A 135,267-nucleotide genomic window follows, 5' to 3' on the forward strand; every position below is an offset into this window, starting at 1 on the left:
AACACCTAAGATTAACGGAAATCTATAAAACTCAATTAGCAACACTACTAAGGATGCCTTTAGACAAGGGAAGTCTGTATATGGAGAAAAGCTCTGCCTTGCAAGTTGTATAAACATGCTCAGGAATAGTGAAGAATTGTTGCAAGACTATAGCTCTTCTCTGGTGATCCAAAGCAGTTTTTAATTGACAGATGAGACAAAACTTCCAGCTTCCTGGCTGGTGGTTTATGGTCTTCTCACTCTGTAGAAATTCTAAAGCTAAAAAAAGAAAATCACAATTTTAAATTACAAATCAAAGTAGATTATTTTCTGTTTGTGAAAAGCAGAAAAACAAAGGACTATTTCAGGACTGATGTTTGCACTGCAAATATTCTAGCCACCACTCTCTCAGCTGTTTGGTTTTGTTTCGGGGGTTTTGTTTGTTGAGGGTTTTTTGGTTGGTTTTTGTTTTGTTTTGTTTGTTTGGGGGAGTTGGTTTGGTTTTTTAAATTTTTTTCTATTATTATTTGTATATTTCCTAGAGGCACTAAAGAGAACCTGGGCTTGAGTAAATCAAGTTATCCAAATACACAAGAAAACACTACCCCATCTCAGATTTTTGAAAACTTGCAGCCATTTTTTATGACTGACTTTTGCATCTTTAGGTTAAATTACTGGGAGCTACGTATCATAAGCATCTTTGCAAATCAAGTCATGATCATCTTTGCACTCAAGGAGGTAATGGGACACTCCCTGCAAGAATCCTTTTCTACTATAAAAAAACAACAGGTTTTTCTGTTCTAGAAAAGCAGAAAGTAACTTTGCGTACTCTGGAGCACCATCTGCTGGTACCTGACCAATTCTTCAGCTACTAGAGTACTTGGTTTGGTCTGGGGTTGTTTTTTTTTTCAGTGAGGAGCTTTGTATTTTACGTGATTTGGAGTCTTGGGCAGGGGGAGCAAAGTTGGGAGCAGGGAGGGGGAGTTGATGTTTTAATAGAAAGTGGAGAAGTTGACTAAATTAAGAAAAAGTACTGCACTTCACAAAAAGATTCATAGAATTTCCAGCCGCCCTCAGCATATGCATTAGGCAGCTATCTCTTTCTTTATAGCTCACACTTATAATTCACCTGTATCTCAGAATGCACAGGACAGCTCAGAAGCTGTAACAACCCAGCTTTAAAGGCAGCCCAGGGCAACAGGGGCTTGCCTATGTAGACTCACTTGGGAGGGCAGCAAGAAAACATTAAATGAGATACCAGAGAATAAATGTGGAATGGGGTCCTTAATAAAATATGTTGGTTTGTCTGACAATGGCCACTGTCATTATAGCCCCAGTATGGAGCAATAATTCAGTCTCCAGAAGTGGTGCCTAGGGAAGCAACAGGAGCCACTGTTACTTACTATGGTGCCCTTCCAGTGTCACCAATATTTGACCTGTCTATTGAAAACAGTTGGCTAGGAGTTTCTATTTGAAATGGCTTTTAATAATATACTTTAAAATGCAGCCTCTGAAAACTGAAATATCGCATGATCATAGTCCAACAAAACAGGCAGGCTTCTGTTCTCTCTGGGCTCCATCAGCTAGCTCAAGAGACTGTCTAAGGTACCATTATCCTTCTAGGTAGTCGAGGCTGGAGAGAGCCTCAGCTACAGGTTTCAGGACAGCTAACCTTCTCCCTGGGAGACACATAGCCAAATCAAGAAGCTCAGAACTTGGATTCCCACAAGAAATAATAAAAACCCCCACAACTATGCCCTAAATAAATTACTTTAACCACTTCTAAATAAAGGTCCTCAAATTCTTCATCCCACTGGAAATGCTGGAAAATCTGTTTACATTTTCCAAGCACAGAGAACATTTTTAGAAATTTCCATGGAGGGGAATTTCAGCTTCCAAAGTGTTCTGGCGCTGAGCAAGATTGCTCAGGACATTGCTGTCTTCCTAAATCTTGTGATTGCTAGTCATCCCTTTGGGAAAGTAAAAGGGGCCAAAACTCCCCTCTCTCTCCCCAAACACACACACACATGCTTCTTAATACGTCCTGGAGCCATAGTGATTTCAGCAAATGTTTTCAATGGGCCCTGCAACTTCTGAATTTTGATTAGTTCAACTCCCAACTCCCAGCAGTATTGCTTCACTTAGCATAAATTATTAATTTATTATAGAGCATTTCAAGGGGACAGAGGAATAATTCAGCTGGATAAAGATATCAACTGCAACAAGGAGAGTGAAACTCCTGTGTAGTGAGAGGATAAAATTTCTGTTGGCAACTTTTCAAATGAAAACAGGTGGAAAGTTGACTCAACTGGAAATGAAAGTGCCCCAGCTTCATCCCTAAATTAATTACTTGGTGAATCAGATCTACAGCTCGTAATAATAAGCAATATTAAATCTATATTGCTTTACACCAGCTGAGGCCCTCTGTTAGCATTTGAGGGGGACTGAGTTGTTTTCTTGTGTGATTTTCTTTTACTTCATGACATTATTTTTAGAACAAAAATCCAGAGTTGTGAGCGTCATGAGGAAAGCCATACTATAACATGATTTTATTGCACACCCAAAGCTGTGAAAACCACCTCATGAGATGAACAGATGCTCTTCTCCGAAACAAGCAGAAAAAGAAGAAGCAAAATCCGGGGGGCGCCAGAGACGATACGACCCTAAAACATTTTTCTTGTTCTAATCCACTGCAAAAAAGCTGATTATATTAAGGAAAGAAAATATCTACCCAGAATAAATGCCTGACATTTCACAGTTTTACCAGAGCACCAGAACATAGCTTTTACTATTTGTACCACAAGCACTTGGATCTGCTGTTCATATTTGAAAAAAAAAAAAAACAACCAACAGACAAGCATTTCCACAAATCTTATTTGTTAATAGGGTAGGAATGTAAATTTGCCACAGCCTACAAGTTTCAGAACATAGAAGGGGTTGAATTTAGGTATTGGTATACATCAGCCAAAGTGCTTTATGTATTCTTCTTGGCCGCAGACCTTATATTGAGCCAGGGTGCACTTGCTAACCCCCCCCAAAATGGCATATTGCCACCTTTATTCCTCTGCCATTTGCATGCAGCATTAGCAGGGGATTGCTTCAGTCATCTCTACAGGCTAGGCAGCCTCAGATAACCGTCTCCAAAGGTATCACCACTGGCAGATCAGCAGTAAGCTGTGCAGCAGGCTGCCCCTCATTGCACTTGGTGACCGCTCTCACCTACTCACCTGTTTAGAGATATTTTGCAGCACCGGCAAGTTGTGAAGTGCTTCAGCTGCTGCTGAAGCATTGTAGCCCTTCGAAGGCAATAGTTACTGGAGGCTAACACTCTTGTAACAATCCTACCTTCATCCTTAATCAATATAACCCAGATCAATGTTATCAGCTGTACTGTGATAGATTTCAAATCACTGTTCACTTAACTTTTGTCCTGAGATTGAACAGATAGGGTCAGTGAGAGCTCCTGAGGCAGAAATTCAACAATAACCAGGAAAATTAAATATTTAAAGCAAAATTGTGTCTGACAACTGTGGCAGTAGGACTGAAAAGAGTAAATAATATTTACTGTCCTTCCACCCCTCTTCCCTCTGTGACTCTCCCTTTCCCTTCCCTCCCCGCCCCGCCTCTCCAGGCAGCCAAAAATGCCCGTAGCTCTCCAGAGGCTGCACTGGAAACCACAGAGCTAATGGAGTTACTGGTGCAAGAACCCAATGCAAATACTGCCATCAAGTGCCCAACAGACCTGTTCACAGTGCAGACTCTTCCACCTACAGCTACGTGCAGTTATGTGGACTTTAATATACAGCATAACATCAGCCATGGATGCTCGTATACGAGTCTCTCTGGTACAGTGTCAAACAGTTAACAACTCTGAATGTACGGGTAAATGCAACCATCCTCCTGGAGACAGCAGAGCTGCATTAGAGTTTTAAAAGTGTAGCCAGGATGGGAAATCATTCTCCCCATGACCTGATGTCTGTGACTGTAAGGCCTATTCCATTCCCTGGCATGCCCAAAAATTAAGTTTAAACCCTCCCTCTTGATTCAGCACTTAGGTGTGCTGGCAAGGGCTTCAAGAGAAAGCACACTTAAACGCACGGGACCCTTGCCAGCACCCACACGGGCTGGCATGAATGTGGGTGACTCAGTCGATGACCTGACCCCAGCAGCACATGGCCCTACAATGCCTGGGAGGGCCCCCCAGCCCGCAGGTGACCCCCAGGGCACAGCCCCCGCCCTGAAGATAGGGACCAGCGCCTGGCCCTTATCACTTCTTCCCACCCTGCTTACCAGGGGAGGTGAGGCCCCGCTGCCTGCTGGCTCACGGGCACAAAACGCCTTTTCCCTCCTTAACTTTTGAGCTTACAGACAAATTTCAACTAAATCTAACTGAACATATATGCTTTTTGAAAACTGGTGATTTTCAGTAAAAAAAAAGAAACCCTAGCCGAGTTTTTTTCTTATTATTCTTGTGAGCCAGTGGATCCATAATAGGGATTGGGATTGGATATCTTCTCATTATCAGTAATTATGCTTGCATTTTTCACTCTGTGTTATTTTAAGCAGTTACAAAGAGTGCTTTGCATTCATCAAAAAAAAATGTGTGTCCTCTGGCCATGTTAATTGTACCACTGTAAATGTCTCTATCAATCAGCAATGTAAATCAAAGTTTTGAGGGAACTGAGTACAAACAACAATCGTCAGTAAGAAAAGCAGAGCAGGAAAGATGTCTGGCTAAAAAGTCTTTAGAAAGACTTGAAGGGACCTGCTTGTGGACAGAAATTGTGCAACTTTTTGAAGCTTAGGAAGCACCAGGGCGGGAGATAGATAGGAAGTTGGGAGGCAGAGATAGAGATTAAAGAAAGGGTGAAATTAAAAGATAGGGAAAACCAAAGGAATTTAGGAGCAAATTACAATAAATAAAGCTGGAGATTAAAGGAGAAGCATGCCCATATGGGATACTCGAGGTAAAAACACAGGAGAGATGAGATAGATAGAATAAATAGCTTCAATATTGTATAAGGCTTAAAGGTAAAGACTAAAAGCCTGAATATGATGTAGGAAGATAATCAGATAATCAATGTGGTGTTTCTAAATGTGATCCAAGACACTGAACATGAAGATAATTTTATAGGCAGGAGTGGTTTAGATTATTCTGTGTATGTAAAATATTAGTATTACGGTAATTAGTATTACTGGCCATAGTTGAGCTTAGGGATCCTTATACCAACAAAGAGAGAAAATCCTTACTCAGGAAGACTAGACATATAAACAAGTTAAGGAGTGGTTTAATAAAAGTGCTGGAAAGAGGAAGATTACAGTTAACCCAAGTAGGAGATAGCAGAGCAAAACAGAAAGGGGGATTTCTCTGCCAGCGGAGGAGGAGGTGGGAGCAGGGAGCTGCCTGCTGTTGTACCTCAGCAGAGGGTCTAGGACCAGGGATGACCTCTTGATCCAGGTGCCCTTATAGGCAGTGAGGGAAGCCAGCACTGTCTTTCAAGTCACACTTTGACTTTTGGCAGGAAAACTGATCCACATGTACATCCATGTACGGACCAGGTATTTTTGTTTTGTTATTTCATCAGGGAATGAGGGCATATGAATGAATAATCATGTACAAGTAATAGGAAGAATAATGCTTATATTCACTTTTCAGACTTCAGAGACAGCTCAAAAGACCAGTGCTTACCAACAGTGTCACTTTAGGATAAACAGACACTTCCTGCTCGCTGGTGCATGGCCTATCTGGAGAACACCACACATACACTGAATTTCTCCTACCAACAAATGTTACTCCTCTGCTTAGAATGAGATAATTTATTGGAGCTTGTTCTGTCTCCCAAGAAAGAAAAGGGGCAGGGAGTGCACCTGACCTTTCATAGTTCTCCACATCAATCACCGCTAGGACTGTAATACGATTCCCACACACTGTGGTTTGGTGCTGCCTAACAATTAATCTCATGTACAGCTGGTGCAGGGCAGCTCTGCAAGGTAATTTGCTTCCAGTGGAATTTTCGAATATGCTTTAAAGTACTTAAGTGTAAAGCTTTGTAAAATGAATAATCCATCACAAATAATTAGAGCTGCTCCTAGAGGAGTTGGATAGTCAGTCAGAAACAGATGTGTCACGCATTTAACTTACTGGTTATGCGTGGCCTGAAGACTCAGCTTTTCTGATAGAGGCGCCGACTTGGATGGCAGTTACAACTCCAGAGGGTGTCAATGGGTAATTTTTTCATCTGAGAAAAGGCCACAAAGGAGAGCAAGAATGGAAAAGGAATTAGCAAGTACTTTTACAGTGGTTATAGGGAGATGTGTCATTTTATTTACTCAGGGTTTTTTTTTTTATGTGGCATTCACTATTCAACTGGCATTTGCTAGTTTTCTGGCACACAAGATCTTTTATCTCATTATGTTCTGCACCCGATTCCATAATTAACTGGAACATCTTGCTCAGCTGCATGGTTACAATTCCTTCCTGCTTTTAAATTAATTCTTTACTTTTTAGTCCAATGGTAAATAATTCCATTTTTCCCCTGCTGCCTCTATGTGTTACTCCTCATACATACTCAATATGCCCCTGTCCCACCCCACTGTGATGTGTTTGGATGCACTGTTCAGGTTTGGAAATGGAGCCTGGAAAGATTTGAGTTTGACTTTCTTTACGGTACTCTGCTTCCTCTCCTAATTCTTCAGAAGGTCTTATTTATTCACCAGTAACCCTTAAGGATGCCATAGACCTATACAGGCCAAAACATATGGAATTTAAAAACACACAAAGAAATTGCAATGTGTAATGAGATATGCCAAAATTAAAAGGAACTACATGAATATGGGGGATCAGAAGACTAATGTGAACAGAAGACTTCTCAATTTAGAAGTTTTGTGCAATATCTATCAGCAAATTACAGAAGTGTTTCCAGTGTAAGCTAGATCTACACGGGAGTAGCTAATTCTTCTGCCCTAACATTGTGTGCCATCAGTCCTTGTGATGTCAGATACAGAAAATCCTGTGGTAGATTAGAAAATCCTGGTTTAAATTAAGTTAGTCGGCCAAGATCATTCTGATCTTTTCTATTCTTCCTGTTTAATGGTGCCTTACCTGGAGCACCAATTCTGATCCTTTCTATTCTTCCCGATTGACGGTGCAACCCTCTTGGCAGGAAAATGAACCACTGACCCGATGCAGAGCGACTTCGTGGTCAAAATAAGGAGGGGACACCTCCTCAAACGACCACCGAAGACCACCCGAGACACCTGCACATGAGGAGAAGGCATCTGATGTGTCATGATTACATAATCCTATGCATATGCATTAGATAGTTTGGATATGTATTAGGTAGGAGTAGTTTAATAAATTAGATGCAATTACTGTATAAAAGGGACACACCTGATGAACCTGGTGTGCTTGATTTATGGAAAGTCCACCAAGCACCCTGTGCAGAATAAAGCAGTATCTCTCCTGAGTATGTGAGATTAGTCTATTGCACACCGAGTAACGAATCCGCTTTTAGGACAACACTCGGATCTAGGTGGCATAAATCAGCTAGAGGGAGCTCTGTTGTTGAAAAAGCTGAGAGAAAAATTACACTTGTAATATGGTGAAGTGGGATAGATTATGGATTTGTCTGTCAGAAACATAAGGAAAAATTGTCTTCGGGTTCTGTTCTGTCAGTTTTAGGATTAGGTTGCTTTGTCTAGCAGTATATTTAAGAAATCCAAAAAGGTCATTAGGTCAGCAAAAACTTACCTGAAAGGGTACTAATGAACCATCAGTACATACACCCTCAGTACGGAAACATTCTATAATAAGCTTGCAAGGCAGGAGCTTTGGATTTTTTTGAAGCATAGTAAAACAAGATCTGCAAAAAAAGAGACTGCATATACAAACTTCCCACTAACAAATTAGTTGTGTGAACACAAGATTTGTTGACCAAAGGAGGGATCCTTTGGGTGATTATGGTACTGGATGTCCAAATCCGCTTACATCCTGTTAAATCCTTTGCCTTGACAGACAAGCTGTAGTTTTGTGTCTCTTGGACCTTGAAGATGTATATCTTGAATTCCTTTCTGGGGAGGGGGCGTTGCTACTCCTCATACTAAACTGCACTTGGAACACACATATTCTTTAAGCTTAGGCATAATTCCAGGCGTGGTGTCTTGCAAGACAGGTTTAACTGTTTCCCAGACAAAGAAAACTTAGTGCAGGGGATGGGTGAAATGGTCCTGCTGGGAGGACACAGGGCACAAACATCTCCAAGCTCCAACACAGGGTTCATTTCAGTTGGGAGAACTGGTCTGGGCAGCACTGCAGTGATGCTGAGGCAGCCTAGAGCTGCCCCAAACTGTGCTCTAGGCCAAGCCCTCCCCAAAATGCTATCAGGATGATAACAACTTTAGCTGTGTTAACAGCAGTATGTTAACAGTGGTGTTTAGCTACTGTTGACCTCTTCATCTCCTCAGCTGTGGCAAAGGTCTGAACTTCTAAATAACCATTAAAAATTCAACAGAGCATTTTAAATGGTGCCTCTCCCTCCCCAGGCAGCAGCAGTTTAAAAAAATGCCCTGGAGTTCAAGCTGAGTGCACATTGCCCTTGGCTGGTGTAGTATTTCACAACCCAAGGAGTTATTTTCTCTTCTGAAGCATATTTTACTTCAACTTCTGCATCTGGTCAATAAATGTAAAATACGCAGATACGGAAAATACCAAATGGTGCTTAATCATGTTTAAGTATTTCAATGAATTAATTCCCAATATTCAAAGGGGAGGGTTCTTTCTTTCTTTTAAAACATTTTGACGTTCTTATTTCTTTTAAGTTGCATTCAGCACTCGAGAGATGACCTTTAATAGAAGCACACTGGGTGATCCCATTGCATCAAGCAGAGAGACGCTATATCATCTCTAGTACATATAGGGAACCAGCATGGGGGAGAGATTTAGCTCAGTCACTTCAAGTTAATGGGTTATATTCAACCTCATTTGTCTTCAAGACTTTACTTTCCATACTGGTTTCATTTTTGAACTTTTGTTCTTGCTGTAGACCTACAGAAATTTATTCAAAACCACAGTATGTGCTTGCCCTGCTTCAAAGTCATCCATTCCACTGAACTTGAGATACACAATTAAAGTAGGATTCTTTAATGAAGGTGTATTTTCCATCCCCTCAGAGGAAGTATCAGTCTCTAAATAAACAGCCAAGCAAAAAAAAACAAAAACAGAAACCAAGATAAAGCTAATGGGTAAGAAATTTGCCCCCAGATAACTTGTATTAGTAAAGTCCTTTAGCTTGATTAAGTCCAAATTCTTTCTCTACTTCCTCTTGAAAGCACACACACAGTTCACATCCTTGGATAGGCCTTGTTATCTGTACTAGATGAAAAGTACTTCTAGTACTAGATGAAAGCTACTTAGGGTAGGATGCACACCAATCCTCTTTCTCCTACAACATTTCTTGTGTTAGTAAGGAGGCTCTAAGACTGGAGGAATGGAAGCTGGGTGTCCTGGTCAGAGCAGTAAATTTCAGCACAATCCTTAGCTCTGTTATTTTGAAAATGTAAGCCTGCTGAATTGACAGTAAGCAAAAATAGGTGGACCAGTAGATGGATAAAAAGAGAAAGATAGGACCTTTTGTTGGCAGTTAAGGGTCTTACAAAGACATCAAGTTTAAATGTCTCACCAGTGCTGCTGGTTTTCAAATCCAGGTAACTTGGACTGCAGGTAAATTTATGGTTCTGTTTAAAAATGTTTAACCTCACTCTGACGGTGCCAGCCCAGGGAGTACAGTCAGCAGAGCTCTATAAGCCGCATAAGCTATGCTGGTTGTGGTTTTTACAGCAGTGAAGCTCTGTTGCCTACATAATGATTGTCTCCACAGGGAACCACAATGAGCACTGTATATTCACACTGTTTCTAAATTAGCTTGGATCCCAATAATATCAGTGAGTAATTTACCATTAAATGTAAGGAGTGTAAGCACAGAGCTTTTTGTGATGTCCTCTTCACTCCCCAGTAAGTGAAGATTCCCACTGGCTGGTTTAAGCTCCTGCTTATCAACATTCTCCTGCAGTTCCAAGCTCCAGAAACACTGTTAAGTGCATCAGGGAAGTAATAATCACAGAAGAGTAAGTGTAGTGTTATGTGTACAGCTTTTTTCTTGTGGACAAACATCTAAATACTTTCAGGACTTTTGGTCAGGTTCTTCAGATTTCTGATCCATGGCTGCCCTCTTTTTGGTCCTTTTGAAATACCTTGTCCTAAGAAAAACATTTATTCGTGCTGCTAGAACTTAAAGATCAGTACCATACTCAAGCTTACATTGTACTGGCAGTTCAGAGCAAGACACCTCTATCTACTTATGTATAAAGCACTTCAGGAAGTAGGTAAGTATCATTGTTTGGATTGTAACAGGAACAAACAATCATATAATAAACACAGAAATATTCAAAACTTGTCAGATTCTGACCTCACCTTTAAACAAGTAGAAATAACAGACATCATTTTATAGCAGAAGATTTTTTTCCAGGAGAAAAGAGTCCCTGAGGTGTACAGATATTCACAGATGGAGTGTTAGTTACAAAAATAATTTATTGTGATCTTTTACATAGACAGGGTAATGCTTACGTGGGGAACTGAATCTCTCAAACAGGGCTGCCAGAAACTATGCAACTGCAACTGTTGCAATGGCATCTTCACTGGATCATATGAGACTCCCAGACTCCCCGACCTGTAGTCGAGGTGAATTCTTACAGCCTTAGTGATTCTACTAGGATTACACATGTCCTGCTCAGTCCTATTAGCAGGACTACTACTCCAGCAAATGCATGATCCATTGCTATGGGCGACTTTTAAGTACCTACAAAACATATTCTATATTAGCTGTGCTCAAAAGACTATCCTTACCATTCCTACCTGTGCAGGAACAGCTTTTACTGACTATTCAAATTCTCTTATCTATGCACATTTTGTTCAACTCCTTTCTCTGCAGTAGGAACTGCCCGGGGGAGACCCCAGGATTACTCTGTTTCTCCACCCAGGGTGTTAATTGACACATAGCACGTCTCCACTGGTCTCAGCCCTGCAGGGGCTGCCAGGGGAAGTCCTGGCTCCGCTGGGAACCGCTGGGAATCCAGCACATGGAGAGAACCAGTACCAATTGGGCAGTTGCTTTGTGACAAGGAATTCAGTCAAGTAATTTGTCACAAATGAGTCCACTCTCTCCTCTGTACACAGACAAGCTGGGGAGTTCCTGTGACTAAGCACTCCAGGTATGCACAGGAGCACAGCCTTTGTAAACGCAGCCCTTGCACATGCCAGCCACACCACAGCTATGACTACAGAAAGAACTTTAATTTCCTCCTTATATCACAATTCTAAATTAATTTCCTTAGGTTTTGCTACACCTGCTTCACAGAAAGTGCAACATGCACTCATTACTTACCTCTAATTCACTTTCTACCTCAGAGGTCACAACAGCAGTGATTGGCTATCTTGTTGACTCTCTAGCATTTCATCCCACTGAACAGAAAGGCAAAATTCTTACAAAACAAAAAATCAACCAATGAGTCTGCACACATGCCCAAAGCTAAACTGCATCCTGCATGAAGTGTATTGACACAACTGTCCCACCAAAACCAGTCGTCTTTACACCACCTATAGGCTCTATTTATGTGTCTAAGCCATGACCAGAAGTGGTGTTGGAAAGATTTCCAGCATACAAAAGGTACAGATTTAAAAACCAAACAAAAAAAAAAAAAACAAACCAACAAAGATCCCCCAAGAAACAAGCAAACAAACAAACAAAAGCCACTGCCCAAAGGACACATGGTATGCTAACATTTCAGCTCATCTTTGCATGTGACATTTACAGATTGAGGACAGTTATATTTCTATGCATAAAAGGTCAGAAGAAACAGTCCAAGTGACAGCTAGGCAATAGATGTATTTTTCCCTCAGTTAGATTAAGATAATTATATCTAAATACCACTTATTGATGAAGATATTTTAGATTAATAAGGCAATTTTACATTAATAAGACATTAAAAGACAGCTTTGTAAGCCTAATCACATTTCTCTGTCTTTGAGACTATGTTCACACCTGCAGATGGCCAAACCCTTTCTGAAACATAATTGAACCTAGATAAGACTTCTACCCTAATTAAGTAATTTCCCTATTAGTATTCTTTGAAATAATCATTCCTATTACCTTTAAGTGTATACCTTTATTTTATTTGAGTTTTGTTTGTTTGTTTGTTTTCATTCTGTATTCACATGAATGTGCTATGGAAGGACCTATGTAGTGTTATTTTCTTTTACTTAGCCTGTGTTGCATGATTAAGGTATCACATAAAATCCTTTTCCTCTGTTTCTTGAAAAGCCTGCTCCTTTTGGGGTCGTCTCTTTGTACTCTCCTGAAGTTGCTCCTAATGTATGAGAATCAACAGCTGTAGGATTCCTGCTGTTTAGCCTTAAACGGTTATTTGTCACAAGGTAAAACACAATAGCCCTCAAAGGCCCTTGACTTTCCTCCAAGAAGTCTTTCCTCCCTAATTCATTGTGTTTGTTAAACATGAAGTTCTTTTACATTAATGTTTCCCTCTTGTCAAGGGGCAACTTCAGGACAACTGGGAAGCATGAAAAAGTTTCATTTCCACTGCCACAGAAAACTGGGGAAATGAATAATTTTCTCAGCAGTTAGTCTGCTCAAATATTCACACAGATTTCAAAAGTATCTCAGAGGGAGAGCTGGGAGCCAGAGTAGGAGCTAGAGATTTACTGGGCAAGAGGCTGTGTCTAATGTGGACCAAAGACTGAACTCACAGCAGAACGTGGGAGAGGAGAAAGCGGCACCTGGCTACTCAGCCGTTTCATAACTGTGGGAGCAGTATATTTTCATAAAGTCCATCTGGCAAAAAGTTAAAATTGTTCTGAAAATGCTGATGGTTTTCCCCCACCATTTATGTAGCAAACAAATTCTTCAACGTGCATTATGAAAGAATTAAAAATATTCCAGACAGGCTAGATATATGTCTCAAATGCTAGATGCTCTGGACTGTCCAACCTTTATTCTCCCCCGGCCTGCCCCTCCCACCATTAGCTTACTTAATTTTCCAAAAAGTTTAATAATTTCTTTTCTTACTTAGTGAAAGACTTCAGATGAAGGAACAGAACAGTTCAATCAGTATCAATGCTTTATGAGGTATGCAAAATATATTTGTAGGAAAATGGCTGCAAAACCAGATACTGTTTCTTTAATAGCACTTACTGTCACTGTACAGATGTAAAAGGTTTTTAAAAATGGAGATTCGGGGTTTTGTTTCGACATTTCATCAAACTTAACACCATTCTGCTTTTCACCTAGAATGCAGGAGCATGCCATGGTTTAACCCCAGCCAGCAACTAGGCACCATGCAGCCACTCACTCTCTCCCTCCCCACCCAATGGAATGGGGGAGAGAATCGGAAAAAAAGTAAAACTTGGGGGCTGATGTAAAGACAGTTTAATAGCACAAAAAGGGAAGAAAATACAATAATAATAATAATAATAATAATAATAATAATAATAATAATAATAATAATAATAAAAAATTTGAATAAACAAAACAAGTGATGCACAATGCAATTGCTCACCACTCGCCGACCGATGCCCAGTTAGTTACCGAGCAGTGATACACCCCCCTGGCCAACTGCCCCCAGTTTATATACTGGGCATGATGTCAGATGGTATGGAATACCCTTTTGGCCAGTTTGGGTCAGCTGCCCTGGCTGTGTCCCCTCCAAACTTCTTGTGCTCCCCCAGCCTTCTTGCTGGCTGGGCATGAGAAGCTGAAAAATCCTTTGCTTAGTCTGAACACTACTTAGCAACAACTGAGAACATCAGTGTGTTATCAACATTATTCTCATGCTAAATCCAAAACATAATACTGTACCAGCTACTAGAAGGAAAATCAACTCTATCCCAGCTGAAACCGGGACAGACCAGTAGCTGGGAATTTTGAAAAGAAATGCTTCCCTTTGATAAAAATGAGTCCCAAAGTCAGATTTTTCAAGACAACTGTGTGTTGAGGAGTGATTTTACACAAGTAAAACTGTGTTTCTTTTCTCGAAGACAGAATTCCTTCACTTCATTCTTTATTCTCATGATACTGTGGAGTTTTAGAGTTTATCTTTTACATTGGTAACCTAATGAAAATGTTTCTAAAAACTGAATAGGCCACAGTGTAAACAGCTGCAGCTTGGAGATTATAGATATTAACAAGAATGCCTTTTTGGTCCAAGTTTTTTCAAATATGGAAAGGACTTTTTTCACTCAGAAAAGTCAGTAAACGGATAAGCACAGCTGGCTAAATAAATGTTAGGATATACAGCAAAAAGTAAAGCAACTAATCTACTTGCTAACCATTTGTGAATGATAACCATGCTTTTCTTTCACTCACCTTTCCTTTGAGGAGTAAAATCTAAGCAGTAATATGGAATAATCATAAAAATATTTGTCTGTCTATGGTTTCACTCTGACTCTTCCCACAACTCTTCTTTTGTTTTCTTTTCTGGCCTTCATTATGAAGATCTCAGCAGCTTTCGCAAAAATTTGCATAGAAAAACATGGTCAATGATTGACCAGAATGACAGCATCTGTGGAAAATCTACCTGCCTTATGTCGTTAGGTCAGGATTGAAGCTGCTCTGCCCACCTCATGGCCTAGCTCTTTTTTTGTTTGAAGTCACCATTTACCCAGGGCACTTAAGAGAGATTGTTCAAGATTTTATTGTCTCAAAGCTTTTGAAATTTTTACCAAAATGTTCTACACACCACAGTTGAGTAAAATTAGCACAACTATAAATACTGAATATGATCAATTAGGTATGTAAAAAGTTTGAATTTTTGAACAACTGTACAAGTCCTAACTATGAAGATGTTTCCTGAAGTTCAGCAATGAAAAAAAACATTACAATGAAAAAAGACCTTACTTTTTTTGGATACCTCACCTGTTACTCCTGCTTATCTTCTCTATGTACCTAGCAAATTATTAAGAATCATATTGCTATGTATTTGCCTTTTGTGTATATAGTAAGCAGTGCTGTTGATTAATATTTTTATAGAACCCAAAAAACCCTTTCTGGCCTAGCCAGGCTTCATGACAATTTCAGAGCAGATTGAGCATTGCTGTGTTGTTACTTGAAGCACAAAAAGGCTCTGAATGCTCTTCCTTGTGACTAGGATTTCATGGCAAAGTTACTTAGCACTGGTGTGGGAAGGCTTTCTTTTGGTAATGAAAAGTTTTATTTATTTGCCATAACACTCCATTTTTTTTACTGCTCAGACTTCTGCGTATATTCCATGGGAAATACTGATGTCTGGTGTCAGCACAAAACTACCACTGCCTGTAAGATACCCATTTATAATGATCCATATTACTTTATGCTACAGATAGGAATGTTTTTCTATATCAGAAAGCATAAAGCTCAGCTGAAAGCCTCTCCTGCTAGCAAGACCTCTGGTTTCCTTTACCTGCATTAGAATCCAAGGAAAACACTTTGAGGGGTGATGTTCAAGCTTTCTGCTTCCTTAATAAATTTCTGGGGAATGAGTGAAAAAACCTCTAATGTTTTGAGGAAAGGCTTGAAGAAAATAATTATTATATACGAAACTTTTAAAAAATCTTAATTTCTCAAGTTTATTTATTTTCTCAATTTCAGTCATGTGTGTGATGAAATAACAGTGGTTCATTGTGCCAGCTGCGTGCAAAGTTATAAAGATACACAATACAATGAAAAGAAATTTTCCTTAGTCTGTACCAAAAAACTAGTTTTGCATACTTATTGTGCTATTGAGCTCCTTTTCCAGATTTCTGTTTTAATGCAATAAAATGGTTTCCTTTCCTAGTTTCTCAGGCCTCCTAACCAAAACAGCAGCATTCTTTCAATAAATTCATAAACTTCTACCATTAAAAAAGGAAGTGAGAAGCACCCAGGAAAATTATGTTTATGCCTTCAAATGAGACTTAACTTCCGTCATGTATTAGTCACACTAGGAAAAAATGTAAAACTCATTTATATGTGAAACTCAGTGAAAGAATTAGGCTTTTTGATTGGTCTTCGTATAACTAAAAGAAAGAGAGTCTAGAGTTCATGTAGAAATACTCAGATGGAACATAGAGTTTCTTAGTGCTATTCTTAGGAAGCAGCTTTTCAGTTATTGTACATTTTTCTCTCTGTTATTAGTCAGTAGAGTTTTGGCAACACATATTTTCTTGAGCCTAGCACTGTTAGTCTAATATTGTAAAAACACGCTAGAAATTAAGAGTGCGAGTCTTTAATGCCTTCTTGTAGCTGGAGGAATCACAGAAGTGGATAACAGATGTCCAGGCTTGTTATCAATTGAAATGGCAGGATGTGATATCCTTCAGATACATAACATTTCTTAAAAGTCCGTGTCTTCATGTAAGTATTTAAACTAACCAGAAATGGGAAGGGGTTGGCTATAAATCAAACATTAAGTAGACTACTGGCTGATCCTGACAAAAAATATCAGTGAGTTCCCACCTTTTGTTTAACAAAAGGTCCTTCATCTACAGGGAAATGGCATAGTTTGTGTTTTCTATAGTGGGTTCAGGATTTGTCTTGGATGTTGTGGAGGGGATTGCTTTCAGTACCTTGTGAGTTTACTAACATAAAATATATTTCAGAGAAGGAAATTTTGCACTAAAATTATCAAGTCAGTGTTATTCTGGCATTTTTCAATGAGAAAACCAGTTTTAAAAATGATCTAATGTGTTGCCAGAAGAGGAACAATAGCAATAAATACTTGTGTCTTGGCATAGTTAGAGGGTAGAACTTTCTTCCAACCACGCAAGTGCAGACTACAGATTTTAGGATTGCAGGGGCTGGATTTGAAAATTATTCACTGCCTTGTTTTCTCTGCCATCTTCCCTCTGATAGTAAAAGCATGTCCAAAACTGGCAGGAGGAGAGAAGGAAGAAAGGAAGAGAGAAACAGCTGAGGCATGCAGTAATTAGCAGGCACTTACCTCAAACTTGTTAAAGATATTTGCAGCTATTTTTGCCGGTGACTAGTGTGCAGAGAGAAGCAATTAGTCACTGAAATTGCTCTACTCACAGGGCAAATACAAATAGAACAAACATGCTGATTTCAAAACCTGGGTCATCAAAAAAGATTCTGAACACTGAAAACCAGAATACATCATTAAAAGTCATCTGCTCGTTACTGAAAAAAAGAAAAAACAACTAGTCCTCCTTTTTAAGCAATAGTTACGAGATTCAGGAAGCATATATTGCAACTGTATGATTTATAATATAAACATAGTTGGAAGATTCCTCAGAAAGATTCACCATCTTATTTTTCATGTAACTGTTCTTTATTTCCAAGAATATATTCACTCACGATAGTCCATTCTGTCTTTATTCCTAAAACAGAACATCGTTTTTTGCTCTTTCACAGGATGAGGCAAAACTCATGACATTTTCAATCCCCATGTAGAAAGCTAGGAATTTAAGCACCTAATGTGTACATAAATATATGTTGCTGTATTTCGAAGAAAGAGAACACTCCCTCATTTTTGTTGTCCTTGAAGACAAAAATTATATTCATTCAAATCTTCTTTGACATTAGTGTCTGTAATTCTGCTGCTAATTTCAGTGAATTTACACAGAACAAGCTGTAAATACAAAGTCCATAGGCAACCAAAAACATGGGTAAGAGACTCAGTTGATAGTTCTAAGAGTATAACTTTGCCCTACTGCAAATAGAAAGCATGAAATCCTGCATTAGAAAACTCTTCACTTAAAGGTGAGTAATCTGAGGACAGATAACCAAATGACCCCATGCCCTAAGATTTGGCATGTCCACTGAAAATGCATAACCGATATTTGTTGGAGGTTTGGGATTTGTTCCTTTTCCTTTGTTTTCTCTTGCAAGATGAAGTCCTTAACCACTATGAAATTAAGAGCCACAATAACATCACAGAAACAGTGACTTGAGAATAGCTGTAAAAAAGACAAAAACTGTGTTGACCTCTCAAAGGTCTGGGTGGGGAAGATTTTCCCCCCAGCAAGTGAGGAAAGCCAGAAGTCATATAAGTACACACATTTGCCTTTGGGATGGCCCAGAGATACGACTGCCTCTTGGGGCTTGCAGGAATCCTCCCTTCTTGTCTCAAGAAACATTTAATGCAGTTTCCCACGCTGGCCAAAAGGGGCTGTGCCAGGGGAGTGAGAAGGTGGAGCTATGAGTGAGCAAGAGCAACCTGAGAATGCCTACAACAAACTAGATTTGAAGTGATACTCACCGACCCTGTGGATGGATTAACCAGGTGCTTGCTGCTGTTGCCCTGTGCTGCAAGTAGCTTTCAACATCCACCCAAAACTCTCCTGCCCATGCTAGCCACATGGAGCTGAAGGAGACCACCCGCGATCACTTAGGAGTGCACAATTTGGCCTTCCAGGTAAGTGTGGTTTCCTTTGCTCTGTGGGGAAGAGGAAGCACTTAAAAACGATAAACCGTGCTTACTTAGAATCATAGAATCATTTAGGTTGGAAAACAGCTTTAAGATCATCGAGTCCAACTGTAAATTCTTAAGTCCCTGTACAAAGAGAAAGCAATTTCTGCTCTCTGCCTGCAGATGTTTTACAACACCCCACATGGTTTGCACTGATATCCTGCCAAAGTACATGGCTTTTGTATAAAAAGCTGGAGCACAATCGACACATTCAGGAGTAGGCTCTGCTTATTGCCTTCATCTGCTGCCTGGTATACTGCTATCTTCGAAAGTCTCCTGACTCAGTAATATTTCATAGGCTGATGGATCTCACAACTACCTCATCCACCTCTCCTATCTGCTGTGTCGGTTGATGCTTTTTCCTGAGGATAGGTAATTAACAGTTCTGTTGAAGAGGAGGTCATCATTATGCAGCAGACAAATACCTTATCAAAGCAATGTATATTAATGAGAAAAACAATAATGTAATCACATTGGGATAGCTCTTCTTTTTTCCAAGCATAACATAAGTGCCATTTTCTTGTTCTGCTCCCAAGAAGAGCACAGAGAGGAGGTAAGTAGCCAACCCAGAAGATTCTGTGTATTACGTGCATAAAGTAATGTCAACAGCCATTTTAAAAATGCAGGTTTCAAAAGCAGGAGCACCAGAAAAACTGTTAACCAGGTAGTTATTGGTTCTCAGTGCCCAGCATCCCTGTGCTTTCATTTGAATTAGAGCAGGGACAAACAGCAATTTGCAAACCCACAGCCAGGCCAGGCTGTTTCACTGTACTTGTTACTGAAGATAGAACAGGTCGGGGAGAAACAGTGGCTGTAAGGAGTGGTGTGTTAGCAAAGTATCTCCTGCTTTCCTCCACGGCCTCTGATCCTTACACTGCCCCTGAGCTCAGCAAGCAGGAAGGGTAGCACGTAAGTGGGCGTGAGTATCAGCCAACACTATTCAAATAACACAGAAAGGTCTTTGTAGATGCTAAGCATGTGGAATATTATGTAATGCCAGTGACATCCAACCACTCTGTATATTTATTCATTGGGCTATAGAGACAGACAAGGAATAGATTGATTTGATAATCTGCCGGTCAGGGAATATTTGTGGAATGTAAGGGAGTTAGGGTCAAGTCCCTACTCCAGTCATTAGTTAATAATTCACGCTAAGTGGGACAGTTTCAAGAGGAGGCAGAGATAACTCTTAAAACACGATAGCCCAGTGGTTAGGGCATTCTCCTGGGTAATCAGAGCACCCCCACCACATCTGTGCTTCAGAGCAGATAGACGAGCAATTTGAACTTGGGTCTCCTTCAGTTCAAGTGAATGAGATAAAAGAGGGCTTCATCTTGGCTGCATTTTCACACAAAATATGTGCCTAAGATAGTGCAGTCAGCTTCCAAAGTCTGTGCCTACAGACTTGCAAAGTCTGTGAAGGAAAGAAGTCCGTTCTTAGCTGCAGAAGCTCTGTGCCGAATGCTCTTGAATGACGTGAGCTGAAAATCTCCTCAGCAGTCTCTGTGGAGCACAGTACTGTGACTCAGGTTAATCCTCTGCCTTATGCAGGAAGTACACCTGGTCAGTGTGCAGGGAACCCAGGTGCTTCCTTTCCTGTCCATTGCAGAGGTTTGCAACAGCCTCTATTTGAATTTAAATAATTCAAATGCCAAAATCATGGAGACTATCCAACAATGAAACCTGGGGCCTGAGTCAGGTTTTCTGGTTACTTTTTTGTCCTGGAACACCAGAAGGTGTTCAAATTTACATTTACACTGTCTATCTCTGACTCAACATATAAGTCACTCCCTAGAGAAAATAAGGCACAGAAGGAAATAGGTAAACTTCTGCATATAGAGAAATAAATCACTTCACAGTAGAAGCCACTGAGAAGAAAACAATCTCATCATTTTTTCTTACTTTCTTGTATTTGAGTTTTTCTTGCACAAAGAATGAACGCTTTTCTACCTCCAACATACCATGTCTTCTAGTACTAAGCAATGAGTATCTTCTCTAAACCACAAAATATAAAGGTTCTGGAAAGGGATTAATTTAAGCCATTTTAAGTGTCTGTGGGACTGCACTCCATAGGTACCTTCAGATGTACCTGAGCCATTTAATGATTAATGCACAAAGGGATAGAAAAAATAAGACACAGATAAAGTAAACTCAGGTTAGGTAGTTTGTTTTATAAAGCAAATAAGTTAAGAGAACAGCTCTTAACGTAATACAAAGCAGCTCAAGGCTAACAAATGATGGATGAAGGATCATATCAGAGCTTCATTATGTCAAGAATGAGAGGCATTGTGCCTTCTGTTGTGGAGAGACTCTTAACAGGACCAAAGGGTTGTAATACAGAGTAACCTGCCTTTCAACTAGTCGTACAAATGGTCAAAGGGGGATAACTGTTTGAGCTCTTCTCAATTTCACATTGGCTATTGATATTTAAACACAAACATCCTTCTGTACTATGATAGGATTTTCACTGCATCACAGAAGCATAAAACTTTTTCAACTGTACTGTAGCAGACCCTCAGAAACCAGTTAACCAATGTTAACTTCAGAGAGGGCATGCATGCATCCATGTAGCGTAGGCTTCTATTAACACCATCAATTACATTTCAAAAAATGCATGATCCTGCAAAATATCAGCTGCTACTTCTGTACACTATGCAGATTCCACTAGAACTGTTTATAGGCATAGCATCAAAAACTGCAGGTCCTGTGTTACTGCCTTCTGATAATGCCAGTACCTGGGAGACTCAGAAGCAACTTTTAATGTCATTAGCAGCTCAAAACAGTCTCAAAAAAAAACAGACAACAGAAAACAGACAACTCTCTCTTTAATGTTAGGGACATCTCAGTTACTAACAGCCATTTGGGTGTATTACAATGAGTAATCTTCCTGTACTGGTTTTAAGAGTATGCATAGCTCTAGCCACACTGCCAGTCTTCCCAAGCATGCTCCTACTCTTCAGTGCAACATAACGTTAATAAAACCCCAATGCAATTGCTAAGACCTACATGCTAAATTTACCTGCTTTGGATGCTACCTCATAGCTAGAATCAACAGATTGCCACACTGTTTATACCCAGACATTCAGGTTTTTAACTTTTTTTTTCCCCTTAAATATGTCATGCAATTTAAGGAACCTAAATCATTATCCTCATAGTCTCATCACGATTCAGAAGATTGTTCATGTTAAGTGTCTACACGCTAATGTAATACATTCTGTATCTATATCTACAGTCATATATAATGTACAGAAATACTACTGTGTCTCTTGCATTCAATGTGGTTCAGTTAACTTCTCTCTGATGGCACCAGCTTGCGCATCACTATAGCTGCCCACAGAATTTTCTGCTCAGAAACCCTGCAACACTAACAGTAATCCTAAAACTGAGATTGGATTTACCTAGCTTGTGTTTAGCCCTTATTTAAGAGGCAAAGGTTTTACCTAATCAGTTCTGATGATTCAGATCTCTGCTAATGATGACATTAAACAACAAGTCACACTTATTCCTCAAGGAATTATAAGAGTTGGCTCATAAAAAGGAATGGTATGTGGGATGAAAAAACTCCCTGACTTTCAAAAGGAACTCAGAGGTAAACACAAAATAAATGCAACGCAAACGGAAGATAACAGCTGATAAATATTTATTGTTCACTGGCCTCCTATTGTCAGCGTTATGATGCATTAAGCAGTCGGTACCTGCTTCTGTAGCAGAGCACACCATACTCTTAAGAAGCTGACTTGAGGAAGGATCCCCTTTAAAATTCTGCCTTTTACTCATGCTGCATAAGGATATTGGTACTGCCATAACATATGCAGCTTTTGTACTCCATTTCATTCAAACAGGCTTAAAACATATCCTAAAAAATGCCATTTATTTCTGTGTTTATCACCATTCTCCACACTTCCTAGATACTCTTGTCAGGTTGATTAATTAAGACTATAGGCACTATTAAGAATTTACATTTCATGGGCATCATTGTTGTAATTTCCCTTTAAATTATGAAGACATTGCACTGCATAACACCATGAGATCCAGGCAGGAAATTATGTAGTCCTTTTCCAAATTCTCAAAAATTGCTTTCCAAAGCCGTGCTTTTAAAAAAAAAAAAAAAAAATTTAACTGTGACATACTACCTGGTCTCTTACAGGAAGCAGTGAAAGTTAGTTATACCTTTAGGGTCTTTGCTTCTCACGCTAAGTAAATATTCCTTGTGAAAACCATTTTTAGGATTCTTGTCTTTGTTATTCTCATTGTGTTCCTGCTTGCCATCAACAGATGTTTTGAATGCCATCATTGCAGGGGTCATATGCACCTTGTTATCTTCTCAGGAATGTGCGGATCTTTTTTTCCTGTTTCAGTTTTTCTGGATTTTGCTTTCTGCCTCTCATACATTTTACTTGCTTTGAGAGCAAACGGATTTCCTATTTCTTTTATTATGGCCAGCTTGTGCCAGTGTATCATTTTAACTTGTTTATCCTGCATTTCAGGATACTATCCAACTATCCTACTCAATACTGACAGCTTAAGCTTTTAAAGAAAACAGTAATGTACTCAGAGGTGGGTGAGCCTAATTTGCAACCCATTTCAAAACACCTCATGAAGATATAGCAAGCTGAATTTAAATCTGGCATTATATGTTTCTTATCTGCTGTCTCTACAGCTCATTTACTGTAATTTAACACATGGATAATGAACATTCATCCCTCCTGCCCTGTACACTGAATTTTATCATTTGACAGGAATTTATGAATGCTGTGATTTTTGATCGAAAAAAATTTCCTCAATATTTAAAATGCATTTTAAGTCCTTCAGAATCATGACACTCTGGCTAGCAAAAGGTGGTACATGGGGGAAAACTTCGATGGATGGTCTTCAGTTACACTGAATATTAAAAGAATAACAAAGTTTTGAACTGTAAATCAGATGGCTTCATTTCAGCTGACTGAATGCAATCCGAAATCCAATGAAATCCAACATGGTAACTTAAAATATTTGCTTTTGAAGCATCTGTTTTCCACTGAGTTCCTTAAGTACTCTGATTCTAATCTCCAAAGCTAATGTAACTACCCACCCTTAAACCATAAAGAGTTTAAGCAGCTGCCTGGATGCTCTCTCTGGTAGCCAATCTGTTTTCCTCATTAACTGGCAGGCGCAGAAAACCATCTACTCTGAAGTGTGTGCTGTTGTTAAAAGCACAACCAATAGAAGTTATGAGCTCTTTGCAAAGCCAACCCTCCCTCGAAAGGCAAGGAGGAGATAGAAGGGAAGGTCAAAGAATGTCGTTATGCAAAAAGACAGGGCAAATGAGTTGCTCATCTAGAGAGAACTAAAGAAACATTGAAAGAGCACTTCACTTACAAGTATGTGATAGCTCTATGCCCTTGACGTTTAATTTGATGTTTTACAAGCAGGAAATTCCAATCAGGAAAAGTACATCAGACTGTGAAAGCAGAAGTGCAACTGCGTAACGCTTTTCATATTGTCAACATTCGAAGCAAATGGATCAATTCTGTAATCCTTCCAGTGTGGCCAAAAGGGAAGAGAATTTTCCCATCCAAGTTTCTCTAATTTGGTTTTAACTTCCTGCTTCCTTATGTCACTCAGATTGAGGAGGTTCAGAAGTGACTTGGCATATTGCAGGATCTGGCCTGTGTTCACAACAGGGCTGTGCTAGCTATAGTCCTAAGGCTTGAACTCCCATTTTCTGTTGCAATGTTTTGTTCTGCAGGCATTTCCAGGGAGGTGGAAAATGATACTGAGCAAATGAGGTAGAAGCTTTTCAGTCCGTGCTGGGTGCTTAGGTAGCAATCTGCAACAGCACCTGACAAGCACAGACAGATTAACATTTTGGTGAGGAGTTCCTTCAGCAAACTCAGACTCTAAGCAAACAGCAGACAGACAGTTTTATTTGTCAATTGAATATTGCTATTCTTATGAGAAATTTAGAAGAATTCTTTTTCTTCAAGGGGTGGGGTTAAATAACATGCATTTTCACCAAACAAAATAAAACAATTGTATAAGGGGGTGGATGAAGAGATTGTACTTGAAGAATGAGCTGTGAAATATAAGAAAATTGCTCAGCTTCATGGCACTCATTCAAAGACTGTTTTAGTCAAGAGAAGTAGTCTCTAACTGAAGTAAACTTGTTATCAGTAGTAATTAACCAGTTTCTACTGAATTTGGAATATGCCAGAAATGTGGTGTGATCATTTGAAATGAGTGCTTTTTATGCTTGCAGAAAATAACACAAATCTATCATTCTGCAGTGCAGGCTATTTAGAGTTCCAGCAATCATGTGATGCTCTTACTAGTTTTCGGTTACATTACTCATATATTCATATATTTTAATTACTCTATAAATGCAACTCTTATGTAATTATTGCAGTTGAGCAGTGGGTTGGACAAAGTGACTTCTAGAGGTTTCTTCTAATGCAAATTACTCCATACTTCTGTTGCTTCTAAATAGCAACTCATATGCTTCCTGTTTTTCACATGTTTTCTGACAAAAGTCCTAAGAAATCTTTGCTTTTTCTTGCTCAGCAACTAGTATAGAAATCTTCAGAGAGACTATCCCCGGGGGGGGGGGGGGGGGGGGGGTCAGTTACAGAACTGTACCACTTTGACTTCACTATGCTGTCCTGTATAGTATTTTTAATATATTATATCTCAGTGCTACAGTTAAGCACTGCTTCTTGTGATAATTCTTTTTTTGCAATGTATGGAGCGTTCAGTAGAGGCTTTCATTGTCGACTGCAGGGCAGCTATGGCAAACTCCTAAGACAGCATGGTTAGAAGGCAAACAAGTAACAGGGATGCTTTTTGAAAAATAAATACCTCCCTCTTAAGGGAATGCAAAAATACTCTTCTCTTAGAAGGAAGGGAACTGATATAGTGGCATCTGGTTTATCAGGGCCACAGCAGGTGAATCAACAGCTTCTTGCAACTTCCTCCTCTTTCCCCAGACACACAATGTTACAGAAATGCTTTTACTGAAATGGATGTTTTATCATGTTTGGAAGCAGAGTATCTTTAAGGCAAATATGTTACTGAAAGTAAAAGTGTTCTGGTTGCTTCTAGGGTCATGTTTCTGCTAAAAAGCAAAATTTAATTTATGTCTGGTAATACTGCTTATTCCTGCCTTTATCATAATTTACTATGATTAAGCTTATTTTGTATTGTTCATTTGGAAATTATTGTTTTCTTAGAGAGCTAAATGTAGATACTAATTTCCTGGTTTTATTACCATGTAAATAATGAGATACTTCATGCAATATAACACAGTGAAATGACCATACCGTAACTGCTGCCATAAGAAACCACTGAAATATAAAACATTTACATCAATTGCGGATATAAATTATCTGACATTTTGTTTAAGTGGCTTTCTTACGAAACCAAAATAAGAACCAGCCCTTCAAGGATCATTAAAAAGAAGTAATGTACCCTTCAAAACATTAAGAAACAAGAAAACTCAGCTTCAGAACAACAACAAAAAAAGTAGAAGTAGTGGACCTCATTATGTCTATCTTCAACTCTCAGTGCACTCTGATAAAAGGTACACCGCAGAGAATTAATGTAGTAAAGTTAACTGCTCTCTTTAAAGATACTCTGTTTTATTCCAAGACCAACAGAAATATGTATTTAAAAAAAATATGTATTTACTGCATATGCGTAAGGAGCATATGCACTGCAGCAAAGATACTAACAACCTGGGAAAGGCCCAAATAGGCCGTTGCCCTTGGTGGGGAGAAGGGCTCTATCTTTGTAAACTTGTTGAACCAGTCCTGAGGCAAAGGGCAGCACCCAGGAACACATGTGAGTTTGGGTCAAGAAAACAGCAGAATCACATTATTCAAGCACCATCCATGACCGATGCAGCTTTGTGTAATAGTGCAGGGACTTGAACACCTGAGCTCTGTACACTGAGTTTCGGGCTCCCTGTACTGGCAAAGTAAAACACGGAAGAACAGGCATCAGAGTATAAATCAGTTCTTACTGCACAGTAGAAAGCTTTCGGCTTTTCATTTGAACCAACACAATTTCTGGTCTTGTCATGTCCCAGAACGACAGTGAAGGTGTGCATGTTTTAAGACCAAAAGGTCTCAGAGAGAATTCACAGAGAATCAAGAGTTCACCAGCTAAGAAAACTGTACATACTGATGAGGTATGTTTTTTTCTTTTTTTTTTTCTTTCAGATAACCTTATGTGAATTCATAAACCTCAAATTCAATGTCAGTAATTGGCTGTGATATTAATCCAAGACAGATATTTTAACAAAACCTGATTTTTTTTTTAAATTCATAAACTGACAGGGAAGTGAATTCTGTTCTCAGAAATACATTAAGAAAAAAACACAGAAAATAGGACGTGTAGGATTCAGAAAAATTATTTCTAATGTCATAATGGCTTCATACAAGATACAAAAGAGGCATCAGGAATGGTGATCAGAGGGAATACTATGGACTAGGAGTTAATACAGAAGGAAGAAGAGAAACTTGAAACATTTGGTTTAGTGATATAATCTTTCAGTCAGACAGGGCGTACGTTATTAAATACCTACTCATCCAGAATAGGGGAAATTTCAGACAAACACAAACTGGAGGCAACAGCTCTGACATACAGCTGACCAGAAAAAGGAGAATACAATACAGATGACTTCATAATAAACACATCCATTTTGATTTCTTTTGACTGTACATTTGTTTAAGCCCACATAGTGAGTAGCTCACTGTGAAGACATGAGAGTGAGGTTAAAAAACAACAGAGGTATTTTACTAGTGTCATGTATTAATATTTTCACATCCATACCCCAGAAATAAATAATCTGCTACTCTAAAAGTTCCATTAAAAACTAGTACTTTCCCATGTTGTTATCATATCTACTTGCCAAGTTTGTTGATGGTACTGGAAGCAGCACATAAGAAATAGAGACTTCCTGATGCTGTGGATATTCTTTTCTGTCTTCCAATGGTTTTTGCATATGATCAGAGGCAGTAAAGGCATGTTGCCAAAGAAATGCCTCTGCTCTCAGAGTTGAAGTGATTCTAGATTTACAGTGATTTACAGGATCGCTGGGACTGTTCTGATATGCACTCCTGGGAACTGGGCTGGGATCTGCGATCCTAGGAAAGGAAGGTTGTAGTCAGTGCCCATACCTTCCTCTTCAAAAAAGCCAGCAAAAAGGAAAACGTCAACACAAAAAAGAATAAAAGGACTTTCAGAACTGATTGAAACTGTTGAAAATGGAGAGAAGTAGTGGCAGTCAATGAAAGCTTGATTTTAATCAAAGAAACCAATTTCCCACTGAAAAGGTTCAGCTGAAAGCCTTCAGCCACTACTTTATGCAAGTGTAGTAGAGATACGTATACCCACACCAACACTTTCTCAGGCACACTGTGACTGAGGCAGAAGAGTTTGTTCTGAGGCTTTGCAGAGTATGGACTTTGCTGTGCCCCTGCTGACAGAAGTCCACACGCTCCACGCAGCCCTTGGGTTAGCCTCAGCAAGGGCCAACACTCCCCAAGAGCCAGACCTGGTATTGTGTTTGGCCATGAAAGAAGAATAAAAGGGGTTTGGATCCATTCTCCCTTCTCCTTGTGTATCTGCACAGTTAGACACAAAGTGATCTTTGATTTCAGACTTTCTTAACACCTTTTAATGTAGATGTAGGAAAGCATTTGTGACAATAAAATAGCGACATAATAATATTCAGGGCATATTTAAATACATTGTAGACTCACACTGTGATGTGAGATTGATGCTTTTTATATTGAACTATTCAAAAGAAAAAAATAGGTTATTCTCAAGACAAACAGTATATTTCACAAATTCAAAGAGCCAGAGACCAGGCTGTGGGTGATCCAGGCCAGCTCCTGGCCCAGGGAGGATGCTGTGGCATGAGGGAAAGCAACGGGGGAGCACTGTCTGTCCTGAGAAGCATGTGAAGGGGGTGCACTGGGGATGGTGGGGGAGTTAGAGGCAGGAGGTGTGGGACATGGGCTTCAAGCTGTGACCAGGAGAGAGGGCATGGTGCCACAGGGAGCGCAGATGCCTGCAAATGTGAAAGTATGGCTTTTCAACCCAGAGGGCTGGACTCTCCTGATTTATAACGTAGGTTCAAAAATCTGTGAGAAGCACTGGCATGCAGTATACCCCCAATTTAAGCCCAGGAATAAATGATATTTCAATACTGTCAGCACTCAGTGTCCCTCAGGTGAGAAGCCCACGTTCTACAGCCGCTGAGAAGAGTGCTCTCAGTTACCATAAGTAATAGCAACTTAGTAGGCGGCAGCATCTGCATTTTTCAGGTTTGCTTTATTTCACAGTCAAGACCAAAGAGAGAACAAAATTGAGTTTTGCAAAAATGGGGCCTTAAGTTACATTGCAGCTCCACAGAGCCACATGACTCCCACCCCCTACCCCCCCTTCCAAAAACTGCAATCGAGAGGACTGAGACATTCCTGTTCATGTCGCGCTGAGCTTTCTCCTAGAGGAATGAATAGTGGCTTCTGCATGCATACTCTTCTGCACCATTTTAATTACTGGCCATGTGTTAATTTTGCCTTTGAGCTGGTTCAGTTCTCTCAGAAGGAAACAAGCAAGGGCTTGCCGGGACATTCGGTCGTGCCTGCAGCAGGAAAGCCAGACAGAAGTCAGGGGCCAGGGCGAGGTCTGCGCTGGGCCTTGCTTCACACAGCAGTTTGGCGAATGGGGTTAGCATAAATAGTAGTGACACAAAAAGAAAAGGTAAATTCACCTGCAGAATGCCACGTCTCCAAGTGGCGGGGCACAGCGGGCCAGCTCTTCTCAAGAAGGTAGGACATGACCACCAGCTCGGGAAAACACTGTCTGCCTTCACTGTGGCCCTGGCTGGACACCCAAGGGCAGGCAACCGGTCACACTGCCCTGGCACGGCATTAAAATGAGGAGGCATGAGCGCGGCGCAAGGGCCATGTGCAGTTACACTGCTGCCTTTGAACGCAACAGGCGCCTGCCCTGGGTCGCCGGCCCCTCCGTGGGCCCCGCCATGACCATGGAGGTATGTACCCGTGGGACAGGAGCTTTCTCTCTGCCCCTCCGGACCAGGCCAGGGCAAGTAAGGTGGGGTGGGCACGGCAGCCCCCGGGGGTGTGCCAAGCAGCTTGGGGGGGGGCTGTGCTGCCCCCAGCCGCCTCAAGGACAGTCCTCGAACACGGTGGAGGTCAGACTGTGGTTGTTCAAAACCTTTAATGCAGCCAGGCTTATGTGGATTCAGGTAGCAAAAAGGTGTGTTCCTGATGAAAATGTGTTATCTGGGTAAAAAACTGTCTGGATGTCTGGGCCCAAAGAGTTGTGGTGAATGGAGTTAAATCCAGTTGGTGACCGGTCACAAGTGGTGTTCCCCAGGGCTCAATATTGGGGCCAGTTCTGTTTAATATCTTTATCAATGGCCTGGACAAGGGGATCAAGTGCACCCTCAGTAAGTTTGCAGGCAACACCAAGTTGGGTGGGAGCGTTGATCTGCTTGAGGGACCTGGACAGGCTGGATCGATGGGCCGATGCCAATTGTATGAGTTTCAACAAGGCCAAGTGCCGGGTCCTGCACTTGGGTCACAACAACCCCATGCAGCGCTACAGGCTTGGGGAGGAGTGGCTGGAAAGCTTCCCGGCAGAGAAAGACCTGGGGGTGCTGGTTGACAGCCGGCTGAGTATGAGCCAGCAGTGTGCCCAGGTGGCCAAGAAGGCCAGTGGCATCCTGGCCTGTATCAGAAATAGTGTGGCCAGCAGGAGCGGGGAGGTGAATGTTCCCCTGTACTCGGCACTGGTGAGGCCGCACCTCGAGTGCTGTGTTCAGTTTTGGGCCCCTCACCACAGGAAAGACATTGAGGTGCTGGAGCGTGTCCAGAGAAGGGCAACGAAGCTGGTGAAGGGTCTAGAGAACCAGTCTTATGAGGAGCGGCTGAGGGAACTGGGGTTGTTTAGCCTGGAGAAAAGGAGGCTGAGGGGAGACCTTACAGCTCTCTACAACTACCTGAAAGGGGGTTGTAGTAACATGGGTACTGGTCTTTTCTGCCAAGTACCAAGTGATATGACAAGAGGAAATGGCCTCAAGTTGTGCCAGGGGAGGTTTAATTTGGATATTAGGAAAAATTTCTTCACTGAAAGTGTTGTCAGGCATTGGAACAGGCTGCCCAGGGAAGTGGTTGAGTCACCATCCCTGGGGGTATTTAAAAGACATGTAGATGTGGTGCTTAGGGACATGGTTTAGTGGTGGACTTGGCACTGTTAGGTTAATGGTTGGATCTGATGATCTTAAAGGTCTTTTCCAACCTAAACGATTGCATGATTCCATGACCTGGCCAAATTTCAAGTTTTTGCTACAAAGCGCATGGATGCTAGCTCACTTTAAAGGAGTGAGCTACTTGTTACCTTTTCTCAGCAGCTTTTCTTAAGAATAAATTTATTGGCTTAGTTAAATTTTTAAAACAATAAGCTTCCCTGCCCCCCTCAATTTAACCATTCCCCATACATAAAATTTCCACCATCTTAAAGCTCTGCAAAGAGGGAAGCCACAAAACAGGGGTTGGTCAACAGGAGGTGCTGGGCAAGCTCTACCATTCCTACCTGCAGCTCTCACTTTTCGTCGTATATGCAGTGGTACTCTGTACGGGCCCTCTTCAGCTCTGAGTAACACTGGTATTTTTTTTCCCCTTTATTTCCCCTTTCAAAATGATGTGAATGGCTTGGAAATGTTCACAGCCACTGTCTAACCACAGGGTTTGCCTGATACTTATCACAGCGTTGATAGCAGACAGGCAAGCCAGAGCCATGCACTCAGTGCAGACGGGAAAGTCTTGAGACTGCTTCAGCCATCTGCCAGTGGGGATCTCTTTTTTCAGACCTTACTTAACAAGCATGCACCCCTTTCACAGCCTCGGCATCACTCTGTTTTCCAGGAGGATGAATACATCAATATTGAGAGTGATCTGCATGAAAAGAAACGTGACTCAGCAGATGATGAGCAACCACGCTTGAAAGGGTAATGTCTTTTGGATGAGTAAGTTTTTCCACTCCATCCTGACCTAAGCAATAAGCTGCCAGTGTTTCTGCTTCTGGAGCAACTGCTCTAGATTTCACTGCCATACCCCTATGCTACACAGACCTTTGTTTGCCTAGCAATTCGTGTAATGCAGAAACACATTGTATTTAAAATTATTATACCTTTCAGCTAGCACATGTGATCATGGAACTATCCTTCTAAAGCCTTGCAAATTAAAGGAGCAATATTTTTTCTTTTTGTACATTAACTACTTTTCCAATATTTTCATAGGAGGTCTTTTAAAGAGAGGTCTTAAACAGTGATCTCTTTCAGGAAGTTAAAAGATTCACTATTGCCTTTCAGTTTGCATAGCTATTTACCCCAGTGCAAAAGAAGAGTAGAATAGCTATGAAAAAAGCCATTTTGATGGAGAAGAATTTTTACACTTCGTTAGCACTGGTGCCAAGTGAACAGACAGTGAAAGCACACATCTACATTTTACTTGAGGATTAGGTTTTTTGGTGAAAACTACAAGCCCTGTATAAGACATTAAAAAAATTACAACACAATACTTAAAATTATGTTTTAATGTCTTAGTGTTTTTCTGTCATATTGAATCTTTATATACACCTTCATAGAAATCATACTGTACTTTTCCCCTGATTTCTATGACTGCATTCTGTTATACAGCACACCATTTCAGCTTTGAACCTGTCTTTCTATCAGCAGATTCTAGCAACTTACTTACTGGATATCTCAAATAGGAGTTTGTCTTACTCAAATTGGAAAAGATCTCATGCTTGTACAAATGATACACTATATACAGAAGTAATTGTGAAGATGTTAATTATGCTTTTGCATTGTACATACAGAACTTAAAGACTCTTAATATGATCAGGTTTACTGATGCCATCACATTAAAATACTACTTCAAAGATCTAGCAAAAGTGTTTAGAAGTCACTTGAATATTAATTTGTTTCTCCTCTCTGTTCTTTGGAGATTTGTCATTCCTTTAGCAGTACATAACATGAAACACTTTCTTGTTTAAAACGATTAGCAAAAACAAAAGGTGAGATTTGATAGATCTAACAGCCAAGTTTGATAAGCCTCTCCAGTGGCAGGTATCCAGCGTCTCCCCAGAAGTAAGCTAATTGCACAGGCAAGTGTTGGTACAGAAATGGCTGTACAAGGTTAGTGGCGTCTCTCCCCTTCAAACCTGGGCCCACAGGACTCACTCAACAAGAGGCATCTCTGCACAGAGATGGGTTGAGTTGGGGCAGAGATGAAGCCTGTACGTTTTTTATTCATTCTTGTTTATTTGTACTCCCATGGAGACCCGAGGGATAAATAAGATTTAATTCACAGGGCTTACTATTCCCGAGGTCCCCTTGTTCTTTCAGCAGCAGCAGCTGCCATTGTCTCGGGCAGCGAAAGCTCCTAGTAGGCTGGAAGCTGAAGAGCACTTTGTTCTATTCCGATTGCATTCAGGCTATGGCTGGTTCTGTGCTCTCCGGTCTTGCACTTTGTCTAGGTTTATTTTTATGTTGAGCATCTGACAAGGGCAATGATATCTCTACCAAGTTTGTGGTTGTTTTGTTTTTTTTTTTTGTAAATTAGCTCCTAAAAGCAGGCACTAATGTGATCTATTGTCTTCCTTGTATCTGCTCAAAAGGGACATTCACAAAGCCTGCCTCCATTTTGAATGTGTCATCGATTTCTTTCAACAGATAGCACTGAATAGCCCGTAGCTTGAGACACAACCCCTTTGAAAGATCAGTCGGTTGATGAGCAAGGATTCACTACACGTGCAAGATGTTAACACTCATTTATAGAATACATGCAGACCAGAAAAAGGATTTCTGAGTTGCAAAATGCAAGCAAGAATAGTTTTGGCATATACAAGTATTTCACGTTAAAGTTCTCCTTTAAACGTGCTTAAGTGATACCTGTTTTTTCAATATCTTTGGTTAAGTAAAATCCATCAGCAACATGCTGCACTTCAAGCCTACAGGATCAGCTTGTAGAAAATACTGTTTCCTTAGTAAAATAACCAGATTTCATAAAGATGTTTTTTCTGCCACCTTTCAGAACAGAGCTGCGTGCATGACATATATGCCTAAACATTTAAGATATCCTCATACCAAAGTGATAATCACCTAAATTAATAAAATAACAAGGGAGAGAGAGATGTTAGAGCAAAGAAGAGATTACAAGGAATTGTAGTCTTAAAATAACAATTTTAAATCCCAAAGGACTCATAAGTAGCAGTAACAGGTAGTAGATAACATTTTTTCCTTTTTTTGGTTGATGGACAAACTGTAAATTTTATAAAGTAACTCTGGCTTATTCATGCATCTGTCTCTCATTTCTCCTTCTTACAAAAGAGCTATGATTTATGAGGCAACAGAAATTCCCAGAACTAAAACTGAAATATCAAAAGCAATCAAGATTTCTCAGAGACCCTGTTACTCTTTGTACTGGTGAAGGAGTATGTTCCTGCTCTGCTGTTCTGAGTGCTGATATGAATTAAGTAAATATTCCTTGTTTCTCTCCAATTTCTTTTCAATTAATCGATTTTTTAATTTAGCACAGAAAAGAAGGGTATTCATGCTGAGTTTTGGTGTGCATCAGACTCCAGCTGCATGCAGTTTCCAAATAAGTACAGTCTGGATAATTAGCATCTCTAAATATAATGTTGCCTTTATAGACTGTAGGGTGTGAGGCACCGCGTTAGAGAGACAGAGCTATAGCTATGATTTCTTTTTCAGCTTGCACAATACGAGGGTGTTTATTTAGCTACAGCTTTTGTAACTGAAATATGTCCTCATCACCAGCATACTTAACATGGGAAATCTGTGTTGAATTAAATCCCTTAACTGCTGTTTCCCTAAATTTCAGCCTCCCTCATGAAATCACTCTGTGTTACACTTAGTGAGATGAGAAAGGAAGGAAAGTGAAGTATGTAATAACTGGAAGAACAGATACTAGAATAGGACATTCCAATATAACAAATAATTTTAGCTTCCATGAACTGATGAGTCTTAGATGAAAAGTTAATGTAACTAACAACCAAATTTTCAAATATCCAGAAATATGTATGCACACTGTAATAAGGTTTTAGATGGATATTGGTTATTTTGTACACACAAATGCAACCTTAGTCCTTCACAAGTACTGCTCCGCATAGAAATGCTGGGCTGCCTGTATTAACAATCTTTGTGGGTCTAGTAATGGGCACTGAATCTTTAACTACCTACCCAGTTTGCACTAACCCCGTTAACAGACCTCCTCACAGAAGAGCTGTACTTCAGAGGCTAGCAGAACTAGCCTGCTAACTTCAGCCTGTTAGATAGTTGGCAGATTGGCCTATTAGATACCTGCCAGATTTTCTTTTTTACTTGTCCAACATCAAACCAAAGAAGTCCCCCCACAAAAGCGCTACAGATGTCAGCACGATTTTCTCTGGCACTTTGGGATCCAAATTTAACCCTTACCAAGTGCAGCATACTCCTGTGGAGAAATTTTGATAAATTTAACCTGATCTCCCTGTGCAAATTGCTCTTCTTTTTTGTCTACAGCTTAAGTTTTTGTTCTGGGTTTTGTTTTGTTTTGTTTTGTTTTTCCCTAGGCATTTAGAAAAGAAATATGATAAAGCCTGTGAATTTTGCAAGAAACATAAAACCAGAATTTACTATGTGATCTATGGAATTTTAATAACAGGTACAGTATATGACATCCAGGGTTGCTGAAGCCTTATTTATTTACCTATATGAGATTATAGACTGTACCTGTCTTCTATTTGACACAAAAACTCTTGACTGTCTTAAAGAATGCATTTGAAAGGAGGTAAAAGTGAATTAAGTCCCAGAGAAAGCTCCAGATTGCAAAACCTCCACTCATTCCCAAACTTAACAAATCCACAGATCTTGCTACACTGCTCCTCTAGCATGTTTCAACTCTGACTAGCAGTTACATTTGGGATAGAAAGGTGATTCAGTCTTTGTGTCTACTCCATTACCAGCCCCCTCTAACAGGCCCGTTAAATTAGAGTTTTAGGAATTTGCCCAAACCCGTGAAATCACATTAAAAACTCAGGCACCAACTTGGACTGAACTTAAGTCAGCAGGCTAGAAATGGAAGTTTTCTGTTCTGACCCATATCACTCGATATCCATAGCAAATGTTTACTAGAGGAAATGTGTTTTATGTCAGCATGCACTGCAAAGTCATTCAGATATTCTGCTTTGTCCCTTTCCTAATTAGCCAGTAGATTGGTTTGTTTCATTCCAGTTCACCAAGTTTCATTTTGAGATCCTCCTACTTGAACACTGAGAACATGTAGACCTAAAATATGTCTGTGTGATAGCCATCAGCATACCATAAAGTTGTTACAAAAGGGCCACTTCCATGCTGAATATCCTGCCCACCTAGCATCAGCTTGTCTTGCTTTGTCATAGTACAGACATATCCTGGCTCAAGAAAGCAAGTGACTTCTAAGGGTATGTTAGGGTTTCAGACATTAATTCTATAAAAAAAACTTGCCTTACAAAAATCAGTAGATCTTCTTCCTTATTTGCCAGACACAAAATCAGATTATTATTTAAAAGAACTGAGTATTTCATTGGCCAGCATGTATTAGCAATGAACCTGCCAAATGGCAAATCATTCCACAGCTAGTTTATGAAATAAAATACTTCTAAGCTTCCCAATTACTTGAGAGGGCCATCAAATCAGGCAATTGACAAATGTTTCTAAGCGTTTCTTCTAGTTTTGTTGCATAAATTCATCCTCCTGTGAAAGAAGGAACAAGAGCCATTGTTCTTAATTCACAGTTTTTAGTGAAGCAGTTCTGTAGTGTAATTTTCCCAAGTGATTAACATGTTTGATATGAACTTGGCTTGGCCAAAGCATATAACCTGCTTTGACAAGATGAAAGCCACCTTTCATATCAATGCGCATATCGTAAGTAACAACACTATCTTATGAAAGCAAATTTTTTTCAGTATGTAGGCCAAGAGTCAGAAAAGCACTTAAAAGATAAACACAGGCCTGACTTTAACCACATCCTTTAAATTTAAGATTTGATTGTTTTTAAAAAGACCAACCTAACGGACATGTATATTCTTGTTTCTGTGACAGCGTACTTGGCAGTAGTTATTGCAGCCTGCAGCTTGAATTTTCAGAGAGCCTTGCCACTCTTTATCGTCACTGTCCTAGCCATATTCTTCATCTGCTGGGATTTTTTAATAGCTAAGTATGAAGACAGAATTGCTGCATTCTTTTCCCCTGGAGAAAGATACCTGGAGAAACAGTGTTTTTGGCTGAAATGGTAAATATTACTTACTTCCTATTTATGCAGAAGAACAAAGCATTAGTCAATTTATCCTTATGGTTTTATTTCAGCTGACACCCCCATAAACACAGGGAGATGGATCGTACAAATTGCAATAATATCAAAGACATACAGAATAATTCAACATTTTCCAGTTTCTAGGTGTCAGGCACACCTTTAAGATTGCAATACAATAGGTAGGCATCAAAACTCTTGACAGAAAGTGTAAAAAAATTCCTCAAATTGAGATAGGACAAGTTTGTGATTGCAAGAGAACATGTTCACAGAAGTTCAGATGTGTTGTAGCCTTCTGCATTAATTCTGCAAGCCAGAAGTGCCTCACTGTCACTTGTTCAGAGAGCTGTGAGATTTGTAAAAACCTTAACTCTAACATATGCAAACTGCTAAAGACTGAAGTGTGTTATCTAGACACTACTTTTTCACATATTTCCATAGCAATTCTTACTTGACCTTCAGGAATCAAAACATGCCAGCCACATTTAGTGTCATAGTAAGATCATACAACCTTATTTGGGATGGTAGACGTTCATCTGGTAGATAAATGGTAGATGCTTAGGCCTGGTAGATACTTATTTCAAGTATTCCTGAGCAGTTATCAGGAATATTTCAGTTATTCCTGGGAAAACGGCGAGCCAAAGGAGGCTCACAGACCAAAGAAAAGACCAATTAAAATCTCATTAAAAAGGAAAAGGAAATTGGGACATGCCTTCTATCTCAGCTAGGCCACCTTCTATCTGAGAGAGAAAGAACTCTAAGGAGGAGTCGTTCTGGGTTCTGGAAGATGTCCCAACTTATTCTCAAGATTTTGAAATTATTTTGCCACAGGACCAGGAATTTCTAACAAAGATGCTATAAAGATTGTGATCCGTCTGCTCAGGAGCTACATTAGAAAGCAGTCACACACAGGCACCTCCATTAGATGATTTGGCAGCCTCTTTAGGGAAAGGAGCAAACAGAACAGGAGAGGCCTGATGAGCAGATGGGATGGAACAAGACAGGGGCAATAACTGCTGTATTACCTGGGCTGCAATCCTTAAATTGTACATATCATGGATTAAGTGCTTCACTGTAGGTCACAGGTTCCTCCAAGAGACAGAAAATCTCTCAGGTGTAGAAAGTGTTATTCAACATTGCAATGGCCAAGCCATTTCGTGGACTTGGCCTGCAATATATTTAATCCAGGTCTAAAAATGGAATTTAGATATCTACGTACCAGTAAAATCAGTGGAAGCTAAACAACTTTTAGACACAAGTAACATTAAAGAACTGTGTCTATGTTTAGTTTTCCCTACTGTAAACACGATGATGTATTTCCTTGCCTCTCAGGCTGTTGTTGTGATAGTTACCTTCAATATGCAAGCTGAACACAGTTCTGTGATACTGGGCACCATAGAAACACTGAACACAGATGTACACATGGCTTTTTAAATTGTTTCTGAGATAGCGAAAATTGCTATGATTAAAAGTTCTTTTTCTAAGCAGACTATAGCAGGTTACAAAGAAGTAAATAGTTTGTTACGTGCTCCTCAGTAGTATGTGTTTCATAGGCCCACCACTTAAACAGCACAGTGCAATTCATAAAAAACACAGCCTGTCTTGCCCAGAGCTAAGAAAAGATTCAATGAAGAAGACAGGAAAGGAAAAGGAGGGTGGAGTGAGAAAGGAGGGTATCTTCTCACGCTTCATTTAATAGAAATTACACCCAGACAAGAGTCACTCATGCTTTACTGGGTTTCCCCAAGTTCTGACTTTGGGGACATAGTTGGAAGACTTTTCTTCTGGATGCCACCAAGGGATGTTATTGTCAGAGTTGCATCAGCAAAGACAGGTTCCTGCTTGTGTAGAGCTACACGTTTCAGCTTAATACATTGCTCAGAGAGTTTATTCACAGAGATGTAGATGTTGTGGGGAGGGGAAGGGGAAGGAATATCTGGTCTTCTTCAGGATGTCATGCCTGACACCTTTTTTTTTCCTAGGGTGTTGTGTGCAGGTTTTATTATAGCTATCATCTGCTGGCTCGTCTTTGACACAGCAAAACAGGGATCCCGCCAGCTGATCTCCTTTGGTGGGCTTGTGCTGTATGTTCTCTTGATGTTTATCTTTTCCAAATATCCAAGCAGAGTGAGTATTTAGTCCATATTGGACCTTTTGGGGTTTTTTTGTTCAATGTCTCAAAAGCTATTACCCTACCCTAGCACCAAGTTCAGTAAGAGTAACAGAAAACACATGAACATCAAAATTTAAGCTTGCCAAAACCCAGTGATGTATTTAATTTCTGATGAAAGTCATTTTGCTCTGACATCTTGGGGAGCATGTGTCAGGCTGTACCAGAATCTCTTAGTATTTTGGGAGGCCACTGCCCATCCTTTGCTCCAGCCCTTATGCAGATTGGGATACTTTTGCTCCTGGAGCATCGGTGCAAGCTGAGGCAGGCCTGCTCCATGCTTCCCACCCACAGGAAACTCTCTGCAGTTGTCAGGACATCACTGGCACTTATTTGAGGACACTGTAATCACATCAGCACAAATCGCATGGAACTGGACATGTGCTTCCCTCGTGTAGCTCTTAATCCCTCACAAGTTTGATTCCCACTGCACATGCAGCAGCTGAGTCCAAGCCGAGGTCCTTGCTTTTTACTAACCCACTCCCATAGACTTGTCAATGCCATTTATTTTAATTTAATAAGATGTCCAGTCTGTACTGCTGTGATATTACAAAGGGGTTACTTCAGCCTCTACAACTCCCACCTCAGCTTTTACCCCTGAGTGCAATAGCTAGTGCACAGTGCATGCTTTCATCAGTCATGTATTAATCCATTGTCCAGGTCACCAAGTTTCACCAACATTTTTTCAACACTCCTGCATCAGTGCTGAGACCTTCTTAACAGAAAAAATCCCCCCAGCAGGGACTAATGGACCTGCCATTCCCCATCCTTTACAACTGCTGTTGTCTCCAACTGAGGTGAAAACTCAGGTGCTCCTGTGCTCTCCCATGGGTCCTCATTACACCTAATTGGCTTGTGTTATTCAAATATCATCTGAATAAATTAGAGAGTGCCATCTCAGCTCTTTGCCTTATAAATAATCAGATTCAATTTTCACAAAACAAAGATGTTTTCTGAGGCAGCAGAAGAGAAATCTGCAGTGTAGTGAAGAGGGACCGGTCACAGACAGCCACCTTTTTTCGTAACACTGCCTTTATGTCATATGAATTGCAGTATCTAACTATGAGTGGTTCTCAAGTATCAAATCTCTTTAAAGCTGGGGAACAGAAACAAAATTGAAATTACCAAAGCACACAAAAAAACCCTGTAGCAAAACCTCCTTATTCTCAGTCCAGATACGTGAAGAATCTGCATGCTGAATTACTTTTTTTTTAATGTTTCCATTTCAGTTTAAAAACAAACAAAAAAAAGAAGAATGTCTGCAGCCCTCATTTATGTCTATTTCATTTATAAACTGTAGAACAGGGAGAATTATCTCTCCTTTTCCTACTACTTGGTTACTTGCAGTCTGTGATGGTGAAATGGGCATGTCCACACTTACCTAGCCAGGCTTTCAGCAGCTAGCTCAGATGGAGACATCCACATCCACAGAGCTCTCAAATTAGGAGAGGTGATGCAAGCTCCAAGTCCTGCACAACCTGTTTTGGCAGCTGCTCCTATCCTGCCGTATAGTCAGACAGTACCCTTACATTATTTTAACAAACATCTAAAGTAAATTATTATTTATTTAAATAACAAGTGGTTTCTTTATTTTTCTGTCCATCTAGGTTGCTTGGAGACCAGTATTTTCAGGAATAGGAATGCAGTTTATTCTTGGGCTTCTTATTCTGAGGACCAAAGTGGGGTTTGCTGTATTTAACTGGCTAGGCATTCAGATACAGGTAAGCTACTGGGCAAAAAAATTATTTTTTGTATAAATTTCTGTCTTGAGACTCTTACATAACAGCTAGACAGTTCAAGGGTCCGTTTGCCCCTGGATGTTTTCCCGTCTTGGGAAAAAACGAGTTCTTAGAAAGGTAATTGACTACCTGAATTAATTTCTTTTTTGTCTAGTCCCACAAGACCATGTGGGACAGGTTGATGAGTAATGGCCAGAGTGACCCTGTTTCTTAATGGCTTTACCATCCTGGGCCTGAAATTGTAACTTACATTTCCATTTTAAACTGTATCATTAATTGCATATGTTGGCATCATGAGTATAAATATGTACCACTGTATCAGAATTAAAAAATTAATTTTTTTAGGCTAGCTTTTGGTTACTCCTTTCAAAACTCATTACTTCCATTAAATTTCCATTTTAAACTGTATCGTTTACTGCAGTTATTTGCATGAGAGGGAGTGTAGAAATGCACCACTCTATCAGGATTAAAAAAGAAATTCTTCTTTTAGTATAGCTTATGGCCTTTATTGTGTTGGATACTGCATGAAAATGTGCCCTATGTCCTTGCTGTTTATCTACGTACTCTGAAGCAGCCTGCATTCTCGGCAGAGCAGAGCAGAGACCCTCAGTTCAGCCAGACACAGTCAGTGAAGCCTGGACCCATACAGAGCAGAGCACAAGCTCCTTGGACCTCACCAGATCTCTGCAACACAGCTAGCAATATTTGCGTAGTTTTTAGCAGGGACCCGAAGCTTATGGCTATCTTTCTTTGCTTTCTGTCCCTAGACTTTTCTGGAGTACTCTGACACAGGTGCTAAGTTTGTGTTTGGTGAGAAATACATGAATCATTTCTTTGCTTTTAAGGTAAGTCAGGTTTTATATATGCTGTACGTGGCAGATAGACAACAGAAAAAGGAACAGTATGGCTGGGAAATAAATTCATTGTATGTCTTGTGATATCAGTGCAGTGACCAGAGAAATCAGCTAAGAAGTAAAATATTCCTTACTGTGTGACACTCCAAACAGAAAATTTGGGAACCCCACATAAAGCCCTTCATTTACTGCTGTACACTGGGTTAGGTTACACTTATTTAGTCTAAGTATAACAACATATAATACAAGTAGATAGGACTTTGGGATATGGTTCTACAAGGAATAGGTTAAAAGGCTCCTACCTGGTCACTGAAAGAAATATTACCTCCAGCCTATCTTCCCCACCTCTCCACAAGTAAAGGTGCTATGCTGTGCTATGCTGTTCTATCCTAAACTGCTGTGCAGACCACTGCCTCACAGACATCGCCCCTGTAGAAGTGGAAAACCTAGATATACACTTAAACCAGGAAGAAGGGGTAGAAGCTGCCCATGCATAAGCAGGAAGAATTACATGACATTATTATTACATTAATAAGATCCAAGGGAGATTTCACAGCTCTCCTTTAGGAGACCTTGTCAGGAAACTGCTGGAATACAGCTTATGTGCTCTGTGCTCTCTAACACGCACCAGCATCCTGTCTGGTTTTGCTCACACACATAGCCCATGCCATAATACATGCTAAGGCTGGAATCAAGAACATATAGAGCAAAAAAAACCCCCAAAACCCCAACCATGAGAAATGTATCAGGACGTTCTCAGAGATCATTCTTCTGTCTGGTATTTCAGACACCTGACCGTGGGCTTACACACCTTTTATCTTTTTTTCTTCTGGAGGTGGTATTCCAAGCTGGATATTCTTCACACTTAGCTCTTTCACTATTTAAGGAAGAAGATGCTACATGTAAAATATGCTGCTAATAAGAATAGTCAGAACATCTTAGAGGGGAAAAAAAATGAAGCATTTAATGAAGAAATATAAACTATATTTTAATTGCAGTATTTTTGTACCTTTTGTTTCACTTTCCAGTGTCCTCTGACCTTTACTCTATTGAGCACTTATATGACAATTTGCATTCACAATTACAAATTTTGGAGATGAAATGGTTTTAATGCCCACCCCCAATGCTATTTTTCCTGTGTTTTTCCACAATGCCTTATGAATATTATTTTTTTCACGGTGCTTTTTAATGCCTCAGTGCTGATGCAAAATACTTTGCTGACTAAAGCCATAACCAGGGATCAGACAGTCAAAAATTTGCTTCTGTGTATGCACACATCCATCAGCCTTATTCTATGGGATAAGACAGCAGAAGACATGTGGAGTTTCTAGAAGAGGATAACAGGGACCAGTAGGTTATTTTCACACTGAAAAACAAGAAAGCAAAACCCATGAGTTGATTTTCAGAGCTGCATATGTCTTGCTATAGGAGTATATATGGTAAACAGTGGCAGACAAGTGCACAGCAACACCAAAACATGCTCCATCTGGTCCTTCTGTAGAAAGTGATTTCTCTTTGCCAACATCAGTGACAGCCAGCCTATTCTCCCTTGAAATGCTTGTCATTTATTTAGAGATTAAGATGGTCAAAAGTGCTTTTTTGTGTCTTTCAGATATTTTATGAGGTTTGCATGTAGTGCTGAGCTGTCCAAATCTTGTCCCTAGATATTTCAAAGTGCCCTCCAAAAGAGAAACAGCTCAATCTTGCCTTACCTCTTGAGAGAGAGTAGAGAAGTGATAGGGTATGTCTTCACAGAAAACTGTCAGAGCCCAATTGTAGCCATACTGCATCCTTAGTAGTGTGCAGGGACACCTCAGTTTTCTGCTAACTTGGACACAGTTACCAGATCAGACACATCGCTTGTGTGCACCCACTGGGCATTCTGACCAGTCCCACTACAGCCTTTGAGCACACAGTTTTGGAAGCACTAATTAGTCATAAATACATGCATTTGCGTGCATAAACTGGGTTATTTTAAATGCATATTTATGTATGCAGATGCAGAGTTTCAGAGTTCTGAAAAAAACACTTGCCCACATAAACAAGCACACCCAAATACTTAAGTAGTTAGAAAAAACCTCTTAGCACTAAGTCATCTATCCTGTTGACTATGAAGGGCAAAGTTTGCTTCGAGCAAGTGGGAAATTAGACTTCTGTTATATCAGTAGCTTCCTTTTTATGCCAGGAGGATTATGGCTCCCTGAGAAAGGCTTTACTTTGAAGGTCAGGCTTTAGGAGTGTCTGAAACCAGGATGTTCCTTAAACATCAATAGCAACTTCTCCTTTAAAGAAACATAAGGAAAAACCTGAACATCAAGCCACAAATGGGAGAGGAGTTGTGAGCAACCAACAATTTCAACTCCCTGCACTGAACGTAGCATAGGCAATAACGATGATCCGGAAAGTAGCTCTTTAGTAAGGTCAAACCATATTCCAGAATTTATAATAAATATGAAATTACCCAGTTTATAAAAAATACAAATTAAAGAATTTATTTTCTTAGAGATTGTATTATGGGAATAATTAACTGCAACATTTGTAGGCCACATAAATGTAATTCTAAAGAGCTCTTTGGTACAAATTCTCCATTGAATTATTGTGGCATTTTTCAGAGTTCTTGTTAAATTTATTCATCAGTTAAAACTTGACTGTTTAAAGGTATGTAGTAGGTATCAGGAACTATACATACTGGAGACTAAATTTCCACACAAGTTTGTCCACAGATAGAAGTATAATTCTAATAGTTTAACCATGCAGGTATAATTACACTGCAGGACCCATCCACTCCTCCCATATAGAAACAGGCTAGCCCTTTTTGAGGAGTAGGCTTCTGCTGCAGCTGAGGTCCATATGACTTCCCTGTCATATTTACTTTGCGGCTCTCCCCCCACTTTTCTCAGAGTTGACAACTGTCTCCACCTACAGGCTGTAATGGTGTGTGTATATCCAAATTAAACTGGTGAATTTTTTAATGGTAGAAGCAAGTTGGAGACAATCTCTTTGTCACTTCTTGTTCAGTGTACCCACATCTTTGAAGCAGACTCTGGCGCTCAGAGGGTAAGGGCACTGCAGCAGAAAGAGGCAACTGGAAGTCCATAAGACAGAAGAATGAGTTTTAAGAGCTTTTCTTTCCTTAAAAGCAGTTTCATGCAATCAGTGCATGTTTTTTGAAAAAAACAAAGGGGACTCTTGACCTTTTATTTCCAAATACATTTCACATTTAACCAACAAAGGAAACACTGTCAGTTAAGGCTGGTGTTCCACTATGACCTTCCCCTGCTGTGCAGATATTCTTACACGCATAGGGTGTGGAACAGCCCCATAGTTACAGAGGGAAGCTGTTCTCAGACTCCTTGGATCATCCCCTTGCCCCCTTTTCTCCTAACAGTCCTGCTTCCGCATACATATGACTGTGCCCCGATCCCCTAGCCCTCCAGACCCCTCCTCACATACAAAGGTTTGCATAGTCTATTCCCCTCCTCATCTCCCCAGATCCTGTACCCGCAGCTCCAGCAAGGCTGGGCTCCTTCCACCCTCCCCAGACCTGCTCCTAGCCTGGGCTCCCTTTGCCCTGTGAGTGCTTCGCCAGGTGCCTGACCCTGGAGCACCACCAGAGCTTTCCCCTCCCTCTCCCATGCCCCTGCACAGCTCTTTGCCATCGAGGTACTTGCCTGGACATGCACGCCCTGCTACCCAAGCCCTAAGACCCACGGAAGGAGCCCTCTGATGTTATTGACCCTGTGTCACCTACTCCCCTGGTTTTGGCACCACAAAGAGGGGGACAGAGAGGATGGGGAGCGGAAGAAGTCACTCCTGCATCAGTTTTCCCACTCTTGTCCCACCCACAATGTGCAACCCACGTGGGCCCAGCACAAAGGCAAAGCTCTTCTCAGGGCTGGTGGAGGGGATGTGGTTGCTCCATATAGACATGGGACAGAAGGAGTTTTCCTGAGGCTGTTCCCTCTCCCAACTTTCAAAACCACTGACTTAACACTTTAGTGTATTAACACCGTGGGGAGTCTTTCTGTAAAAAAGTTCTGGGTTTTTTTCAGTTGAACTAGTTTTTTCATGTTTCAAGTGCTTTTCATTGCATTTATCTCTGCAGACAACACAATTGAAACCCCACCGCAATGCCATGTGTTGCAAGTAGCTTATTTCCATTCTGCTTATTTTAGAGTAATAATTTGCCAGTGCTTTCCATGTGATATTGTTATGCCTTAGATAAAAGCTAGTCTGGACATGACAAATCATTACAATTACTTGTAATTAAATGGTTGCTACAGTTTTCTGATGAAGACATAACATAACAGATACCACATTAAGTGACTGGGGATTTAGGCAGGAGGGTTTAGTTATAAAATAGTCTTCAACTTCTTTATGCAGTCAAGGCACAAATTATCACAACTGGAAAACAAACTCCCTGTTTTGTAAAGACAAATGATACATCCAAGAAATGCCTGCAACTGCAAACATGGAAAAACATGTTTTAAAGTTATCTAAATTATTTTCAGAGGAATGTGCACAAGAAATTTGTCAAAGGGTGCCAGCTGCCACCCAGCATAGGCACAACATTGTCTTCTCACTCCTTCAGCTAAAACCAAACCACAGCTCTCAAACTGGAGAGCTTTTCTCATCCATTTGCAGTAAAAGACGAGAGGACACTTGCTTATGGTTTTTACCATCCAGTACAGACAGTTGACCTTTGCATGTCTGCCCACAGCCTCTCCAGACCCATTTCCCTACAGGCATCGCAGCGGTCCCTACTTATGCCAGAGTGTGGAGTTGGCTGGAAGCCAGATGCCTTTCTGGCTAGCACACGCTTAGGAACAGGGAGGAGAAATGGCAGGAGAAAAAAAGGCAGGGGAGAAAGGTGTTACTTTTACTGAACTAAATTTTCTGCTATCACTGCATGGCAAACCACCCCTAAAGGATTGCTAAAAGGATCAGAGAATCAAACTTGAGAAAGCAGCCTCATGTTAACTTTGTTGAAGAGCACAACGATATCTGTGAATTGCACTCTCTCTTTTCAGTGAAAGGTTCTGATCATCTAAATTGAGTTTCCAAACCTTTATCAAAATTGCTGATAGTACTAACTCTCCTCTAGAAAGCCACAGCTTCTATTTACTGAAAAGGCCTGAACTAACACAGCGTTTTGTTCTTTTATGTTCTGTTCGTTACTTTTATTTATGATGTATTATGCCCTCAGTTGAACATACATAAAAGATTCTTAGTGTTAGTGGTACTGTTTTAACTGTAACTAATCTGCCTGCCTAATTTTGAGCCTTTTGGGGGGAATTTTTCTTCCTGTTGTACACTAGCATAAAAACGCTGAGATCCTGTGTATTTAACATACTTGAGAATCAAGTGATATTAGTTTTATTTAGGATGAAAAAACAACACATTTAATAACCCATCAGACAGTGGGTTAGGCATTCATACAATTCTTTTAAATTATATATTTAAGGAAAACATTTTTCCTTCTGTCTCCAATGAAATGTACTTATATTCACTTCTTATATTTAATAAATATACACCTATGAATTTGTTTTTAAACAGATTCTGTCTCTGTGTACAGTTACAGAGCTCTTGAATACTCCACGTTGGCATAATCAATGCTACAAATAAAGCAGAATAAAAGAGGTTTTTCTATAGTGTGCTATTAAAAGGCAGCTACACAGTATGGGTCTTTAAGGAAGCTGCCCTTGATTGTGTGAAATCAAGTCAGCTACAACCGCAATCAAAATCTCTTCGACTTCTGCTTATATAACAGTCTAAATTGTGTTTTTTAAACACAGACACAGAGAAGTTGAGCTCTGAATTCTACACCACAGTCCCACTGTATATATTTCTGTTCATTGTTTTCAAAGTCTACAGATGTACATATCCAAGTCTTTGTAGATGTCATTGCCCAGTAAATGTTTGAGCTAACTTAAACATGGCTATAAACTAATACATATCATGTTAAACCAGACAGTTTGAAAACTGTTGCAGTCCTGTTAGAAAACTATATAGCTACATGAAAAATAGTTAATTCCACCACAAACATAAACAACGAGTCTAGAAGGTTAAAAATTTTCCAGCGTAAGTGTAAACTTAATGATGACTTTTCAATACCTTTAAGTATATCTCCAAAAACATGAGCCTCTTTTTAAAAATTAAATGGCCTACAGAATCAAGGAAAGGAAAACCACTCTAGAAGTGTTAATGATTTTTTGTCTCCAAATCAGGTCCTGCCAATTGTGGTTTTCTTCAGCACAGTAATGTCTATGCTTTACCATATTGGATTCATGCAGTGGCTCATTGGAAAGGTATGAATTTTTACCAGTATATATTCATTTGCCTAGTGTGGGACACTTCTTGCACACATGCAGCCGAACTGTAGCATTGGCCCAGACCAAGTTGCTTAGGGGTAGGCATATGAAAAGTAGTTTTTTATTTTTAACCTGGAAATAGTTCCAAATGTTACCACTGTAAAATCCTAACTGGCATCACATAGCACCCCCCAACCTGATTTTATTGCTAACTTCATAGTAATGGTTAGATTTGCCTGGTTAGTTTTAGTGTTCCTGTGTTTAGATGCCATACTTGCTTAAATCTTCCTTTCTGCCTGGCCCTTTCCCAGCCCCCAAAGTGCAGGATGGAGGTTACATCCCAGACAGTGAATTTCTGCTTTGTACTAAGCATTGCAGTAGCAATTGCATATACCTTCCTATCACAGATCCCCAGAATAAGATCAGAGGCTGGTTCCTCACCTCATGCTCTAAGTGTTCATTTCTGTCAGGTCCTATGTCCAGTGCCAGTGACAACTAAGATAAGAGCAAGTCCACAAAAGTCCATTTCCTGCCCTGTCCACCCAGTGTACTTAACATATGAGGGAAAAGATCTTCCTGCATGGTGGTAGTTAAACCTTATTTGAAGATAGTCTTAAAAAGTCCTTTGTCCTTCTCATTCACAGGATTGTTATATAAACACCACAAACTTCACCTAGCTGAAATACTGTGCTAAAATTTCTATGAGACATTTTTAGCCTTAATCTAAATTTTACCTTTTTTACCTTCCTATGATCCAAGTCCCTTTGGACAGATACATAAGTGGTAAGGACACATCAAAATACCTGCTTTGATTAATTTAGTTTAACAATTTAGTGCCCAGGAAGAGCTTGGGGTACTCTCCATTCTGTTAAATTATTCCTCCTCTGGCTTATTTCAACATGCTACTATTAAATGAATGTCCCATATCTTGAAGCTGAAATCGTTAACTCAGGAAATATTGTAAGGTCTCTCATAACTTTTACATTGACATGATTAATTCAACAAGTGCATGGAATAGGCAGGCCAATGTGTTTTGTTGTTTTTTTTTTTAATCATTTTAGGTTGGTTGGATAATGCAAATTTTCATGGGGACAACTCCTGTTGAGTCTCTGGTAGCTGCGGGTAACATATTTGTGGGACAGGTGAGTTGGAGCATAGAAAAACATGCTAGCACAGGATTACTGAGTATTGTGAAATACTGCTGCTCAGCGAGCATCTGTGTATAAAAAAATCATCATTTCATATGAAGCTAGGACTCCAGTACAGCAGGACAGGTGGTTGATTTCCAGAATTCCAATACGTTCATATGTCAGCAGTGATACACAATGGGGTGGGTTTTGGAAACCATATGTTTTCCCAACAGAAAGTCAAGCATAAATGTAGGTCATAGATCTCTCTTAAAAAGACTGCCAGACTACTCCAAGGCTATGAAGAAATAACAATTTCAGGTTTTTTTCAATTGAAAAGGCAAATGGGGTGAAAAGAGGGCATGTGAGTCAGGCAAGGGCAAGAAAGACAGACAATGCAGAAAACTGAGATCCAGGGCTGGCTGTGCAAGGCCTTAACCACAAAAGCATGGGACAGTCTACCAGCCCACTTTAATGGGAAATCCATTAAACCTGCACTACAGCAGTGTCTGTCCCAGGCTTCAGAGCAATGTGGAAAGATGACCAAGTAGCATCCAAGCCCAAAAGCGACATTAGCATATCAGTTATTTAGCAGTGGTGCATCACTATATCCCAGTGCTTCAAGATTTAAACTAGTACCTCTTCATGACAGTGCCTCCAGCATGTGCTTGCACATATGCCAGAGGGGCTGGGAGCTTTAAGCTGCCTGTAGTGGCTAGTACACATTTCCCTTGACACACAGCCTTACCTGTGCTGTCCCTAACTCACTCAGAATTGGATTAGGATTTCTTGGCAATTTCATTGGACCTTTGGAGCAGACATCAAACCAGCAAACGTTGTCTTCAGACAAGATGGATGTTGGTACAATTTTCCTTCTTAGGGTAAAAAAAAACCCCAGCCTATTAATATTCAGAGCACTCATTAGCACTAAGATTAACTAGTCAAAGATACCTAAGAAAGTGTGATGCAGCCACTTGTTTTTCTGCCCTGTTAATAAAATAAACCTCTGAGGGTTTATTAGGAAGTTCTTAATTTGGTAGTTGTTTTTCACTTCCAGACTGAGTCTCCTCTCCTGGTACGGCCCTACTTACCATACATCACCAGATCTGAACTCCATGCAATCATGACAGCAGGATTCTCAACTATTGCTGGAAGTGTCTTAGGAGCATATATTTCTTTTGGGGTAAGATGGGGAAAGAGAACTGGAAAATACACTGTTGACCTGAAATCAAGTAAGTATAGAAGCCCAGCTAAAATGCTTTGGAATTATACCTGAGTCATTCCCATCTTTTTTTTTTTTCTGAAAGAATTAACCACAAAAATCCCCTGTATTCTGACAGTAAAAAGGATACCAAGATCTGACCTTCAAGATACTGTTAAGTAGCACAAACACCTACCTAAGTAATGCAGAGAGGCTTCCTGCCATAGCTGCATGGAAATGACTGATTTGAATACCTTCCTACAGTCCAGATGAACTGACATGTGGAATATACTAATTAACTGATCAACCCTCCCACTTCTGTGGCAGTGATATAGATAAAGTCCTTCAGGAACTGTTGCTAGCCATATGACCCTAAAGACCTGACTTGTGACTGAGGTTCTAGCAATGCTGTACAAACATGGGTAGTAAATGTCTTATCTGCTAAGGGGCTGGCAACACAAAGGCAGAAAAACAGGGCTGAAGGTGTGATTTATGATCAGAGTCACTGTGGGATGGTTGATAAATATATTAGTTCCATATATGAATAAAATACAGTGGAGAGGCAGAGGTAAGAAGGGATTATTGGCCAAAAGGACCAAGAGAGTAAGAGAAGAAAAGGACAGATGGAAATACTGAAGAAGTTAGCAAAGAAGTTGTTTTGTGTAGAAATTTGTGGAAGAAGGGTTGAAAGAGGAATCGAAGACTTTCTGTTAGGCCATGTAAAATTTTTTTTTTTAAAACACAACTTCAAGGGACAAAAACACTTTTCTGCCACTACAGGGCACGCAAGGGGTGTAAAGGAAGGCTGGCTGGCTCTCAATCACCTGCTCTGCTATTGCTATGCCCAGCTGCACTTGATGGACCTGGCTTTTTGTTGTTTCTTTGCCTTCTGGCTTGCCACTGGAGAGAAGTGAAGCAGTTTGCCTCTTGGAAAGATTACTGCATACTTTCCACTACTTAGACTTTTCCTGTCTCCAGTTGGCTTTTCTCCTGTATTGCTCATTCTCTTCCTTATGAGCAATATGAACTTTTTAATGACCCCCTGTAGAAAAATCATCCAAGCATCTAACAATTTTAATTGCTTTTCTCTATGTTTGTGCATGATGTAGTTATCACAGCATATTTTCTGTCACATGTATTTCTAGGTTTCCGCCTCCCACCTACTGACTGCTTCTGTCATGTCAGCACCAGCATCATTAGCCACCTCCAAACTATTCTGGCCCGAAACTGAAAAGCCAACAGTAACTCTGAGGGGTGGCCTACAAATGGCAAAAGGGTAAGCTGATATACGCTCTAGTGAATAGTAACACTCATGCAAAAGTGGGGTTTGGAAAAATAACTCCTCACACATAAGCTTTTGGGGTAGTACTTGGTCGATGTGCAATCAATAAATTAATTACACACCAATATACCCCAAATGAGCAGTTTGTGCATTCAGGTGCAGCATGGCCTATTACAGCGTATGGTGGTATCACTACCCATTGGGATAGGCACAGAGACAACAAGGACCTGGGCCAGACAGTAAACTCTCCAGAGAAAGAGGGAAATGCCTACCTGAGTTGAGCCACCAAGAGGTTTTTCCATTTGCTCTGTTGCTCTTTGCTTTGTAATAAATCTGTAAATGCAAACATACAAAAGCAAAGGTGGAGCAATCATTTCAACAGTGACAGCAGTGAACTTGTTGCCCATCTGCAAGGAGACTCACTTGCCTTGTGAACAACAGGCAAAGGAAAAGGTTTGTAAGGAGCTGTTAATGAATAGATGGGGCAAGGGGTGCCCGAAAGAAAAGCAATGACCACTCCCCTGTCTCAATGGAGCCACAGGCAGTCACAGTACAGAGACCTGATCCAGATCGTGCCTAACCCCAAATGTGCCAGAATTCATCCTCAAGGCAACAAAAGCACACCCTCCCACTGGCTCCTGTGAGGATCAAGAGCAAAAACCTACTCCACCTCATCATTGTTTTCCCTATGAGTGAACAAACAGTGTCAGTAGTAGTTTTCTAATCAAGTCCATGTAACTTTTAGTTCTGTGATTTGCTCTTGAATTAAAAAATGTTAACACTCTGGTTTTCTTTTCATTGATAAAGTGAATCAAAGAACCTGCTGGAAGCAGCCAGTCAAGGTGCCTCTACCTCCATCCCGCTGGTAGCAAACATTGTCGTGAATCTGATCTCCTTCCTTGCCCTGCTGGCTTTCCTTGACTCGGCCCTCTCTTGGGTGGGCAATCTGTTTGACTATCCACAGCTGAACTTTGAGGTATGGTCTCCATGTCCTTCATGCAGCTTATATACATGCATAATTTGTCTTTCTCAAATTAAATGCCTGTGCGGTTTTGTTGTGGGGGGTTTGATTTTTTTAAATATGATCGAAATGTGTATTTTTACATGCATGTTCTTGAAAAAAGTCTTTACAGCCAAAGGAAAATTGTTGCCATGTAAATATTTCTGTATCCATTAGTCCATGTGTACCTTCCCTCTGTGGTGGTCTTGCTAACTAGCAGAGTATGTTTACAGAGCATTGTATGCTAATACCTGCCTCCTCTGACATGGCAGTGCAGCAGGTCTGTTGGTTACACACTTGCCAGGCCATTAACATCTTCTCCAGCTAAACTTTAAAGTGGCTTTAGCTTCAGAGCCCCATCAACCCCTCAATGCTCACTAGCTTCACTTAGACAAGGACACTGGGGCAAGTCTGAACCCACACCTACTCAATACCCATTAGTTCTCAACACAATTACATTGTAAAACTGCACCCAAATCATTCAGCTGAGGAAACAGGTTTTAAACAGGATTTCTTTTTTAACCTAGGTCAATACATCATTTTTTGACCCAGTGCAACAATCTTGGTTCAATGGTTTTGAACTCTTTGTTTTGCAAGCTCCTGATAAAAGTCCCGTGTGAAACAAGGATGTAACATTGCAATAAAGTGCTGCAGAATTGAATAGGCAGTCAGTCATAGCAGATGTGGCTTCAGCAATATTAAAATGTTACCCTGCGCAGCTTCCATACATTATCCCACTGCACAGACACCCACAGCAGAGGAAATGGAGTAAGATTTGGACAGATAGATAACCCACAAGGAGTGGAGACCCACAGACATGTTGCATTCAGCCATCCATCCCTTTTGAGAGGCACTAACTTCCAGCCTTTTGCGGGCAGAGAAACCAACCAGGAATAGTAACTGCTTAAACACCTCAGTTACATTCATTAAGGACAACCTGACAAAGCCCTTTCACAGCTGGAGCTATTTTCTCTCTTATATAAAAATCAGCAATACTGTGATATGGAATTTTTTAAAAATTTGCATAGAACTTGTAAAGCTAGGCAAAAAGGTACAGCTTTAATTATGTCAGATACACAACTTTTATGCAGAGACAAGTCATTTGTTTACACCAGTTGGAGTCCAATAACCTGGTAATTAAGCATGTTCATTAACACACTTGATTTAATCAGCAGAAGAACTAGACTTCTCAATTCTCTTATCAGCTCTTTTAACTTAACCCTCAGTCTTTGTTTCAAACACTGTGCCCAATGTGAAGCCATTGTGGGGGGAAAAAAGGCACAGAAACTTGTTTTATCTTAGGTGTAAAATCAGGGACATAGCTAATTACTTTGTTTTATCTAGATTTTGGGTTAGTCTTTTAAAAATTACTCAGGCATACTTCACTGTTAAAACTGCTGTCTCCCAGACATATTGGCAGTAAGAATTCAAGACCAATTTTCCTCTGCTGAAATAAAACCATCCTTATTTTAAATTTCGAGAACTTACCACATGCCATTGTTCTTTGACCAACCATATCTTTTGACCTGCTTTGTCTTACATATTTTGCAGAACATTTGTGCTTATGTCTTCATGCCATTCTCTTTCATGATGGGGGTAGACTGGGAAGACAGTTTTATTGTTGGTGGACTACTAGGTTATAAAACTTTCTTCAATGAATTTGTGGCTTATGAGCGCCTCTCAAAACTGATTCACAACAGAAAAAAGGGTGGGAGCATGTACATTGATGGTGTGAAGCAGTATATGACTGTAAGTAACATTTTCTATTCTACAGATTTATTGGATCTAATACTTTTCTGCTGAAACTCAACTTATTTTTTAATAAGGGCATAAAGAGATAATGGTTGCATTTTACCCTAAAGCGTGTCTTTCAGTGACAGAGTTCAATTATGAAAATTCAGCATTGCTTTGTGAGGCTGCCATGACTATCATCACACTAGCTATCTCAAACAAGCATAGCAAAAGGAAGGCACAGTTTTGGGGAACATGCAATGTCCCACAGGACACTGCACTTAAGATGAAGGCTGCCTTGAAGGTGAGTTTCTTCTTACCTCATTCTTAGCTAGCATTTCCCTATGAGATACTCTCCCAAGAAAATCCTGGGCAATAACTGGAGGATTCAGTGGAGGATACAATGCACTGAGGAAGAAACCTATAGGGTGGGAACACAAAGGGCGTCCTAGGTGTGTGCACACGGGCAAAGAGCATGCAGTGACGAAGGCTGACCTTTGCAGTCATGACTGCTCCCCCATGTGGCATCCACATGCGCAGCCTGTGCTGAATTTGTCCCCATTCTAAGCACAGGCAGAGAAAACCGTGATATGTGGATTTACACCTACACTGGCCTTTCTTCCTCAAATCAAAACAAATTGTCACTGTAGAGTACCCTTAATTAGGAAGCATCCTTTTGTACAGCTTTTATTCTTCATTTAATCTGGTGTGATGCTGTGGATACCTGCCTTACATACAAAACTGCAAACATGTTCCTGACCACTTGTGTTCCTTAATACAAGAACATATTTCACACATGGAGGTAGAAAGCCAGGTGGTCTGATCAAATACTTACATGTTTGCCTGAGCATCCATTACCAATGTTCCTGGAATTCCTGGAAATAGGATCCTGGGCTAGATGGACCTTTGATCTGCCCTACTGTAATCATGCTATGTTCTAGAAGGGGAATATGGCTCTGAACTTCTGAATGAGTGAATAGGGGTTTTTTTAATCCAGGAGTCAGCCTTAAAATGCAGACCCCATCAACCATATTCCACCTTTTTTTTTTTTTTTTTTTTTTTTAGTAAGATGTCATATAGAACCTCCATGTTCACTTCTAATACCTATAAAGAGCTATATTAACTTCCATAGTAAAAAACTCTAAGATATAAAAATAATTTTGATTCATAACAGAAGTAAAAATTGCGCAGTAACCATTTTAATTATGGCACAACACTTCAGGTAAGAGTGCGCTTGACTTCCACTTTTAATTTCTCTTCAGTTTCAGAACCCTCTAATACATCCAGGCACAGATATTCAATCAAAGCAAGCAAACAAGCTGTCTTCTGAACTCAGTAATAACAAGGCTTCCTGTTTTCAGAGCAAGGGAAGTGCAAATAAAAGCAGGGAAATCACAGTACACAAAGCCTTTTCTAGGAAAAGCAGGTAGAGTGGGTACTTGAAAAGCTTTTTCCTGCATATGTGCAGAGGGATTGAAAACTTCTACAAATTGCTTTTCATAAAACAATAATGGAAACAAAGAAACTTCTAATAAACAGGAAACGTACTAGAACACTCACTCAGGCATCTTCAGCTTGGGCCTAAAACACAGTAAATAGGAGTTTAAAGCTGCCAGGGGAACAAAAATCCATGTGCTGACATATGTGAGGTATGTTGCCTCCTTTCCCAAAACGTCTGAACTACATTTGTCTGAAGGTTTGTGAGGTTTGTAGCCTGATTTCACCCAAAGTAATTTTGTGTCCCGTGAGGGGTCCCTCCATGGGGGCAAAGGTCAACCCAAACTTGCCTCTGCTATGACGTCCAGACTGAGATGCTGTTGCCCAAGGGGAGGAAGGTGCCTGAAGGTAGGAAGGAAATAAGTCTCTAATGGGGATTCCAAAATGATAATGTCCCTCTGCCTGTTAGCATATCAAAGCACCCACTCTCTAGGAGACCCACTTCCCTTTTCTTCTTCTGTGCACAGGGTGGAGCATGCACAGAGCAGCTACATGAATCCGTCTGCTTGTTCAGGGACAAAGAAGTCAGGGATATATACCAAAACTTGAGGTTTCAACAGAGTGTTATAGAATCATAGAATCATTTAGGTTGGGAAAGACCTTCAAGATCATCGAGTCCAACCATCAGTGATGCCCACTAAACCATGTCCTGAAGTGCCTTGTCTACGCGCTTTCGGAATACCTCCAGGGATGGTGACTCAACCACTTCCCTGGGCAGCCTGTTCCAATGCCTGACAACACTTTCAGTGAAGATGTTTTCCCTAATATCCAAACTAAACCTCCCCTGGCAAAACTTGAGGCCATTTCCTCTTGTCCTATCACCAGCCACCTGACAGAAGAGACCAACACCCACCTGGCTACAACTTCCTTTCAGGTAGTTGTAGAGAGTGGTAAGGTCTCCCCTCAGCCTCCTCTTCTCCAAACTAAACAGCCCCAGTTCCCTCAGCCGCTTCTCATAAGAATTGTGCTCCAGGCCCCTCACCAACTTGGTTGCCCTTCTCTGGATACGCTCCAGCACCTCAATGTCTTTCTTGCAGTGAGGGGCCCAAAACTGAACACGGTATTCAAGGTGCGGTCTCATCAGTGCCGAGTACAGGGGGACAATCACTTCCCTAGTCCTGCTGGCCACACTGTTTCTGATAAAGGCCAGGATGCCGTTGGTCTTCTTGGCCACCTGGGCACACTGCTGGCTCATATTCAGCCAGCTGTCAACCAGCACCCCCAGGTCTTTTTCTGCCGGGCAGCTTTCCAGCCATTCTTCCCCAAGCGTATAGAGGCAGTCCAGCTATGAACAACAAGCTGAGTTAAAGCTCTCTGACTCATTCCTTCAGAAAACAGCAGCTAAATTGCCACTAGTAAGATAAGAATTATATTTTGTCTTTAATTACTAGTACTCAATTCAACAAGGCACAGCAATGTACATGAAAAATAAAACCATCACATGGTTTATGAGTCCTCACATGGGCAGTGGGTATGAAAGCCTGCACCTTTCAGCAAGAGAAGGAGCCTGCCTTGAGGAAAGCCACACACTGGGGCAGCAACCAAGCAAAATGGAGTGATTTCAGTACTTGGAGCCCTGAGCTGCAATACCATGTTTTCAGACCTCTAAATCAGCACAAGCTGTCTCAAACCACTCAACAGGATGTGTGTTTGTCTTCCAGGTTCGCTCTGAAGTCATTGCCACCTATGGGCTTTGTGGATTTGCCAATTTCGGCTCCCTGGGACTGGTAATAGGAGGCCTGAGTAAGAACACTTCTCACAGACAATTTATTTGGCAAGCAAATCCCAAAGAAAACACCCAAATGAACAGGCTGTGGGTGAAGCTTAGCAGCCTTAGGGGCTGAGCAGCTGCTCTGCTGAGACCTAGCATGCAACTGTGCATGGGAGATCTCCCAGAGGGGTGCGGGCTTTGGTGTGGAGGTACTGGGAGAGGGGCTGAGGGGAAGGCGAGGGGACCAAGCCCTGCCAATAGGCCTCCCTGTCCAGCCCTTACACCATGAACCTGAGCTAGTACAGCCCTTGGGCTTCAGGAGGAGCAAACCATCTCCGCAGCCTGCTGGTCTGAAAGACAAGTTGGCTGTTTCCTGTAAAAATATCGCATATATGCAGTAAGCTTACGGGGATGGGGGAAGGCTTTTCAGATCTCGAGGGGAAAAGAAAAATTGAAAAACCATCTGAGTTCCTCACTGGGCAGCCAGAATTGCTGGCAGCTGCCTTTACCCTGGAGCCCAGGTGGGCTCCGTGGTACCAGCAGCGGGGCAGCGTGGAGGAGCAGGACCCAGCCACGGGGCCAGACCCCGGTGCCATGCCTGGGGTTTACTTCCGAAAGCTGCCATCAGCCAGCACAGATGTGCAAACTGCTAAACCAAACAGAAGTCTCCATTTTATACACAAGCCACCTTCTTAACAGAAAGCCAACATTGGCACTAGGCCTTCAAATGGCCAATGTCTCATTTTCCCTCCTTTTTTCTCCTAGTTCAAACTGCAGGGTGGGAATTTCTTGTGGTGGGAGAGCTGGCAGGTTCATCTTCTTTGTGTCTATATGTATTTATGTTTGACACACACTTTTTTTCTTCTGTATTTATGTTTGACACACACTTTTTTTCTTCCTAGCAAGCATTGCTCCCTCAAAAAAAAAGGAAATAGCTGGTGGTGCTTTCAGAGCAATGATTGCAGGAACTGTTGCCTGTTTCATGACAGCTTGTGTTGCAGGTACCGTACCCAAGTTTGGTGTCTCTTACAGTCAGTGACCACAGGGTGGCAGTGCCTCGGTACGATAGACACAGCTGGGCGACTCCGGTCACTCAAACACTAGTATTTTCAGGTTTGGCAGAATTAGAAGTCAATATGCAGAATATGAAAGGTTCCTGAAAACTGGGATATGAAAAGATTTATTTTATTTCTTCCATTACGTCTTACCTCTTTTTTTGTTAGTCTGTGTGTAACACATGACTCATGAACAAAGCAAGTTATAGCTGAGTTAAAATCCTTCTTCCACACCACTGGCTACAGAAATACAGAAGAAATTATGGAGCAGAAACAGAGAATTGTAACAGAGAAGGAGCAAGGGGGAAGCTGAACAACTTTTTGCCTTAGTGTTAAATTGATATTTTGGGCTGATAGTATTCCTACAGAGCAGTTAAGTTAATGAAACCGTCCTAAGGTGGGACTCAACAGCAGCCAGAATGTTTCATCTTACCATGCCCCAGTGACTGACAGCCCCAAGTCTTATCTTCCTCTTCATTAGTCATTAAGACAATTGTTAATTACTTCACAGGAATGCTGACTGTCCCTGGTCTGGAAATTCCTTGCCACATCTTATTAGGAAACACCTTCAACTCCACAGATTTCCCTGCCAACGGCACAGAGGTAGTTGAATGCTGCCAGCAGCTCTTTACCAGGTATCGAGGAACTCTTTATCCTTCTGTCAGCATAATTTAGGGAGCTCACATATTCTCTAAAAGCCTAATTTTTTTTTTTTAATTTGGCTTTTTTCTTAGGCACCTGCTATCCATGAACTTGCATCTTTTAAAGAAACAAATATTTTAATGCTGCTGAATTGCTTTCCTTTTCTTGGGCATTTCTCTGTTACATGCCAAACACAAACAGAACCAACAGAGAACTCAAAACATCTTTGTCCAAACCTGAGCTTCCTGGAAGGCTAAAAGATTCAGCAGTCTAGCTCAGGCTCATCTCAAATATTAACAAAAAATAAATCAAATATTTGAACTAACATAATGTTAACATAGTATCTGAGTATAACTAGCTGGAAAAAACCAAGATCTTTTCCTTCTGCTGTTTATTAATCTGGCTGAAGATAATAGTAATCGTGCCTGTTTACCTAGAAAACTTTACACACATTCAAGGTAGAAAAATATTCTGAGGTAAATTGTATTTGATAATTCTTTATCCAAGATAGAGAAGAAAGAAATAATGATATTAAATAAGGAGTATATTCAGACATACTTAACACTGCTTCACAAAGAACCAAAGTTCTATGTATTTAGATTATGGCAAGAACCTTTTAAATTTGTCCTAATGTGTTGCTTTTTTTTACATTTGCACAACTAATTGCTTTAGAAATAAGTACTCTAATTCAGCTTTTTTCCATGCTATTGAAAATAGAACTTCATCCTTCTTTTCACATTTCTTTTAGCAAAGACAATGCTCTGAGATTGAGCATTTGTCTACAACAAAAACATACAATGTAAATGTAACCGTGAAGTTGCTGTAATCTAACCTGCAAGAATTCTCTCAACAAAATCTCCAAATGGTGAAATTTTTCAGAATTTTTTTTATTTCACTGGATCTGCCTTCACACCCCCTCGCTTAACTAAAACAGCGGTTTTGTGTGTGTAGTAGAGAGGTATCTTGTTACATCTTCTTAGTGTCAAGACTTGTGGCAACTTGAGATTTCTTGTGGTGTTTAACTCCTCATGTTAGGAATCAAAATTCCAATTCTAACTTCAGGTGATTTTTTTCTCTCTCTATTATTCTTTTGACACACATTTCTTCCTTCCGTGTCTTGACATAAAATGTAGCTGTGAATATGGGCAAGTACAATATGTAAGGTGGCCTTATTTTTATGGTAACATTTTTAGATTTCACGAAAAGGTAATTTAAGAAAATTATTCTTGTTGGTATCAAGATCACCAGCTTCTGCCTGAACATCAGTGCTTGCATACCACTGCAAGGAATTTCTGTTCTTGCAACCTGATGTTCCAAATGAGTTTATCATAAAATTGAACCAGTGTCAAAATCTTTTTTGCACAGTAAAAACCATCTGTGATATTGGGTACCTTCCTTCACTTATATTTCTTCATCACTCCAACTTTTCCTCATCACACTAATTTTAACTCTACCAGGTTGCTACAAAGACAAGAACTTGCTCTGTTTTCACCAGAATCAATGTTGAGCAAATGCTTTGAAGATGCAAAAACATTGAATAGTGAAGTGAAACCCTCAATCATTTCAGTTATCTAAGAAGATATACTTGGGGCACAAGGACTTTATACAGAAAAGCAGGCATCACCCTGATAAAAAGGGAGAACATCTGGCACATGGCTGGTGTTCGGAAAGTCTTCTCTCTGTTTAATTTCTCATGAAAATTTGAACACATTTAAAGTTGCTTTGGAGAAAGTATGTGTGTGTGTGTGCATGTGCATGTGTATGTGCATATGTGTGTGTATATATACATGTACTACATATATGGGGGGGAGGGGAGAGAGAGAGAGAGATTCCCATAAGAGAAGAGGAGTATATCTGATTTCTGCTTTTATCTCCTTCTCCAGTGTAAATCATTCGCAGGAGATCTTCCCTGGAGGAAACTACAGCCTGAGTTCCTGGAAAGGATGTTGCCAAATACTGCATCAACCTGCTTTTCATTGCACTTGGATTAAGTCTTAATTGGGGGGGGGCAGGGATAGATCATAAATAAGAGCTGTGTTCCTTGGTAGAAATTTCCTTTTCCACAGCAATTGTGAACACCCCCCCCCCCGCCCTTTATTGTCCATCTCTTACCAGCCCAATTCCTCTGACTTGCTTGGAATTACTCATAAATTAAACTAGGATAAATGCAAGACACCTCTTGCTGCAGATGTCTTCTCCCATTACAGATCAGAAGAGGAAAACATTTCTGAGCCTGATACTCATGATTTCATTTCTACCCTGAAACTGATGAATCTGTAGAATTAAACTGCTGTAGGGAAGAACAAAATCAAATTCAGAGGATTTTGAGTGTCACTTACAGAAAGCTGTGAACTAGAAATAATGGTTAGAATTGCCATCCATTCCTAATACTATTTCTGCTCTTTTTGATACCAAAGAAGTGGTTTTACTGCACGAAGATAAATGTCTCTGTTCTCAGAAATCTCTGCACATTTCTTCTGGTAACTATGGCTGCACATGAACTGAGCTGCTAACGTGGGTGCACCTCACAACTTGGTCACTGAAGCACCCAAATCAGGGACTAGCCACTGTGTGCCCCAGTACCCCTCTTTCTGCCCCCAGAGGTATCCAGGCCACATCCTGATCCAGGAGGTTGGCTTCTGTTTGGAGATAACTCATATAAATGGAAATGTCCAAAATCCAAAGAAAGTTTTCTGTATCGATTCTTCTCAATCTATGTTATTAATAATTGTGAAAATTGAGCCTGGAGTCACCAACCAGGAGCTCAGAGCAGTATTCGTACCAGAAACAACAGAGCTGTGCTGCAAACCAAATGTGGGTAAAATCAGGTCACAATCTGACTACTCCCTGTGAAAGCAACATTAATAGATCTTGAACACCTCTAGAACATCCTCTTGAAGATGAAAGTCTGTTATGCTTTTAAGCTTCAGACCTTTCATGACTCCAAAACTAAAAAGTTGTTTGCAGTTTGTTTTGCAAAAGATTGTAATATATATATTCCTATCCTATGCCATTGTTAATGCCAAAGACTTGGGAAAAAAGCTAAGAACTGAAGTACAGGAACAAAAGTCCTGACATACCTCCCAAATGAAACTTGTGCAGACAGAAATGAACCAGTCTATTCTGATAAAACAATAACTAACTTTTCAATCTTTCATTAATTATTGCAGAATCTGTTCTGGGAAATCCACATTCATGAACTTAAAACAGCTACCAGTACAGCTATTTTCAGGGGGCATTTATTTGGACTTATTGTAAAAGATGGTAGTCTCCTGTAAAACTCAGTTTATTAACTTAATCTTCTGAAAAAATATAAATACCAATATTACTACTATTTGTGATTTTTATCATGGTTTTCATATTGTTAGCTGCTTTTCTTTGGCCTCATCCACCTAGGCTTAGGAGACTGCATGTCAACCTCAGTTTTTGGTGCTTTTAAAGAATGTTGTTAATCCTAATTATGGCAGATATAGGCTCAAATATTATACGCAAGCCTGTCCTAAAAAAACTGCATGGGTTTGGTCCACAATTTTTAGCCAGCATCCTGGTTATAGCAGGGTTTAGCTTTCAAGTAAGTTTAGAGTCTGAAATAGAGAAATATATTCTTTCAAGGGAAATTAATCAGAAACATTAACTCTCACTGTCAAGCAGAATACCCCCCACACCCCCTGCTTATAAATCATCACTGGCACTCTCCCTCCTTGCTGCTCCCTAGCATGCTCTATTTACTATTGGTCTTTTGAAATGGCTGCTTTTCCCATTGCCACAATTGTAAGCTGGTTAAAAGGGCTACTCCAGCTAGTAAGGACAACCATGCATGAACTTCTAAAAAAGCCTCTCATATAGCTTGAGACAGCAGCCTTCCTCCCACAGAAGAGATGTGGTGTGTTTCTTTTCTTTTTTAGGACTCCTCTATAGCAGGATTACATGGAAGGCAATTTTAGCAGAGGATATGTGACATTGCTCTATCTATACCTGGTCAAAGAGATTGCCCACCTCGTTTGCTGATGACTTAATCAAAAGGTGATATATATAGGGAAGGTTGCATCCTAAATGCAAAAAAAGCAGCAAAAGCAGAAGGGGATTGCTAAAAAGTACCATCATGCTTTCAGGTGGCTATTTTCCCTCTGTCCTTGTGATGGTGCTAGGACTTCACATGTGTAGAGGTCCTTCTGTCTCTCTCGACACAAAAAGGGAACTGTGCATTTCACCTGCTCGGGGTTACGCTGGAAGCTTGGACCCTGAACTATCAGCGCCCAGGAACACATTTCCAACAACATGATTGCCAGTGACAATGAACCTGCAACACAGACCTGAGAAGAAACTTTTGATTTATTCAAATGCTTGTTAGCACTTGCAGTGCATTGACACTGGCTGGACACCAGGTGCCCACCAAAGCCACTCTATGACTCCCCTCAGCTGGACAGGGGAGAGAAAATATAACAAAAGCCTTGTGGGTTGAGATAAGGACAGGGAGATCACTCAGCAATTACCATCACGGGCAAAACAGACTTGACTTAGGGGAAATTAATTTAATTTATCCCCAGTCAACCAGAGTAGGATAATGAGAAATAAAACCCAAATCTTAAAACACCTTCCCCCCACTCCTCCCTTCTTCCAGGTTTAACTTTACTCTACCTCCTCCCTGCCTCAGCAGCACAGGGGGACAGGGAATGGGGGTTGGGGTCAGCTCATCACACGTTGTCTCTGCCGCTTCTTCCTCCTCAGGGGGAGGACTCCTCACACTCTTCCCCTGCTCCAGCGTGGGGTCCCTCCCACGGGATACAGTCCTCCATGAATTTCTCCAATATAAGTCCTTCCCACAGGCTGCAGTTCTTCATGAACTGCTCCAGTGTGTGTTCTTTCCACATGTCCTTTCCACGGGGTGCAGTTCTTCAGGCACAGGCTGCTCCAGCGTGGGTCCCCCACGGGGTCACAGGTCCTGCCAGAAAACCTGCTCCAGCGTGGGCTCCTCTCTCCATGGGGTCCCAGGTCCTGCCAGGAGCCTGCTCCAGCATGGGCTTCCCACAGGGTCACAGCCTTCTTTGGCCATCCACCTGCTCTGGCGTGGGGTCCTCCACAGGCTGCAGGTGGATATCTGCTCCACTGTTGACCTCCATTGGCTGCAGGGGGACAGCCTGCCTCACCATGGTCTTCATCACAGGCTGCAGGAGAACCTCTGCTCTGGCACCTGGAGCACCTCCTTTCCCTCCTTCTTTACTGACCTTGGTGGCTGCAGCGCTGTTTCTCTCACATATTCTCACTCCTGTCTTCGGCTGCAGTTGCCATTGAGCCTTTTTTTTCCCCCATCTTAAATCTGTTCTCCCAGAGGCACTACCACTATCACTGATGGGCTCGGCCTTGGCCAGCGGTGGGTCCATCTTGCAGTTGGCTGGCATTGGCTCCATGGGACATAGGGGAAGCTTCTGGCATCTTCTTACTGAAGCCACCCCTGTAGCCCCCACTGCTACCAAACCCTTGCCACACAAACCCAATACACACTCTATACTTGTATAGATTCAAAGATCTACATAAGTATTTTGGAAGTAATGGATTAAATAATGGATGAAACCTATGTGGAGGTATCCCTGTTTCAAAGGTCTTGCAAAAAAGGAAGAGCTTAAGCTGCTTTGTTGTTACTGGCAAGGCAGTGCAAAATAGGTTGTAACTAATGCAGATTACAAGTTAATGAAGCATAGGTGGCGTGACTCAATCTGTCACCCTCAGAAGCTACTCTCTGGATGTCAGCACGTATCTAATAGCCTTGTGGAGCTTTGTACTGTAACATTCACAGGGTGTTAGTTAGTCACTAGAAATCACTGGTAATAATTCCAGGAAATGTTTAGACAGTTCAGTGTACAACAGTTCCAGGAAACATACTGCGTAGCCTTTATCATGCTCAGAGCATATACAATCAAAGAAAACTGTCCTTAATGTAAGACAAGTTCTCTCTGGCCCCAATCTAGAAAAGCACTGAACTATGTAAATGAGGCGAGGCAAGGCAAATGAAAATGTAAAATATGGTAGGTAACAGAAATATTTCTATTTAAATTGGCTGAGAGGCAGTTGGAAAAAACAAGCACACTTTCAGAAACAAACTCTTTTTCCAATTCTACATACCACAGCAGCACTTGCAACCTATATACCTTTGTGAACATAATTGACTATGTCAAAGAGGCAGCTCATATTCAGCAAGTTATGGAGCCAAGTAAGTGTTCTCCAAACCAGGTGTCACCTCATTCTCACAAAAGACATGAGGAGAGAGAGGCAAGATGCTAAAGATACAGAATATGAATAACAATTCTTTCCTTCTGCAGACTGGAACAGGTTTTGCTACGCAGTGGTCAGACTGCTTCCCACTATGCAGTGCCATACATCTATGGTTCCCAAATTTTGTGAGTCTGTGGATCACTGACAGACCTCCAAATTTCAACTAGATACAGGTAGCTTTAAAGTCACTTAAGCATGTTGCTCAGTAGTGGCATATAGCTGGGATGGTGGCTCTGAACTTCAACCCCACCAGCAGTGGTAGAAGACAAATCTGTGTCTAGGGCATTGGTGCAGGGCAAGGGAAGCTCTGTGAACTACTTCATGATGGTTTTACAGAGGCAAAAAAAAAAAAAAAAAATCAAAGCATTTTCTTGTTGCTATGGCATTCTGCAGCATAGGGATTCATTACAGCAACCAGTGCACTACCTCAAAAGGCATAGATCAGAATGCATGCGTTGCCATGGTTGCCATAATGAAAATAGACATTTTCTTTTTGCTATATTGACTGGTGCCTTTGGTGTCAGGTGACTAGAAATGTCAGGAACATGGGAGCACACTACATGAGATTGCTGCATGCTTTTGCTGGTGGCAAGTATAGATGGTAGTTCACAGCCATGTTTGTCTAGATGAAGTGAGAAAATCTTGAGTTTTTACATACAAAATGTTGTGTGTTACCAGGATTAAATACATGTAAGAAATATTATACTTGGGTCTTGTTGCTTACTTGTTTTCCACATGCTAGGGAAGTGTTCCTACCACAGCAGGAATTGCTTTGCAACATTTGGAGTTCCCATGTTGGGGACAATGGCCCCATGTGTAGGATAATAAACCTAGATTTGTGTCCAGTTGTGAGTTTTGCCACAGGCCTCATGTGTACTTGGGAAAGTTTCTCAGCTCTGTGATGTCTCTGCTCCTGACCTGTAACATGAAGCAGTAGCTTGGGGGGGTGTTGTTAGCAGTTGCAGTACAGCAAAAATTGTTAGACAGCAGAAATGGGAGAGCAGAGCTTTTGCAGTTGTGGGATTATATATCTGGGAGCTGTCTCCAGCCTGATTCTGCACTGAAAAGTATTGAGGAACTATGCATTACATGCCTAGTTTCTGTCAGAGGCTCTTACAGATGGATCAAAACATATAACTCCACCAATCTGCACTTTTCCTAAACCAACAGCTCTGGTTCAAATGAAGGAAGAAGACCGTGGGTAGTTCATACCAATGTTATTTCCCCTCTCTAAAGAAACACTATTGCACTGCTGTAGCGTTTGAGCTCAAGTAACAGCAGGGACACAAAAAAAATTGGAGCCCGTACCAAATAACTCCTGTTACATAGCACCATCCCAGCTACCTTCCACAGCTGCTTTATTATCTCTATGACCCCAAATATTCCAAGTATCCTTAACTGCTGACTGAACTTGTCCTACAAAACTCTCATTTGACTATAGTTGGCTGTTTGACCATATTACACCAATTATTACACAGGGAAAGACTCCAAAGTCTCTTTCTTATCTGTTTATTTTGAATCATTTCTGTGTTACAGGTACTTCCTCAAGAAGCCACTGAAAAAAGCCTTTCTCTATTTTCAGCTCACAAATACCATGTAAAAGATATCCAACCCCCCACAGTTTTTTGAATAATCATGCCCAGGCATTTCAAAAAAGTAATTTGTCCTTGGAGTTACACACTATTCTTGCGAACAGCTCAGCAGAAGTCAACTGAGGTACTCTCTATACTATACATTTACCTTGCATAAGTGATTGCGCTATCTGGCTTGACGTGAAACCACCTAGGAAAACTTGCAGAACTCCCTTAGAGCTATCAGTTCTTTCCTTGTCCTGTCTTGACTGCCATAATAAAACCGCGGCAAAGCCCAGACTGAGATTTCAGGTCAGGCTTCATTTACCGGATAACTGTTTTATTCCCAAGCCTCCTGATTCCCTCCTTCCATCCTTTCTTCTTCTGACCCTTCCATGGCTTTACAGTAGCACCGGTCACATCTTGCTCTCTGAATGTGCTGCTTTTACTTTTGATCACCTCTGTTTTGGTTTCCACACATCACCACAGGGGTGCTGGAATTTTTCCTTTCTCCGACCACTAGGTGTCAGAATACAATCAGTAAAAGCTCTTCCCAAGAAAACTGGTAGGGATACAAGTATCTAGCCTTTTTATTTGTATATATGTGGCCAACTTGGGGGTTTTGTTGCTCAAAATTTCAGGTTAAATACTTTTATTAACTATCCCCCACTTTCAGGTAATATAAAAATATGATATGCTTTAGCCAAGGTGGTTTGCTTTTAAGGGGCCACTGTGGGCACTTTCAACAGCTCCACTTTTTGGAGTGCCACACAGCTACCCCTGAAAATCATCTTTTCCTAAAATGCTGCTTGCTGATGCCCCAGATTTCTCATTACCTTTGTAGATTGTGGTGAAGGGTGTTAATGCCTGTCTGCAGTAACCTTAGTGAAAGTAGTAGAGTGAATTATGTAATAAATAAAGGCCTAGATAACTGCAAAAACTTCCAACACATGGTAGTGTGGGGAGAGTAGTTGTGCACCCTGCTACAGTATCCCCATTCTACATAGCTGCAAGTATTATGGGGCTAAAGGTTTCTAAAACTCGTGCATGGCCGAGAATAGCAAAACCAATAACAATAGAAAAGTCCATTTTACTGTCATCTCCACCACCAACCCAGCTCTCAGCATGTCCTCTACCATGGTGCTTGCTGAACACAATACGGCTTTTCACATGCTGGTATAATTTTCCTTAGTTGTCTTGTAGAGGTAAGGGGGAACAGGAGGAATCAGCTTACTGTGGTAAAGAGGGTTAAGAAAAAAACATGTTGAGGATGACATACTCCATGAGTAGCAGCCCTAGAAAATGGCACCATTGGAAAGGAGAGGGAAATGATGTATTGTGAAGAAAGCAATGACAAGACATGCTTATGAGATGTAACTCAAGTAAACGGCCTGTTTCTGAAGTATCAATTGTTGCAATGTCTGGCAAACTCTTTATTTACAGGGAAGAGGGAAGCACAAAGAGCCCCCTTGCCTTCCAGAGATACTAGAACCACTACTCAAGAGCTTAAATACTTACTAATAAACATGGCAAAGTAATACACTTTGCAGAACAGTAACCTGCCCACAGTGAGTTGCAAACTCTTGTACAGAATTTAAAAGGCTCTTTAAAAGAGACGGGATGGGTATAGTCTTCTCGAAACTTACATAAGGAGGGTCTCTCCATTACTTTCACTCCAATTGAGACAAGTTTTATTAAATAATATGAGAACAGCAGAACACCTGCTACCTTCTTTGGGCTGTCCTTCATCTCTCAGATTTGTGACTGTGTTAATGGGAACATTCAGGAAGGGCATACACAAAGGCAAGTGGATTTGAGCACCCATCCTTCAGAAACCTGAACTGGAACTATCCACAGAACACTCTCGAAAAACCCAAAGGGCTCAAAGCCAGAGGCAGTGTGCTGTTGACACAGGCTCAGATAGATTTGGCTTTGTTACATCAGCTTTTCTTCATATTTCCTAATGTCATTCTGTAAAGGCTGTTGTGTACGCTTATCGTTGGAATTAACTAAAGCCCTTGTGGGTGGTAGGGAGGTGGGAGTGGTGATGTTGCTTTTACCAGCAATGCCCAGCTTTGAAAAGGCTGCCTTTTCTGGAACATTGCACATAAAAGCATTTTCACTTGGACGTGAAAGGGAGCATATTCTCCAAAGATACTTTCAGCTAGTTCCAAAAGGTACATTTCTGTCCTGCAGACTTTAACTTGACTGTTTTCAATGAAGAATTTGCCAAACAATGGCCAAAAGGAAAAGATTAAAGTGTTGGTCTAATCCACCATAGTGTTTTCTCTATATTCTTTTTATTTCCAGGGAAATGCAAGACTTTAAATAATGATAACTTTCCATTCCTTGAAGCTTACTGCTTAAAGTTCTTTCAAAATATTAGTGCCAACTGGAAAGACTTTCTTCTCCACGTCTGAGTATATTGCAATAACTAGAAAAATGTAATTCTTTATCTAATCATTGCTATTCTGATCTACAGAGACCTTGTCCTTTGAGGACAGTTCTTTGAGGATACAGTAGGATGCTAAAATTGTACAGAACTTGTTCCTGCATTAGAAGTTATCCTCTCCCCCTTCTTACTCTTTAAACAGTCCCTGAAAGAGCCATAAGAAGGTGCTTTCAGCTGCATCTAGATTTATTTCTTCTCTGAGATAAGGCCTTTGGTCTGTGCAAACATCTCCCAAAATTCTACAACACAGATATCAGGCAAAAATGGCTTCTGTACTAGATGTATGTTCACTTGCTATGTTCACGTGCTTACTTATGTGGCAAAAAATATTTTTCAGTGTACTTGACTCCCACTAAAACTATATGAGGTGGTGGGAGAGAGTGAACCGGATTCCTTTCATGTGTTATGCTTTCTCAGATACAGCTGTTATAGTAACTTCTGTGCAAATCCAGTCACGTAATTACTCATTAGCTATCAAAGACAGAAGTAGCCTGATTCCTGAGAACTATTTGACTTTGCAGCACTAGCAGTCAAGAAAAAGATCTTATCTGACAAGCTTGAATCTACCAAAGAGAGTTCCAATTGAGTCAGACCTGGTAGTGCCGGCCAAAGCAGAGGAGAATGGTAATTCTTCCCCTGGTTTATTTTGAGAGGCAACATTGTGGAAACCAGTTTTCAAAAGACAAAACATCTTCCATTTACAGATTATCTTTGCTGATATAGACATTTCTGAGAGACAAGGCTGAATCCTGAGGTCTTGGTACAAATGACCCATTGGCGTTGTGAATTATTACTGTTCTTTCTCTAAAAATTATCTCATTTAAGATTCTTGGAAGAGCCTCTTATATGCCCCAGAATAAACTGCTGCTAGATGTCTTTTTTCTGATTGTGACAAAATAAGACTATGTTGATGATGGCTGTCTTGTTTGATGGCACTGTTTCTTGCAAAGCATATTCTAAAACACAGTAAGTATAATTCTAAGTGTATTACTTTCACAGGGACCATGAGCAGGCACTAATCTCCATTTTACTCTTTATTGTACAAACAAATAGACCAAGCATCAGTGAGCTTTTGGTGCAATTTTTACAGAATAAACAGAAAAAGCATGTGTAGAGATCAAGGCAACAACTGAGACAAATGCATAGAATAGTAATCATAGTAGCACTATCAGAGATAAATTTAAGGCAGTACAAATTAAGCAGCCATTAATGATACAATATAGAGCACAATACAAATATAACCAGGCCTCTTTTCTTAAGCAAGAGTATAAATGTGTTACACTTTTATTCTATTTGTACAGCGTAGTCCTCAACTGCTGATAAAACAATACACTGCAATAAGATAATCCCTTTCACCGCTGTGCCCCACGTTTAATGGTCCATGGCTAGGTCTGTGTTGGCTGGCTCCATCCCTGGCCATGGACAAGAGCCAAAGTTCTCATTTGTTATCACAGATGGGGCTGTGGGGCTTTGTTTCCACCACAGACAAACAACTGCTTCTCAGTGGGTTGGTACTTGAGTTTTATATACACATATCTTTTGAAGAGATCCATGTATTGCTCTAGCATCGGTGAGATTGGGGGGGGGGGGGGGGGGTTTAACCAGTGTTAGCACCAGCCTCTTTATCACAAGTCTAGGTAGACCAGGACTGAAAATTCATGTGTCTGGTGCTGCTGCTGGTAGTACCTGTGGATCTGAAAAGGGGCAACAAGGACAGACTTTTCACAAAGGTGTTTGTAAAAGGAGGGGGCAGGAGACAATAGCTTTGGGGGATTTGTTTGCTTAGTTTATAAATAGTCAGCTTGATAATGTTCAAAAGTGAAAGAATACATCAGTTTTGCAAGATCTTATTAAGCTCTCTGCTTTACATTGAGTCTAAGGACTGGCCATGAGGTCTAGGTGGCTCTGCTAGGCGGGTGATGGCTCTGTGCTAGATCTCCACCATAAACCAATGTAGGTGACACCATTAGAGCTCTTTTGAGATCAGTGGCAGAAGTTATGGATCTGCTGTTGCTGGACCACTCCTGCATACAACCCCACAGGACTGATTCTGTTATGGTGAAGTGGTGTGTTGGGTTTATGTGGCAAGGTTTTGGTAGTAGGGGGCTGCAGCGCTGGCGTCTGTGAGAAGACACAAGGGCTGCCTCCATCAGACACAGCTGGTTCCAGCCAGTTCCCAAACGGGCCCACCACAGGGCACAGCTGAGCCCATCAGCAGCGCTGGTGGCACCTCAGTGCTAACCTATTTAAGAAAGGGTAAAAAACACAGTGCATCTATTGTGAGAGAGAGGAGTGGGAAAGATATGAAAGAAACAGCCCTGCAGACACCAAGGCTGGTGGAGAAGAAGGGGAGGAGGTGCTCCAGGCACCAGAACAAGAGATTCCCCTGAAGCCTGTGGAGAAGACCGTGGTGGAGCTGGTTGTGCCCCTGCAGCCCATGGAGGACAACACTGGAGCAGCTATACAACCTGCAGCCACGCTACAACAGGTGGACAAGCCCTGAGGGGAGCTGCAGCCCATGGAGAGCCCACACAGGAGCAGTCTGTCCCTGAAGGGCTGTACCCCATGAAAATGACCCATGCTGGAGCAGTTCTTGAAGGGTTGGAGAGCAATCTTAGAGCTGCAGCTGTTATCTCTTCTGGAGGCAAAGTCAGCACAACATCAAACCCCAGACTTCTAAAGGAGCAGTATGGGCTAAAAATGAAAATTTGTATACCTCTTTGTTGCAGAAAATCCTTGCTTGGATCTGCCTTTCCTTTATAGCAAATGAAAAACTGCTTTACTGCTTAAACATAACTTGGGCATGGTTTCCTACCTTGTTAAAGTACAAAAGATAAGTCTTGTCCTATAACTGTACATGAAGTCCCCTTATTAGGTATATGGAAATATTTCCACAGGCTGTCAATGTGCAGCCTATGGAAAAGGTTCAGGCTATGAAAATGATCTGGATGACCCAGCAGGCTGGACACAAAAAAGAAAACAGTAAACAAATTACAAGTGCTATCTATTGAAAAAGAGTCATGAACACCACAAATGACACTAATGGAAATATAACTGGCCTATCAACTTATGCTAACACCCTGTCTATTTAGAAATACAAAATAACCCTATTTAACTATTATTTAACAAAAAATGAGCTACATGAACCAGTCTGAGTCTTCTAGTTAGTGTAATCATGATCGATGTTATTTTTCTCATTCTTGTCATACAAACTATAAGATCACTTAAGGATAAGGTTCATTATTTTTCATTTCAGCTACTTCAGTTACAATGTGTTCTTAAGTAGCTAAAATCTGCTCAGGAATGTCTGAAGAAGGAAAAGGACATCTGCAGAAGCAGGCTTTGTTTCCACTCCCGTACCTGTTTCTATAGAGCTCAGCAGTGTTGGCACCAGGGCTGCTCTGTGGTTCCACTCTCACAAGGACTGGGTGTACCAACAATAGAAATGACTGAGCCTGGACCTGCCACACTGCTGTGAATGTGTCAGATGAGCTGGGTTTTGGGGAGCTTTTCAAGCATACCACACTTACAGACAGATTTCATGTGCTCAGCATCAAGCTCTTTGCATCCTGGCACGTGGCCAAAATGGCCAGAGAAGTCAGAATCCAGAGTCTTGTACATCTTAAGAATTTTCTTCTTTTCTGATGCTGAAGCAGGATCTGAGCCCCCTCAAAGCTGATGATGTACCAACTATGTCCCCTAGGTAAGCTCTTCAGAACAGACTCTCCATAGTGTTTAGGCTTGTGAGCTGTGGTGGGCTCTGCAGTCAGTCAAGGTGTTTTCAAATGTACCCTCCTCACCAGCATTCTTCTGCTTAAAAATGCCTTAAAAGTTGCTTCAATTTACCAGTGCATTGGAATCCTATGATTCTTCCACAAAAGTATGTCAGGAAAGAAATAATTTTAAAGAACAACAAACAAACCAGCAAGGAAAGCATGGGGCATGTAGGATTGAATGAGGAACATTCCCTAGGGTGAAAGGTTCATGTGACTGTTTTCTGCCTCTCAACCATCAGTAATGGAGGATCTCCAAAAGAGTACTGCCTACTCCTCTGGATTTCAGGTCTAGGCAAGGACAAAGCAGCAATTCACAGGATTTCTGAACAGAATGGAGAGCTTCCCTATGTTACAGAATTTATAATTATGGGATACTCTCTAGAGATGACTGCTACATCTGAAAAAAAAGGTATGAAACCTCCAGATTGAAGGATCCTATCCACTAACACTTCATATGTATGCTTTTAAGCTGTTTCTAGTCATTTACAACAAAGATCTGAAAAATCCTCCCCACACTGTTTGCACTGTGACATAGGAATGATTCATATGGCATTAGTGACATACTGACATACATTGTAGCATATGTTGTGAAAATATATGAGTTTCAGTCCTCCCCTAAGGAGCAAGAGGATGGACAGGCGTGGAACAACATGCATCTCCAGGCACGATGGATGCCTTCTCTTACCTGAGTGCTTGCGTTTCTGGCAGATGCTTCTCTGAGTCTGTGGCATCTTTTTGAGATTTTCAAACCTCTTTTCTGCCCTTCCCCTCTGCTCTGATCCTTCAGTGAAGGAGCTTGCCAAGGAGGTTACTGTGGTTTCCCATGGCGTGTGTCGGTGGGCTCACTCCTCTCCCCAGTGCCCAGGGGATGGGGACTCCACTCTTCCCTGCTCTGTTCTTCCTCCGATAATTTTCTGTCTCTTCTATTCTCTCCACTGTGCTTCCCTATGTCTCCACGTCCCTCTTTTCAGATGCCAGAGTGTGTTGCTGCCTCCCAGGCAGCTGCTTTCCCTTTGGGGGATAGGAAGGGGGGAGAGGGGTGCAGCAAGGAGGGAGAGGGTGTAGGTGAGGCAGCCACAGGACATAGGGCATCAGGCAGGATGGAGTGAGGGCTTTGTCCACATGCAGAGCACCAAAATTCAAAGCTGTCTTTGCAAAACAAGGCCCTAAACACCACCCACAAGCTGAATACTGTCACAGCCCAAAGAGGATTTTCAGTATCTCTGGGTGTACGCAGAAGTATCTACAATTTCTCACCAGCCCAAAAGTGAAAGATGAGAACACTTAAGAAAACCTGGAAAGTGGAGCTGAAATAAAAAATGCAAAACAGTGGGAAATTAAAACTTTCAACTGGTGCTTGTACAATTTTTGTGTGAATATTATTTTCTGAAACAGGCTTTTCAGAAGACACTCTGTTTTTCTGTATGGGCTGAGACTGCGATTCTCATTTTTGTTGGTGTTCTGTGTTTGGACTTCCTAACATTAAGAAATACACATAAGTCACACATCTGGCATATAATAGGTTCATTGTTGTTAATTGACAAATTCCATTTGTTTAAACCTTTTTTTTTTCATGAGACAAAAGGAAGCAAGGTTTGCATTTTAAAATTAGCTTTCGGACAATGTCTGCACAATAGGCATGTCCAGAAAATGTATAATAATTTGCATTAGTGTTGAAAACTTGACCACTCCATCTCTCATTGTGAATCTCTCATAGATATATATGTTTAATTTTGTTGTCTGATGTTTTCCCCAGTTCTAGTGTCATCTGGTTTCCAAAACATCATTGTTTACATTAAAAACAGAGAGAGACATGACTGGGAATGTTTTTCGGAGGTGGAATTCATTTTTTCTCTACCAACTCTTTTACTTCACAGGTTTGTTTGTTTGTTTGCCACAACATATCTTCATGCAGCTAGAGTTTGCCTACTGTGGTGAAGAACACCCCAGAAAAGCTTGAGACTGGTTTGTATCCATAGGGCAACCACTCTGTTGGAGTGATCTCACCTATGCTTTGTGTTATTTTATTGTCAATCTTCCAAGCTGAGGTTTTCAAAGCATCGGAGAATTGACAAACACAGCATTTGAAAGAAGATGACAGAATATCAAGTGCACTCACTTTTCATCAAGTAGGTTTCCTGCAGTAATCATTCTTGAACCAAAAGAGGCCTATTACTGAAAACATCCATCACTAGAAAACCCTCAGCTTCAATGTGACAACTAAATAGTCATTCCAACTTTTTGTCTAGACTTTTGCAGGGGTGTGCTTGCTGTATTGTTACTTCATCATTTCTGGCTGATTGAAAACTCATCTCCATCCTCTTCACTCTCTGAGAATGATGGGAAATTTGTCTACTTTAGAAACTCCTGCCACTTTCTCAAACTTCCTCTTCTTTTACCTGTTGCCCTGCTTGCCCCCCTTCCCTGGTTTCAAGCTGTTGTTCTCCCTGTACCGCTCATGTCCTACTGACTCAGCTGTGTGCTGTTTGTATGGTTCCTGCTTTTAAAATCACTTTTCTGAGCCCATCAGCTACACTGCCTTCTATTGTCTAGTCTCTTCTCACAAACGTGTTTGACAGTTCAGCCTTTCGGACAATTAAGCACATTAGGGCCATCCAGCCTCACTCATTCCTTGGTTCTGGGCTTCCCTCAGCTCACCGCTGAATTTCCTCCTCCTCCTGTTTTTCTAGTCTTAAACCTTTGAACAGGGACTACCTATAAATATATGATTAAATGTCCATGTAACTAATATCTGCCAATAAAAGGGGGACTGGACCATGCTGAGCATTAGGAGGTTTTCCACTCTATTGTCCTGTCAGAGAGTCACAGCAACGTACGGCCTGTTTCAAAGTCAAGCAGAGTCAGAAGAAGTCACATGGATTTCGGTGAGCTTTTGGGCTAGATGGTATCTGAGGTGCGATGTGTCGTTGTAAGATGATGAAGTAATAGATCTGTATATGTAAAACATTGATTAAGTTACCTGTCATTTTATAACTCTGCAAACACATGAACAGAAAAAGCATAATGTACGTGGCTCCTTGAGATGTCACTGTCAGGGAGAACTGGAAGGAACAGGTTTACATGTAGCAGGTACAGTGCAGGCTTAAGTGTTTGACACAGTCTTTCCAAAGTCACTCTGAAGTGGGATTTAAAACACCAGCAGTAAATATGCTTTTACACAGGACTAAGCAACTAAAATATTCTGTTAATTGATCTACATCTAAATTAATGAATAAAACCATTGTTTTTCTTCTTTTTCCTGGAGAAACTCAGAGAATAACATCAAGATCTGAAGAACGAAGCTTTCACAGCTTAAGTAAGAGGCCCTCTCTCTTAGGTTTTGCGGAGACTCAATTAAGCGCTCAAACTCTCTGTGCAAGATTCCCTTTATTTCACAAAAGAATCCAACTTATATATGTTTCAACAAAGATCCAGAAAGTACTAACGGCTCACAGCCAATACTACTAGCACAGGAGGGCATATCTGGCTCAGCTGGGATGTTTGCCAGTCCTCACTCAGAACAGTTAAAGATAAAAACATTCCATACACATACTCGTGACTGTCTTCAGCCACATCTTCCCAGGCCTACACAAGGCCATCCTCCGACCTGACCTTGTAAAACTAGTTCTTCAAGGCTTGGCAAACGTGCAGCACAACAAATTCTAACGGTCACTCTTGAAAACAAATGCCAGGTGTTCCGAGCTGCTCCCACAGGTTTTTTAAATGTAACTTTTCAGGAACTAGTTATATTTTATTGAAAGAGAAAAATCATTACTGGGAGCTGTAGCAGTGCAAAAGCATAATGAGGAGTTGATGACATGGTAACCACAAGAGTGACTTTCAAGTGGCTCGCAACACTTTGCAATCCTGCGAGGCTGAGTGCGTGTCACTACCCTTGTTGGCAGTGCAGTTCATAGGTTGGTGGCTTTTGTCTTGCTTTAAGAAGAAGCTCTTGTCCCTCTTTCCTCTAATGTGAGCTGTAGATATAATTCCCATAGGCCAATTCAGTCTTGTTACTGTAGTTTGCTTTTGCCATTTCTGCTTTTACTTTTAATTGTTTGCCAAGGAACCTAAGCGACCTGCTCTCATTTAGGCAAGGATCAGAAAACTACTGTATGTAATATCCATGGTGCTTTTGACTGTAGAAAAAACCATGTCAGCTGAATGTCTTTCAGAATTATTGGTAAAAAGAAAGTTAATAATATTGATACAAATAGTTTCCTTCAGGCATCAGACCTCTGAAATGCAGTAGCACACATAGTGTCTGTTTCACATTATCTGCTAGTACAGGTCGACCTCACTGCACTGGCCATATTCAATAGGTATTTGCAAGTCTTCTGCAAGCTCTGGGTTAAGTTGCCAGCTATCAGACAGTCTCAAATATTTAGAAAGGTAGGAAACAGCTATGGGTAATACTATAAGAAAAACAGAAAAAACAGTATGAAAAGCGTGTGAAACATATAGATACTTGTCACTTGGACAGTTTAATTTTGCTTCTTTTGTGATACACTGATAATCGGGGCAGGGGGGCAGAAAAAAGAAAATGGCAACAAATGGGATGACTGCCATTCAGCTATATATATATCTTACCAAGAGAGAAGAATATGGGAGGATGCGGGGAGAAGGGAAACCCATGTGAGCTGGACCATAAGGAAAGGAGTAAAGTTAGAATTGGAGGATAGGGAAAGAAATACAAAGAGAAGAGAGAGGTGGGGAGTCAAGAAAGAGAGAATAGTGAGAGGGAGAAACAGAAGGAGATAAAAAATGAAGGGAGAGAAAATAAGCGGGGAGTGAAAATGGAGAAAGAAAGAGGTGAGTGGAAGAAACAAAGTGGTTGGAGTTACAGAAAGGTTGAAGAATGAGTAAGAGCATTAAATTATTAGGACCAGGATGATGAAGTGGAAATAAAAATCAGAGAATAAAGTATAAAGATATTAAATAATTCAAAACCCAGGAAAACAAATGCAAGCTCCAATGACACAAATGGATTTTTTTCCTATGCACTAATCTTCTTGCTGTGGTTATATTTCCCTGTGAGGAAAAAAAATGACAAAAGGGTAGCAGATGGGCCAGATCAAGAAAACCTTGGGCCAATCCTGGCCTACACAAAGCAGGAGAGAAATATTCAATCTCTTGCTATGGACAATTCATAGGTCCAGTTCTCAGTCCTTTTAAGAAGGCCAGAAGGAGCTGCTTATCTCAGGGTATTAGGGGCATCTTTCTAAATGGGTAACTGGGAAATACAGTGAAACAATTCTGTCTGGATGCTGTGCCGTTCAGTTGGGGGAGAATTTGGTTCAGGTCAGTTAAAGCATTTCTTTGGCATACTTCAACAATCTATTAAAACTGCCACTATAACTATCTTGTATCTTGCACACTAGTGAAAAAGACTGGATTTTGCATTTTGAACAGTCTATTTTGATAATTTTGTGACTTTTCCAAACATTTTCAAGCTCAGGAATTTTTTGAAAGGAATGCTTTCCTAGCAACAATTTTTGTTTTGAGAAATCAGCAATTTATGGGAGAAAAAGGTGTGTTGACTAATTCCTGGATCTCTGTACTTAAGGAACAATATTTCCTTCAAAAAATCTAATGTGATTTGCAGATGTAGATGTAGAACCCTATTATCACTGTTTAAAAGCTAAGGCATTGCAAACAAATCCTTTTTGTACTTCATGAGTAATGATCCTTGTTACTTACTCCGATTAATATGAGAAAGCCATAAATAAGTTTATTAATAATCAAATAATCTCTGTTAACAAAGCTTATCTAATTGTGATTTTCAGTAATGGGAAATATAGATTTAAGCCCTTTGGAAATGCCTTTGCAGATAGATGAAAGGATGCTGGATATGTTCATTCTCAACCAGAATCATGCCAAATGTCTTGGCTCGTCACCACATTCAAAGGCCATGCTGAATGTTGCACAGAAAATGGACCTCTGAGTTTCCTTAAAGGCTTTATAGAATTTATATGGGAAAACATCCAAGCCAGATGCTTTTCCATTATTTAGTGAATTAATGATGTCCTCAACCAATGCTTTTTCTAAGACATCCCTTTGTGTCTGTAGGCATGTGCAGCATTCGAAGGATATTAAGGAGTCCATTAAATTTTTTATGTGAATCAGAGTAGTCATTCTCTGAGTGTATATCATCACAGACCTGCCTACAGGCTTTATCTTTGCGTTTGCTTAAAGATAGTTCCCTTTATCTTTAATTTAAATGGAACCTATTTTATTATTGTTGCTTCATTTTCTAAATGTACTTTCCAGATATTTTTCCTTGCCTATTCTCCATTTTCCAGTGCTGTTCCCTTAAATGCTAATGTACAGCATACTCTGCATTGGGGCTGGAGGTAATTTTTATCTGTAAAAGCTATAAAATGGAAGATTCATTCCTCCACTGCAACAATGTGTCCTGAGGTTTGATTTTTCACAAATCATAATCTGAGATGGATCAATAATAGTTGGCATTTCTAAAACAACTTGCATTTCAGGAACTAAAAGCACTTAAAAAAACATTGCCAGAGCCTAAGAATGCCCTGTAAAACTTTAGTAATTCTGTGGTGTGTTATTTCTCCCACTTGCTGGGCTACACAAACACAATACTTTGGAACAGAAAGTACCACTGACAGCTCCTCATACTTTGGCTGCAGTACTAGGACTGAAGCAGAAGATGCTGACATGTTTGTCAATAGTCCATGCACAACACCTAAGAAGGGGCTTGAAGAGTTCATTGGTGGGACTTATGGGGAGAAGGGGTTGCCAGGATCAGGTGCAGGAGCTGAGGGGTTTATATCAGGGTTATTATACAGCAGTAGCAGAGTAAGGGAAAACAGTTGTAGAAAAAAAGCCTGCCATTTGTTAAACAATATTATTTCAGCAAAATCCTTTAATTAAACCTTCCTCATTATGTCTGTAGTACACCAACACAATATCTATGCTGTTTTCTGATGCCCAGCTCCTTTTGCTTATTTTCTTTAGCTGGAACTTTAAGTTACTTGATACTTCTAATCAGCTACTTGAGCTCCAAAGGTTATTTTGACTAACTGTGTTAGGTGTCATTGCAAATATTTCCTTGGGAGCTTTCAAATGAGAGCTGATCCACTGATAAAAAAAATGGCATGATTAAGGGAAAAAAAAAACAAGTGGGAGGAGAAAAAACACATTTTTTTTCTGTTTTTTAGTTTAGCTCCTTGATTTGAAAACAGCTGCTGAAAATATGAGTAACTGGGCCCACAGACCCCATAAACAAAGTGCTTTTTTGAGGGGCTGAGAGGCTTAGGAGATCCAGCTTAAGTCATTTATTTTTTCATGGTCAGATTTCTTTACCCTGGATAATTTCACAGATCTAGACTAGAAAGCAACTGAAGACCCATGTCAGCCCTATGTATGGCAAATGAAAGAAATGGTCTTGACAATGGGGGTGATTACGTCCTGAAATAGGTCTACTGCTTAGTTCATTTGCATTGCTTTTGAACACTCATGTTTGCTGAGCTGAACTTGGTGATTAGATTCAGGAATTCCACACTTCTGCACCCAAACATTTTTGCTTCACCCTAATGCAAACTATCCATTACCTTCTGTAGCTGAGGTTTCTTGGCAATAATTTCTGCAGCCCTTACGCTGAACTTATTTTTTCCTGGTGAGCTTACTTGCTTTTGGTACTCATGTGCTCCTGCAGCAAGGCTGCAGGATGCCCTTCACACAGATCAAAGAGCAAATCTCCAATCGTTTCCTGAGGGTCCAGTGTTTATACACTCACTCATTTTCTGCTCTTTCACATACTACTCTAAATAGGCTCCAGTACCAATACTGACATTGTTCACACTGCATATGAGAACTGTAAGACTGAGAGCTTGTCCTTTGTGTATGTGTTCATTTGTCAAATGAGCATTCTGGATGAACTATAAACGTTTTGAAGCAATCATAGTGCAGGGGCAGCTCTAATAAACTAGCAAACTGAGGTGGGACTGAGAAATATAGGGATTATTAAACAAATAGCATTCCCTCCCTAAACAAAGAGGAAGTTACCTCTTTAAAATACTCCACTGCCCAGGAAAATTCCAGCTTTTGATCAGTCTTTGTCCAGTGAAATCCATTTAATAACAAGCTGGGCAAGCCTCTCTTTGCATGTTGTGGCTGTCTATTCCAAATGGCCGACTGCCAGCAGTTTTGCTGAGAGTGGGAGCTATCTGATATTCCAGCACAGAGAAAGGGAGCAAGAGCATCAGCAGGATGCAGCGGATCAGAGAACTGAATGGCATTCAGAGCATAGCCCGTATTTTCTGTGCCGTTTGTGAGACAGCACAAATTGTACAAAAACATGATTTGGTTGGTAATCAGCTTTTGTGCAGCAGGCTCTTTTTAAGCTCTAAAAATGTAAAAGAGGTGCTTATTATTTACGGCTTGTTAAATAAGGGCTTGAACAGCTCCAATACAAGTCAAACTGTCCTTCAAGACAGGAGTGAAAGAGAAGGACCTTACAGATCTTTCTGATGAGGGACTACGACATGCCAGAATACTTCATGCTATATGTTAGCCCCGTGTTTGCACTTTTCCCAGTACCAGATTTCAGCACAATGTGCTCACAATGCTTCACATTTATTGACCTAGGTGTACTTTCCAAGTTCACTTCTTTTTGCCTGAACAGTAGCAAAACTTTCCACCACATAGTATACCTGTGCATACCTTTACTATAGAGTTAAATTGCGCATTTACCATACGGCTGACATAAATCTTCCTGTTCACCAGCTAAAACCTCGCTCAGCCTCACTGTGTCTCTCCAGCTGTGCTAGCTTGCTATCTAGGCTAGATGCTAAACGCTGAGCCAGGTTTGGGGCTCAGCTTCTTAAGTCATCCACTTTGCAGTGAGGTTGCAGCCAGTGTCAGTCAGCTGTGGGTAGGTCTCCAGTGCCTCCCATTTCATGCCCAAAGAAGAAACATGCTCTTTTATGAGTCAGCATGGAGGAATCACTGAGCTTATTAAGGCATCAGGACATGTCTGCCTCTACATCTGCGTGACAAACACCAGCCATCACCATGCCAGCGAGGGCTCACTGCTTACACCTGGCTTAGGCTGATCTGCATGGTCAAACTGAAGTAGAATAAAATCTGGCTTGACTCTGCAGTGAGAACACTTCACCTGACATTAAAGTCTAGTGTTGCCAAGTGTGCTCTCAGGTTAGGACTCTCCATACAGCTCTGTGTAACAGTAGTGATTTCCTCACTACTCATTTTCTCAGTCATTTCCACTGCCAGAGAAACCCCTTACAGAAGGAGTCAAGTGCCTTAACTCCCCTGCAGTCATTACTTGAAAATTATTTTAATCAACACTACTAAGGTCTTTGGAAACAACATGCCACTCTCGTACACTCATGTTGAAAGTATTTATGAGCAAAACTTAATGGTTTCTATGTAATTAACAGAAAAAAAAAGGCAAGATTTAAATAGAATCATTCAAGGTGAGTAATGTCAGACAGTTTAAAGTTTATATTTTTCATAGCTCATGCTGTTAGTAGTGCACTGAGCTCAGTAATAACAGAGAAATTTCAGCCCTTTAATATCATATATTAATGTGTTTCACTGAATTATTATCGTGTGTGTTAACCCCGGTAGGCAGCTAAGTACCACACAGCCGCTCATTCACTTCCCCCCCCGCCCTCTCCACGGTGAGCAAAAAAATTCATGGGTCCTGATAAAAATTGTTCAATAAGTGAAGGAGAAGTGGAAGAAGAAAGAAAGAAAACAAAACAAAACAAGTGATGCAAAAGCAATCACTCACCACATCCCAAGGGTAGACTGATGCCCAGTCAGTTCCAGAGCAAAACATGGCTAACCTCCCTAAACACCCTCCTCTGTCTTATTGCTGAGCATGACATTATATGATGTAGAATATCTCTTCGGTTAGTTCAGCTCATCTGCCTGGTTGTGTCCCCTCCCAACCACTTGCCCACCCCCAGCTTCCTCACTGGGGAGGCAGAGGGAGAAACAGAGGAGGCCTGGCTGCTGTGCAAATGCTGTTCAGCAGTAGCTAAAACATCGATGTGTTATCAGCATTGTTTTGGCCACAAATCTAAAAAATAGTACTCTACAAGCTGCTATGAGACAATTAACTCCATCCCCACCAGACTCAGTACTGTCGTTTTTGTCGGTCATCTCCAGCATGTATTTCCTTGACTTGGGTTTCCATAGCCAGAGCCACAGTCCATATTTGAAAGGCGAATGCCATCAGCCTTTCCGTGACTAAGGGGAATGGATAGCAGTATAAACCTACTATGGTCCCTCCAGAAGTCATGGCACAAGACTCACTTCAGTAGCCACAAGACCAAGCCCTTGCACAGTAAAATCCATACCATGCTCACATAGGGCTACTAACAGTATCACAAAGGGTGAGGGGTAGGAGTGCACCGAATGAACGACCAGCTGGTCCTGCTCAGCTCAAAAAAATTAAACCAAAATATGCTTTCTGCTGATAACGGCTACTCCAGATTCAGAAAGCACCATGTCATTCCTTGGAGGAGGTAGACTCAAACTTAAGGCAGGCTTTGCTGATCAGTCTCTAAATAAGCTGTAGGCTATACATACATGTACTTTCTATTTAATCTAGTGTCTATTTTGAATTGACCCCAAGCTGCCAATGTCAGCACACTTTATCAGTCATGTCCGCAGGTGTTTTCCAAGCAAGAGAAGAACACAGTTGCTAACTGGAGGTCCTGTACAACAGTGGGTGGAAGAGTATGCTGAAAAGTGATGATGCTTTCCCACTAGGACCAGTGGATAAGTAAGGTAGCAAGGAAGGGCCATGGTGAAATGAATTCCTGAGAGGCTGTGGAAGGGTATTCAAAGATGGAAATTTTTGTATGAAGGTACTAACCTGTATCCTCGCTGTACTTCTCACTGGTCAGACTGGTGATCCACAGGGGATATTCATTTAGCTTATACCCTGATGTGTGTGGCAGTTTCGGTTCACTTATTCCTTTGAGAGTGGATATAGCAATGCTAGTAGTGAGTTTGTCTAATTTTGTTTTCTTTTGTTATATTTTTATAGAAAATTGTGTTAATTTTAGTGGTAGGGAGATAATTTGGGGAGTTTTTGAAGTGAAATCTGAAATTACAGATAATGAGGTGACAATAATAAGAAAACCTGTCTAGTCACTGAAGCAATGCAATACAGGAGAATGCAAACTCTAGAAAGAGGAGCTGGGATAACAAATAATAATAGCAACTATAATTATAGTTCAAGAACTTTTGACTATATACAGATTAAGCAATAGTTTGATTTATGTGTCTGCGTAAGTTAACAGGAAATAAATCTGTAAGAGGGTGGCATAATTTTCTATTCAAATTATTTTATTTGTGTACATATGTTGTGTTGAAAGAAACATGGTTCAACAAAGGGAAAAAAATACGGCCCAGCTTAAATATCACTTTCAGATTCACTCAAATAACTCCTAGGCTTCAGTTATTTTATCTGACTGCCAGGTGGGTGCTTGTAGGCACTTTGGGGCTTGGGTTTTCTTCTTAATTAATGAACAAACATGTTAAAGGCAGAAGGGAGAGGATAATTTCAATGTATCTGCTGATTTAAAAAGCTAACAGTTGATGACGGGAAAAAATGGGAGTCTGATTTCTTGACTACATCTAAATGAACACAAATCACTTAAGATCAGGTCATCAAATGCCATATAAGGTGCCCGTACTTTATACTTATGAACAACATTGTTGTTTGTATGATAAAAGGCATGTTTTCTAAAAGCAAGTATAAGTGTAATAAAGGTGTTCAATTTTGCAAAACAAATTGCTAACATTAACCATGCCAAATGTACAAGTGTTTTCAGGTGTTGGAAATTACAATGGGATTTGAAGTTTCAAAATGGCAAAGGAACTTAACCACATAACTTCCATTAATTTCAAAGATAGCTGAATGGCTAGATGCCTTGGTTTACTTCGTAAAACTTTAAGTATTTTTAAATCAAAGCTTAATACTAACTAGGAGTTGATCTCAAAGTAGTTTTTCTTGCAGATGTTTCAAATCAACAAGGAAAGACATTAGTGTCTAACCTTCTGTTCAATTACTTTGCTTCTCTCCAGTTGCCTTTGCCTATTTGTGCTAATAAGCAAAATACTAATAATAGCTTTTTAAGCATGATGATGTTCCTAAGAAACAAAGCAAGGGCTGTTTGAGTTTATTTAGAAAGGCTCTTTTAATTTGGGAAAACGCATACATGCTGCTTAATTGTGAAACACAGCTACTGAAAGAAAGATCTGGCAACGAAACAAGTAAGGAGCTGAAAAGGTTTATAAACTATGTTTAGTCCAAATTAGCAACATGGGCAACAACAGTGTGCTGTGTTTTCATCATCAATTGCATATATTAACACATACACATGCAAAACAAATTCCCCTTTGTGGAGAATGAATTAAGTAAATGTAATTTTTAGCATTAATTTGGACTTGTAAATTTAATCCACTCAAACATAAAAAGGGTTTCATGCACTGAATATTCCTGAAGTGGTTAAATATGCTTAAAATAAATATTGAGCAGCTGATAGAAAAAACATGCCCTCCATATCACAAAAGCTGTTTTAAAACAATAATTTAAGTCCCTAATTAATATTTACTACCCAGGGACTAAACTCCTAAGTAAATTTTCTTTCTAAAATATTCATTGTATAATCTATACAGGTGGCAAGTATTGATGGGAATAGATCACAAATGGGTAAGTCAAAGGCACATTATAAATGCTGCTATATTAAAAAATACTTGCCATGAAATAAGAGTAGTTGATAAAAAAAAAGAGTTCAAGTTACAGGTTTTTGGCATATGAAGTGCATCTTCCACCAGCTCCCAAGTTTCCTGAAAGTAAAGATAGTATAATTTCCAAAAAAAACTTTTGTTCGAAATTATTTATGTTAGTAATACAGCATAAAATACTTGTTCACCAAAAGAGAAACGCAGTGAGGCTCAGCCCCAAACACAACAGTGAGGTTGCGGTGTTGTAGCTGTTTGGCTACCCTGTACTCGTATCTTTCTTCTACCATTAGCTACTTCAGCTTTTGAGCTGATCCATACCTCAGAACTTGTTAAAGTCTACCAGATGATACTAGCTTGCCTTTCCTTTTGGTTCAAAATTTCAAAAAAGAAATTTGACTGTGTGAAATAAGGTAAATCTCCCAAATGAAAATGGTACCAATTCGTTTCCTTTGTTTTTTAGAGCAGAGAGAAGAAAGAAAAACATCTCTGTGAACTCTCTATGATTTCTCTCACTGAAGTGCATCTTGAGGTATCTATCTCAGGGATTATAACATGCTTTTTTACAATCAGTCATCTTCCCTTGCTTCAGCCAAATCCTCCTTATCCTCAGTAATGGATTAGTTTGCATTTACACTACAAACAAAAACCTTGTGCTATTTTTCTGAGCACTATCTTTATTAAAAAATTGTGTTTTGCAACTTCCTCTTCATGCAAAGCTAGTGTTAAACCTTGCTGTGTGTCCAGCCAATGGGAAGCCAGTCTGAGGAAATCAAACCTCCCATCAGACACATGAGATCCAGGCTCAATGGAATTAAACAAAGCTGCTGGTGGAAGGACTTTTGTAATCTGATGAGGGTTTTTTTTAAGGTTGGAGGTGGTGGGTCTGCTCATAAAGGAAATTAATTTATATGAAATCAGGGTTCTATCACAACCACTGAAAAAAGATAAATATAAAGAGCCTGGGTGTTGTAGGTGTAGAAGATCTGCTGAGTGTTTGACCACTGGGCATTATTGTATACTGATGAAATTTAATGTCTCTAAACATTTTTTTTCAACTACTGCTATGTTATGATAGTTGTATACTTCCTCTGTACAATCTGTAGCATAGGAAAAATGAGGGAAATTAATTCTAGCAAAGTAGTTTTGTTTGGAGTATGCAGCACATCTTATTGCACTTCATGCAAAAAAGAAATGGTTATTAATACAGTGGCAACCAAGTGTATTGAAGTACAACAGAGCAAATGTTGCCAGCTGGCTCTTGCAGGAGTTTCTAGAATACATTTCCTCATGTCTTTCCCTGCTGTGACCTCTGTGCCAATTTTTTATAAACAAGGGTATATGGTGTAGCTCAGCAAAGTTTGACAGCTCAGTCCCTTTCCTCTCCAAAGAGCCAAAAATGAAAGCTTTTGGCTGGTAATCAAGAAGACTCTGATATCTCCTTGTGGCTCTTGCAATTAAACACGGGGATAACAGAGAGAGATCTTAAAGATGCCTGGGACCTATCCTTTTAAGGTAATGAATAGATATGAAGACATGCTATCCGTGTGATTCTGCTATGAAAATGATCCAAGGTGACATAACAGCCACCACAGAAGGCATCACATGGAAAGAAAGCTGGAGCATTAGCTGTCCTCAGTGACTGACATCTAAACTTGCTGGACCATTTCTTTTGGTGTGAGACACAGGAGGACAGAGATCACACAAGTCTGTGGCAAGAAGGGATCAGCAGCAGCAGGAGTCCCTGGTGGTGGGAGAACAGGATGCAGTGGAGGATAATAAAGAGCAAGAGCTCGTCTCCTAGCTGCAATTTGTCATGGGAGAAGGGGCAGCCAAGGGTAGGTCTGAGGATGAAGACCAGGCATAGGGACTAACTGGGGATTGGGAGACTTGTCAAGGCTGAGAGCCCACACTACGTCCCAGAGAGAGAGTCGTGCTTGCAGAAGGAGTGTATGAAGGGAGAAAGAAAGGGTTCTTATTACATTTCTTTTAGCTATTATAAAATTTACAATTCTACTTGTGCAAGAAATACTGCTTTCAGTTTTGGGTCCCTCACTACAGGAAAGACATTGAGGTGCTGGAGTGTGTCCAGAGAAGGGCAACCAAGTTGGTGAGGGGCCTGGAGCACAATTCTTAAGAGGAATGGCTGAGGGAACTGGGATTGTTTAGTCTGGAGAAAAGGAGGCTGAGGGGAGACATTACCACTCTCTACAACTACCTGAAAGGAGGTTGTAGTGAGGTGGGTATCAGTTTCTTCTCCCAAGTACCAAGTGATAGGACAAAAGGAAATGGCCTTAAGTTGTGCCAGGGAAGGTTTAGATTGGATATTAGGAAAAATGTCTTCACTGAAAGGGTTGTCAGGCATTGGAACAGGCTGCCCAGGGAAGTGGTTGAGTCACCATCCCTGGAGGTATTTAAAAGACGTGTAGATGTGGTGCTTAGGGACATGGTTTTGTGGTGGACTTTGCAGTGCTAGGTTAACAGTTGTACTCAATGATCTTAATGGTCTTTTCCAACTTAAATGATTCTATGATTCTAAGAAAGAAACAGATTCTTCACAGAATGTGACTCCTAAGAACTAAAAGGTGCAATCAAGAAAATCTTTGATGCAACCATTCTGCCACAGACCTCGTATTTCTTGCCAAAATCCTGGCAGGAAATCTAGTATTATCCCAGTGAACTATCCTAATCCAATCCTCTCTGGCATGAGTGACCTAGTAAATTTGCTGTGCCCAGCAGTGAGTGGCAAAATGCCACTTTATTGTGTATGCTCCTGTGAATTGTGGAAAAATGAGGCCATGCAGTACCTTGCTAGACAACTCTGTGTAACTTACATTTTTCCTCTCCTCCCTACTGTCCACAAGGTTCCTTGATCTTCTTTGGCTATAGAGAGTAGCCAGCCTTATTTATCCCTACCTTCACTCGCAGGACATGTCTATGGTGTCCCTGCAAATCACCCTATGCATAGAGACTGTTGGGCCTGGTAATACAATGCAGCAAGGATACACCTCATCCTCTATAAAGAGAAAAAAACCCCAAACCTTCAGAAACCCAAAGCTGCAGCATTGTTTTGCAGCACTGTATTGCAGCAGACAATTTTTACTTTGACTATTCCCAATTACTTTTTTATATAACAGATTGCTTTGGAAGGTAAATAATACAACCACCTCTTTCTTTAAGTAAGGCTTTTAAATTCAGGATTTGTAATTTAATTAGAACACTCTCACTTTATTATCGCTAGTATGTCTGCCAGAATTAAAATGCATGCCATGTCTTTTACCTACTATGTAAATTGTACCTGTAACATAATAAGAATTTAATTTTATTCATACAAATTCAAGCACAAGATAACCAATCCCCTGGTTTGGTTTTCATTTTTTTTAGTTAACAAAAATATGTGTTACCTCTAAGAGAGACAGAAATTTGAAAGTCAACACACAGCGGTCTTCCAGCATGAGTCATAATTAGACATGAATTAGAGTTTTATCTGAAACAAATAAACTTTGTGTTTATTGTTGACAATGTTTAGCAGCTTCAATTTTGTTAATTGCAACAGCAACAGAACTCTTTTTTTCTGCTTCATGATGTGTCTTTGTGTTTCAGAGTGTCTAACAGTGTTGTATAGCTTTGGGATAAAAAATTAAGAATGGTTCTGTCATATCAATAATAATTTACACATCAGGGAAGGCTTGATAACAGCAGGAAAGACAGGATCCACAATACAGCTAAGTAATTTTACGATTATTCCCAGAACTTTGAAGTTATAGTACTGAAATACCAGGAACCACCACGTCTGGCAATTATCTAAACCAGTTTCCAGATAAATTATATGGATAAATTACCTACTAAAATGTGTGCATTGAAGAACTTCTTTAAAAAACAAGTAGAATTGAAGGCAAATCATCTAAATCACCCTCCACCCCTGAATTTAAACAGCTATTTTTAGGTTCATTTAAAGCTCCGAATTCCTAGGGAGAAGATTTGCCCAGGGAAACAAAAAACGCACAGCTTTTCTGTGTCATTCTGTGTCACAAAAGCTTTCACAGAATCAACTATTTTACTTACAGTAGATGTAGTGCTCTTAAAACATGCCAGACTGCCAGATTTCAGGGTCACAAAGGAGGCAGAAACGGAGCATGTAAAGTGTACATCATGAAGCCAGTGCATTTTTGCAAGGGAGAGTTTATGCTTGTGCTGCTAGCTCTTTCGGCTCTGGCATTGATCCTGACCAGGAGCCTGTTGCACGGGAGCCAGTGACCCACGGCACAACTAACCGGGGCAGGTGCCGCACGGCCAGCGTGGCCCCCAGGCTGAGCTGTGCCGTGCCATACTCCTCCCTCGGCCGTGGGACGGACCCAGCCCACGCAGGGTGCTGGAGGAGCCGGCGGGCAGCTCCTGCTCAGCACCACGGTTATGCCTGCTCTGTGGCCTCGCACTTACCGAACAGCAAGTTAGGCAAGGAGTTCTCACGGCAACATCCTTTAGAAAGAGAGTTGTTTTCTTGTAAGGAAATTATATGTGGCCTGGAATGGCTGAAATGGAGAGTTTCTCCCCATGGACAGCATCTGCTCTCTGCCGTGTGCCGTGGGAAAATCCATCAGGGCTCTGCCCGACGCTGCATGAACATGGGGTGCCCAGCATCTGAGGGGACATAAGATGTTACTCACTATCAATACTCCTCTCCTTAATCTTTTTGAAGCAGTTATCTTATTAAGCTACTGGTTTTTGGGCCTTTCTTACTGAGGTTCAGAAAGATCCCTGCACTGACTCACTCTCACCTCACCCCACCTCCCACCCCAGTGTAGAACAACTCTTAACTTAGCCAGCAACAGCTCTGGAAATGGTGGCTTGTTACTACTAAAAGGGGTATTTGTTACTAGAAGTTGAAATAGAACTGCCTCAGTCTTTCCCATTAGACAGCCACCTACAGCTTCAGCTCCAGACAGCCTGGATGAATTCAGTGCACTGACATGGAGGTGAACAATACTGCATCCCATCACCAAGAGTCTAATCCATCCACTTCTTTCACACGTAAACATTTGTGAGTGTAACAAATTACCTTGCTAACAAAGTTCCCAGATGTGTCATATCCTCACTCTATTGGATGCTAGCAAAATGGGGAAAAATGGCCCAGACAGGAACGTTTGATTTTTCTGCAGGCAGCTGTATTTGGGGGCAGTCTTTGACTCAGTAAATCTGTACCCTTCCAAATGTATGCAGTAACTGATCTTCATGTTTAGTAGCATGTTTAAATGCTGAGTATTGTTAATATTGACGAGACCACAGCCTCAGAAGAGACTTGAAAGGAATTTTGTCTTCTACATTTTCATAGGCTCTCTTACTTTCCTAGCTTTCATTTAGGTAATTTTTGTTTCGGAAGATGCCAGAGGAACAGAGAAACCAGCTCAGCCAGTCATTTCTAGTTCAGGCAGTTCAGATGATTAAGTATCGACTTCTGGTTTCTGAACTGAGCTCTGTTGGTCTGAAATCCCTGAGTGGCAACATTAACAGTGCTCTTTTTCAGAAGCTTTGCATTTACGTATGCAAGAAATAATGATGAAATTCCTCCCAAAATGGTGGTGAGAAATGCCGTCCTGGCATAGCACCAGATGAGGTGTTATTTTGAAGCTACAAGCCAGAAAGCAGAGTTCAGAGCTGTCATTGTTTTCAGATTCCTCTCCAGCTGGCACCATTTGGGCATGATAGGATGGGAGAAAGAAGTCCAAGACAAAGCTAAATATGGGTGTGTTGGACTCTGTCTTCCAAGAAGAGGAGGTTTCCTGTAAGGTAAGTACTGCTATCTTTATATCAGGTCCTCAGGCCCACAGCAAACTAATACACTAAGAGTACACTGGTGTTGCAGATGCAACCTCAAAAATTGATGATCACGTTAGGAAATCTGCTTTAGTTTGCAACTTGAGGGCACAAGTCAATAGTGGCCTTAGAGAATGTGATTTGCTAATTTTATGGGAACCAAAATCTACGAATAGAATAGAATAGAATAGAATAGAATATAGTGTTTCCATTGGAAAGGACCTACAACGATCATCTAGTCCAACTGCCTGACCACTGACCACTTCAGGGCTGACCAAAAGTTAAAGCACGTAATTAAGGGCATTGTCCAAAAGCCTCTTAAACACTGACAGGCTTGGGGCATCACCTCTCTAGGAAGCCTAGAGTTCCAGTGTTTGACCACCCTCTCGGTAAAGAAATGCTTCCTAATGTCCAGTCTAAACCTCCCCTGGTGCAGCTTTGAACCGTTCCCACATGTCCTTTTACTGGATCCCAGGGAGAAGAGCTCAGCAGCTCCCTCTCAATTTCACCTCCTCAGGAAGCTGTAGAGAGCAATTAGGTTGCCCCTCAGCCACCTTCTCTCCAAACTAGACAAACCCAGAGTCCTCAGCCGCTCCTCACAGAACATCCCTTCCAGCCCTTTCACCGGCTTTGTTGCCCTCCTCTGGATGCATTCAAGGACATTAACATCCCTCTTAAATTGTGGGGCCCAGAGCTGCACACAGTACTCCAGGTGAGGCCGCACCATCGCTAAATACAGCAGGATAATCACCTCTCTTGACCGGCTGGTCATGCTGTGTTTGATGCACCCCAGGATGCGGTTTGCCCTCCTGGCTGCCAGGGCACACTGCTGACTCACATCGAGCCTGCTGTCCACCAGCAGCCCCAGATCCCTTTCTGCAGGGCTGCTCTCCAGCCACTCCTCTCCCTGTTTATACTTGTACCCAGCATTACTCCATCCTGGGTACAGAATCTGGCATTTGTTCTTGTTAAATTTCATGCCATTAATCATTGCCCAGTGTTCCAATCTATCTAGATCCTTCTGCAAGCCTTCTTGTCCCTCAAGAGAGTCAACAGCACCTCCCAGTTTAGTATCAGCAGCAAACTGGCTAATGGTGCAGTCAACTCCTGCATCCAGATCGTTGATACGTATTTTGAACAGAACTGGCCCTAGAATTGAACCCTGAGGAACCAGATGTAGCCTCATTCATGACAACCCTTTGAGCTCTGCCCTTCAGCCAGTTCTTCACTCAGCACACCATGAACCCGCTCATCCTGCAGTTGGACAACTTGTCCAGAAGGATGCTGTGAGTGACAGTATCAAAAGCCTTACTAAAATCCAGAAAAACTACATCCACCACCTTCCTTTCATCCACTGAGTGGGTGACCTTATCATAGAAGGATATCAAATTAGTTAAACAGGATTTTACCTTGTGAGCACATGTTGCTTGATGATTGCATCATTCTTCAAATGCCTTTCCATAGTACGCAGTATAATCATAATTTTTCCAGGAACTGAGGTTAGACTAACAAGTCTGTAGTTCCCCAGGTCTTCCCTCACACCTTTTCTGTAAATTGGAATAACTTTGGCTAGCTTCCAGTCAGCAGGGACCTCCCCAGACTCCCAAGACCTTTGGTAGATGTTTGAGATGGGTCCTGCTCTAACATCCGCTAGCTCCCTCAGTACCCTGGGATGAATCTCATCAGGCCCTAGGGACTTGAGAACATTCAGCTGATACAGCTGGTCCCTTACAATTCCAGAATCCACAAATGGAAAGGCACTGTTCCCACACTCATGGTCCTCCGACTCAGGGGACCAGGCAGCCCGAAGTCTATCAGTATTGTTAAAGACTGAGGCAAAAAAAGCACTGAATGCCTCCGCTTTTTCTTCATCCCTTTTAGTCAGATGACCATCTTCAACAAGTACCAGTCCAATGTTTCCTTTAGGCCTCCTCTTGCTATTAATGTACTTTAAAAAGCCCTTCTTGTTATCTGAAACAACACTGGCCAGTTTCAAGTCTAATTGGGCTTGGGCCTTTCGTGTCTTCTCCCTGCGTGTATGAACCACAGCTCCGTGATCTTCCTGCAAAGGCCTGACCTCGCTTCCAGAGATCATACAATTTTTTTTTCCTCCTGCACTCCATGAGGAGTTCCCTGCTCAGCCAAGCTGGTCTTCTGCCCTGCTTGCTTGACTTACAACATAGTTGAATTGCCTGCTTCTCTGCTTCTAAAAGGTGGTTCTTGAAGACTGATCAGCTCTCATGGACTCCTAAGCTCTCAGAAGCAGATTCCCAGGGTACTCTGCTAAATAGCTACCTGAATAGCTTAAAGTTTGCTCTCCTGAAGTCCAGGGTAGCAACTCTGCTGTCCTTTTTTCTCATTAGACTGAAAATTTTAAATTCAACCATTTCATGCTCACTGTGGCCAAGGTAGCCACCTGCCATCACATTCCTCATGAGTCCTTCTCTATTCACAAACAGCAAGGCTAGGAGATCATCTTTCCTAGTTGGCTCACTGATTATTTGCGACAAGAAGTTATCTCCTACAAAATTCAAGACTTTCCAAGACCTGCGCATCACAGCAGTATGATATTCCCAGCTGGTGTCTGGGAAGTTTAAATTCCCCACAAGGATAAGAGCTACTGATCCAGAAACTTCTCCTAATTGCATATAGAATAACCATCAGTGCTTACATCCTGGCTGGGCGATTGGTAGTAGACATCCACTACAACAGCTCCTTTGTTTTCTATCCCCTCATTCCTCACTCAGAGGCTCTCAACCACATCATCACTAACTGTAAGGGCTGTACAATCAAACCTCTCTCTTACATATAGCATGACACTCCCACCTCACCTGCCCTGCCTATCCCTCCTGCACAGCCTGTAGCCCTCCATCCCAGCACTCCAGTCATGGGACTCATTCCACCAAGTCTCAGTAATACCAATGATATTGTAGCTCTGGGAGCTGACCAACGCTTCCAGTTCACCCTGTTTGTTTCTCATACTGGGTGCATTGGTGTACAAGCATTTCAGATACGCTCCTAAACCCTCCATGTTCCCAGGAGAAGTGTTAATGTTCCCACTAGCATTGCCACCCTCAGGCAATGCCTCGCCAACCCTTGGCTTACCTACTTCAATCCTGTTGGTATCCCCTTCCCCCATCAATTCTAGTTTAAAGCTCTCTCGGTCAGTCCTGCCAGCTTATGCCCAAAGACATGTTTCCCCCATCAGGACAGGTGGATCCCATCAGGCCCCACCATACCTTGTATCTCAAGGGCTGTTGAATGGTTTAAAAAACCCAGGTTTTGGTGGAGCTACCAGTCCTGGAGCCAGGTATTGATTTCCTGGGCTCACTTGTTTCTTCCAAAGTCTTCCCCCATTATTGGGAGGATTGAGGAAAACACTACCTGTACTCCTGAATTTTTTAGTATTCTTCCCAGTGCTCTGAAATCTCTTTTGATTGACCTCAGACTTTTTGTTGCAACAACGTTTGTACCCACATGAAGAGCAGGAATGGATAGGAGGCTGAAGGATACTAGGCTTTTCAGTCTTGTGGTGACATCCCTAATCTGGATCCCAGGGAGGCAGCAAACTTCCCTGAAAAGAGAGTCTGGTCTGCAAAAGGGGGCTACTGTTCTACACAGGAGGGAATCACCAATGACCATAATTCAACATTGTTTCTTCTTGGCACTGGTCTTAATGCACGTTTTGTTGTGAGTTGTGTACAGCTTTAATGATCACAGAATCACAGCGTAGCTGAGGCTGGCAGGCACCTCTGGAGACTGTGCTGTCCAACCTCTGCACAAAGGGTCACCTAGAGCATGTTGCTCAGATCTTCTGTCCAGTTGGGCTTTGAATGTTGCCAGGGATACAAATGCCACAACCTTTCACAGCAACCTGTTCCGGTGTCGACCACCCTTACAGTAAAACAAGGCATTTTCTTTTCTTTAAATGGAACTTCCTGTATTTAAATTTGTGCCCATCATCCTGTTGCTGGGCACCACTGACAAGACTACAGCTTCATCTTCTTTGTTCCCCCCCTCACTGAGCTAGTCATTTTGGTTTAGAAGGCTATCAGGTTGGTCAGGCATGATTCCCCCTTCACAAATCTGTGCTGACTACTCCTAATCACCTTGTTGTCCTTCATACACATAGAAACTATCTCCAGGATTAGGTCCTCCATCACCTTTCCAGGAACTGAGGTGAGGCTGACTGTCCTGTAGTACCCTGGGTCCTCCTTCTTGCCCTTGCTGAAGACAGGAGTGACATTTGCTCTCTTCCAGTCCTCAGGAACTGCTCCCCCTTGCCACAACCTTTTAAAGATTATCAAGTGGCCTCACAATGACATCTGCCAGCTCCCACAGCACTCATGGGTGCAACCCATCAGGCCTCATGGACTTGCATGTGTCTGGTTTGTTTAAATATTCCTTAATCTGATTCTCCTCCACCAAGGGTAAATCTTCCTTGCTCCAGACTTTCTCACAGGTTTCAGGGGCCTGGGACTCCTGAAGATGGTTCCTACCAGTAAAGACCAAGGCAAAGCAGCAGCAGGTCCACATTTTCTCTAGTCTTCCTTGTGCTGATGATATTCCTGTAGAAATCCTTCTCGTTGCCCTTCACATCCCACTCCAGATTCGACTCCAGGTGGGTTTTGGCTTTCCTAAACCCATTCCTGCATGTTCAGGCAGTGTCTCTCTATTCATCCTGAGTTACTTGATGCTGCATTCACCTCTTGAATGCTTTCTTTATGTGTCTGAGTTTTGTTACGAGCTCTTTGTTCATCTATGCAGGGCTCCTGCCACCTGTGCTTTAATTCCTGCATGTTCTTGAGCTTGGAGTAGGTGATCCTTGGAAATCAACCATCCTCAGTTTTAGTTACAGCTCGCAGACAGTTAGTCGTCAGTATAGACATTAGGATATTTTTTTTAAAACAAGGAAAACAAGACAAAATGGTCATGGTATTTGAACACCAGCACAATTACTATCCATATCTCTATTAAAATAATAATGGCTTCAAATTGTAGTTAGACAATGTATTACAAAGGGAGTGTCCTTCAGTTTTCTAAAAGCATTAGGAGAACAACTTTGCAGTGAAGGAAAGAGTGACTAGGGTATTTTGTGCACAAAATTGATTACACAGGATGAGAGGAAAGGTGGATGTCACCCTAAGACAGTGGAAGGAAAGTCACTTGTCTGTGGGCTAAGTTATTTAAGAATCAAGCAAGATTTTCAGAAGTACTAAAGACACTGAGAACCTCCTTCATCTGTTACTGCCTTTGTACATTGAGAATCTATAAATGTAGCCGTCCCTTTTCCAAATCTTTGTATCATCTAGCCTCTACATTTGTGTTGGCAAGGAATCCTATTTGGTACACAGGGAAAAGTATCTATAAACAGTTGTTTGCAGAACTGGGGCCCAAGACTATTAGATGCTTACAAAGAGGATCTGTCTATTTGTTTTAAAAGTGCCTAACAGAGTAACTCCGTGACTCTCTAAATGCTACTAAAGTTCAAAAATTAAGTTATAATAATGTTATGGTAATTTCAGTGATCTAGTCTGTCTGTGTTTCTTTTATTTTTTTTACATGCTGCAGTCTTGACTGTTCTTAGCTTAACATTTTTATGCTTTTTAATATTTAAAGATTGGAACATTAAACTTTTTAAGTTTGTGCAATATTTTGATCTTTGTAAAGGTACACCCATAAATAAATAAATAAATAAACAACATGTTTTCTTCATGATGCAGTATCAAATAAAAGATCAAGAAATGGAAAGGTAGCTCAAGTCTTATGTCAGCCTTAAGATAATTGATTTTAAATGCTAGCCAGGATAATTGATGCTAGCCAGGACACTGTGACATTGAAAAATGAGAATCATGGGAAAATAATATGCAGAGGTTTCAATTTAAACCAATATTTACTGACATAACTCCATTTTTGGATATGGCTTTAAGTATCAATTTATGTTTTAATATGCAGGCCTTAAGTACAAGCTGTCATGTTGAACTGGTATTATTGCCTTTGGAAGTGTTATTCTCTGACTATCTGAAGAGCAACAACCTCTTTAAAAGCCTACATTTTACATTAAAAAGCTCATTATTTAGCAGTTAAATAACATCAGACCTCACTAACCTCTGCGCTTCCATGACCTCAGAAATACCATGGCAAAATCTGCTGTGGCATTAGGTTATTACTCATTCTGACCACCTGCTTTCAAGATCCTTTGCCAAATCTGTTTATGGTCAGTTTTCGTCCCTGAAATGAGCAAGAGTTACAAAGCATCACTTCTTCAAAGGGTTTTCATTACAAAGTTGGGGAAAAGAGTGTTTGTTGCACCATGTCTTGATTCTCTCTGTTTAATAGCACTTAGTACTTCCAGCTCCCTTTCAGTTCACTGCTATGATACCTTTGCATGCTTTGGACTTCTTAAACCCAGGCCATCTTTACTTAGTTTCCTTAAAGAAAAAGGGATTTAAGCACTCTCCAGACACTGAGGTTTGAAGTCATTGACCATGCTAAGTAGATTATTTTAATAGCAGGATTGAAAACTCACCAGTTTAGAAACTTGCAGCACTTATCGTTAAAAATATCTAAAACTGCTTCATGTCATAATGGCAATACCTAACCCAAATGATTTATTTGCAGTATTTAATTTTATTGCCAGACAAGATCATAGCTGTGTTTCCTTGCATAGGTAGTTATAGCTCTAAAAAACTTTGGAAAAGAAAAAAATGTGTATTTACTCATCTGTGACTAACCCCTGTGTATATGACAGCAAGATAGATCTATTTTCAGTGCTTGCATATCACCTTTAATAAACTGCTATCTATAGTTACTGCTCCTATGATGACAGAAAGATGATGACAGAGCTACAATCTACTATTCTGCTCAGCAAAAGAAACTTTAGTGCTACAAGTTCCTGTCCTCGTTGAAGTCAATATTATTTTGTCATGAACTGCAGTGACAGCAGTATTTTTCCCCTAGCAAATAAAAATGCTGCAAAGCAAGGAAGACATCTAATCATGGAAGAGAACCAAAGAGGCAACACATAATGATCAAATCTTCAATCACTTAATCAGTTACACAGCATAACCATATAGGGCTTGCCCTGCCCTTTCCAGTGAGATGCATTAATAAATAGCCTCCCTTAAACAGATACAACTAAGATGCACTCCAAGACTGATGGGATGTAGTTAATGAAAGAGAATGTAGTATAACATATGAATGAGGAGGTGGTCTTTGCATCTTAACAGTGATTTGAAGTTGTCTGGTTCGCCTGGATGTGTGTATTTTTTAAATGTCATTGGCAAAAGAAAATTGATTAAATGTAATGTTATAGTAAACAGGAGGCTGCTGTGGATGGGTCTATAGTATAACAACAGATGGCACGGGTTAAATCTATTTATTAGCAGTCACTTGGCAGGGATACTGCAAAAGAGAAAAAAAAAAAAAAGAGAGACAAACAGATGCCAGGTGTAACACAGTGCTTGATATAATAGTTCCACAGCTTAAAACTAAAATACATTTCATTTTCTTGTCTCACTCTAATTTCCCTTAGCTATCCACCAGAAATTTTAAAAATCTACTCTTTCCAATTAGGAATTTTTAAAAATTTACACAACAATTACTCTAGGATATTGCCAGGCAGATGGTTTTCCACTGCTGAGAAAGAGGAACTTTATTATTACTCCAGTGGAAAATCAAGGACCAGAAGTAATGCAAAGTCATCAAACAGTGGCGGAGAGCTAGTTTGCCATGGCAAAGATGGGCAGCTTAACTGCCCATCAAGTGCTTTCACACTAAACTCTCTCTCCTCTTTGTTTATTGTACCGCTGCACTGTAGTTCTTTAAGAATTAGGATGCCATTTTTCACAGGCATTATTCTTGTTTTCTCTATGAAGTTTCTGAATGGATTAAAAAAATTATTTTTAGTGTTTTAACTTTGGTTTTAGCCTCGAAACCTAGTGGGCAATACAGTCGTCTGTGTATTCGGAAGATAATTATCCTATTATTGTTCCCCTAGAGCTCATTAAAATGGCAAAGCAGCATTTTATTTTATTTTTTTTTTTTTTAAGGAGACAAGGCTGCTAATTGTGGTGCTAATAATATGGTGATCATCTCTGGTTTTTTTCTACCTTTTCTTTCAAGGGTTTGGAGTTCATGGGAAAAAGTGTACCTTGCTCACTATTAAATCAATCTCACCTCATATCCTTTCATAAGTGTGAAATTAATTCTGAGTAATACTGATTATAGCAACTGTATCCTGGCCTTGGTCAAACCTAATTACTATTTCATGTAGTGTCGCACTCCGTTATTGTTTCCAGGTAATGTGTCTCCTTTTCGCTTAGCAGCCTTTACAGGCAGCTCCTTGTTAATGAATAGTAAGAGCTGAAAAAAACTACAAAGAGTCTCAAATTACCTCTTTTGCATTGAAAAAAGATATGTGGATTGATAAGTACACTAGGATGTGTTATTATCCATTATTCAGTTTTACAATTAGTGAACACCTGGCATGGAGAAGGTGAGATGGCTGTTTGCTTCCCATCAGTATTAATGTTGATTTCCAACAGGCACAAGAGAGCACACCAATTTCACCCTTTTAGAGGAGATAAAAATGTGAAACAAAAATAATTTTGCCTAATATTATGAGATAAAGATTTAAATGTTAACTTTAAAGGTTTATGGATTACATGCCTTTTCTTAAAGTGTCATTTATATGAGGTTTCCTTATGGAGTTGAAATAAGACTAACAAGGATTGTGAAAGGTCAGTCTATTTCAAGTCTACAAAATAACAAGGAGATAGGTCAAGGAGGTGTAACACTGCTGTTGGGTATAGCCAGGCAAAGAACATTTTGTTTTGTCCAGTTATTTGTCTAGATATTATCCAGTAGACCTGAATCAAGTTGATTTTCAAATACAATTAAAAAAACCCTCTTCTGTAAATTGCAGATGTGAAAGCTTGATAATGTTTGTTTGGCTTCTGTAGGCTGTTGATTGGTTCTGTGTCTTTGGTCTCCAGATTTAACATTTTCCATTTTAACGTGTAAGCTACAAACTTCAAAGAAATATATGGATACATCAGGCTTGCCAATCAACAGTATCTTATAAAAAAGAAGTGTTGAACAAAATTAAGGGGAATAGAATATTTGTTTAAAACAGCCTTTTGAACCTCCAGAAATTCACAGCTAGGACTGCAAGTAAAACAAATGGCACAGGTGAAAATATTAATTTTAACTTTGACTAGTCTTCATGGAACAAAGGAAGATTTATACGCAAAGGTGTGGATTATTTTTCTTTAACGTGTGCCGGGGTGTGTTTTTCTCATCACTGGATGAATATCTTGATGGTTTATATTAAAACCAATGTGATCCTCAGATACTAAGTAGTATATTTATCAAGATCATTGATGTTTTGGTCAATATATATGTCAAAGTAACCCAGAATGCTTTTCCAGATGGAATGGGCAGAGAAGGAAGAAAAAACGAAAGGCATTTTAAAGACTTACAAGGAAGAAAAAAGAAAGACATGTTAAAGAATATGTTTAAACACAAAAAAGTCCTCACTCATTTATAGTGCCAGTCCACATAAAGCCCAAACTGTGTAATGCATTAGTAAACAAGGAACAGCCAACCACAAAACACTAAGGCATAAAATGTTTTGCACAACAAGCATCTCTTAAAATGGCAGTGTGAGAAGATAGGCTGGAGGGTTTCTGTGCAAAGTGCAGACTTTTTCACACCTGAGGATATTTCAGCTGACTTCAGTGGGCTGCTGAGATTTGTTATTCTGAGTTTGTGATTAAAGGGCACTGGTCATTAGAAGTGGAACAGGGCGACAGAGGCATTGATGCTATTCCAGCTCATAAAATACACTGACTAAAGCCCAACAACACAGCACTGCATTTATAACACCATCTCATAGGAGAAAGCATGTTTTTGCTTTCCTTTCCTGTTCCTGCCTCCCACTCTACCCTGCCTATAGGATCTATAGGATGCACAGAGCCTGGCAGCCAGACACAACAATGCTGTAAAGAAGGGCAGGGATCAATGTCAGTGCCTCTGGCTGGCCAGACTGCAGGACCCCACAACTCAACATAAGCATGTCTTCCTTTTTTCACCAGGTAAAATGTTTTTTGGACCAGGCTTTGAAAAACTCAATGCTGTCTTTTAAAGAATAAGTAGCAATAGCTGCTGTCTTCAGACACACAGTTGTATTTGACATGTACAGACAATTTCTTCTGCTGTTTTAATGCTAGGATAAAATAACTAATACAAATATGTGAAGTTTTATTAGCCGTGGAAGTCACATCTCCCACTGACACCTCAAAAGAGTATGCATTGTCAGCTTTATGGCTTTGGTATCAATGCAAGTTCATGAGAAAATAAGTTTTTAATAAACCCTTTTTATTAACATCTGTACTACAGATCAGCTGGTGCTATTATATATTTAGCAATGCTTCAGTATTTGAATCGTACCAAAGTCTTATAGACTGATATTCCCTGACTCAAATTAGTTCTTTAGCAAGTACTGTCCCAGCTTTTCTTTGCAGATGCTTGTGCCAATGAAAGAAGTGCATTGCTGCATCTCAAAGCAGCATTAGAACTGGGGAAAATGCTGCCAGTTTTACAGTAAAAGCGTATTTTGGAGGTGAAAAAAATTACAGGACACACAAATGAACAGAGTAAGAGGCTGCTCCTGTGGCCCAAGGAGGCAAAACAATACTAGTGAAGATTAGTTCTGTGAAATACATCTTCAGGATACAGACATTAAAAATAAATGTAGTCTCCAGACACTTGAAAACTTAATATAGTAATAAATTTGTTACATAGTAATAAATTTGCTATAGACTGAGATGCAAGGTTGCAGGCACTGTTCTCCTAACCCTAAACATGCTTGCTGGGTGCTTAGTCTCAAATTCATCTGAGGAAAGGCACATGAAGGCATTTGCTTTGGACTGGTCAATTAACAAGCATAATGTTTTAGATATGACTAAGTGTAACAAATTCTGCCTTTGGATAAATAGGTGTGATTGTCCTGAAAGTCCTCGTGAGCGACAATCCTGTGCAAGTCAATAGACATCCATTTACTGCAAGTTCTGATGATCGTACAAGTGCCAGGAGGCAAACACTTCTTTTCCAGCTTCTGCAAAGTTAAATAATGCTGCCTTTTAACTGCTCTTTAAACTTGTCAGATCTGTTTGTGGTTATCTGTCATGTGTACTACATCAGTGTCTGGGCATTTAGGTAAAGGCTGGGTATGCACCTGCTAGGACCATACGAAAGCAAAATGGAAAGCTGCAGGCTGAAAGAGAGCGCATCTATCTGTTCAAGTGATTCCACTTTAAAATTACATTTGAAAGATGAAGTTTTCTAAATTGTGCCTTTTCAGCATTGACTTCAAACAACAACAAAAAAACCCCCATACCATAAGACTGAAAATTTGCTAAACTTGAACACAGGACTTTCCAGAGTCCTTGAGAATATCTCACTAGAGCTGCTGTAAAGGTTTACAGTAACATAGTATGTTGAAGTACACTCCAAAATAAGTTTTCTCTTTTGGGGCAATAAGAAAAATAGTACTCCATCTTTTTAAAGCAGCTACAGAATTCATTTTGACATACTAGTCACTATTTAAAACTCGTTAACCTTATCTTGACTATTGCTTCATTAATATGTATATGCATTCCTTCCTTGCTAAACACCATGCCAATATTTACAAAAAGCTTTTAATCTTCTAGTGTCATCTAATTGGATAGAAGTTCTGTGTTAAGATAACATCATATTCCATAACTTTAAAAAAATTGTAGGGCTAATAAGGCTTTAGATGTTCTCCAGTTAATTATATTTGGCATTAATTCAAAAGCAGCTGTTTCCTTCCCTGTTAGTGCTGAATATAGGGAACCTCAAGAGAGAAAATTGGAGTAGCTTCTCTTCTCTTTGACTTAGAGAAAAGCCATCAGTGTTGGAGGCTAAACATGAGCATTTAAATCAGTGTAGGTGCATGTAGAGTCAGCTGAGAGTTTACTGGGTTATGTAGATTGCTTAAGCAGAGAAGAAAAGGACTAAAACAGGCTAGACTAGGCTAGACTAGAGTAGACTAGTACAGTTGGAAGGGACCTATAACAATCATCTAGTCCACCTGCCTAACAGGGCTGAATCTGCCAACAGGAAGGGAACAGAAGACTACCCAGCACTGTTTTTTAGTAAAAGATGGGGAGAAGGGACTGAGCCAGACTTGTGCCAGTAGGTAAGCAGAAATTATATATGACTAGACTTCTGCAAAACAAAATTCTCAGAGTTTACTGAATGTTTTTACGTGGGAGATTCAGGCAAATAGGAGTTTCATTCCTACTGGTTCTACTAATTAATCTGGGCAATGGTGATTTTAAGGGGTCCTAGGAAAAGATGGTTCTTAGCAATAACGTTTGCAGGTTGCCTGGCTATTCTTCTAAGGGGAGGGAGGGAGGGAGAACCAACCATGTAACTGGTGCCACATGGTCCCAAAGTTCTCCATCAGCAACTAGAGCAATTCAGTCACCAACTAGGGTGATTTCACGACGTTGTGAGAATGCAAAGCCAAAGTATTAATCAGCAAAGTAGATTTTGAAGGTGCTGCTGGTGAAGCTGCACAAGAACAAAATATACCCAGCAGAAAAAACCCAGAGTGAGTTTCTGCTACCTACAAAAGCAAAAAGGAGACCAGCCTCTTCTGCCATGCTGCTAATCACCTATAGATGACTATTCCACTTTATTGCATACTTATTTTACAAGTGGCTTTTCAAAGCAGGTGTTCCCATTTACAGAATTCCTCCTCCGGAGAGGCTTTTACTTTCAGTCTGCAGTTAGCATTGCTAGCGATTTTTTGCTAGCCTCTTTGATTCTCATTTTCTTTTGGTCCTTATATTATATCATGAGATTTTTCTTTTCTTCTGAGTCTCAATGCTTTTCACCTTTTCATCTGGGATTGAGAACTTCTTTATGATTTGTTGACAACCCTATCTTGCTTTTATTCCATCTGAGGTATGTCTTCTGGGTGTATCCTGTTCTAAGAGAAATCTTACACTCCCAACATATTACACAAATGTACTTCCTACTCCATTCTTTTTTTCCCTATTCTCCTTCTAATGAGGCTTGAAAGATTGTCACTCTGTTTACTACCAGGCCTGCTGCGTAGTAAGCATTGCCTACTTATATTGAAACAAGTTAAGGATACTCCATTCATTTAAGAAGGTACTTAGAACTCTAAATTATATGTGCTTCATAAAGACTGTATTAATCTGTACTCTAGCAGACAGACTAGATGCATAAAACTAGCATAACTACATGGTAGCATATCTGTCTGTCAGAGTACAGGGCATTTATAACAAAGTACGAGTTTTGTTGTACAACTGTTACAGTGCCACAAATAAGGCATGTTTGATTTTCAGCAATTTCTTTTTAATCTGATACTAACATGGACAGAAGAATAAAATTTTATAACTGTGTTAGAGAAAAGGCTCAAAGCTTAGAGGAGGAAGCTGAAAAGTAGAGTATCATCAAATTAGTGACAAATTAGTGACAGAGGTCTTTCTGTTCCCAGTCTCAACCCTTATGCACTTACTCAGGTATAAGATTGTGAAATAAAAAAGTGTTTGTTGTCTATAATAGCATCCCCAGCTTGCCTATATTAGTTGGCAAAAAAACAGACATAAATAGAGCTTATCCACCACTACCTTGAGCAACAAAAATCGTCAAATGTTACTTACAACTTAAAGGTGAAGTTGTGGTTTTACCACTAAGATAGTGACTTGGCATGTTTTGATATGTGACACCTTTAGCAGTGGAAAATCCATATATACTATTTGGAAAGACACTGAGGTTTACAAACCATTGTCATGAGTCCTGCTGGCACCTCTTTGTACTTAAGAAATATTTTAGTCATGGTAAGAAATTTTAGCCACTGATATAGGAAGAGATTAGATTACATAGACCAACTGGTCTGGAAGATAGCACAGACTCTTCATTCCAGTAGGAAGGGTGGGTGGGAGTGTGTTGGGGTAGGGTAGTTTGATGTGATTATCCTTAAAATGTATTTTGCTGAAACACTGTATAGGAAGCATAATTCCTTCTTCTACTTACTTCCCTTGCTTATCATACAGTTTGAAACAATTAAGAAATGCTTCATTAACATGTTTGTTATAATTTAAAGCTAACTGAATTTGGAAGAGATTTGACTCTTTGTCTTGTGTATAATGTTGTGATTCATCTGTTTGCAATTGCTTCTTGTTTGTTTCAGTGTTGCTATAGCAATTCTTGCCTTTCAAGTAGCAAGTAAATTGTTGGAAAGTACATCTTTTCTAGATTATGTAAACAGCATGCTCCTATAGAAGGAAATACTTTACTATTCTGTGCACTAACATTTCGTCTATTGTAGTTACAGTCCCCCTTTTCAATAGAAGTATATCCATTAAGGTCTTATTTTTAAATTCTTTTTTTATTGTGACTTCAAAAGACTGTCTCCTCACAATTACATTCAAAAGATTTGTTCCTCAAAAAGTGCATGGTAATAAAATTATAAATGTTAATATATTTCCTTTTTCATAACTGTTTTGCAGTATCTTTATGCAAGCCAAGAACTTAGCAACAGAAATCCGTGACACATATGCCAGAATACCAATCTAGTATCTCTCTGTAAATGGAATTACTTTCAGGCATCTAAGCAACCCTTAAAAAAGAAATACATTAGAAGATACAAAACTCACAAATGTTTTGGCATTTTCCTGCGTATAAAAGCAATGTCTTGTCAGAACTGCACATAAATGTAAAGGGAAAAAGGAGAATGGGTGTTGCACAAAGTGATGTCTTTGGTTCTTTCTGAATGGGGGTTGGCAAGTTTTTGGTTTTTCAAGATCACAGGATAACCTTGGTTGGAAGGGACCAAGGTCTCCAGTCCAACCTCCTGCCCAAAGTGGGGTCAGCTGTGACATCATACAAGACTGCTCAGGGCTCCTTCAGGACACCCTTCAAGGATCGAAATAGCACAATCTCTTCAGGCCCCTGCTCCACTGCTTGGCTCTCCTCATGTGCAAACCTCTCTTGTTTCACTTTATGCTTGTTGAGTTCGTCCCTCAACTTCCTGCCATGGACTGCTGTGAAGAACCTGGTTCCGTTTTCTCAGTGACCACCCCACAGGTACGGGAGAGCTGCTGTTAGGTGCCCCCCAAGCCATTCCACTTTCAGGCTGAAGTAACACCAGTCCTGCAGCCCCACATCATAGGGCCTGTGCTCCAGCCTCCAACAGTCTTGCTGGCCCTCTGCCAAACTCCCTCCAGTTTATTAACATCTTTTCTGTATAGGGGGCCCCAAAGTCACTGCAGCATCTAGATATGGCCTAACAAATGCTGAGTAGTGAGGGATAATCAACACCCCCAAACTCCTGGCCGTGACCCTGTTCACACAGCCCAGAAGGCTGCTGACCCTTGCTGCTGCTCAGGCACATGTCTGGCTGGTGCTTGCTCAGCTCACTGCCCATGAAATGCCCCCCAGCCTTCTACACGGTGCTTCTACCCAGCTGGTCCATTCCCAGCCTTTGCCATTGCCAGGGTCTGTGTCATTTCCAGGGTCTCAGCCTTCCCAGGACTCAGCACTTGTCCCTGTTGTATTTCATCATGTTCTTCTTGATAGGTTCCTGCAGCCTACCTAGGTTCCTCTGGATGGCAGCTCTTTCCTCAAGTGTATGACGTGGTTCCCCCCAGTTTGGTGTCATACACCAAATGGACAAAAGTGTCCATCATCCCCTCCCCCACATCACTGATAAAGATATTAAACAGGACAGGTCGCAGGACAGACTGCTGCCGTACCCCACTTGTTACCAGAGTAAGATTCTTTAACTACTACCAATCATTCAACCATTTCTTATTCATCTGATTGTCTGCTGTAATGTCCTAACTTGGATACAGCAATATTGTGGGAAACAGTGTTAAAAGCCTTGTTAAAGGTAAGTGACATCCACTGTTCTTCCCCTGTCCACAAATCCAATCATTTTATTATCAAAGGCAGTCGGGTTGATCAGGCATGATATATCCATGCTGACTGTTCATGGCTTCCTTCTTCCCCTTCATCTGCTCAGAAATGGGCTGTAAGAAGAATCTGTGACTTTTCCAGGGACCGAACTGAGGGTAATCCTTGTAGTTCCCTGGATTAACTTCTGGCCTTTTTTGAATATGGGCACAGATTTTGCAGCATTTACGTTTCTTCATTTGTCAGAACCTTTTCCCAATCTCTGTGACATTTCAGACATGACAGAGAGCAGCCTTTCAAGGAATTTGGTCATCTCCCTCAGCACCCTTGGGTGCAGACTGGTGGGTCCCAAGGACTTGTGTGGGTTGATGTCTCGCAAGCAGTTCCTGACTCAACTCTCATCCCCAGCTGGTAGCCCCTCTCCTCCTTGAGCCCTGTAACTAAGCACAGAGGTCTGGCAGACTTTGCTGGTGAGACAAAGGCCACAAGTACTTCAGCCTTACCTGTGTACACAGCCACTAAGTCACTCCTACCCCATCTGTCAGCAGCAGTCTCACATTTTCCTTGTTCAATCTTTTACTGCCAATGTAATGGCAGAAGCTCTTCTTGATGCCCTTCCAAGTCTCAACTCTAGCTAAGCTTTGGCTTTTCTGATAACATCCCTCCTGCACAGGCAACATTTTTAAAATTCTTCCTTTGCAGCCTTGCCATCCTCCCCTCTCCTGTACACTGCCTTTTTGAAATGAGCTGTGCCATGACCTCCCCACTTATCCAAGCTGATGTCCCAGTACATTTACTTGATATCCTGAGTTTAGGGATGGTCTGCTCTTGTGTTTCTGAATAAGCCAAAATCTGTTCTCCTGAAGTCCAGGATATGTGCTCTGCTGCTCTCCTTCCTCAGTCCTCTCAGGATCTTGAATATTATTATTTCATGGTCACTGTAGCTGGGGCAGCCATTGTTTACCACATGCCCAACCAGTGCCTTCCGTGTTAGTGAACAGCAGGTCCACCTGTGTGTTGCCCCTGCTTGGCCACCTAGTACCTGTATCAGGAAGTTACCCCTGATACTCTCCAGAAATCTTGATTGGTTGTGTCCTGCCAAACTGTCCTTCCGGGAGGTGTCACAGGTCTGTGACACAGAGACCTCCTCAAATAGTTTAAAGAAGGCTTCACCCACTTCCTCACCCAGACTGGCTGGTCTGTAACTCATTCCCACTATGTTGTCAGCTTTACTGGTCTTTCCTCCAACCCAGGCCCTCAAGCTCTCTCACACCTGCCATCTGTCCCACACACCTGACTGCTCCTTCACACAGAGAGCATCCCCCTCCTCTCTTCCCTATGTGTGCCTCCTGAAGGCCTTCAGTCTGTCCACCACAGCACTCCAGTCGCTTGAGCTCTCCCACCTTCTCTGAGCAATCCCAGCGATGTCCCTGCTGTGTGACTGCACATGGTGTGCTAGTCCCTCCTAGTTGTCTCTCAGGCTGCATGTGTATGTGCTTACACACTTGAGATGCCTGTCCCTTCGTTCCATTTTACCATTTCTGAGGTTTCTCTTGTTCTTGATCCCCAACATCTCCCCACTTAACATGAGTCACCACCTCCTTTTTCCATCATTCCTAGTTTAAAACTCTCCTCAACAGTTTGGTCAGTGTAACGACAAAGATGCTCTTGCCCTGTTTTGCTGAGTGGATCCCATTTCCTTGTAGCAGTTCTCAATCCACAAAGTGGGTCCTGTGGTGATAAAAGCCAAATCCCTGTCCATGACACCTGTTGTGCAATGATGCATTGATCTGCAGGATCCATCAGCTCCTCTCCAAGCCTTTTCCCTTCACCAACAGGATAGATGAGATGCAACCTGGGCCCTCATGCCCTTGACCCTCACCCCCAGAGCCATGTCATCACTCTTGATATGCCTTGGCCATATCACTGCAGACCACAGGGCTGCACAGCAGGGAGGAATAGTCCAAGGGCTGGGTAGACCACAGATTCCCAAATCTGAGCTCCCCACAAGCAGCAAACCTCCCTAGACAACAAGTCGGGTTAGCAGATGTGAGCCTCTGGAGTCACCCACTATTACTCGCTGATTCCTCCAAGTGCTCCTACAGGATTTGGGCTCTGATGCTTCTCCAGACAGGGCTTTCTGCCCCTCACCTGCTACCAGGGCCCTATGCCTACTATGCAGCTGCAGACCTGCTGGCGGAGCGGCAGCTGTCCTCCTGTTGCAAGAAGTCACAAGCTTCCAGAATTCCTCCTCACGGCAGTCTGTACGCACCCCACGGTCAGCCACAGTCTCTGCCTGTCTCTCCTTGGGGGCAGTTGGTTGTTCAGGCTCTGCTCTCTGCACGGTCTCTGTGAAGATCATGGTAGCACAACACATCCAATTGCCCCAGCCCTGGGACTGCCTGGAGTCCCAGGCACAGGGACCTGCCTCCTCCCTCTGGAGCTCTGTCTGAGTCCAGGCTTCTGACATGTTTTACCCTCTATAGAACAAGTAAACTGTCAAAATATCAAAGTAGGGGACAGTCAGTTCCAAAACACAAAATATTTTACAAAAAGTCAGCTGCTTCTTTGTGAATCAAATGTGTTGAAGATAAAGGTCATTCTGCATCTGGTCTTCCTAGTCACGGTATTACATGAATGCATGTATCTAATATTTCTAATAATATCTGCCACCAGGTGGCTTCGGCAAAATAGCCTTTTCCTGTAGGGCATCATGCTGACAACAATTAACGTGTCTTCTCACACCAGCCGTTCAGTCTGGTGTTACCTATGGTACATGTGTCCTGCACCCACAACATACATACCTAGCCCTGTGTTGAGGATCACACCATAGAGGAAGATCTGGATGCCATATTAGGCCTTATTTATTCTAACAATTTGCATGGAGAAATCATGCGGTCATATTCTGACCACCATAGTTTTCCACTCCTGTTGTTATCAATTAATATGTATAATATGATTGAAATAATGAGGGAGCTGCTCAAGTTCTGTGTAGAGCCCCCATCAGTTAATATTTAAAATAGGGAAACAATAACTAGACATGATTTGGGGCTTAGGAACTGACCACTAGACAATGGGGCTTTATGTTTATGTCAGAAAAGGTGTTGGATTGTGGTCTGGTCAATAAACCTTGAAGAACCACTTGGAACTGCCAAGGTTAGGGAAGAAGTAGGCAAAAAGGTAATTTCTACAGGGGGAGATTGCAACCACCAACTCATTGACCACCTACTCAAATGATACCACTTACTCAAAAGAAGACAACGAAGGAGGAAGACAGAGTCTGCGCACTAATTTACATGAAGGGTGAAGAAGAAAGAACCAATCATTAAGGAAAATAACAATGAATATGTATTAGTTAAGTGTATAAGTGTGAGAATTTTTGACACAAGGGAGTGCTGTCTTGAGACAGGCACCTGTTCATGCGCATCAATGAAACTAATTTGAAGATACCTCAACTCTGTGTGTTATTGGCTTGCACACCAGTTAAACAAACCCTGTCTGTGGGACAACACCGTTAGCTAAACGTCTAGTGTTTACAAGCGGGCCCAACACCCAGTCTGAAGCCCAATGCCTGGTGCCATGTTGTCCCCCCTCAGTTTGCATCCTTCCCACAAAGCATCAGCAGCTGTGATTAGTCAGTGAACTTATACCAGGCCCATACTGGTAAAGAAAAACATAGCAAGATCTTGAAGGACTAATAAATTTAATCAGTATCTGAATTGTTTGTCAAAGACCTATCAGAAACTTCTGCTGCCTGACCACCAGCTGAATTATTTATCTTCTCTTGGGTATCAGAGTAGCTCACAGGAAATTCCAGACCTTTCGTCAGAAAAGTCTGTTGACTGAATTATTTGAAGAATTAATTTCCTGAGGGTAGATTCACCAGTGTTCTCCTCTTCTCCTCTGTATGAGAGAGACTGGAAAATATGATCCTTTCTGATTCCTACTTTTTCAGGGACTCCTGGGAAGATATAGATCTGACAAGCTCTCCTACACTTCTGCCTGTGAGACCACTGTGAAAAACTGGAAGAGCATGGCCGCTGTTCGACTGCTAGCCCCGTAAGCTTGAATCTCCAGCCAAGCCCTAATTAGTTTTGCAGTTTGGGAAGCAGATAAAGAGTCACAGACACAGACTCACATCTGCAGTCACTTCTGAGTAGAAGCTATGTGGGACGTAGCTTGGTTGCAGGCACAGCATTTTGAAGTGCATGGAAAAAAGCTGTTGATTTTCTTTACAAAGTGATATTAACGTAGGGCTGTGGTTGAGGTCTCTAAGAAACAAAACATGTCACTCTTCCCAGAGGTTGATAATCACATATCAACAAACAGGTAAATAATTTAATTCCATAGCTCTCCTGTTTTTCTGGAACAAATGGAAAATGCACACATCTGTATTTATGTAAAGATGTACACACCTATATACCTTCATGTTTTTATGTACAGAAGTCCATGCTTTCATGCTGATAAATGTGGTGGTAGCTAAGCTAAGTCTACATCCCTATTTAACAGGAGTTTCAAAAGATGTAGTAATATTCTTCAAAGCTCCCATAACATTTGTACTAAGTCCTATTTTCTTCTACCTACCTACTTCCTTTCCTTGAGATAGCTTATAATAAACAGGTCCAATATAATGTAGACCTGCAGTCTTCCACCCTGGTGCAAGTAATGCTAATATCACCTTATTCTTCACAATCCAAATTCTGTTTCAGCTCCATCCAACCCCTTACCTACACTCATAATCACCAATTTTTTTCCAAATATTTCTGAAAAATCCCTTCTCAGAGTCATAGGCAATATAATATTCTATTTGGAGCTGCAGGTGCACTCATTAAAGGACAAAAAACAGTATTTCTCATCTGATGTTTGAGACCCAAATTTGGAGGCTGTGTGATACAACAAGCGAGCACCACAAAAATTTTTTTGCAACATGACTGAATCAGCCCACATCCTTTCTCTCAGCATGCTGCAGAACCAGACAGACACATTCTCTGATCACAGCCAATCTTTGGGAATCCTGTAGAGCACTCATGGCAACTTTTATCAATATTAGATATGAAGTCTCCACAGAGCAGAATCTGCTTTTTTCCAAAGCCAGCTTTTATTGGCTGTGAAGATAAGTTTGGAAGCGTACAGAAAACCCTGCTGTTGTTCTGGGACACCTTCACCTAAAAAGACTAACTCACCATAAAGTTCCATTCTAATCAGAAATTTGCCCTATAAAAAATCCAGTACAAACTTTCTTTTTGATTTGGTCCAAGAGAGTTCCAGTCTATATCATTTAACCTTAAAAATTCAAGCTGTAATTTATTAATTTGGATTTTTTTTCTTTTACTTGCATGCTGTTGGCAAAATAAACCCTGCAACTGAAATGTGAATTTTGGTTGCCCCTATTGATTTATGAGTCAGAATGGAACTCTTTCACTTGCTCACTGCTCAGTTCTTCAGTGCCAGGAGCAACAACCTACTGCAGGCTTTAAAGTCCACACAAGCAATTTTCACATGCTCTGTACAGAATGATTGCAGTCATTTACTTCTTAAACAATTAGAGAAGACATCTACCTATCTTAACGGTCTTTCAACTTTCAAACAGTATCATTGCATACCTATAGGAACATTATGACATTCTGAATATGATTTATTGGCAGCGCCACTGCTTTCAGCAAAGTTAAAAACAGATTCAGAAGTCACAGTTGAATAACCTTGTATCATAACTTCTTCGGAAATGTGTGCAGGTACATCACAAATAGAATATAATTGATCAGTAAATCTGGTTGCAACATTTTTCAAAAGACATTTTTGTGAAAATATCCTGTTTTTCTAAGCTGAAATGTGTAAAAGACACTAACTTAGCTCTATGGAGTTTTTGTTGGGAAGGTTATATAGCATCCTCAGTCAGATAGTTACTTCAGATGAGAGAGGATGAAATTGAAAGTCTGAATATTTTATCTAGAAATTGATATTTCAATGCAATTTTAATTGTGAAAATACTTTAAAGGTTTTGGTTTTACTCCAATGCAGAACAGAAACAAACTTCAAAAGCTTGAATGTTATAATGAAATCAAATTCTCATCTTTCACCAACTCCAATAATTTTATTATTTTCCAGAGGATTACAAGATTGGACTCAAAATATTCATTTAGACAACAGTACTTTTTAGAGCCTCTTTCATCAGTGTAATGCATTAAGCTCTGCAATGTTCCAGCCATAAACAACATGCCTACACTCTACAGAGAATATGACACAGAGGTTAAATAGTTTCCCGCTGTCAAACTAGTAGCCTGCTGTAGAAATCACATTTCCTGACTCCCAGTCCTATCATCTGATCACAATGATTCTGTCAAGTTGTGGGAAATAATAACTATCATTAAAGCAATCCAAAATATTATTGTCCACAAAAGCAGAAGTCACACTGTAGGTCTCAAAGGAGACAAAAGCTAAAAAGAACCTGTATCTAGTAAGTGACTTGCTATCTGTCAACAAGGAAAGTTCAAAATAATTTATTTTCTTTTTCAAAAAATGAGCTATTTTACTATTATGGTCATCAAGCAATGCATCATTCATTTATTAAATAAGAGAGCATTATTACATCTGAAATGTGGACTAATTATTCTAAAAGCATTAATCAATTTGTTAAGAACTCTGCAATAATAATGTAGTCTCTTTGTTGCTAACGCAGTAAGATTTACCTCACATAACCATAATCTGCTTATTGATACAAATATAATCTCCTTTTAGTTAATTTCAAGAAAACATTTTAGAAGTGCTCTAGTCTGAAAGGGATGACAAATAATTTTTAGACTGAAAGTTGAAGTGGATTGATTAGGAGCAATTTTTTATGTTTTACACAATAAAAAGATGAACTACATGGTTCACAGAGCCAATTTGCAGAGCAACCTCTTCTCTCTAATTGCTGCTAGACTAATGTAGAAGCACACTCCTAGGAAGTAGAGAAATCCATTTACCCAACTATGTCATTTAAGTAACAAACCCAAGTAGTGGATTTTTCCATTACCTTTCATATTAGCTTTGCTACATTCCACCTGTGACCCTCATTTTATGAGGGCAATGCTCTTTTATACAATTTTGTAATTATAATAAAGGTCCACTTCAAAATCTTTCAAAGTAGACTAAGGACATTTTAAAAAAAACATAATTAGGGACATAGCCAATCTCACTAATTCCTGGTAATGTATTGTAAAACTAAATTATTTGCTAAAAGGTCTAATAAATCCCCATCTTCAGGTGTAGAAAAGAACATATCCTCTATTTCCTCTGGCATGAGAATCTAGTGACTGTTCTCTTCTGACTACTCACTCTGTGGTTGTCGCAGCTACAGCTACTGCAAAATTTATTTTAAGAATTGTTTGGGGTTTTTTTTTAACAGGAAATGGATAGACTCCTATTTAAATCAAGATATGATGGTTTGGTTTTTTTAGTACTCTTCACATGAAAATAGATAATATATTGTTGCTGGAGAGAAAAAAGGCATATCCTTAGCTCCACCCATTATAGCAAGTCAGAGTACACAGAATAATTAGCTTTATGTTCAGGTGTCTCCTCTAAGGACCATTTCTATTAATTGCTGGAACTGCATTAAAAAGAATAACGAAAGTAAAAACAACCCTGGAAGCAGAAGTTCATTCTGTGCAATGCTTCTAAGTTTCTTTATTGACATATGAAAATGATTTAAAAGTTATTTTCATAAATACTTAGAAAGAAAAGGCACATGTTTGAAGAAACTATTCTTCATTATTTCAGAATAAAAGCAAACATCATCATTGACAGTGTCATGTTATACAGAGTTTCCTAATAGACTGAAATACTTTTATACACTGCTTTCTGATCTTTGGATGAAATGTATTAGTGTGAGGTGTTGTGACACTGTTACCACAGAATATTTTCTATATTATAGCAAGACTAAATTAAAGGAATGATTCAGAAATAGCTGCTTTAATTCTGCATTACACACAAAGAGGCCCTCAAAATCTGAAAAGCCGTTACAGCTTTTGCTGCAGGATACAAAAGATCTGTACAGAGAAAGAACTGGAAATGCCAGCTTATTTTTTTTAACGACAGCAGCACTACTTGTAACACGTTAATACAACTAACAACATTCTCATTGCTTAATGCTCTGCTTTAAAATGTAATTAGAGAAACCTGCCACTTCCTGAAATCTCTATTAACAACATTAACTGCAGTAATTCAAAACAAATGTTAAGTATCTGCTACTTGTCTAAATACTGAATTGAATGTATTATTGTCCTGGTTTTGGCTGGGGTAGAGTTAATTTTCTTTCTAGTAGTTGGTATAGTGGTATATTTTGGATTTAGTATGAGAATAATGTTCATAACCCACTGACGTTTTTAGCTGTTGCTAAGTGTATACTAAGTCAAGGATTTTCAGTTTCTCATGCCCAGCCAGCAAGAAGGCTGGAGGGGCACAAGAAGTTGGGAGGGGACACAGCCAGGGCAGCTGACCCAAACTGGCCAACGGGGTATTCCATACCATGTGACATCATGTGTAGTATATAAACTGGGGGGGAGTTGGCTGGGGATTAGCTTGGGAACTAACTAGGCATTGGTTGGCGAGTAATTGCATTGTGCATCACTTGTGTTGTATATTCCAATTCTTTTATTATTATTGTTGTTGTTGTTGTTATTGTTATTATTATTATCATCATCATTATTAATATTTTCTTCCTTTCTGTCCTATTAAACTATCTTTATCTCAACCCATGAGTTTTACTTTTTTCCAATTCTCCCCCATCCCACTCGGTGGGGGGGAAGTGAGTGAGCAGCTGTGTGGTGCCTAGTTGCTGGCTGGGGTTAAACCACGACAATTATTTGGATGCCAGAACAACAAGGCTAGCATGAATAAAATTGTGTTGTAGGATTTACTGGTTTTCAGCAGTACCTGGGGTTTTAAAAAAGGCCTCACAATGACCTGATTGGGATGTTTGGGAAAAAGAAAGGAGTTAGTAAATATATTTTTTACAAAGACACATTTGGATGAACATATTGCACATACTGATAAAGACAAGGCCAAATGCTTTTAAAATAATTAGCATCTTGAAAAAAAAGTCAGTAGTTATGTTCGCCCTGCTGCGTGTGCTGGTAATCCCAGTATAGATATGGGGTTTACTGAAGATTTAGATAAAATGAGCTAAGTAACTCAATCTTCAAAAGAATATGACTTCTCCAAACTGTATACAGGTCATAACCTATTCCAGGGAAACCAAGGAACAAGTGAAAAATGGACTGTGGGGTCCTATTTCAATGGCACGAACTGAATTAGCAAAGGCTGTTACAGCCAACATCTACAAGTTACCTAGAAGCACAGCTGCAGGTTCCGATCCACCATGTAATACCGAAGTGGGATCTGGACAAGATGGGTATAATTTTCTGCCTGTGAATTCCTTCTGAAGGCCCTTCTCTTTCGCTCTTTCCTGAGACCCTTTCTAGCAAATGTTTGATATTGAGCAGGGAAAGTTCTGTCCTAAAATATTTACTGATTTTTTTTTTAACTCTGTTGTAGCAGGATAATTTCACTGTCTTTGTTAGGCTTAAAACTGATTTATATCAGTAAAACTGGGAAGGGAAGCAGGCAAGCATATTTACTTAACATTAATGTAAAAATCTTAAACAAGAACAAACTTTGCTTTTAAGGTGCAAAAGGAGTTCTGATAAGTGAGGTTTCAGACTTGCACAGTGTGGATAATATAAGCATTTTGCCTACTGAGTTTTTAAAACAATTTAGTAAATAAACAACTTTTGCAAAATAAGATATATAGTGTTTTAAAATCAGATTGTGATTTTGAAAACTGGAAAAGCTCCAGTTTTCTAGTACTGGAGGTAGTCACGAGTGGTTAGCTTCTTTGTGGATTCAGTACTGGATATCAGAAAAGTTTCCCTTTCTGCTACAGTGACCATATCTTCTTTTACCATTTCTTGCTAATGTATTGCACAGGTTGCAATCCTAAAGTTACAATTACCCAAATAAGCCAGGTTTATATCAGAGATGCCTGCTATGTGTGAAGAGGTATAATTGATGAGTGACAAGAGTTGTACCAGCAGAAGCCCCTAGCATAAATAGAACTCCACCGGCAAAACTGCATTGATGATTCTAAGTGGTAGATGCAGAAAGTATACAGCTGTGGATAAGCAAAGATGGCACATTTGTAGATCACAGTCCATTTTTGTTAGGATAAAACCGAGCCTTTTAGCTAAGCCCACTTTTTCTAGGTATAACTGCATCCACCCCTGGAACAGCTTTAGGAATATCTCAAGCATTGGTACTCTTCAACAGAAAGGCACTCTGTATTTTAATCCTAAAAATCTTCACAGCTGCTTGTAATTTTACAGTCATAGGAAAATACATTTGAAGGGATATACCTTTAATCTGTAGCTCCAAACCACATAGCCATATTCAAAGCTTTCCCAGCTGATCTAGTCTAACCTGTTCATAAAGGCCTCCTGGCCATGGAGCCTACCACCTCCCCAGGTTCTTAATAGATTTATTTGAGGTCTCTGCAGACAGTACCTTTAAGAATATTTTCCTCCTGTCTAATCTGAATCTTTTTTGCAGCAATTTAAGCCTGTTACTTCTTGTCCTACTGCAGACACAGAGAACAGATTAATTTCTTTTGGTGTGTAATAATCTTAGGTAAAAATCTTATGCATATTTGAAGACTATCATGTTTCCTCATTCCTCCCTTCAGTCTTCTTTCAGGTAAACAGCCTGATTTCTTTCAACCTTTCCTCACCAAACATGTTTTCTCTCCTGATGAACATTCTTGCTGCTTGTCTGGATTTTTCCTCTTTGGTTCATGTCTTCCCTGAAGCATAGTTCCTCATTCTGCAGGGTGTCAACCTGCACAGACTTAGCAGTACTGACCAGTGAATTACTTCATACATTGTGCTGGTTTTGGCTGGGATGCAGTTAATTTTTGTCATAGCCCCTCATATGGTGCTATGTCTTGGATTTGTGACCAAACCAGTGCAGATAACACAAGGATGTTTTAGTTATTGCTGAGCAGTTGCTGAGCAGCATCAGGGTCTTCTCTGTTTTTCACGCTGCCCCACCAGCATGCAGGCTGGGGGTGCACAACTGTTTGGGAGGGGATGCAGCCAGGACAGCTGACCGCAACTGACCAGGAGGATATCCCATGCCACACGGTGTAGTGCTCAGCAGTAAACGTTGGGGGAAAGAAGGAGGAAGGGGGGACGTCTGGCATGACGACATCTATCTTCCCAAGTAACCGTTATGCGTGATGGAGCCCTGCTGTCCCAGAGATGGCTGAACACCTGCCTGCCGATGGGAAGCAGTGAATGAATGCATTATTTTGCTTTGTTTGCACATTTTTTGCTTTATCTGCTAAGATGTCATCTCAACCTCAGTTTTTTTCTTTTACCCTTCGATTCTCTCCCCCATCCCAATGGTGGGGAGGGAGTGAGTAGTTGCATGAGGCTCAGCTGCCCACCATGGTTGACCTACCGCATGTGTCTTTCACATTTTAAACCTTTTCATATTCCCTTGTTCAACACCTGTTGTTTTCATAGTCACAAGAGGCTGAGGCTGACACGCTCTGTGGTCCACTACAGCCCATAACTCCCTGAAGAGCTGCTGCCTAACCAGTTACTGTCCATACTTAATTTGAGCAGTCTGTTGCTTCTCCTGAAGAGTAATACCTTGTACTTGTTCTGACTGAATTTCATTGTTGTTTGTTTTTAAACTGCATATCCAATTTGCCAAGGTTGTTTTGAATCATACTTAAAACATCCAATCGTCATCCTAGATCCCTGCCCCAGGCTAACTCACAGAAATGTTAGCAGATATGGTTAGTAATTTCTGAGAAGAGGATGACAGAAAAAACATACAATTTTGGCAGTGACTTGAAGGATGTTTTAGAAATACTAGTGCACATGATCCCATCTCTCTTATCTCTATGCACATAGGCACTATACCCCCAGCTTGGCTGCCTGTACCTTTCTGCCATACCATCAAGCTTCTTTTTTTTCCAGCTCCGCAAGTTTCCAGTGTCACAGCTTTCAGTTTCTGCCTATCTACTGTCATCTTATAGTTCATGCTCAGACTCTTTCTCACATCTGTTCAAGTTTCTCACTTTAGCTCTCCTGCCCTTTTGCCTCTGCATGCCTTCACATACCCAATTTTCCTTTTTCTCTATCTACCTGACCCTTGCCTCCCTCTTACATGTATCTCCAGTTTTTGCTTCCTATTCTTCTGTCCATGTACCCAAAAACTCAGGACTGTCTTCTGCCCTTGCACAACCCCTTTACAAAAATATGATTTGCTGCATCTTTGATGCTTTCATTTCCTCTAGCCTCTGCCTTTTCCTTACTTTCTGTCTTATAAAAACTCAGTCCTCTCTGCTGCATTTTCCCCTTCCTCTCTTACAGATACTGAGGTCTGCAGGGCAGGAAAAACTCGTCTCCTCTTAGCTGGTGTGCTAAGTGCCAGAGTGCCACTGGCAGCCAGTGACTGCAATTATAGTTGAAGTCCTCTTCAGTCACTTTGGTTTTGAGAGGCACCAGACAATGTGCAGTACAGTTAAGGCAGAAAGCCTCTAAAGGGAGGGCTTGTGTGGGTAAAGTGGTTACCACCAGAGACCCTACTCTTAGAGTATCGACAAATGTAAGGGGTATACTAGAGTGAGACGACAGTTTGAGAGTATGCATCCTCAGGCTCGAATATCAGGAAATAAACAAAAAAGTCTTAATATTTTTGAGATGTAAAATAAAAAATCAGTTATGCCAGTCTCATGCTTCTTGGAGCAGAAATCCCTACTCTACTCCCACTATTGTGTTCCCATTGTCTTCTTATTCATCACTCAAAAGCCTGGAGCAAGGAGTGAACGTGATGGAAAAGTGCTGCATTCTGGTAATCTCTACCTTGTGAAATTAGCAGCCTCAGCTGTCTTCAGGATTGTAAATCAAAGGGCAGAAAACCAGCTTTTTCTGGCCAAAGAATTTATTCTACTTATGTCCTGTATCTGAAAGGGCAGAATTTGGAGACAGCAATAAGTTGCCTGGGGTACCCAGCCCCCTGAGCTGGAAGACACTGACAGGGAACAGAATGAGGCCCCTGTAATCCAAGGGGAAATGGTTAGCAACAGGCTACACCCATTAGGCACGCACAAGTCTATGGGGCTGGATGGGATCCACCCAATGGTACTGAGGGAGCTGGCAGAAGTGCTCACCAAGCCACTTTCAGACATGTAGCAGCAGCCCTGGCTAAGTGGGGAGGTCCCAGTTGTCTGAAAGTCAGCAAATGTGGTGCCCATCTACAAGAAGGGCTGGAAGGAGGATCTGGGGAACTACAGGAACTGTCAGTCTGACCTCAGTGCCAGGGAAGGTCATGGAGCAGATCATCTTGAGTACCATCACATGGCACGTACAGGACAACCAGGGGATCAGGCCCAGTCAGCATGGGTTCATGAAAGGCAGGTCCTGCTTGACTAACCTGATCTCCTTCTATGACAAGGTGACACACTTAGTGGATGAGGGAAAGGCTGTGGATGTTGTCTACCTGGACTTTAGCAAACTCTTTGACACTGTTTCCCACAGCATTCTCCTGGAGAAACGGCTGCTCATGGCTTGGACGGGTGTACTCTTCTCTGGGTAAAAAACTGGCTGGATGGCTGGGCCCAAAGAGTGGTGGTGAATGGAGTTAAATCCAGTTGCCGGCGGGTCACAAGGGGTGTTCCCCAGGGCTCAGTACTGGGGCCAGTTCCATTTAGTATCTTTATCAACGATCTGGACAAGGGGATTGAGTGCACCCTCAGTAAGTTTGCAGATGACACCGAGTTGGGAGGGAGGGTTGATCTGCTCAAGGGCAGGAAGGCTCTACAGAGGGATCTGGGCAGGCTGGATCAATGGGCTGAGGCCAATTGTATGAGGTTCAAGAAGGCCAAGTGCCAGGTCCTGCACTTGGGTCACAACAACCCCATGCAGCGCTACAGGCTTGGGGAAGAGCGGCTGGAAAGCTGCCCGGCAGAGAAAGACCTGCGGGGTGTTGGTCGACAGCTGCCCGAATGTGAGCCAGCAGTGTGCCCAGGTGGCCAGGAAGGCCAGTAGCACCCTGGCCTGTACCAGAACTAGTGTGGCCAGCAGGACGAGGGAAGTGGTTGTCCCCCTGTACTCAGCACTGGTGAGGCCGCACCTCGAGTGCTGTGTTCAGTTTTGGGCCCCTCACCACAGGAAAGACATTGAGGTGCTGGAGCGTGTCCAGAGAAGGGCAACGAAGCTGGTGAAGGGTCTAGAGAACCAGTCTTATGAGGAGCGGCTGAGGGAACTGGGGCTGTTTAGTTTGGAGAAAAGGAGGCTGAGGGGAGACCTTACAGCTCTCTACAACTACCTGAAAGGGGGTTGTAGTAACATGGGTACTGGTCTTTTCTGCCAAGTACCAAGTGATATGACAAGAGGAAATGGCCTCAAGTTGTGCCAGGGGAGGTTTAGATTGTGTATTAGGAAAAATTTCTTCACTGAAAGGGTTGTCAGGCATTGGAACAGGCTGCCCAGGGAAGCGGTTGAGTCACCATCCCTGGAGGTATTTAAAAGACGTGTAGATGTGGTGCTTAGGGACATGGTTTGGTGGTGGACTTGGTAGTGTTAGGTTAATGGTTGGACTCTATGATCTTAAAGGTCTTTTCCAACCTAAATGATTCCACGATTCTGCGATTCTTAGTAAAATGTTGCTTTATATTTTGTACCGTGATATACTTAGAAGGTCCAAATGACAGCAGGACCAAAAATAGTAGACACTTAATAAATATGTCATTAAAAAAATAGTATAAATCCTAATGAACTTGTATTTCAAGAAAACAAAACATAAAGAATAGGAGAAAAAAAGCATGAGCAGTATACACAACAGGAAAGTGAGACACTGGAAGACAGCATTAAATTATTGGTAAGGCTTCTGTGTGATTGAGATACTTGTTCTTAGCAATATATCTACTTCTGTATATTTATTTCTCTAACCTAATGAGGATTTTCCTTAGAATGGTTCTATCTACCCTTACTGAAGTTAACAGTTGTCAAAAAGGTCTTTCAAAATAATACTATTATTACCATTTCATGTAGCATTGCTATGAATTCCAAACAATTATTAATTCATAGTATGATCATTAATCGAATGCTACTTGTAAATGTTCAGTTAGTGTTTTAAATTAGCTGGTTTTCATGCTTAGACAGATTAACTTGTGTGGAGGCTTTTGGTTGTTCTTGTGTTTTTGGGGGGTTGTTTTTACAGTTTAAGAAATACTACTGATATGGGGATTATGGCATTAACTGTACTTCTATTAGTGATTGTGAGCATACCAGATTTTTCAAAACACATTATCCTGAATAAGGCCTGTGTTGCAACAGAAAGGGATATCAATGTCAGCAAACTAGGAATCATCTTATATTGACATAATATTTGTTCTTTGAACGTAAGTTTTGCAGTCCCTGAATCAGAGATGGTATACAAGAATCACATTTTTAGCCAACATTTTATATTCACCAAACCTTCTGGTATAGGTGTAGTCCAGTTACTGCATTTTCTTAATTTCCATCAGGGACTATTAAGTGCAAAGGTACAACCTCTGGCTTAGGGGGTCCACGAGCCCAAGACTGCTGAAGGAATCAGGGAGGTAGCACTATACGCTTTCCATGCTACCCTCTGCAACCAGTACTAGACATTTTCAGGGACAAAATACTGAATTACATGGGCTGTTGATGTCAACCTTTACAGGCTTCCTGTATTTTTGTTTATAGAAAAAAATTATTAAAAATTTCATGTAGTTGCCCTAGTATTCCAACATCAGTTAATATTTTATTTTTTGTGTATGAGTTTATTTTGTTTACAAATGGTTTTCCACACACTGGAGGTGTGGAAAATCACATTTCATGCATTTACCACATCATTTATACATTTTTAGTAATGTATTCTGAGAACTCATTAGGAAACACGGTTAGAAAATTCTCATTTTAAGTAGAATAGTTGTTAAGCAACTTCAAAATTTAATTAGAACTCTTTGCTGCATTTCATTATGAGGTTATTTCATAATTACTCAGCAGGTCCTAGGTATTTACTAATGCAGAAGTGACAGTACATGATATTGTTGAATTATAACTGCACAGCTGGAGAAGATACTTTGAAAAATGAAGAACAGATAAATGCATTGTTTAAAAAGCATCAGGGGAAAACTCAGCATTGAGCATCCTTCCCCCCCACGCCTGCCCTTCACAGTTGCAAATAATGCTACAAAATCAGCATCATTGTCTGTCTTGTAATGACTTTATGAGCCAACCAAATAAAACCAGTTGGTTCTTTACTTACGCAACTTACAGGAACTGGGATATTACTACCTAGAAGAAAGCTATACTCCTAACCAGTGGAGAGATGGGCAAACTGCTACAACTGGCCCTGTATTCACTGTGTTGAATTTAGTGCAGCATGTCAACAGGATGGGGTAGAATTGGGTTCAAAATATGCTGAGACACACTACTTGTTTTCTTGGGAAAAAAATTTTAAACCTACAATTCCTTTTGCTTGAGTAATACCTGCATTGCACACCCTTCCAAATTCTGCTGTGAAAAATGAAGTTACTACCATTTTTCAAGACTGTTTAAAGAAAACAGTAATATGTTACTGCCTCTCAGAGAGATAAAGACATTATTATTATGCAGACATTATTTGTGCACTCATTCACAGAAGTACAGTTTATATTTTAACACTTCCAGACATAAGAAATTAAAGTTTAATGAAATACCGATGAGAAAATGATGATTCGCTGTGCCTTCCTTTTTCTTTTGACTAGGAAAATTCCAACAGGAAACACAGTGTAGATACTAAAGCCTCTCAAATCAAGCAATTTCTTCCAATTATTTTGCATATATTCACTGGTATCTTTAGTCAGTATAAATACATAAGTTTTTCAATTTTAGCTTCTCCTGCAGTTGAAATGGGCTTTCTGCAATCACTTACTCTTTTTCAATGTTCTGGACAGCTTTGAATTTCTGCTTTTTCCCTCCTCCCTTGTTTATTATTCTTTACTCTTTCTGACAAAGCCATTGCTTCCTTCATGGAAGAAAAGAGAGGATACAGTAAGCTTTTTTTCATTGTTATATTCAAATGCTGAACAACTTAGCTTCCTTCTCTTGTGTTCTTTACTTGGCCTCTTCCTATATTTTCATCCTACCTTCCTCCAGCTGGTTCCAAAAGACACCTGTTGCTGTCCATCAGCAGAATTGTGTCTATGGCTGGAGTTTCACATGCTTTAAACAAGCATATGCACCTCTCCATGACCCTCCCCCTGCTTCTTTCCACCTCTGCACTATTTCCTCTTTTGTACCTCAGGGAACTGATGCAGGCTAAAGGCCAAACCAGCAGCAGCAACTAAAGATAGTTTTTAACCTAGCAGCATTATGGTGATGTTTTTCATAGTTTTTAATCCAGCACAAAGAAGATGGTGTGCAAGCATGAAAACAGGGGCAGGAAAGGTCTAATAGCTTCTTTTAATGGCCAAGCTGGTTGATATAGATCTAAACCAAATGCAGAACTACCGTATGAAATAATCAGTTCCTTAATTTTTTTCAGTCAGCCAAATTCCACCTAAATCTTAAGGCACAATATGGACAGTATTTTATTAACTGGGGTTATTACACAGCTTCTGCAAACTGGCATAAATTATACCAATTTAAACATCTTTATACCAATAACACAATGTCCAACAATTGTCAGTCTGTGTCAATTATATCACGAGTAATGTAGTTACACTGAACCTGTCCCCCATAAAAACACACAAATTCACTTTCTGTGCCTGAAAGGCATCAGGTTACCCCAGACATCTGAATGGTTTGTAGACTTCTTCCATCGAACAAACATACAAGTTTTTGCTTCCAACAATATGCAGGATGAGACAGCAGTGTCAAAAAAACCACAGTAGCCTTAAGCATGACACACAAAGTTTTTAAGTACTATGGGAAATTAATTTTTGTGTGTATTAAGGAGTACTTCTTGTAGATGAGTTGTGCTATGAGAGGGTCCAATGAAAATTTTGCTACTGATTGCTCTGTGCAGACCACTAGCGCAACATCAAATACACTGTATGTGTTAATAACATTGCTTCCTCACCTAGAACAGCAACCTTAGTTTAAATATATTTTTCTACAGAAACTGAATTAAATTAAAACGAGCAAATGATGCTTGTTTTTTTAATGTTGTTTTATTTAATCTTTTACTTTTTTTCTCTACTTAAGGAAACATCTTGCTAGAATAAATACACTTCCTTTAAGATACCTTTCTCATCAACTACCCCTTCCTTTTCCACTAACAAATTCTCCTCCTCTAACAATCTCTTACACTCCCAAAATGAAGTCAGAAATGCAGACACACAATTACCCAGTATCAGATCAACACAAAATCTTAGCTGACAAAATACTAAAACATGCCTTCATTGTGATAAAAATTTGGTTTGCTTACTTCCATCACAAAACATCTCTCTTGAATTTTGAAATACCTGGTAGAATACAATATCAACAAACAATGACCATATTTCTCAGGAAGATCTAAAGTGGTAAAATACACTGAAGACATAATTTTGAATTTTTAGATTCAAAATTATTAATTTCACAAAATAATGAGTCTTCATAAATAATGTTGAACTGCGCATTTAAATCAGTTTGTTAAGATTATCAAAGCATTAATATTTTTTCTTAGCACACATTTTCATGTACCTGCAGCTGAAAAAAACTTTTTTTAAAAAAAGCTTCCCTCTACAAACAAGTGGCAACAGAGGCTGTAATACGTAACTCCTATCTACCAGAGAGTGGTTTTGTAAGAGCTCCATCAATATATAGTATACTGTTGAAGCATATCACATTCTGTGTCACAAGAATAAATTGCTATTAGAAAAATATATTAAAAAATGGATAAATACATAGCCACACCGCATTTTGTACATTTACTTCTGTCAGTGCACACTGATTAACTCTACTTGCATATGGATAAATAGTACTTAGCTGTGAGTGTACAAAATTATTTCACTTTTAAATTTTTCTATGTGTACCCAGGGCCTAATTTACTGATTATTAACTTCATAAAAGCCACTACTAAGATATTATTAGATCAAACTAATTCCCAGTTCTGTTTTTCAAATAGCAGAAATTGAAGGATGATCATTAAATCAGAAGTTTTAAATGCAGCTTGGAAAAGAATACCACCTAACTGGTATTACCTGACAGAAGAAAACCTGACTTTTTTCTTTTTGTCTCACGATTAGTCAGCTACCATCACCAATACTAGAGACAGTAGATATAGTATTTTGCTGGAGACAGAGGATTATTTCACACCGTTCTCTCTTATTTTACATTTAAAAATATTATAACCTATGTTCTACAACACTAGTGTTAGAAAATAAGGTCATAAATAAAAGCTAATGTAGTTATTAAAAACATAACGTAGCATCAACGTCATGTCTCTTCATGAATAGCAACAGACCCTGTAGGTAAGACATTTGCTTTTCTCCTGTTTTGGCTTTGCCTGTGCTACCAAATGTGACCACATTATAGTATTTAACAGCTGATGCCCGTCAGCTTTGTATCCGACCACACGTGAAACAAAAAGTAAAACTTATTTCAGTGTCCTTGCATACCTTAACATATATTTTAAAATGGTATAACATTTATTTTATATAGGCCCTTGCTGCACACACGCTTGGCAGCATAGTCTTGGCAGCTCAAGGGTATTTTTCATCAATGTTTGCATTTGAGTAACCGATTTGTAAGTAAAATTTTCCAGGCAATACACATGCGTTTTCACAAAAATGTATCTATTAAATGATTATTTGAATGTTTTAAAGTGCAAGTAGATCCTTATTTACACTTCCCATTTAATGGCATTTTCTACTTTGGAGAAACTGCATGAGGGCAACTACACTAATAGGTGATACCAGGGGGTAAATTATCTAAGCATGTGTTTAGGAAGCCAGCAGTCCTGGGGCTGCTAAGTATGTTTTTCTTTACAATAAATGCCAGATTTGTGGTTTAATAGCAATAATGCTTGCCAATATTTTATATATAGTACACATCTGTTAAATGATTATTGTCTTGTAATTGTAAATATTAAAAGAAATTGTCCTAAATGCAGAATAGTCAGTTGTGAAAGTTTAGCTTGTAATTACATTTATTTCCTAAATGCTGTTAGTGGAATAAAATATTTCCTCTTAATTATCATAAATCATACTCTCTTCCATCACAGATTCTTTGAACATATGCATATTTTCACCTTAGCATTTTAAGACTTTTTTTAATCCAAAAGAATGCTTTGCAAAGGTTGTGATTCTGCCAGTACTTCAACAGTGAGATCAGACCATCATCTGCTGCAGTTAATGCTACCATTGCCTCATACTTGTCCCGTAATTATCAACATCATTAAAGAAAGCCCTTGACCCTTTATGCAGAAATAATAATCTGCTTTTTTTCTCCCCCTATAGCAAAGGCTGTTCTTATCCAAGGACAAAATTCAAAACTACCAAGGATGCAAACACAAAGAAGTTGCTTAATATGTCAGGGTGGTCCATACCAGCCAAGTTAACTGTATAGGCTCTCCATGCAGTCTGTGCAAGGATTTAAGTGCTTCTAAAAAGGCTAAATCGCTGGGCAGGGAGATGCTCATTTAGCTAGTAAGAAGCATTAAGTACTGAATGTCTCCCAGCTCCCACCTCCACTTACAGATAAGGTGCTTAACAGAGCTGAAAATTAGATGTTTTCAGCCACTTGGATTGAAATTCCTACTGCTCTTTTGAGTAGCCACAGAATTGAGGCAAAATTCTTTTTCTTTGCTGCAATGACATCGTGAGAGCTCCCTCAGTAAACAGGGAAATACCTTTGTCCTGAAAGGCCTCTAATCTGTAACTCCTTCTATGAATCTCTCTCAGTTCATCCAACTCAGTTCACCTTTCTGGTTCATGCTGCATTACTGATACAGATGGTATTCAGGAAGCCTGCATTTTGCCCTTTTTCATATTAATGGTACTTTGTTAAAATCAATGACAGTTTTGTTCTTGAAAATAGTCTAAAGATTAGATTTTCATCTGCCACAAAACAAGCTGTATCTTGCTGTGGCTTTTTAAGTAGTATTGTCCCATCAAACAAGTTATGTTCTTCCACCATCCACACTGCCAATATAGTAAAACCAGTGTTAACTGTGACTTGTATTACAATATGAAACTTATGACACAGTCCTTCTCCTAAATAACTTACAGCTTACACAGGCAATCCAGATACCAAAAGAAGCAGGTGATCCATGAGTGGATGACAGGAAAAGCTCTGCAGGACCTGCCACTCATAAACAAGAAAGACCTAAAGATGGAAAGGTTAAGGGCAGTCCTGGCTGCAGTGATCGTGACATTGTGTTGTTTTAAATGGTCAGAGAAGTAAGGAAGTTAAATAACACATCTCTGAGCTTCAGGAGATCTGACTGCAGCTTATTTAGGGATCTACTTGGATCCAACTAGAGACTGCCCAGGTACGCAGAAAGGCCCAGGGTAGTACGTTGCTTTTCAGGATAACCTCTCTGAAGCACACAAACACTGGACAGTGCAGAAAACCAAGCTGTTGTGGCAAGATGCCAGCATGGATGGGCAGGCAACCCCTGACTGAACACAGATGTGAAAAAGTAAGTACATGGAGGGAATTTCAGGAAGAATATAGAGACACTGGTCAAGCACATAAGGATGAGGGCAACAAACAGGGCTTTTGTAAGTGCATCAGGAGCAGAAGGAAGACTGAGGAAAATGGGGCTCACTGTTCAGTGAGAGAGGGGACCTACTGACAAAGGACAAGGGAAAGACTTAAAGTGCTCAATGCTTTTTTTTGCCTTGGTTTTCACTGGTTAAGGTCTCCTTCCTGGCCTCCCATTTCCCTGAGCCTAATAACAGGATCTGCAGAAAGGTAGTACAACCCATGGCAGGGGACGGGACAGGGAGTGCAGCGATCCTGACCAGAAGACCATTACACATGGAGAGGTCAGTGACCCACACCACGCTTAACCTGAGCAGGTGCAGGCCTGCGCTGTGCACACCCAGCGTCGACTTCAGGCTGCAATGCGCTGCACAAATCCCTTGACTGCAGGACAAGCTCAGGCAGTGCATGGTGCTGGAGGAGCTGATGGGCAGCTCCCGCTTGGTACCAGAGATTATGCCACCTGTGTGGCCTTGCCTTTATCCAAAAGCGTTAGCTCTAATAACTAGCATTTTAAATGGTACTTTACAGAATCTAAGTGTGTTTCTTACTGAGATGGTCCATCCAGCTTGGAGGTGTTGCCAAGGTTAAGTCAGCCTAAACCCTCCCTTAAAACCGCTTCCATAAAGAAAAAAAGACAAGTCATTGTCATAGAAGACTCCCTTCTGAAGGGAATCGAAGGCCCAATATGCAGACCAGACCTGCTTCTTAGGGAAGTCTGCTGCCTCCCTGGGGCCTGGGTTAAAGATGTGAAGAGAAAACTTCTGACCCTGGTACAGCCCTCAGATTATTATCCATTATTGATTTTTCCAGTAGGCAGCAATGAAGTTGCAACAAGAAGTCCAAGGGCAATCAAGGGAGACTTCAGGGCCTTCGGACAACTGGTTAAGGGATCAGGAGCACAAGCAGTGTTCTCCTCTATCCTTCCAGTTTCAGGGAATGATGAGGGAAGAAACAGGAAGAGCCAGCAGATCAATACCAGGCTCCAAGCCTGGTGTCACTGGCAGAATTTTGGGGTTTTTGATCATGGGTTGGTCTACACAACACCAGGCCTGCTGGCGACAGACGGGGTACACCTGTCTCAAAGGGGGTAAACAATCTTTGCACAGGAGTTAGCGGGGCTCATTGAAAGTGCTTTAAACTATATTTGAAGGGGGAAAGGGACAAAACCAGGCTCGCTAGAGATAAGCCTGGGGGTGGCACGCCAATGTTTGAGGGATGGTGTGCTAGCGAGGTCCTTCGGTCTGCCATCTCAGTGGAGGTAGGGGACGGAGTTCCATGTGGCAGCAAAGACACAAGGGTTACTGATGTGTTAGAAACCATGGAAGCACCTGAGAATGGTCAGGTAAGAATAAGGGCTTGTCGCCTCAAAAAGGTGGTGGGATCAATAAACCAGCTGAAGTGCATCTACACCAATGCATGCTGCATGGGCAACAAACAGAAGGAGCTGGAAGCCATTGTGCAGCAGGAAAACCACGATATAGTTGCCATCACAGAAACATGGTGGGATGACATGCACAACTGGAGTGCTGCAATGGATGGCTATAAACTCTTCAGAAGGGATAGGCAAGAAAGCAGAGGCAGTGGGGTAGCCCTGTATGTTAGGGAGTATTTTGATTGTCTAGAGCTTGATGATGGTGATGATAGGGTTGAGTGTTTATGGGTAAGAATCAGGCAGAAGGCCAACAAGGCAGATATGGTGGGAGTTTGTTCTAGACCACTCAACCAGGATGAAGAAGCAGACGATATATTCTATAAGCAGCTGGGAGAAGTCTCACAAACGCTAGCCCTTGTTCTCGTGGGGGACTTCAACTTACCAGATGTCTACTGGGAATACAATACAGCAGAGAGGAAACACACTAGGAGGTTCCTGGAGTGTGTGGAAGATAACTTCCTGACACAGCTGGTGAGTGAGCCATCTAGGGAAGGTGCCCTGCTGGACCTGTTATTTGTGAACAGAGAAGGACTTGTGGGTGATGTGATGTCTGGAGGCTGTCATGGGCATAGTGATCACGAAATGATAAGAGTTTTCGATTCTCGCCGAACTAAGGAGGGGGGTCACCAGAACTGCTACCTTGGACTTCTGGAAGGCAGACTTTGGCTTGTTCAGGAGACTGGTTGACAGTGTCTTTTCAGAGACAGTCCTGAAGGGCAAAGGAGTCCAGGAAGGCTGGACATTCTTCAAGAAGGAAATCTTAAAGGCGCAGGAGCAGGCCGTCTCCATGTGCCCAAAGACAAGCCAGCAGGGAAGACCACCAGCCTGGATGAACATAGAGCTTTGGCTGGAACTCAGGAAAAAAAGCAGAGTTTATGACCTTTGGAAGAAGGGGCAGGCAACTCAGGAGGACTACAAGGATGTTGTGAGGTTATGCAAGGAGAAAATTAGAATGGGCAAAGCCTAACTAGAATTTAATGTGTCTACTGCCATAAAAGACAATAAAAAATGTTTATATACATACATTAGCAAAAAAAGGAGGGCTAAGGAGAATCTCCTTATTGGACGCGGGGTGGGGGGGGGAGGGGACGGGACGGGACGACACACATAGTGACAAAGGATGGGGAAGAGGATGAGGTACTTAGCACCTTCTTTGCCTCAGTCTTTAGTAACAATACCAATTGTTCTCAGGGTACCCAGCCCCCTGAGCTGGAAGACACTGACAGGGAACAGAATGAGGCCCCTGTAATCCAAGGGGAAATGGTTAGCAACAGGCTACACCCATTAGGCACGCACAAGTCTATGGGGCTGGATGGGATCCACCCAATGGTACTGAGGGAGCTGGCAGAAGTGCTCACCAAGCCACTTTCAGACATGTAGCAGCAGCCCTGGCTAAGTGGGGAGGTCCCAGTTGTCTGAAAGTCAGCAAATGTGGTGCCCATCTACAAGAAGGGCTGGAAGGAGGATCTGGGGAACTACAGGAACTGTCAGTCTGACCTCAGTGCCAGGGAAGGTCATGGAGCAGATCATCTTGAGTACCATCACATGGCACGTACAGGACAACCAGGGGATCAGGCCCAGTCAGCATGGGTTCATGAAAGGCAGGTCCTGCTTGACTAACCTGATCTCCTTCTATGACAAGGTGACACACTTAGTGGATGAGGGAAAGGCTGTGGATGTTGTCTACCTGGACTTTAGCAAACTCTTTGACACTGTTTCCCACAGCATTCTCCTGGAGAAACGGCTGCTCATGGCTTGGACGGGTGTACTCTTCTCTGGGTAAAAAACTGGCTGGATGGCCGGGCCCAAAGAGTGGTGGTGAATGGAGTTAAATCCAGTTGCCGGCGGGTCACAAGGGGTGTTCCCCAGGGCTCAGTACTGGGGCCAGTTCCATTTAGTATCTTTATCAACGATCTGGACAAGGGGATTGAGTGCACCCTCAGTAAGTTTGCAGATGACACCGAGTTGGGAGGGAGGGTTGATCTGCTCAAGGGCAGGAAGGCTCTACAGAGGGATCTGGGCAGGCTGGATCAATGGGCTGAGGCCAATTGTATGAGGTTCAAGAAGGCCAAGTGCCAGGTCCTGCACTTGGGTCACAACAACCCCATGCAGCGCTACAGGCTTGGGGAAGAGCGGCTGGAAAGCTGCCCGGCAGAGAAAGACCTGCGGGGTGTTGGTCGACAGCTGCCCGAATGTGAGCCAGCAGTGTGCCCAGGTGGCCAGGAAGGCCAGTAGCACCCTGGCCTGTACCAGAACTAGTGTGGCCAGCAGGACGAGGGAAGTGGTTGTCCCCCTGTACTCAGCACTGGTGAGGCCGCACCTCGAGTGCTGTGTTCAGTTTTGGGCCCCTCACCACAGGAAAGACATTGAGGTGCTGGAGCGTGTCCAGAGAAGGGCAACGAAGCTGGTGAAGGGTCTAGAGAACCAGTCTTATGAGGAGCGGCTGAGGGAACTGGGGCTGTTTAGTTTGGAGAAAAGGAGGCTGAGGGGAGACCTTACAGCTCTCTACAACTACCTGAAAGGGGGTTGTAGTAACATGGGTACTGGTCTTTTCTGCCAAGTACCAAGTGATATGACAAGAGGAAATGGCCTCAAGTTGTGCCAGGGGAGGTTTAGATTGTGTATTAGGAAAAATTTCTTCACTGAAAGGGTTGTCAGGCATTGGAACAGGCTGCCCAGGGAAGCGGTTGAGTCACCATCCCTGGAGGTATTTAAAAGACGTGTAGATGTGGTGCTTAGGGACATGGTTTGGTGGTGGACTTGGTAGTGTTAGGTTAATGGTTGGACTCTATGATCTTAAAGGTCTTTTCCAACCTAAATGATTCCATGATTCTATCACATGCACTAGCACCTCCTGGTAATACCAGAGTACTTTACCCTGCAAACACATGCAACTCTCCATGGGAATAGACAGGGTGCTGCTGAGGGTGCTGGCTCGTGTGACCACAAGGCCACTCTCTATTATATTGCAAAGATCGCAGCAATTAGGAGGTTCCTGATGACTGGAAAAAGGCAAGTGTCACACCCATCTTCAGGGAGGAGGATCCAGGAAGCTACCGACTGGGCAGCCTGACTTCAGTCCCAGAGGTTAGAGCAGATCCTCCCTAAATCCATAGCCAAGCACATGAAGGAGATGATGGTGATTTGGAACAGCCAGCATGAGTCTACCAATGGCAAATCATGTCTGCCCAGCCTGATTCCCTCTAGGAAAAGGTTTCTGATTGCATAGATAAGGTGCAAGCAGGGGCAGGGGAAAAGCTACCAGACATGGCAGGGAGGGGCAAGGGGAAGAAAAGGAAAGAAAGCAGGCAGTGCTAGAGAACCAGTACCACATTGACTGGATACATGGGACTGATAGAAAACTCCTTCAGTTCAACAAAGGGAGATGCAAAGTCATTCATCTTAGCAGAAATAACCCCATGCAACAGTATGGGTTGGGAGCCGACTAGTTAGAAGGCAACTTTACAGAATAAAACCTGTGTGCCCTGGTATACAGGTTGAACATAAGTCAGCAATGTGACCTTGGAGTGGCAATGACCAGCCTCTATAACAGCAGCAAGCAGGTCCAAGAAAGCAAGCTGCCTTCTGTTTCCAGCACTTGTGAGACTGCATGTGCAGTACTGTGTCCGATTTTGGGCTCCCTACTACAAGAAAGCCACTGACATAGTGGAGCAGGTGACCAGCGGATGGCTGCCAAGGTGATCATGGGAAGCTGGAGCATATGCCACTCCGTGGAGAGGATGAAAGAACTGGGTTTGTTCAGCCATAAGAGAAGGCTAAGAATCAGAAGCAAGACAAATTCTTACAGCAACGCTATGCAATTTTGCCCTGCTAGAAAACCCAGTGTAAATAGGGAAAAAAAATCCTTAAGGAAAAAAAACATTTAAAAGTGACACACTGGTACAAAAGTCTGCTACACATACATTTATATGAGAAGCAGAGTTGTAGGAAACTTCTACCTCTTATGTTGGATTAAAAAGAGTTGCAATGTCAGGCTGCCCCTAACCTCTCATTTGCTGTCATTACTGTTGTCATTCTGTTCCTTCTAGGATCATAATGCAGAGAACTGAATCTGAAGTGAGAGGTACTATTTAAAGTCCTTTTGGGCCTTTCCTTCCACGTAAATACATTTAAGCTTGATTGCAATCAGATAACTCAGAAATACTGTACTATAAATCACTCTTCCCTCCCTTTAACAAAAAGCTTAAAGTTATTACCTTTTTATTCTAAACAGAAATGCTTGACATTATATTATAGCAAGACACTATTAAAGAGGGCTTTATATTTAGAACCAAATGTTATGTTTA

The 135,267-nt window shown here is 40.9% G+C and overlaps 1 protein-coding gene across 1 annotated transcript; it reads left to right on the forward strand.

Moving 5' to 3' along the window:
* Positions 1 to 18,221: 18,221 nt before the first annotated feature.
* SLC28A3 (solute carrier family 28 member 3) lies at positions 18,222 to 62,451 on the forward strand. Its single transcript, XM_030005848.1, has 17 exons — positions 18,222 to 18,435; positions 31,425 to 31,507; positions 35,137 to 35,228; positions 36,647 to 36,836; positions 38,837 to 38,981; positions 40,632 to 40,745; positions 41,531 to 41,608; positions 47,845 to 47,925; positions 48,990 to 49,070; positions 50,113 to 50,238; positions 51,402 to 51,532; positions 52,346 to 52,514; positions 54,090 to 54,287; positions 57,428 to 57,509; positions 58,380 to 58,478; positions 59,044 to 59,167; positions 61,058 to 62,451. The coding sequence occupies exons 1-17, from the start codon at positions 18,379 to 18,381 to the stop codon at positions 61,170 to 61,172; spliced, it is 1,965 nt and encodes a 654-aa protein (XP_029861708.1). The 5' UTR covers positions 18,222 to 18,378; the 3' UTR covers positions 61,173 to 62,451.
* The last annotated feature ends 72,816 nt before the right edge of the window (positions 62,452 to 135,267 follow it).

This window comes from Aquila chrysaetos, chromosome Z (genome assembly GCF_900496995.4).
Source record: "Aquila chrysaetos chrysaetos chromosome Z, bAquChr1.4, whole genome shotgun sequence".
NCBI classification, from domain to species: Eukaryota; Metazoa; Chordata; class Aves; order Accipitriformes; family Accipitridae; genus Aquila; species Aquila chrysaetos.

What these genes read in the sequence shown, in the direction of transcription:
- SLC28A3 (XM_030005848.1), top strand. Translation starts at nt 18,379, where the DNA reads ATGGAGCTGAAGGAGACCACCCGCGATCACTTAGGAGTGCACAATTTG. An exon ending in CAGTGTTTTTGGCTGAAATG is followed by an intron (nt 36,837 to 38,836) that starts GTAAATATTACT and finishes TTTTTTTCCTAG; the next exon opens with GGTGTTGTGTGCAGGTTTTA. An exon ending in TGCCAGCAGCTCTTTACCAG is followed by an intron (nt 59,168 to 61,057) that starts GTATCGAGGAAC and finishes CTCCTTCTCCAG; the next exon opens with TGTAAATCATTCGCAGGAGA.